Source organism: Zootoca vivipara, chromosome 12 (genome assembly GCF_963506605.1).
Source record: "Zootoca vivipara chromosome 12, rZooViv1.1, whole genome shotgun sequence".
Lineage (NCBI taxonomy): Eukaryota > Metazoa > Chordata > Lepidosauria > Squamata > Lacertidae > Zootoca > Zootoca vivipara.
Window position 1 is genome coordinate 58,377,109 of NC_083287.1, and position 136,672 is coordinate 58,513,780.

Sequence of the window (136,672 nt, forward strand, 5' to 3'; positions counted from 1 at the left end):
GGCAACTCCACATCTTTAAAAAATATGCTCAGTAACAACAGTTTATAAAGTTCAACTCACACAGTCTTTTGCTTCTCTTTCACTCCAAACAAGCCAGGACATCGCGTCTGGGAAGGTACGAAGTATGAAGAAAAATAAATAAAAAAACTCAATTCCCTTATCGCTCCGTCCCCATCAATCCTTCTTCCAGATGATATACAGCCTTTGACTCCTCTCCCTCAGCAGCATAAATTTCTCAGCAGTAAACAGCGCTTCTTCCCCTCCTTCTGAAGTATGTCCATAATTTTAAGCCTAATTATCTTCTTTAACCATGGAAATCCCCGCCATGCAGATTAGCGTCCGGGAGTCCTGGCCCTCGTAAGTGCTTTTCAGCCCAAGCTCCCCCCACTCCATAAACAGTCGGAGTGGGTCTGGGGGCATCGCGGGCCAGCGGCCCCTCTCCGTAACCCCCGGAGAGGGTAGGGGGTTGCCATTTACTCCCCTAGCAACCGCCAAATTCCTTACGAAGGTCAGAGGGATGGAAAACAGGTCCGCCATTCCTGCCGGCGGAAACCGGAACCCTCGAATGTTCCACGGCTTCCAATTGGCTGCAGGAGCTTCCGGAACGTTTGGTTTCCGAACGTTTTGGAAGTCGAACAGGGTACGACTGGTACGACTGTATTTAGCATTAATTATGGAAGTGTGTACTTCATTCTAAACAAACAAAGCTTCTTGATGTATATTTGCTCTAGGAGTCTTAGTTTGGTTAGAATCAAGTATACAATTGCAGCATTAATGCTAAATACTTCTGGTCACCGAGCCTCCATAGCTGCTAGAAGGCTGTGAAATATTATGTCCCGGGCTTTTTAGACTCATCCAAAAATTTGAAACCCAAGGGGTGCATTGGTTGCCAGATGTGAAAAATATGAGCATTATTTTCAGCTCTTCTACCCCACTCTTAAAAACACCTTGCAACCATAAAAACCAAGGTGGATCCTCGTCACAAGCAAGGCTGACCTGCCCCTGTAGTAAAAGGCCATTTGCCAGACCTGGTACCAGCCACTTATTAATACTGAGGAATAGAATCTTGATGATTTCTGCAGCTGCTCGGCAGCAAGAGCCTCTGCAGCAGAAGGCAAGTCCCTGCTTTGTTACGACGTTCTCTCTTGTATCCCTTGCAGTGGGGCAGAGGATCACCACGGCTACGTCTGGGACCGGCACTACGGGATCTGCTTGGCCAAGCTGCAGCACAGCGACGTGGTCAACTCGGTGGCCTTCAGCCCCGTGGAACAGGAACTCTTGCTAACGGCCAGCGATGATGGGGCCATCAAAGTGTGGCGCTCCCCCCGCACCGTGAGGCTCCTTCAGGCCGAGAAGCCGCAGCGGCAGCCGCAGAAGTTCCCCTTCTCTTGGGCCATGAACCGGAGGAGGTGAACCGAACTGTCGTGGCCCTGCGACCTGCAAGGTGTCTGCTTGCTGCGGCCAGGCTCCCTCATGGAAAACCCTGCCGTAGACAGACAGCCGGGCCCAGTGGCCATGGGTGAGACCAGAAGGGAGTTCTTGAGTTTTGGGGGTGGGGTTTGCTGGCTAAGAGTGGAAACACAATCCGCTTCCTTTTAAGAGGCTTCACTGCATAGGAAAATGCAGTGGCATAGCATGGAGGGGGGCCACAGGGGCAGTTGCCTTGGGCACAAAATGGTTAGGGGTGCAGATATTGACACCCGGGGCTGCCTCAGCACAGCTGTGTGCTTCTGCCACTGGGGTCCATTCAAAATGGCTTCTTCATGAGATCCAGGAAGTGACCTCTCCAGACACCGGAACGACTCTTCTTTTCTTATCTCTGTGGCTGCGATCTCCTGGGTGATGCAGGCGCCATTAGGCAGTTGAATGCACATGCATACTGTACTCCATTTGTTTCCCTCCCACCAACCCACCACCCTCCGCACAGTCCCGGGCACTGGCAACCCACGCTATGGCACTGCTTCTCAGTTAAGGCAACTGGCAGAGCCCTGGGGAAAGCACAAGAGGGCGCAGTATTAACATGTCGCACCAGAAGCCTCCAAGCCCCTCTTCTCTCCCACCACCCACCCACTGATCTCCTTCTGTTTCCATGGGCAGAAACAGAAGTGTTTCCGCAGGGCTCCTGTTCTACAGCCGATCATGAAATAGGGCCCTGGCCAAGCCCCTCCCGCTCATCTCTAGGTAGATTGAAAAACACACTTAACTTATTATTTTCCCTGAGCACCAGGTTTGTGTTTTAGCCAGAAATCAGTCTGTGGGGAAGCCTCGCACTCCAGAGGGTCCAGGGCGATCGGGGTCTCTGGCTCTGCCCAGTAAGCCAGTCGGAAACATGCCTTTGGCTGTTGCTGGGCTGAGCCGCCACCCGCTCCTCTTTCCCTCCTGGTTGCAGAGTTTTTGCAACCAGGGTGGCGCTCACCCTGGTTGCAGCTGCTCTTTGCTTTTGTCCAGAGCACTCCCCAACACCCACTTTGCTTTTACATGCAGGCCAAGAGGAGAAAGAGAGTTGCTGAGTGGGGGGTGGGGGTGGGGGTGGCAAGCACAGTGCCAAATGGAGAGGGAATTTGAGGGTTAGCTTTTCCTTTTCCATAGCTGCCAAGTCCCTGCTTGCTGGTCGGATGTACCTCTAGGTGCCCCATCTGGCTTCCTTGCACCACTTGAAAGCTTGCATGGAAGCAAAGCAGCCTCTGCCCAGACCTCCCTCCTGGGTGGACCTTTGGGGCACTTCCCTGCTTCCTGCAGCATCCATGGAAACGTGGGGCTTCTGTTTCCAAAGCTGTAGCAAGACAGGGCAGCTGAGCCATTAAGAAAGATCAGTGGAGCCATTTAAAACTAGATTTTAGAAGCCTGGGAGCTTGGAGGGCAGGGGATGGTGGGTCAGGGCAGGGAAAGGAGCTATAAAGGAAAAATAGAAATAAAGGCTGGTTGGTTGGTTCTCGTAAGTCCCCCTGAAGAACAGGGCGGGAGAGAGACTGGCAGATACTGGTCCAATACTATATTAATTGCAGAGTTTGGCTCTCCTTTTAAGAATGTGGGAAAGACTTTTCCATTACATTGCTAGAGGATGCACTTTGGAAAACCCACACGAAAGTTTTGCATGGATCAAATAATTGGAAATCTGGCATTATTACAAGTAATGGCCAAGACTGTTCCCACTGGATACTTGGATCCAGGTTTTCTTTCCCTAGAGAAAGAGGTGGTGGAACTTGCTGAGCACCCACACGAAGTTGTTGAGCCCCAGACGCCATGTTGCCCGCCAGCACACGGCCCCAAGAGCTGCCAGAATGCACCAAGGAGGTGCTGGAACTCGGTTCCGTTGAGTTCCAGCTGAAGAAAAAGCCCTGCTTAGAACCATAGAATTGTTGAGTTGGAAGGAGCCCCAAGGCTCAGCTGATCCAACCTCCTACAATGCAGGAATTCTATGAAGAGTATTTAATGTGGGGTGGATATGAAATATGAAAGAAGAATCTCAGACAACAACAAAAGCACCATTCAGTTTTTTAAAAGAACAGTTTAAGCAGTTCCGACAAATGAAAGCATCGGCCCTCTCTCTGCTTTGCAGCTAGTTCTGCGGCCGGGAGGTGTAAATTGGCTGCATGTGCAGAGATCATAGAATTGTAAAGGGATCAAAAGGGACCATCTAGTCCAACCCCCTGCTCAGCAGGTGCCAGGCAAGCGGGAGGGAGAGGTAGTTGCAGATGGCAACTCTCTCCTGCTCTCTCCTGCTGACCTTGCCACAAACAGCAGTCTCTTGCTTCCCGGAACCCAATGGGCTCTGAACAGATGCAATTTTGGCTTTAGATGTGATCTTTGAAACACAACCCCCTGTGTCAGTTGCGGGCCTAATGTAGAAATAAATACCTAGCAGTAAGAGCTGATCAACCAGGGGATGGAGAGTGGCGGACTCTCCTTCCTTCCTTGGAGGTTGGGTGGCTGCCTGTCGTAGATGCTTGGATTGAGAGTCCTGCATTGTAGGGGGCTGGAGCAAAGGATCCTCAGGGTTTCTTCCGACTCGACAAATTCAATGATTCTTTCCAAAAAAAGGGTGTGTGTTCAGTTTTAAGTGTTCAGGGAGAGAGTGAATTTCGAGCAGCGAGTACGAGAGGCTGGCATTTTAAATATTTTGAGTGCGACTAAATACAACCTATTAACACTTAAGAATACAAAAAAAAACCCCAACCCACATCTTTTTTGAGCAAGTTCTGCTTGTCTTGGTGGTAGTCCTTATGTGTGAATAAAAGAAGGAAATGGCGAAGTGGAAGTCTGAGATTCCAGCTTTCTGAGAATGCAGCCGCATGTCAGAACCGAGGGCGATTGCAGCAGTTTTTGCATCCTGAAGTTTAAAGTTGTGGGGTGACTTTCTCAGAGGGTTTGTGCTGTGAACCAGATTATATTGTTGACATGGCTTGTTTTCATATTCTGGGAACACTTCTCAGGTTTATGTCGTCCCTCTCCTTAAACAATGATCAAGTAGCCACAAAAGTCTTTACATTGGGAAACATTCCATTATCTGGAACGCACCAGAGGTTTTTATTCATTTGTTTAGGAGCACATGCTGAGGTATAAACAATTTGCAAACTGGACTTCATCCAAATGCTCCATCTCTTCGTCCAGACTCTAGAACCAAAACCAGAACCAGTTTCAATCCATGTGCAAACACTGAAGGTTTACGGCATCATTCTGTCCTTTGGTGCTAAGGTTGCAGTCCTTGATGGAGTCGCCTTGGAGTAACCATCACGAAACTTAGTGGAACTTACTTCTGAGTAGGCAAGGATAGCATCGCCCTGTTAAAAATAACAACAAAAATGGGGTTTAAAGAAAAATTGCACTCTGCTTGCACTGTGGGTCTTGAAACTTTGATGAAATTGGGACCAGTTTCGTGGCAGGCAACCCATGTCCCTCTGTACCAAACTTTTGTGTGCTGGAGGCCCTCAGCTCTGCCTCCCATGAGATGCCCTGTCTCCCCCCAAAGTCCAGCAATCGCTGGTGCTTATGTCCACATAAATCACGGTCTCACAGAATTGTAGAGTTAGAAGGGACCACGGGGGTCATCTAGTCCAACCCCCTGCAATGCAGGAACCCTTGGCCCAAAGTGGGCCTCAAACCCACAACCCTGAGATTAAGAGTCTCATGCTCTGTCAACTGAACTACATTCCCTGACTGGGAATTGAACCTGGGCCACGACAGTGAGAGCACTGAATCCTAACCACTAGGCCACCTGCTTGCGGGGGAAGTAGATACTTTCACATAATCAATCCCCTCACCTCCATCTCCCTCCAGGCTGGAAGGGGGCAGGGGCTGAGATGATTTACAGCCACGAGTCAAGCGGGAATCGAGGCTCCCTTCCTGAATTTGTGCTCGCTATCCAGTCTCAGGAGATCTGGGACAGGCCTGGGTTGCAGCTGCTGCGCTGGATTGCGTTTTGCTCCCTGTTTTGCAGAGCTAACGGCCACCATTGGGCTTCCTGCTCCATGTCTAGGGGCTGTCTCTGGTCCTGCATTTTGGCCAGGGAGGACACCCCTCCCCAGAGAGGCTTTTGGAACTGCAGTCTGCCAGGGAAGGTCCTGAAGGAGCCCAAAGACATGGAGAAGCCAAGCAGCAGGAAGATTACAGCAAATTAACCCAAATTTGACCGGAATGAGAGTGGCCAGTCCCTCACCCCTTTTTTTTAATGCCCCCTGACATCCCCCACTTTATCTTCTGCTTCAAAGAGCCAGACCGGGCAAAGGGGGGAGGGTTTCACTTTCTCACACAAATAACACATGCTGTACCTTTCCTTCCTTCCCCATCTAGGCAACCATTCCCCAGCTGCTGCCCAGCCCAGAGCCAGCTTCCTCAGAGCAAAAGTGCAAAGGAGGTTGAGCCAGGAAAATGCCAGCAAGTCAGGGCTCAGTTGCCCCGTGGCCAGGCTAAGCTTGGCCTGAAAGCCACCTCCCTTTAGAAGCAGAGTGGGGTCTCGAGGCATCAAGCCAGAGCCAGCGCAACTCCTTTCTCAGGGCAATGAGACTGATGGGTTAGGGACTGCTCTGCTGCAACTGTCCACATGTTGCTAGCCCCCACCCTGGTTTCCTAACCCCCCTGAAATGCCAGGGGTAGGAAGCCTGGCTCTTTTGGTGCTGACCTTTAATTTAAGTGTTGGTGCTGACGTTTAAAGCCCTAAACGGCCTCAGTCCAGAATACCTGAAGGAGCATCTCCACCCCCATCGTTCTGCCCGGACACTGAGGTCCAGCACCAAGGGCCTTCTGGCAGTTCCCTCATTGCGAGAAGCCAGGTTGCAAGGAACCAGGCAGAGGGCCTTCTCGGTGGTGGCGCCCGCCCTGTGGAACACGCATCAGATGTCAAAGAGAAAAACAGCTACCAGATTTTTAGAAGACATCTGAAGGCAGCCCTGTTTAGGGAGGCTTTTAATATTTAATAGATTATTTCATTTCATTTTTCTGTTGGAAGCCGCCCAGAGTGGCTGGGGAAACCCAGCGAGATGGGCGGGGTATGAATAATAAATTATTATTATTATTATTATTATTATTATTATTATTATTATTATTATTATTTTCACACACACACCCCTTTCCAATGATTCAGCCCCTGGTGACTCCTTGCCCCAGAGCATGCACAGAGAAACACCCACATTGGCTGATCCCGGAATGTCCTGCTTGTCCTCAATAGGACATCCCTATTTTCATCGGAGAAATGTTGGAGGGGATGGGATAGAAACACTTCTTCTGAATTGGAGCAAATGGCAGAAAATCCCATTCAGCTGTAAACCTACCGGTTTTGGGGGAGGGGGGAGCAAGGCAAACAGAGGTGTGGATAAGTCCCACATCTTACATAAAACATTGGTAACCTCCAATATATGAACCTATGCATCATATTATGGTGAGCCTACTTCTCCCCTCCCCATTTTTTATCCTCACAACCACCCTGTGAAGTAGGCTTTGCTGGGAGAGAGAGGGAGAGATTCTTAAGGGAGAGCCATGGGGTTTGAACTGGGGTATCCCTAGTCTTAGCCTGAGACTCTAATGCCACACATGGGGACTTCATTACTGTATGTATGGGTTGGTTGTGGGTGCTTTTTAAAGAAGATTAACTGAACACATCAGAGATTCCAGAGCACCAAGAATAAAAAGCTCTATGTTACATCAAGAAAAAAAAGCACACCAATTAAGTGTTACTTATCCCAAATTCCTTGGGAGACTTGTGGAAGAGACAAAAGTAGATTTTCTCTTTTTTTCATGTATTTCAAGAAAATCCCACCAAATGGAGACAAAAGCGATTGCCTTTGTTTTGACTTTCAAAAAATGAGTGAACCACTGGGATTTTCATGTAATGCGATGGTTCATATCTTATCCACCATAATGAGGTGTTAATTTCAGACAATGTTTTCCATCTTTGGGCAATCGACAGACGTGCAGCAATAAGAGAGTAATTCAACAAATCTTTCCATTTTGCATTTTATTATTAATAGTAATAATAATAATACCAACTTGGGGGAGGGATCTTTTGGGATCTTATTTATTTCACCCAAAACCCTCTGTCAAAACTGCTGCACCACTATGCAGTTCCACCCAAGGTGGTGGTAGGTGCCTTTGACGCCACGATTCCTCCAGCCACCCAGAGATGCACTCGAGGACATTACTGTGTTTGTGTTGAAGGTACTGTACTTGATTATCTCTGTCCCAGAGATTCTGTCCCAGGGGCTTTAACATTCTGGGCACGCTCTGAACACAGTCCAAGGAAGCAGATTCCCCCCCAGCATATCCTTTCGCTCAATATCCTCTTCATGCTCAGGGTTTATCCACACATCCTCTGGCCCCTCTGCTTTCCCTTGGGGGAAACTGCTCTTTAGAGCTCTGTCAGAGCAAACAGCAATCTGGGTTTTCTACAGAGTGATGTTTCCTCCGATCTAGAGCTAAAGAATGGGTTTCCCCTGGGAAAGGAGGGGGGCAAGGGGGAAACTGCTTGGGCCCATGCTTTCTCGGCATGGGACAAGTGTGGAGAAGCCCTCATGGAGTTGGAAGGGACCCCCAAGGGTCATCTAGTCCAACCCCTGCGATGCAGGAATCTCAACTAAAGCATCCAGGTCAGATGGCCACCGGACCTCAGCTTGGAGAGCTCCAAGGACGGAGAGTCCACCACCTTCCACCACTTTGACTGCCTTGACACCTTGGGCTATTCATCAATGCATATAATAGCATAACTTTCCTGCTACATCAGGAAAGGATGGCATGCAGTGGAGGAAGGCGGCACAAGGGGGATCTCCCACCCAAAGATGGGTCCCATCTAAAACTCTCCTTGAACCAGCTCCTCACTGGGCTCGCTCTCAAACCCGTCTCCGTAAACTGCGATGACCCGAACAGCGGCCGCCTTCTTCAGAGAACATTTGGGGAGCCAACAGCTCTCAACTTTCTCTCCTGTTCTCTGCTCTTCCCATTTGCCGTCTGCCCTTCTCCTGAGCTGCACCTTGTACTCCTTTATCACAATGCCGTCTGCAACGAAGCTGGGGCTGCCCCACGTGACCTGGAGTTGGCTGCTGAAGCAGGAACCTCTAGGCCTCAGGGCTGGTTTCCCTGGGGGGCTTGAACGGCAGGTGGTGTCCACCACCCCACTCACATCACTGAAAGGACTGAGGCCTGTTTTGGTCTCCACAGCATATCTAAATTCATATTTTGTTTCTGGCTCCAGTCCTGTGACCCAGAACTTTGCCTGGCTGCCTTTGACGTGTGCAAACACCCATTTTTCCTCCCCCAGAACCCTGTGCTGGACATAATATCCCGATATCGCCCCTTTCTCAGACTCTGCTGGCTTGAATGTCAGCTGGAACCGGTCCCAGGAGACAGCATCTGCCAGCGGGGGGAGAGGTTTAGACAGAAGGTCTAATTTGGTTCCTTCCAGAGACCCACTTTGGTATCGGATGATCACGGCACCCGGATCACTCTCATCAGCCTGTGAGGTCACCACAAACCGACCCTCTCCAGGCTGAGAAAACAGAGAGTATCCTGAAAAGACCATGGCCGCCTTCTGGACTCTCTTGAGTAGGCCTTTGTCCTCAAACCACGGAGCAAAGCTCTTGTCTCCTGCAGAAGTCTCTGGCTTGGGTTCGCATACTTGATCCAAGGCTGCGTTTAACTTCTCCAAGTAGGGCTCTTTCGCTTGCAATGAGGTGAACGTAAATGCAACGACGATGTCAATTTTGGGATCGAGGACCCTCTTCACCACCTCATCCTGGGAAGATACCTTCCCCTTTGACAACTCCAGGAAGAAGTTGACGTAATAGATCTCTCGGAACTTCAGATCCAGGAATTTGTGGAGCCACCGGCTTCTGAATGTCGACTGCTGGTGCTTCCTCAGGGTGTCCCCCAAGGCACCTTCTTGCACTGCTCCGGCACGAATCGCAGGCAACAGCCCTGCCACCTGCTTCTGGAAAGCCCGCCTGCACTGCCGGCACAGATCTTGGAACTTCAGGGTTTTATTCTGGATTTCTGGGAAGGCGGTGGCAGTGGGCTCCTCCAGGAGGTCGTTGCACCTCCTGTCGACTTCCCCCAGCTGCTCCAGTGCTTCCTCGACGTCCGAGATCAGCTTAGAACTGACTTGACGCACGAGCCTTGCAGCCTTGGACTCCAGCCTGTTCAGTGGGTACAGCCAGACTTTCACAGGCACGGCCTTCTCCCCTTGGTCACCCAGCAGTTTAGGGAGGCTGGAATATACTTTCAAGGCTTCCTCGTAGCTGGTTGGGTTGCTTTCTAGCGCAATGTCCCCATGGAAGGTGCAGCTGAATTTCTTAGCCGCAGCCTTTTCCTCGCCTTCCAGCTCGGCCTCTTCCTTTCCTTGGCAAACCAGAGGAACTTTGGCCACCATCACATGGAGTTTGGCTCGAATATCTCGGACACTCTCGGAGGAAGAAGATATTTGGTCAAACACAAAGAAGGCGTGGGCTCCATACAGGATGCCAACGACCACATGGGTGCCCGGCCCTTTGCTGAAGACCTCTGGGTAAGTGATATGTTGCGGCCCAATCTGGCGCATGGTCAGCTGCTCAAAATGTGTGGTGGCCGAGTACTGGAGGGTCACGCGGGCCTGGCATGTGGACTTCCGGGCATCCAAGAGGAATTTGGCTGATCCGTCCACCTTGACCAGCCCCGCCAAGAAACTGGCCTTCAGCGATTCTGAGACATCCAGCGCATGGGTTTTGTGGGAGGTTGTGTCAGATTCAATGACTTGCGTTGCAGTGTTGGGTTGTGGCCGCGCATCAATGTTTTCCTTCAGTGCCCCGGGATCCCACAAAGTGATGCCTGCAATTAAACAGAGACGCAGCGAAAAGTCAGTGCAATGGCATGTGAAATTGCATGCGAGATATTGGACGCTCCGTTATGCCCAACCCCTTCGCCAATATGTATGCAGACAGTTCTATTGCGGTTCCAAAAGAACATGACAATCCACATCCTCTTAGGTTTGCCTAAAGGTAAAGGGACCCCTGACCATTAGGTCCAGTCGTGACCGACTCTGGGGTTGCGCGCTCATCTCGCATTATTGGCCGAGTGAGCCGGCGTACAGATTCCAGGTCATGTGGCCAGCATGACAAAGCCGCTTCTGGCGAACCAGAGCAGCACATGGAAACGCCGTTTACCTTCCCACCGGAGCGGTACCTATTTATCTACTTGCACTTTGACATGCTTTCGAACTGCTAGGTTGGCAGGAGCTGGGACCGAGCAACGGGAGCTCACCCCGTCACAGGGATTCGAACCGCCGACCTTCTGATCAGCAAGCCCTAGGCTCAGTGGTTTAACTCACAGCGCCACCTGGGTCCCGGGAGGCAATAAAGTCTTATGCAACATAAGAACATCAGAAGAGCATCTTCTGGATCAGGCCAAAGGGGGCCTGTCTGGTCCAGGACCCTGTCCTCACAGTGGCTGACCAGGTGTTAGATTTGGTTACATGCTACTATGACTGATGGCAAGTGAAGTCCAATGGAGAGTGAGGACACTGTGATGCAAACGAGCGTAAGAGTCTTGCTGGATCTAGTCCAGGATGCTGTTCTCGCAGGAACCAGAAGCCTTGCTGCCTCCATCTGTGATAACCATCATGGCTAATAGCCACCGAGAGCCCTTTTGGTGCCCAGCTGCCGTCAAGCCCAGCCAGCACACAGCTGTATGATGCTGTGGGGAGTTACAGGCAGGTGAAAGGGCAGAAAGCAAAATCAGGGAATGCCCCTCTGGTCTCTTCCCTGCCTTCCTGCACTGGAGGCTAAAAAGCAGAGGCTTCTGTTGAGGAGGAGGAAGAAAACTTTAGAGGAAGTGAAGAACAGGTTTGTGTCAGCTTGCATTTCTTGATACAGAAAGCATTGATCTGATGTGTAGAGATCTTTCCTATTCTACTTAATTCAAGAGGGTTCTGGGAGCTTCTCTGTGTGAAAGAAACAAGCAGAAGGTTCATGATGTTTGGGTTACATCTTCAGAGAAGCTGAGTGCAGCTGCCTTAAAGTGGTTCTATTATCTCTTTCTGTCAAGGTCATGCTGACTATAATAATAAGGCCAGGAAGAGCCTGAGTTTCACACTTTATATTTCTATTTTTCTTCTAGTGTGGTGTTCTGTATATAGTACGCTTAGTGTTAAGTTTTTGTAAGTTACTGTAAGTTTAAGTGAACTCTGCTGCAACTGGATTTCTGATGGACAGGGCCAATCCTGAACATATTGGATTTGTGACCATTTTGCTCCTTTGCCTTCAGTAGCAATGAAGCTCCGCTGGACACTGGAGTTCTGCTCTGGATCAATAAGAGTAGAATTCCATGACAGTTTGGGCGCCTTCCAAAAAGTGGCATCATCACAACACCGCAAACTGGTTGGTGGCCAAATAAAATCCCAAGACTCTCCAGGCCTTCTTTGAGGGTTTAAGAGGAAAGGGGGGGTGCCACCCCCACCACTACCCAGCCCCCATAATGGCTCATGGTGGTTTTCCAGAAAATCTCCTCCTCTCTGGGCACCAGGAGAGGCAGAGGGATCGTCCATTTACCTGGGATGAGGTTGTCCCTTCGGCAGTCATAGAGCATCCCCAGCTGGAAGGGTCGGCCAAGAGCTGCCATCTCCATCACCTCCTCTGCTGCAGCCATTGCTTCACCTGGATTGCTGCCTGGGCCCAGGGTTGCTTTTCTCCAAGAGGTGGGACAGGAGAAGAACGTCAGGAGGTGAAAGTTCTAAAGAAGCACAAGAGGAAAAGGTGGAGAAACAGAGTCCTCCTGGGAAGACTACCTGGCCATTCCTCTGACTCTTTCCTTCCTTTACGTTGACCAAAAGTGGTTTAGTATTCTCCAGCTTCCAAGATTCACCTGGCTTTGCCCTGGATAGATCTGTGCTTTGCGCTGCAGAGTAGCTAAAAGCCTAGCATGCTCCCTCTTCCATGTGACAGCCCTTGAGATATTTGAAGATGGCTGTCACGCCTCCTATCAGTCTCCTCTTTTCTCCATTGTGCCTCAGTCCAAAAAGAAACAAGAGTTTGTCACTTTGCATTTCTTGATGCCGAAAGTATTGATCTGATGTGTAGAGATTTTTCCTATTCGACTTAATTCAAGAGGGTTCTGGAAGCTTCTCTGTGTGAAAGAAGCAGAAGGTTCATGATGTTTAGGTTATATCTTCAGAGAAGCTGAGTACAGCTGCCTTAAAGTGGTTCTATTATCTCTTTCTGTCAAGGTCATGCTGAGTATAATAATAAGGTCGGAAGGAGCCTGGGTTTCACTTTCTCTTTCTATCTCTTTTCCTTCTACAGTGGTACCTATACTTACGAATAACTCTGCTTTCGGATGTTTCTACATTCGCCATCTACATTCGTCCGCCATCTTGGATGCGGTTTAGATAGGATTTTTTCTACTTACAAATTTTTAGATAGGGTTGCTTCAACTTACGTATTTTTTCTCCCAATGCATTCCAATGGGATTTGACTTACAATTTTTTTCGACTTACGAATGTGCGTTCGGAACGCATTAAATTCGTAAGTAGAGGTATCACTGTATTGTGGTATTCTGTACATAGTATGCTTAGCATTAAAGTTTTAGTCTTATAAGTTATTGTAAGTTTTAAGTTAAGTCTGCTGCAACTGGATTTCTGATGGACAGTGTCAATCCTGAATGTATTGGATTTGTGACCATTCTGCTCATTTGTCTTCAGTAGCAATAAAGCTCTGCTGGATGAAGTATTCATTGCCTCTGGTCTATTTTTTGGGAATCCTGCAACGTGTTTAAATTTTTACTCTGCTAAGTATACATTGGAGTTCTGATCTGGATCAATATTGAGTAGAATTCCATGACAGAGTTCTGGGCAAGCGCCTGGAATCTCACACCGCTCAGAGATTGGGGTGGCATGCAAAACTATTTTCCTCTTTGAATCGCCCTTTATTCATTCATAAGGACTGCGGTCTTACTGAGGGTCGCATGCAGAGGGTCCCAGATTCAATGCACGCCATCGCTGGGTGGGGCTGCAATCCCAGGAAGCTTCTGCCAGGCCGCCCTGCACTCTGCTGAGCTCGATGGAGCAACTCAGTGCAGAGCAGGTTCCTGTGTGTGGGAATGGGTGGTCTCTTCTGGATGGGGGTGGCAGTGGGGGTCGCACTTCCTCTTAAGAAGCAGGTCCTCCCCGATGGACCCAGCACTGCCGATGGAGTCTGAGGGGGCACCTATAACCTCCAGAGGGCCTTTTTTATCAGCTTGCACTGCTTTGCCAACTGCACCCTTCCTGGAAGAGAGAGAGAGATCTGGCCCCCGCAGGCAGACATGCTGGCCAGATTAGACCAGCAAAGTGAGCTCTGCCTTTGGAAATGGTCTAGAATGCAGCAGAACACCCCATGTTGTTATCAGAGTCATTTTGCTAGCGGAGTTTCCAAACTGGTCGACATTAAAAGCCAGACAAGGAAACAGGTCATATAAAAGCAATCTCCCGTAATGAAAACATTCCTTGCTGCCTGCAGGTGTGTGTTGGGGGGGGGGGATTAAGCATCCTAAACTGGGATTGCCCAAAGGAACGGAAAACCTCACAGTCATCGGTGACTGTCTTGAGTTGTACCCTCCAACATTTCTCCGGTGAAAATAGGGATGCCCTAAGGAAAAGCGGGACCTTCCAGGTCAAATCAGTAACTGGGATGGCTTCTGAAAATCCGGGACTGTCCCTGGGAAAGAGGGACACTGGGAGGGTCTGCTGCCTTACTGTGTATGTCAGCTGTCACCACACTGGAGTGTGCGACACTGTGTGACTGACTGAGAGGTGCTGTGAGAGCCAGCTTCAAATATCTGAAGGGCCGCCTGTCACATGGGAAATGGAGCAGGATTGTTTTCTGCTGCTCCAGAGGGTAGGACTTGAACCCCTGGATCCAAACTTCGAAAAAAGAGAGATTCCGACTAAACGTTGGGAGTAACTTTCTGACGGTAAGAGTGTAACTCGGATGTGGCAGACTCTCCTCCCTTGGAGGTTTGTAAGCAGAGGTTGTGTGGCTGGCCACCGGTTGGGGATTCTTGAGCTGCGATTCTTGCATTGCAGGGGGTTGGACTAGATGGCCCTTGGGGGTCCCTTCCCTCTCTACCATTCTGTGTGCGTCCCAAGCTGTAGAGGAGTTCACGAGAGATCGAGGAAACTCGACCCGTCACCCTCCCATTGTCCCTCTCCCAAATAAAGGCCCTGCCCCAAAGCCAGGGGTCTGGAGGATCAGCCACATCCCTGCAGTGCCCGCAGCTGGGCCCCCAGGACTCCTTCAAGACCCTTCCCCACAAGGGGAGTTTTAGTTAGGGATCAGGCATTGTCAAGAAATGTGGGGTCCAAGGTGGGCTTCCTTAGGGGCAGTCAGTCCCTCCCCCCTCCAAGGAACCCACACCCGCATGTGTGTTTGGATTCCACCTTTCCTGGCAGGAGCTTAAGGTGCCCTGCATGGTCCCACCCTCCATATTATCCTCACAAGACCCCTGTGAGGTAGGCTAGTCTGAAAGTTGGCCCCAGGGTATTCCTCCCCCAAAAAAGCTGGAATTTGGTGGAATTTAGTTCCTGTTCCTCTCCGGGGGGGGGGGGCAATTGCCATTATAAGAAAACAAAGGAGAGCTTTGTGGTGAGTTCTGGCACCTCTAGAAAAATAGCCCTGGTTGGCCCCAAGATCACCCAGGGATCTTCATGGCCAAGTGGCTCTCTTTGAACCCTGGTTCAAAGACCAGGGTCCTATCCCTATTCCCTCCCAGGTCCTATTCCAACATGCTAACCACTTGGCCACACTGTTTCCTCCATGGACCCGGCCAGCCACACACACAGGATCCCTGGCTAGCTTTAAGGACCCAAGTGGGGTCACTGGTCGAGAGAAGATGTGGTCAGCCCCACCACTTGAAGGATCCTGTCTCTGTTTATTCCTGCATTGCAGGGGGTTGGACTAGATGCCCCTTGATGCCCCCTTCCAGCTCTACCATTCTATGCTTCTATGTCATCAGAGGCAAGAGCTGAAACAGACCCTGCAAAGACAGGGCAGTGAATGGGGCACCCCAGCTGGACGTGCGGATTCTCAACGTAACCCAGCCCTGGAGAGGAGCCCTGTAAATAAATAACCTCGTAAATAAATGTTGTGTTCATGGCGGTGTCAGAAAAACTGGGGAAACACCTCTGTGGATTGGACCAAAAGTCAATCTAGTTCCAACATTTCTTTCTGCCAGTGACCAGCCAAAAGGACTTCATATATTTCCAATAGAAACCCTTGGGACCAAACATGCTATAAAAACAGCTCAGTGGGGATGAGAAGCTGCCTGTAATCAAAGAGTTCAGGAAAAAACACAAACCAGATGCATCTAGGAGACCCGCCAAGGGGACACGAAGCCAAGAGCCCTCCCTGCTCCTGTTGCTTCTCCCCAGCATCAAGAGGTAGACTTCCTCTGGAACTGGAGGTTCCAATGATCCTAGATCCATACAGGTCTGCTCTAGAGTAGGTGTGGGTCAAGGACTCCCTCCTTCCCTCTCTGAATTGCCCCCCCGTCTCCATCCTTGAATGCTATTCCCCACAGATGCTTACCTGGGCATCCCAGACCTGGGCCTTGCCTTCTGCATCCAGGATCCAAAACAAAATATATACACCCCACAGCTAGCACTGGATGAGGTGGCAGGGCACAGGAGGAGCCTGAAACCACAAATTTAATCCGTTGTCAGGAAGTGGGCTATGGCAGTCTCCTCCAGCTGCCCTCCCTCCCCTGCCCCGATGTTGCAGCCACAGAAAGTGCAAGTTTGACCCTTGAGATATGTTGAGACTGTGTGTGTTCCACCCTGATAAGGCCTGTGGCTCAGCCTCGCTAGCCCTGCCTGGGAGGTGGCGCAGCTTCAGTGTCTCCTTGGCCTTCTGACGCACGGCAAGGCAGGTCCTCTGAAGGCCCTCCACGAATCTGCCTAATTCTATTCCTGCCTCCTGCGGCAGGGAGTTCCAGGGTTTAACTATGCACTGTGTGAAGGTTTTTTTCTTTTCTCTGCCCTTTTCAGCTTCCAAAGAGACACATACACATACCAGACATGGGTTTTCCCAACATCCAAATTAACCCACCTCGTGACAATATTGCATTTATCCATTGGGTGCACATGGGAATTTTTTCAGTGGGTCTCCCATCCAGTGACTGGCCAGGGGATCAGGGTGAGGGGGTCACCATTCACCCCACAGGCAAAAGAAACCGAGGTTGGCAGATGCCACCAACCAGGAGCTGCAAACTCCGTTTCCTTTGCCTGTGCAACCTGAAATCAAAGCTGTTACTGGCAGATAAGAGATCTTCCTTTCACTGACCAGCTTCAGTTCAAGAGAAAAGAGGACTTTCCCTCTGATCAGGCATCTGGGCAACTCCATTCCTTGGCCGGAGTGCCCCACGGGGATTGCAGGACCAACAATGGAATTAACTTGCAATAAAGGAGATTCCAACTAAACATTGGGGGGAACTTTCTGGCAGCAAGAGCTGTTCCACACTGGAAAGTCCTTGCCCGGAGATCTTTAAAAAGAGGCTAGATGACCACCCACCAGCGATTCTTGAACCGGGATCCCTGCATTGCATGGGGTTGGGCTAGATGTCCCTTGGGTGCCCCTTCCAACTCCACAATTCAGTTTCTAAATTTTAGAGCCCCTAGAGGGCCCCTGCATCGAGACCCTCTTGCCCACCCCCGCAGGGTCCAAACAGAGGCGACTTCCCAAGCAGTCACATTCAGCCACTTCTGATTTAGTCATCGTTGGTTTATTTGCTTTCAGCTATCTCAAAAACTGTACCAGGGAAAGGGGGGAGTTTTTGCTACCTTTTCTGTCACTCTACTGCTTGTCCTTCAACCACCACTTTAATCTTCTGATGTGCACACAAACAAACATTTCTTTGAAGCGCCTCAAGCCTAAAACATTAACGAATTTGATCATGCCGCCTTTGCTGGCATCTCCTATCATTGAAAACTAACCTGGACTTCAAACGAGCCCGTAACTTTATCGTCCCGATTCACACACACCCTCCTGTTACCCCTGCCCCCGATGAAACCACCAACCAAAGCAAAAGCCTCCCTACCCCACCCTCCGCGTCCCCCACGGGGTAAGTGCATCGCTGCTCCCGAACTCTCCGAGAGTTTGGGAACCAACCAAGCTGCAACCGCACCTGTTTGCTACAGCGAGGAAGACGTTAGCAGGCAGCTGTGAGTCCGCTGGGGCAAGGCCTGCAGTTATAGCTTTGTCCTGAAGACGGGGCCCACAGCCAACATTTGCAGGCCCACAAAAGAGGAAAGTTTCCTCTGCTCCGTTCGTCTGCGCCCATCTGCCCGTCTCTGGGCACCAACCCCCGCAAGATCTCTGGGCCAGGAGGTCTTCCGGCTGCCTGCTTGACCGATAAATTAAAACAGCCCCTTCTCTCTCTCCTCCCGGGTCCCACTAAGGGTCTGTGAAGCCTGCCTCCTGTTTGAATTTCGCCAGGGTCTCCCGGGGCGAGCAGGAGAGCAGCAGGGGGTGGACTTGCAGGAAGGGGTTCAGGTTCCCCCCGTCGTCTCTGTAGCACGGCAGCAGCCGGCTCTCGGCATGCGCCGCCTGGTGTGCCTTGAGCTCCTTGCGCTGCCCGAAGACGGCGCCACACTCGGTGCAGGGGTAGACGCGCTCGACCGTGTGGGTGAGGTGGTGCGTCCTCAGGTTCCCCTTGTACTTGAAGCTCTTGCCGCACTCCAGGCAGGTGAAGGGCCTCTCGCCGGTGTGGATGCGCCGGTGCTTCATGAGGGTGGTCTTGAGGTTGAAGGTCTTGCCGCACTCGCCGCAGACAAAGGGCCGCTCGCCCGTGTGGATGCGCTGGTGGGTGATGAGGGTGCTCTTGCGGTTGAAGCTCTTGCCGCAGGCCGTGCACTCGAAGGGCTTCTCACCGGTGTGGATGCGCTGGTGCTTGATCAGCTCCCCGTTGTGGCTGAAGCACTTGCCGCACTCGGCGCAGGCAAAGGGCCGCTCGCCCGTGTGGATGCGCTGGTGGCGGGTCAGGTCCCCGTTGCGGCTGAAGCTCTTGCCGCACTCGGCGCAGCCGAAGGGGCGCTCCCCCACGTGGATCTTCTGGTGGAGGATGAAGGTCTTCTTGGCGCAGAAGCCCTTCCCGCACTCGCCGCAGACGAAGGGCCGCTCGCCGCGGTGGATCTTCTGGTGCGTGACAAAGTTGGCCTTGCGGTTGAAGGCCTTGCCGCAGTCGGCGCACGAGTAGGGCTTCTCGCCCGTGTGGATGCGCTGGTGCAGCACGAAGGTCTGCTTGGAGCAGAAGCTCTTGCCGCACACAGTGCACTCGAAGGGCTTCTCGCCCGTGTGGATGCGCAAGTGACGCATCAGGTCCCCCTTCTGGCTGAAGCTCTTCCCGCACTCGGAGCACGGGAAGGGCTTCTCCCCCGTGTGCACCCGCAGGTGCGTCACCAGGTTGCCCCGGTGCTGGAACCGCTTGCCGCACATGCTGCAGGCAAAGGGGCGGTCGCAGGCCGCGTGGCTCTTGGGGCGCCGCGCTCCCTCGGGGGTGCCGGCAGGGTCCGGCGGGGTCCGAGGACGGGGCTTCTCCTGAGGGCTGCCGGAGCCTCCGGGGACAGGCGGTTTCTTCTGCTCCGGGCCAGCCTGCTTTGCCCACTGGCTGCCACTACCCTTGCCGCTGCGGACGCTCTGGGAGGCGGCTGCGGCTGCTTCCGCTCTCCTCCGACTCGGCTGGATGTCGTCATCTGGTGGTGAGGAAGGGAAATGCATCAGAAGACAAGAGCTTTAAAACGAAATGAAATTTATTACGGTCCCAGACCAGCTTCACATGCCGTACTAAGCGAACATTAAAACACAATAGAATTAAGTTTGAATTAACAATCGAATATAACAATAAACAATACGAATATGACAGTCATTAGAAATGTGGTTTAGGTCTTAAGTCTCTAAAATATTATCTAGAGTTTGCATCTGAGGCCTTAAGTGTTTGAAATAGCACAGCTTGTTCCCTGAGTTTTATGGCAGCTGCGCAAAATTTGGCCCCCCCGTAGCGTGATTTCTGGATCCTTATCCTCTATCAGGGATTTTAAGCTATAAAATGTTTAAAAGTACTTTCCCAAAAAAACCAGTCCTTTCTGTTGGGGGATAATTCAGACTGAAATTCCCAGGGGTCAAAAAAGGTTATTTATGTATGCCACTACTGCAACCTGTGTTTTGTTAGCCCAAAAATGGAAAACAAGCAAGGTCCCTACCTAAGAAGAATGGCAACTTAAGAATATGCGCAGCCTGCACATTTAACATATAGAATAAGATAACAAGAAGAACATACGTTTAGAGAAGATTATAAAACGTTTATTGAATATAAGGGGGGGGGGAATTGTGTACGCTTGAAAACATTGGCGGCATTAAGATCAATTCAACAGTGTAAATAAGTTTTGATGGATGCAATAATGGAATACTGAATGGTTTAGTTTTTGTAAAATATGCAGGGATTTTAGATATGTAAAATGAACCATGGAAAGAGAAGAAGGGAACTCGTTCATATTTTAAGGATGTTTAACTGAGTATTTTAAATTATAAAACAGAAAATTTAATAAAAATTATATATAAAAAGAAGAAGACAAGAGCCGGGCATTTGGCAGGAACCAGAATGCTTCAGGGGAAGCAGCACAGCTAAGTCTGTGACACAGAGTGGTATAGTTGGAAGGTACCCTGAGGATCATCTAGTCCAACCCCCTGCAAAGCAGGAATTTTTCTGCCCAACATGGGGCTCAGACCCACGAACCTGAGATTAAGAGCCTCATGCTCTACCGACAGTTATCCAGGTGTTTTATGGCTTTAAAAAAAGGCATGTGTTTAATGCAAGGTGCATCATGGGAAATTCCAGCCTTGCAGAGGGCTGGACTGCATGACCCTTGGGGTCCCTTTCAACTCCACAATTCTTTGATTCTGTGAAATGGCTCTCCAACAGAACTTCGAGGTGCAGCCATTGGGTCTGCATGTCTGTTTGTGAGGTAGTATCAGTGAGCCTCTGAGCATGCGCAGATGGTGCGTTTGGGAGTATGGCAAGGGAGGCGGCTAAAGCAGCTAAGCTGAGGTTCGGAAAAGAGCAGGCAAAATGATCGAGGGGGTGGAGAGACCCCCGGGTGAGGAAACGCCTGCAATATTGGGGAGTTTTTCGTTTAGGGGGAAAGCAAGTGAGAGGCAACATGATAGAAGCTTATACAACTATTTTCTGGCCTGCAGAAAAGTGGCTGGAGGAAAGTTTTCCCTCCCTCTCTCATAGCACTAGAATTTGTGGAAATGGCAATGAATGTCGGGAGATTTGGGAACAGGGAAAAGAAAGTCCTTTGTCTTGCAGCAGATTGTTAAACTGTGGAACTCGCTCCCACTGGATTATTATTTGTTAAATGTGTATACCGCCCTACTCTTGCAGGTCTCAGGACAATTACAAGGTAAAATCACGATATAAAAACACAAGACGCATAATAAAAACAATAACAGGGAGGACCTAATAGACACCTCTCCCCACTGGACACTCCTGCAATTCTCCTTCAGCCAAGATGGGAGAGTCGCAGAACTCACCCGTGAGAAGGGTGCCATGGGAAGCTCCTGTTCCCATCTCTCCCGGGGGGCATCCAAAGTCTTCCTCCTCCTCCTCTTCCTCCTCCGGCTCCATCTTCACAATTACGTCAGGCCGGATGTCGGCTGTATGGAGAGGGGGGGGGATTTGTCAGGGATTTCTCAGCTGCCATTCCTGCATTGCAGGAGGTTGGACTAGATGACCCTCAGGGTCCCCTTCCAACTCTCCAACCCTTTGGTTCTGTGAGGCAAGGGGCTGCAGCATCTGGGAGCCCCTTTGCTTGGACAGAAGCACCCCCAAATCAGCCGGCCTGCGAGGCTTGGCCATGCGCCTTGAGAGCCTTCCCCATGGCCACAAACAGGCTGTGGGGCAGAGGCTGTTATAGCCCAGGAGCCCCCCACCTCCCCCCACGGATGCCTCGCCCCTCACGCCAAAAGCAGCACAGGCTTCCTGGACTCACAAGAGTCCGTGTCCTCGCCCGATTCCCCGCCGCTGTAGTCCCAAGGGTCTTCTGCATACGAGTCGTCCTCTGGCTCCATCTTAATGACCACCTCTGGCTTGACCCCTGAAAGAGGAGAGAAAATTCAGGAGCCTCATTTACTGCTCTGGCCGGGTGTCCTCTGGGGGGGGGGGGGGCAGACCTCTGCCTCTGACACACCCTTCTGAAGAAGGGGGGGTTGCCCCCCGAAAGATGCCTGCTAATCCATATGCAGAAGGGAATCAGGTGTGGAGTGGCATCTCCCCATTTCATAAAACTTATACACCTCTTAAGACTAAGAGAAGAGTTTGCTGGTTGAGGCCAATGGCCCACCTAGTCCAGGATCCAACCAGATGCCCCACAGGGAAACCCTCTAGCAGGATTCACACACAAAACCAACCACCTGCCTTTCCTGGAAACTGAGGGCAGAGCATAGCCATCGATAGCCCACTCCTCCTCCGTTAACTGTAAAAAAAGACCCTCCAAAAAAGATAGAGTAGAAACATTACTGAGAAGAAGAATTACCAGCAATTAAAAACTTTCAAAAAGTTTAAGCAGCAGACTCATAACAGGTTAAAACTCAGAGCGGCTTTCTAAACATCTGCTTCTCTAAAGAAGAATGCTTTCAGCAGGTGCCAAGAAGAGACGGGTGAAAATGCCCGCCTGGTGACACTAGTGTAGAGGTGCCACCAAACAAAAAGGGCGAGTTGGTAACGAATGTGGAACGGGCATTACGTGACATGAGAAAGCGTTCTCCCCAGGAAAGGCACGTGGGGCCGTTTTTGCTTCCTGGCTTTTAGCAAATCCAGGGAAACGAATTTCCACAAAGCAGGTTACAGCAATTTAAAAACACCGTTTTAAAGATCAGTTTGAAGCCCGTGCTGTTGCTGCTTTTGGCATCCGTCCGTCTCGAGAAAACGGGGGGCCCAAAGATGCCCACCCCTACATGTGCTCAACGCCTCGAGGTGGACCTGACAGTCCAGGAAAGAGGGCAGAGTGAATTTTAACCTATTTTTTAGCGTTTTAACTTTTTGGTACATCTCAGACTATTATTGCATTTTGATATTCTTCTTGTATCTATCTGCAAACCGCTTAGAGGCTTCTTGTTTTACAACCAAGCAGTGTGCGGATTTTAAGAAATAAAGCAGGATTACGAAAGAAACCTACCAGTCGTGCACCTGACCCCCAGCCAGCGCTGGCACTGCCCAATTCATGCCCGCAAGACCATGTGGTGCCCGGGGCCTCCTGCCAGCCAAAGCCTTCCTTGAGGAGCACAGGGGGCCAGCGGGCACTGGGGGCCACACCATAGCCGACTCTAGGGGCCCCCTCATCTTGCGCAGGGTGTCCTGGGGGACTGCGCTGTGCACCTTCCACCTGCTCCCCAGGGAGGAACACCGGCCCCTCTCACCTGCCGGGGAGTCAGGAGGCGGCTCCCTCTCGGCTCCCTCCGGATCCTGGGGGCGCCCGATGCACACCTCCTCCTCTGGCTCCACCTTAACCACCACTTTGCATCCTGAGGGAGCAGCCCAGCCGGCAGCTGCAAGGAGGAAGAAGAATATATTGTGAATATTAATTTATTTGTGCAGCCGAAGCCGTTAACAAGAAACCCCACAAGATACATAGAATCATAGAATCATAGAATCATAGAATCATAGAATCATAGAGTTGGAAGAGACCACAAGGGCCATCCAGTCCAACCCCCTGCCAAGCAGGAAACACCATCAAAGCATTCCTGACAGATGGCTGTCAAGCCTCTGCTTAAAGACCTCCAAAGAAGGAGACTCCACCACACTCCTTGGCAGCAAATTCCACTGCCGAACAGCTCTTACTGTCAGGAAGTTCTTCCTAATGTTTAGGTGGAATTTTCTTTCTTGTAGTTTGAATCCGTTGCTCCGTGTCCGCTTCTCTGGAGCAGCAGAAAACAACCTTTCTCCCTCCTTTATATGACATCCTTTTATATATTTGAACATGGTTATCATATCACCCCTTAACCTTCTCTTCTCCAGGCTAAACATACCCAGCTCCCTAAGCCGTTCCTCATAAGGCATCGTTTCCAGGCCTTTGACCATTTTGGTTGCCCTCTTCTGGACACGTTCCAGCTTATCAGTATCCTTCTTGAACTGTGGTGCCCAGAACTGGACACAATACTCCAGGTGAGGTCTGACCAGAGCAGAATACAGTGGCACTATTACTTCCCTTGATCTAGATGCTATACTCCTATTGATGCAGCCCAGAATTGCATTGGCTTTTTTAGCTGCTGCATCACACTGCTGACTCATGTCAAGTTTGTGGTCAACCAAAACTCCTAGATCCTTTTCACATGTACTGCTCTCAAGCCAGGTGTCTCCCATCCTGTATTTGTGCCTTTCATTTTTTTTGCCCAAGTGTAGTACTTTACATTTCTCCTTGTTAAAATTCATCTTGTTTGCTTTGGCCCAGTTGTCTAATCTGTTAAGGTCATTCTGAAGTGTGATCCTGTCCTCTGGGGTGTTAGCCACCCCTCCCTATTTGGTGTCATCTGCAAACTTGCTCAGGATGCCCTCAAGCCCATCATCCAAGTCATTGATAAAGATGTTGAACAAGACTGGGCCCAAGACAGAACCCTGTGGCACCCCACTAGTCACTACTCTCCAGGATGAGGAGGAGCCATTGATGAGCACCCTTTGGGTTCGGTCAGTAAGCCAGCTACAAATCCACTGCATGGTAGCATTGTCTAGCCCACATTTTACCAGCTTCTTTACAAGAATATCATGGGGCACCTTGTCAAAGGCCTTGCTGAAATCAAGATAGGCTACATCCACAGCGTTCCCTTCATCTACCAGGCTTGTAATTCTGTCAAAAAATGAGATCAGATTAGTCTGACATGACTTATTTTTCAGGAACCCATGCTGACTTTTAGTGATCACAGAGTTTCTTTCTAGGTGCTCACAGACCGTTTGCTTAATGATCTGCTCTAGAATCTTTCCTGGTATTGATGTCAGGCTGACTGGGCGATACACAAGCCCAGGCACCCCCAAACTCGGCCCTTCAGATGTTTTGGGACTACAACTCCCATCATCCCTAGCTAACAGGGCAAGTGGTCAGGGATGATGGGAATTGTAGTCCCAAAACATCTGGAGGGCCAAGTTTGCCTAGGCCTGCACAAGACAAAATAAAATGCATTGCACGGTTAAAAATGTTATTGAAACCAGGCCTTCCGTTGGGTGGGAGTTGGCTCGCCGGAAGAATTTAACTTATTGTTAAGTTGCCGTTCTAAAGCCAAAACAACCCCCACCTTTTCAGAGATGTGAGGGGCCCTCTCCCCTAATCAACAGTTAATTATTTCCCTCTCCAACATTTGCCTTTTGCTGCTGTCAGCCTCCTCTGGAGTAAGCATATGGGAGCCAGCTCTGTGCCACCCCCACCCCACCCTCTATGAGCTGTATTGTGTTAGAAGCTTTATTGTCAGTTAATTCTTGTTTCACATGTATCCATGTACTGAAGGACCGGGGGCTGCTTAGCCTGGAAAAGAGGAGAGTGAAAGGAGATGTGTTGCTATCTTCAAGTACTGTATCTCAAGGGCTGTCACATGGAAGTTTGTTTTCTCCTGTTCTGGAGGGTAGGACTCGAACCCGTGGCTTCAAGTGACAAGACAGGAGATTCCGACGAAACATCAGGAAGAACTTTCTGACAGTTAAGAGATGTTCAACAGTGGAACGCTCTCCCTTGGGAAGTGGTGAACTCTCCTTCCTTGGAGGTTTTTCAAGAGAGTTTGGGTGGTCAATGCTTTAGCCAAGATTCCTACATTGCAAGGGGCTGGACTAGAGGACCCTTGGAGTCCCTTCTATGATTCCAAGCCTATATTTATTTATTTATATTCCACAATTTATTCTGTGTTGGCCAAATGGCTGGGGGGTGGGTTCTGTTTTTTCTTTTTTGCTCATTTTTGGATTTGCCAAAACGTTCCGCATTTTGCCTCCTTGCATTTCCAATGCTCTGCATTTGGAGGTTGTGATTGTTTGCCGTAAGCCGCCTTGGGCACAGCTCAGGTTGAAAAAGCAACCTGCAAGTCAATCAAATAATCCTGGATCCCCCTAGGAGGGTACCAACATCCAGCTAAACAAATCAGACCAAACAGGGAGCGTGTTTAGGCTCCATTCTGCATCGCTGCCACTGGCACGCTGGGCTCCTGCGACTCACAGGGGCTCAGGAGGGAAGACTTCCCATTACTTACCTGGGCTGGGGGGCTCCAGATTCTCGCCTTCCATCTCCTCTCCTCCCCTCTTGGTCTGCTCCAACTTCTAATGGGGGCTTTGCATCAACGCCACCTGCCCAGGAGGAAGGGGGGGATTTGATTTGATTTATTATATTTCTATGCTTGCATGTCATTCCAATAAACCCCAAATTCCAAACAATTAATAACAACAACATGATAGAACATTTCATTTAAATCGACCATAAAACAATGGCCTAAAGACTCAGGTCATAATTTTTTGATGGGGCTTCTGGGGAGAAGTTAAGGGGAAAAGATATGAAGTTTACTGCTTTCTATACACTTAGAGAAAATTGGCATTTAACACCAAATAAACTAGCCGAGATGTAGAAAATGCTGGAAATGTAAGCAGATAGAGGGGCAATTCTTCCATATGTGAGGGACGTGTAAAAAAGCGAAAGGCTTTTGGGAAATGATATTTCTATGTTTGCTAGACAGGCACATGATGGGAGCTGAAGCTCGCAGAGTTTTCCTGTGCGTTTGCTAGAGAAAACTGCCAGAAATACGAAGGACGTTGCACGTCTGAGTTCCAATGCTCAGAGACAATTTTAAGCTAGACTAAAGTATTTGTAACTGAATTACCATTTTAAGCCTGCCAGAACAAAGCTTCTGTATCTGGTTCTGTATTCCGAGTGAGTAAATCAGTATTAGAAACTCAGATATATAAGCTACCAGGGTAGGTACCAAATGGCTCCTGAAACCAAGGATGCAGTTATCAAAACGGAATGTCTGGTTACTATTTTGGGGCCAGGCGGCTCTGAAGTCTTATTTTTCAAATGATGGACCGACTGTGATTGATTCTCAGTTAAATATCTGGCTAGTTCAGAGGACAACCTTGAGTGGGGTTAAGAGCTCAGAGAACTTCAAGAAGGGACAGTCCACATCTATTTTCGCCTATTCCTGCCTCCTTTTCTTAAGGGTGGCTCCTCCTGCTCAGAAGAAGCATTTTGGTTTCAGAATTCCATTCCGATTCTACAGATAAAATATATGGGATAGAATTCTACAGGATGGGGTATTCATGTGTGAAAACAGTCCCAATCCAAGGGTCCCCAGATGGTGGAGACGGCAGACCCAATCCTAGTGCCCAGGCGTCTGGCTACTTTCGAACACTGGAGCAAATAGTTACAGGTAGGTAGCCGTGTTGGTCTGAGTCGAAACAAAATAAAAAAATTCCTTCAGTAGCACCTTAAAGACCAACTAAGTTTTTATTTTGGTATGAGCTTTCGTGTGCATGCACACTTCATCAGAAATGTTATTTTTACCTTTTGTTTGTGCGATTATTGTTTCAAGGGGGAGAAAAAGGGGAGATGCCAGAAGAACCCAGTCTGCCTTAAAGCACCCTGGATTCCTTAAACGAAAAAGGGGAGATGCCAGAAGAACCCAGTCTGCCTTAAAGCACCCTGGATTCCTTAAACGAAAAGGCTAAAACTAACCTATCTAAGCTTCCCTTTTTAAGCCGCGCAGGGCTGCACTGCTGAACTCACAAATGTGAGGAAGGAAGGATAATATCCAACAAATTTATCCTCTCTTATGGGACGCGGGTGGCGCTGTGGGTTAAACCACTGAGCCTAGGGCTTGCTGATCAGAAGGTCGGCAGTTCGAATCCACGCAACGGGGTGAGCTCCCATTGCTCGGTCCCAGCTCCTGCCAACCTAGCAGTTCAAAAGCACACCAGTGCAAGTAGATAAATAGGTACTGCTCCAAGCAGGAAGGTAAACGGTGTTTCCGTGTGCTGCTCTGGTTCGCCAGAAGCAGCTTTGTCATGCTGGCCACATGACCTGGAAGCTGTCTGCAGACAAACGCCAGCTCCCTCGGCCAATAACGCGAGATGAGCGCTGCAACCCCAGAGTCAGTCACGACTGGACCTAATGGTCAGGGGTCCCTTTACCTTTATATCCTCTCTTAGCACCCCTATCCACATCCCTCCATAGAGAACCTCGGGGGTCTCTTCCAACCATACAATTCTGTGATTCCACAGTGTCCAAGACTCACCGAAGGGGAAGGGGAGGCATGGAACTCGCAGCCTCAAAGAGCCAACTTGCCTTGCGCACGGCGTCAACGCACCACTAAACCCCACACGACGTGGGGTTGCCCGCCCAGCACTCTCTGGGCCATATCACTGGGGCCCTGTTGCCCCCATCACCATGTTGCCTGCTGTGGCTTCACTGAACATGTGCAGAGCTTCATCCCTGCGATGAGAAGAAACAGAAGCAGGATGAGTAGGGAAGGAATCGTACATCAGGCCTGCTACTGCCTGCAATTTGTGGAAACAAACTTATTTATTTGTTTGATTTGTCCACTTCATCAGAAGATCTGAGGGCAGTTCATGTCATAAAAATACAAAATATAAACATTGGACTAGGTGAGCCTTGGGCCCCTCCCAACTCCCCAAAAGTACATAATAAAAACAAGAACGTATTTTGAAAGCCCTTTTCTTTAAAACCGTGCCTGCACTGCTCACAGCTCACAGGATAAACTCAATCCCTGCGTTCTTTTGCGCATACAACTATATCCTCTGTTGAAATTGAAAAGGGGAGCCCAGGCCTCAGGTCTGAGGGCATCTGGAGGTACATACAGGTAGGCCTAAGTTTGGCCAGCCACATTATAAGGAAGAGGAGAATCGGAGAATTAGAGAAAAGTAGCTTTTGTTGTTGTTGTTGTTGTAACTGCTTCATTTTTGAAAGGATTGCAATCCTTTGTGCAAAGTTTTCAAATCACAAGACAAGCATCTGCTGGATCAGGTCCAGTGAGCCCAGCATCCTGTTCTCTCAGTAGCTGCTGGCAAGATGCCCAAATGGGAAACCTGTAACCAGGATCCGAGCCCAAGAGCATCTTTTAAAGCCATCCCTGACTCCTCCATGGCAGTCCTTCCAAGCCACAACTGAGCACCATCTCCTCACAAGATCTCTCTCGCTCCACCTCCACCTTCCTTTATTCCCTGCCTCAAGGCAGCCTCCGCACTTTCGAGAACAGTCTGGCCCTCGCCTCCCTTTCCCAACCCGCCTGCTCTTATGCTCTTACGAGCAGGGAAACCGAGGCAGGGACCCTTTGCCCGAGACGCTGCAGGCCTCTGACCTCCCAAGGGAGCATGCTGCCGCCCCACAACAAACGGGGGAACTCTGGAGAGGTGTGGGGTGCCCAGGAGTGTCCTTGCAAGCGGCCCGACCTCAGCAAACTTCAGCTGTGGGGAGGCAGTTGTCAATAGCAGTTGCTGGAAAAACACAGGCGGGGAGAGTGGCATTTGTGCTTGGAGCGCTGCTTGCAGGTTCCTCATGGGGCATCTGGTTGGGTGCTGTGAGAACAGGAGGCTGGGCTATATCAGTCCCCCTTTGGCCTGATCCAGCTTCAAGGCTCTCCATATGCAAGTTCTACTGTGGTGGCAGAACCTCCAGGCCCAGGGACAGTCTACCTCTGAATTACCAGCAAACGGGGGACAATTGGAAAATACCCTTGTGCTTGGGACCTGTTTCTGCTGGCTGCCCCCTGGCATTTTGACCTCCCTCCTCCGTTTCGGGCATGTCTATTTAGGTCCATCCCTTTCCATTTCCGCAAATTTAATTCCCCACCCGAGCAAGGCTGGGGCCTTGGCAATCTCACCCTCCAAGTCCCCACACATAAAAAGGTAAAGGTAAAGGACCCCTGGGCGGTTAAGTCCAGTCGAAGGCGAGCTGGGCGGAGGCTTCCCAGGAGTGCGCGAGTGGCAGCACTCTGCACATGCCCAGCAGCCCTCTCGTCCTCAGGGCTGCTGCCCAGTCACCTTAACTGTGCTGCACGTGGGCAGGCAATCTGGTCCTCGGAACCGGGGCCGAGCTGGGTCACACCAGGAGGTTCCGGGGCTCGGAGCCGGCGCCTCCCGCGGTCCTCCTCCTGGGGCGGGCAAGGCGGGCATCGCCCAACGGGGCGGGCAAGGTGGAGGCAGAAGAGGCTGCAGGCTGGGAAGGGGGGCAATCCCTAGGGCGCCCCTCTTGCAGAGCAGGGCAGCAGGGCCTCCCCCTCGAAGGGCAGCCGCGCTCCTTCGCCCCCTTGGCCCGGGGAGGGAGGGGGGCGCGGCTTGGATGCCCCCCCCCCGCGGTGGTGTGGAGTTTTCGCAAGGGGCTTTTATTGCAAAAGGGGGGGAGAAGCATCGCTGGTGGCGGGGGGGGCGCTTACCTGGCCTGCAGAGGGGAAGGCGGGGGGCCTCCCCCGCAAGGGTGGCGGGGGGGGGCAGCCCGGCCCGCAAGAGGAGGAAGGGGAGCAGCTGGTGCCTGTGCCCCCTCCGTGCCCGGCCGGCTGGTCCCCCTCGGGCTCTGCCTGCCTTTGTTGTGGGCGGGGGGGAAGACTACAACTCCCATCAGCCTCCGCGCCGGCGACGTCGGGGGGGAGGGGTCTGGAGGGGACGGGGGGAGCGGCGAGAGCGAGGGCAGGAACGCCCAACTCTCCCCGCCCCCGATTTCCTGGGGGCGGAATATGGGAGCCCCCCCCCCCCCGGGTGGAATGGGGAGGGGTGATGGATGATCTCTGGGTGCTTTGCCGCCGGGAGGGGCCCCTTTTGGACGGAGGCGACTTGGCCCCTTGGAGTCCCTGCCCTGGAAGAGGAAACTTCTGCTGGGCCAAAATGCAGATTATTCACAGCAGCCAGTTTGTTTCGGGGTCCCAATTCAAGGTGCCCAAATTAGCCTTTGAAACCTCCAGCAGTTTAGGCCCCACATCCCTGAAAAGCACCTCCTTCCCTATAGACTCCAGTCCCCTGGGGGCTGAGAAGGGGCCCGACTTATGCACAAACCTAACTCTCTAGCTAGATGATCATGGATCTCTTCCCCCCCCCAAAAAAAATCAAAAATGCCAATACTGTACCCATAATGCCCATTACACAAAACCTATGGCGCAACCCCAGTTTGGAATGACAGTTCTGGTCGCCTCACTCCCAAAGGGATACCGCAGAGTTGCAAAGGTTTCGAAAAGGGCAATCGAAAACATCAGCGGCTCCTTGCAGGGTTACAGGTAGGTAGCCGTGTTGGTCTGAGTCGAAGCAAAATAAAAAAATTCCTTCAGTAGCACCTTAAAGACCAACTAAGTTTATATTTTGGTATGAGCTTTCGTGTGCATGCACACTTTATGATACACTCGTATCCGTGCGAGCTCCTAGTGTATCTGAAGAAGTGTGCATGCACACGAAAGCTCATACCAAAATATAAACTTAGTTGGTCTTTAAGGTGCTACTGAAGGAATTTTTTCCTTGCAGGGTGAAAGCATTTTCAGTTTTGCGTTGCAGCATAGAAGAAAAAAACACTGTGCGGTCTACTCATATGAAAAGCGGTGCAGGCTCCTTTCAGCATTTGGGGAGGTCAGGCGACGATGCTGCCCTATAGATTTAATCCATTTTCCTTGGGTTAGAAAGCATCTCAGAATGTTTGGGTGGGGGTGGGCTTACCTTTCAAGACATGGGTGGGGGGCTTTGAAAATAACAACAAAACAGCAACCCCCCACTTCTTCAGGCAGTAGCTGAGCTGCTCTCAATAGCATTCTCTCCTCGTCTGTCTCTATATGGGCCAGGGCAGGGGGACAGGTGTTCCAACACACCTGGGTATTTGATGGGAGGGGCAGGGTCTGTTCCAGGGGTCACCCTCCAAATGTGGCCGGACTACAACCCCTGGACACGGATGGTGCTGCCGGGACGGAAGTCCAAGAACAGGTTCTCTGGCTGCCACCAGCCTGTGCTCCATTGATCTCCTGGAAGAGCTGCAATTCTCTCAACAGCCCTCTTCAAATATCTGAAGCCATAGGAGCCACGTCCTAGGGGCCAGGCCCCAATAAAATATTCCAGTTTGCACCCTCGTCTGAAGGGCTGTCGCACGGAAGATGGAGCAAGCCTGCTTTCTGCTGCTCCAGACACCAGGACCCTGAACCAATGGATTAAAATCACAAGAAACGAGATTCTGACTAAACAGCAAGAAGATCCTTCCATCGGAAAATGGTAGACTCTCCTCCACTGGAGATTCTTAGACAGAGGTTGGATGGCTACCTGTCAGAGATGCTTTGCTTGAGAGCCCTGCATTACAGGGGGGTTGGACTAGATGACCCTGGGTGTCCCTTCCAACTCTTCCCTTTGGCACTTTGCTCCTAAGGGATCACAAAATGCACAAAACAGTACGCGTTTCCTACAAGACACAAATAACCTTTGATTCCCGATTAGGCTAAAGCTATCCAATGAATATTAGAAGCACTGGGCAAGGCAGTGGTGGGTTCTTTTATTGCAGTTTTCCCTGTGATATCACGTTTTCCCCAAGGGAGCAAAAAGGCACAAAGAGGCCCCTTGGGAGCTGTGCAATAACCCTCCACAGCTGCCCAGAACACACTCACTGGAAGGGTGAAGTTGCAATCCTTGGGGTGCATAAACCCCGGAGGTGTTTGGTGGGCACAAGGCTCCCTGCATCTCTGGATCCCACCTTCCCCCTGCCAGGCCCTACCCAGCCCACCAAGGGCCTCAGGTTAACATGCAAGGTGGTGCGATGTTGTGCTTAAGAGTGTCGGACTGGGACCTGGGAGAGAGCAGGGTTCAAATCCCGCTCCCCTTGGCCATGGAGCTCACTGGGTGTGACCTTGGAAGCCAGTCACTGCCTCCTCCCAGCTCCCATCCTAAGCCACTTCACAGGGGAAGAAGCCTGAGCTTGGAAAGAAGGTGAGAGGCAAAGACAACAAACAACAAACCAGTCAAGGTGTGTTATTGAAAAACAGGTTTATGACAAGTCCGAGATAATGGAGAGAGAGCGCAAAGGGGTTCCCTGAGTCTGGCTTGCTCCACCTACAGGCAGAACGGGAGCATTACGCCTCGCCCTCCTCCTTGACCCCGTCCTCCTCCTTCGGCTGCCCGCTGTGGGCGCTCTGGTGCTGGAGGAGCTTCTCCTGGGAGCGGAAGCAGCGGCCGCAGTGCAGGCAGGAGAGAGGCCCGGCCCGGCGGTGCATCTTGCTGTGAGCCACAAGGGCGACGTTTGTAGGGAAAGCGCGGCCGCACTCAGAGCAGGCAAAGGGCAGGTCCCCAGTGTGCAGCCGCTGGTGGGCCAGGAGATTCCCGTGGCGGCTGAAGATCTTCCCGCAGTCTGGGCAGGGGTGGCCCCGCTCCTGGGCATGCGTCTGCTGGTGCAGCCGCAGGCTCTCCTTCCAGCTGAAGGTCTCTGGGCACAAGGCGCAGGCGAAGGGGCGGGGCTCCTCCCGGTGCGCCGCCTGGTGCCGTGCGAGCTCCGCCTCCCCGCTGACGGCCTCCCCGCACTCGGGGCAGTCACGGCCCACCCTTCCGGCATGCTCCACCGCCTCGTGGGCCAGCAGGTGGGCCTTGCGCCGGAAGGCCTCACCGCAAGCGCCGCAAGGGTAGAGGTCCTTGGCCGCGTGGCTGGCCCGGTGGCGCAAGAGGTCCCCCTTGAGGCAGAAGCGGAGGCCACAGGGGCCGCACGCAAGCTGAGCCTTCGCCCGGTGCTTCTTGTGGGTCAGGAGGTTGAGGCGGTAGAGGAAGAGCTTCCCGCAGGAAGGGCAGACGAAGGGGCCTCTCTGCTCCTCGTGGGTGGCCTGGTGGTCCGCCAGGGAGCCCCCGTCCTCAAAGCTCCTCCCGCACTCGCCACAGATGAGCAGCTCGGGCTCCTGCAGCGCGCCCATCTCCAGAGGCCCCTCTTGGACAAGGCTCCGTATGTCCGTCAGCTCCACCTGGCACCACCTGGGGCACAGCTCTTGGAGGGCAAGGAACCGGGGTCCCGAGAGGGACCAGGGAGGGGAGGCAGGCAGGCTCTCCTTCTTCCTCGGCTCCTCTTTCATCGCCAACTCCGGCCAGCGCATGGTCGGCTCTCCTGCGGGAAGAAGGAGAAGGTGCAAAATCCAAGTCTGGGAATGGAGTCAAATACACAAAGCCTGCATAAGATAAGGAGAACTTGCTGGATCAGGCCACCGCATACCCTCCAAGTGTCCCGGTTTTCCAGGGGCAGTCCCAGAATTACAAAAGCTGTCCCAGATTCTTATTTGATCGCAGAATGTCCCGTTTTTCCTTTTTCCACCTCCTCTAAAAATGGAGTGTGTAGGTGCAAAAACAGAGTTCTGTTTATACTGATAATAAAATCCCTGCACCCCATGAAGGGTGAAGTTGGCATAAGAAACCCTCCCTACGATTTTGAAGGCAAAGGTCACCAATATACTTTAAATTCCTTCATTGCGTTGCTGCCGCAGCCAGAGATTTCTGAGGACGCAGGGAGTGTTTATTCAAACAGAACTCCTCTTTTTACTCAGAAGTAATCCCAGTGTTTTTAATGGAGCTGACTCCCAGGTAATGGGGTCAAGACTGGGCATCCTTACACAGCAATCTGGAGCTTTTTTTTTTTTTTACTCAAAAATTGTGCCACTGAGTTCAGTAAGATTTACTCTCTGGTATATTCCTGATTATTCCCAGTGTTTCAATAATTTTGAAACCTCTAAAGGCCTGAATCTGGCCCTCTGGGTTGAATCTGAATCTGGCCCTCTGGGTTGGAGCTCTGTCTCAGGGAATTCTTCAGCTGAGATTCCTTCTTTGCAGGGGGGTTGGCCAAGAGTACCATTCTAGGATTCTGTACTCACCAGAACTGGCCCTCCCCATGGCATCTGTGTCCCCTTGCGCAGGGCGACCCACAACGCAGGGCTCTTCCCCTCGCTCAATCTGGCACAGAAGCTTCGGTCCGAGAGGAACATCTGTGTGCATACAGACAGCAAAGAAAGAAAGGCAAGTCGGCCTTTGTTACCAGCAGGAGAACGGACAAAAGGAGACCCTGCCTTTCAGAGGGGTGCAGGAGCTGCTGGCGTGGGCAGGCCTGGGTCTTTCAAATTTCAGTGACACCCGGTGTGAGGCCAAAATCCAGAGCCCCCTGCCTCTTGCCTTCCATTCTGCTGCACTCACTACATCGTAGCTGTGATGCCCCAGGGGGACAGAACCAGCCGCCCTGCGCTCCATTCGCCTCTGAGGCAGGGCAGGTTTTCCACCTTAAGTGCGTGCCACAGATGGAGCGTCTCCACCTCCATCATTCTGCCCAGACACTGAGGTCCAGCACCGAGGGCCTTATGGCGGTTCCCTCGTTGCGAGAAGCCAAGTTGCAGGGAACTAGGCAGAGGGCCTTCTCGGTGGTGGCGCCTGCCCTGGGGAACGCCCTCCCAACAGATGTCAAAGAGGAAAACAACTACCAGACTTTTAGAAGACATCTGAAGGCAGCCCTGTTCAGGGAGGCTTTTAATGTTTAATAGATTATTGTGTTTTATTCTTCTGTTGGAAGCCGCCCAGAGTGGCTGGGGAGACCCGGCCAGATGGGCAGGGTATAAATAATAAATTATTATTATTATTATTATTATTATTATTATTATTATTATAAAGACCACCTTTGTCAGCCTGGGGCTGCCCAGGCACTGTGGGCGACAACTCCCAGTAGCCCCAGCCAGGAAGACCTGTGCAGAAGAGCCCTCTTTGGGACTGGCAGTGAAATTCTCTCCTGGGCATCCTTTCCCTGCACAGACAGTATCCAGAAAGCTGCACACCTGTGCACACTCCGGTTCCTCCTTAAATATACAGTCGTACTTTGGATCCTGAACACCTTGCGACTCAAACGTTTTGGCTCCTGAACGCCGCAAACCCAGAAGTAAGTGTTCTGATTTGCAAACGCTCTTCGGAACACGAACATCCGACGGAGTTTCCTGCAGCCAATCGGAAGCTGCGCCTTGGTTTCTCAACGTTTTCAGAAGTCGAATGAACTTCCGGAACAGATTCCATTCGAATTCCAAGGTACCACTTTACATCTGTTTTAACCTTCAGGCCACAAAACCTCTTGCGGGAATCCCAGTTCAAATACCTATAAGGCTGCTGACTTATCTCACTCTTTTCAGATGTTATTTCCTTCAACGCCCAACTCCTCCGAAGTAAGCCACTGCTCTTCCCATTTTGCAGATGGGCAAGTGAGGCTGAGGGCTTTGCACTCTGCCCAGTAAGGGACTTCCTCCCATGTTCCTTGTTTGTAAGGCAGCCAGTGTGGAGTAGTGGTTAGAGCGTCAGACTAGGGCCCTGGAGAGAGAGACCAGGGGTCAAATCCTCACTCAGCCATGAAGCTCAATGGCTGTGACCTTGGATCAGTGACTCCCTCTCAACCTGACTCACCTCACATTGGAGCACATTTATACAAAATATAGCAAGGTTAAAAATAAATATATATGTATTTGGATAATAATATCTACCGGTATATATTAGATTAAACTCTATGGAATTGTAACTGTGAATCTTATAGTGATGTAGTATGCCTGTCTCTTTTTTATGTTCTCATGTTTATTTTTCTTCTATGTTGTTTGAGCGTTGTTAAAAATAACAATAAAATGTATGTAATTAGCAAATAAAAACAGAGTATGGCCCCTTTGTTGTTGTTTTTTTAAGCCATGTCCAGCACCTGGAGCTCCTTGAAGAAAAAGTTGGGGTATAAATGCCATCCAGTCCAACCCCCTGCCAAGCAGGAAACACCATCAAAGCATTCCTGACAGATGGCTGTCAAGCCTCCGCTTAAAGACCTCCAAAGAAGGAGACTCCACCACACTCCTTGGCAGAAAATTCCACTGCCGAACAGCTCTTACTGTCAGGAAATTCTTCCTAATGTTTAGGTGGAATCTTCTTTCTTGTAGTTTGAATCCATTGCTCCATGTCCGCTTCTCTGGAGCAGCAAACAACCTTTCTCCCTCCTCTATATGACATCCTTTCATATATTTGAACATGGCTATCATATCACCCCTTAACCTTCTCTTCTCCAGGCTAAACATACCCAGTTCCCTAAGCCGTTCCTCATAAGGCATTGTATCCAGGCCTTTGACCATTTGGGTTGCCCTCATCTGGACACGTTCCAGCTTGTGGTCTACCAGGACTCCTAGATCCTTTTCACATGTACTGCTCTCAAGCCAGGTGTCCCCCATTCTGTATTTGTGCCTTTCATTTTTTCAATGGCCACCTATCAGGCAGGCTGCAGCACTGGGTCTTCTACACCAATGGGGCTGGCCTTGATGATGTTTTGAGGGACCTCCATTCCTCTGAGCATTTACAATTTTCCATGTCTGCATTCACATCCCATGGTCCATCCACAGTCCACACACACACACACACACACACACACACACACACACACCACAGTTAAGCAGCTGTGGCTGGCTCCAACTTCAGCCAGGGAGAGCTTCATGGCCTGGTGGGGATTCGAACCCTAATCTCCCAGGTCCTTGTCCGACACTCTAACCATTGCTCCACCCTGGCTTCCAAGAGCTCCTGCTATGGGGCAGCTTTATAAATTTAGGTAAACAAGTACAGTCGTACCTTGGATCCCAAACGCCTTGTAACTTGAACATTTTGGCTCCCGAACATCGCAAACCCAGAAGTGAGTGTTCCGGTTTGCAAACGTTTTTTGGAACTCAAATGTCTGACGTGGCTTCCAATGGGCTGCAGGAGCTTCCTGAAGCCAATCAGAAGCAGCACTTTGGTTTCCAAATGTTTTGGAAGTCAAACGGACTTCTGGAACGGATTCCATTCGGCTTCCAAGGTACGACTGTATGGGGAAAGCAAAATGTCACTTAGAGAAGCATCTGAAATAATTTCCTCGAGGTGTGAATGTGTTTTATGCTCAATGTTTTAATGGGTTGTAAAACCGCTTTGAGGTTGTTTTGCTTTCAAATATAAAGCGGTATAGAAATTAAATTAATAAAAATAATAATAATAGATTTCATTTGGGGTGGGGAAAGGCACCTAGACATTCCAACTGCAGGCAAGGTGCCATTTGGTGACCAGCTGATACAGTGGTACCTCGACTTACGAACGACTCGACTTACGAATGAAAGCCGCGGGTGATTTTTAGATGCAGTTTCCTCGACTTACGAATTTTTCTGAATATTTCCCCCCCCCAATGCATTCCTATGGGGATAGCCGCTTTCTTCGACTTACGAATTTTCCGACCTACGGATGTGCACTCGGAACGGATTAAATTTGTAAGTCGAGGTACCACTGTATATCTGAGTTTCTAATGCTGGCTGTGGGGTCCTGAAGATGCTTTGCCCCAAGATGCTCACCCAGTGAAGTCACCAGCTCAAAGTTGTCCTCCATGACATCATAGTAGAGGTCCCTCTGCCAGTCCGTCACCAGTGCCCACTCCTCTGGGGAGAAATGGACGGCCACGTCCTCAAAGGTCACTGGAACCTGAGAGAGAGAAAGACAAAGGGGACCTTACTCCTTAGAGAACTCTCTCCCCATCGCATGACACGTGGGGGGTTCACAGACCCCCCTGGAACTCACAGGGCCAGGGGCTGTGGAACCTCTTGACACAACCCCCCTGTAGATCATAGAACTGTACAGTTGGAAGGGCCCCTGAGGGTCATCCAGCCCAACCCCCTGCAAAGCAGGCATCTCAACAAGCATGCCTGAGGGATGGCCATCCAACCTCTGCATAAAAGCCTCCAAGTCCGCCACCTCCAAGGGAGTCCATTCTGGTCTGACCTTCAAAAAGTCCTTCCTAAGGTTTAGTCAGAATCTCCTCCCTTGTAACGGGATTCTGTCGGTTCGGGTCCTGATTTCTGGACGCTGCCTTGTTTTCAATGCTGGGCTTCGTTAACATGAGCTGTTAACATGAGCGGCCAAGGATGAATGAAACCGTGCTCCTGAGCATGTGCAGAGCGGCCTTCCCCCATAGATAAGGAGCCAGAGCTCAGACAGACAGGCCTAAGATTCAGTAACTCTCTCGCTAGAGAAATCCATCTATGGGGGGGGGGCTTACCTGGGCACTCCCCAAAATTTTATTTCATTTGACACGCCAACCCCAGGTCGCCCGCTTTCCACCGGAGGAGACGCCGGAGCGGAAGGGCAGTGGCGTGGCAGGGGTGGGGGTGGGGGCCCACCTGAATCAAGGCCCCCGAGCCCCGCTGCAGAGGAGGGGGTTCCCCTTCCCTTCCCCCACGGGTGCCCCCTCGGCTCCCGCATCCCGGACATAGCTGCCAAGTTTTCCCTTTTCTCGCGAGGAAGCCTATTCAGCATAAGGGAATTTCCCTTTTAAAAAGGGAGAACTTGGCAGCTATGATCCCGGAGCGCGCCTGGACGCCGCGCGCAGCCTCCCGGGGCTCGGAGGCTCCCCAAGAGCAGCAGCAGCAGCAGCAGCAGGGCGGGCGGCTGGCGCTGCAACGCCTCCCGGGCCGGGCGCCAGGCTGGCGGGGGCCGGGCGCGACTCCTGGATGCCAGGGCTGCTGCCGCGCGGCAAGGCTGTCGGTACCTGGCGCCCCGGCGCCTGCGCCGCCATCCCCGGCCAGGCTGGGCGGCCGCAGCCGCGTAGCCTCCGCTTCCGCCGGTCGGAGTGCAAAGGGCGCTCGGGGAGGAGGCGGTGCAACTAAGCCAGAGCCCCCTTTGCATCCCGCCCCGTCGAGCGGAGACTCCAAGCCTCCAAGCCTCTTCTTGCGCGCCCTCCCGATCCTTACCTGCCGCGCTGCAGTGCTGGGAGAGGCGGCTACGGAACGGCGCCCTCCTTTCCCGTCCCCGCCGTCGAGGCTCCCGGCCGGGGCGCACGGCGGGCTGGAATGCTGCCGGAGCTAAGCCGCGCCGAGCCTCTCCGCCTCCAGAACAAAGCCCGGGGGAGGGAGGGAGGGCGCGGGACCCCCGACAGACCCATGTGGGGCCAGGGAGGCGGGGGCTTCCAATTAGGCAAATCCGTCGAGAGGGCTGGCCGCGGGGATCAGAGGCCGTGATGATGCGTCTCAAGACAGCTACCTTTTTTATTTTATTTTTTAAAAATCACACTTTTCAGGTTTATACATTTCCTTAATTTTACAGTCATTTTGACATTTCCAAACTTGACTTCCTTCCCCCTTTCTGCGGTTCCTTAAAGTTATGATATATAAAATAACTTTAAGGAACCGCAGAAAGAGGGGGGGGAGTCAAGTTTGGAAATGTTAGTAAAATTAAGGAAATGTATATACAGTATTATATATAATAACTTTAAGGGACCGCAGAAAGAGGGGGGAAGGAAGTTTTGAATGTTTGAAGGAAATGTGTAAGTTAAGGAAAAATTAAGAAAACATATCTTTCTCTCTCCTGCATATCCAAATTCATTTAATTTGCTCACTTGTTTATCTACTTTAAATATAACTGCAGGTCATTACAATAATCCTGCTAATGTTTTTATCTGTTTGTAATTTATCTGTAAATATTCAATAAACCATTTCCATTCTTTTTTAAAAAGTTCATCCCGATTTCTTATTCTGCCAGTAAGTTTTGCCATTTCTGCATATTCCTTATGTTTTTGGTATCCATTTCTTCCTTTGCTGGGACTTCTGCTTCTTTCCATTTTGGGATGAGTAACATTCTTGCTTCTGTAGGAGCATACAGTACATAAAATAAATTTCTATACGATTTAGGTAGTTCTGACCCTTTAATTCCCAAAAGAATACAGCTTCATTCGATAAATAAGGAATAATAGAATTTATAGACGGAATAATTGGAAGAACGCTTTTTTTTAAAAAAAAATCTTTATTCTTTTTTTGGCCTTTTCTTTCAACGTTTTCTTTTCTTTTCTTTTTCTTTTTTTTCTCTCTTCGATTTTTTATGTGGTCTCGAGGGGCCACAGGCTCTTATGTTCTGAGTGAAACCTTCAGTGGCAGAGGCAATCTATCTCGACTCCTATTGTATTATTGAGTTTCTATAACGCCCTTCATCCGAGGATTACAGTGCAGTTTACAAAATGAAAACCCAAAAATACATATCAAAACAAAACAAAACAAAACAATACCTCCCCCAGTGTAAAATACTGTATTTTTCCGTGTATAAGACTAGGTTATTTCCCCTTAAAAAATAATGTCAAAAATTAGGGGGTGTCTTATACATGGATATGTCTCTCCCCCCCCCATTTTCTTAAATCTGAGTCCCCAAAAATAGGGGGCATCTTATACATGGAGGCATCTTATAGATGGGAAAATACAGTAGATTGTTTAATTAGCTGAAAGCCTCAATTGCCTTGAAATGATATACAATGAGTTGGAAAAAAATGTTTAAACTAACTTTTGTTTAAAAAAACAACCAGAGGCTTTTCTATTAGGAATTGTAGGTGCTGAAATTCCAAGGGAGCAGAAAAGACTTTATATATACGCAACAAAAGCCACACGGATGCTACTAGCCCAGAGATGGAAAGAAGCCAAGGTCCCCACCAGAGAAGAATGGCAAATTAAACTGCTGGACTTTGCCAAAATGGCAAAACTGACCAGAAGGCCCAGGAACTGAGAAGACCAAAATTTTAACAAAGAATTGGAAAAATTTATAATTTATCTTGGAGCCCACTGTAAGCAGATGGAAACATGAGCAGGATTGCAATAACACTTGCAATGCAGCAAATACTAGAGAGAAAACATGGACTACTGAATAACATGCAGTTGAAAAGCCTGACCATAAGGATCCATAGAGGGGAAGGTAGGAAGTCCTGAGATTCGGAGGAATCTTTAAATATGGATGTGTATGGCTGTATTGTTATTTTATACTTGTATAACCAAATTAAAAATATTTCCAAAAAATAACAAACAAACAAAAATAGCTGAAGGCCTGGGAGAAGAGGAATGTTTTCATACAACACCTAAGATATCACAGAATCATAGACTTGTACAGTGAGAAGAGACCCCGAGAATCATCTAGTCCAGCCCGGAGCAATGCAGGGACATGTAGCTGTCGGGGATCGAACAGCTACCTTTTTTATTTTATTTTTTAAAAATCACACTTTTCAGGTTTATACATTTCCTTAATTTTACAGTCATTTTGACATTTCCAAACTTGACTTCCTTCCCCCTTTCTGCGGTTCCTTAAAGTTATGATATATAAAATAACTTTAAGGAACCGCAGAAAGAGGGGGGGGATCCAGTTTGGAAATGTTAGTAAAATTAAGGAAATGTATATATTATATATAATAACTTTAAGGGACCGCAGAAAGAGGGGGGAAGGAAGTTTTGAATGTTTGAAGGAAATGTGTAAGTTAAGGAATAATAGACGGAATAATTGGAAGAACGCTTTTTTTTAAAAAAAAATCTTTATTCTTTTTTTTGGCCTTTTCTTTCAACGTTTTTTTTTCTTTTCTTTTTCTTTTTTTTCTCTTCGATTTTTTATGTAACTTTTTTTCTTGATTGTGTGTATGTCTGTGAATTGTGTAATGCTTGTATTTATGCTTTTTAAAATAATAAAGATCAATATTTTAAAAAAAGAATACAGCTCCATTAGTCCGAAATTTCGGATCCCCCGAACCTGATGCCAAAGTTTAGTGGCCGTTTGTGCTGCGAACTCCATGTTTCCTGCTGTTCCCTAAACTGAGCAGTTGAAACAGCAAATGGGGTCGCAGGTAAATGCCAAAATAATCCACCGATTTAATCCAAACTGGTGCCAGTCTTGTGCTGTCAACCCCCCATTTTGTGCCTTCCCCCAAACTGAGTAATCGACACTCAGAACCGGGTGACAAGTAAATGGCCCCAAACCCAGCCTCGTCCCATTGACTCCGAACCGGTGCCAAATTGGTGTGCTTCTGAATACCTATTTGGTGGAGACTGCAGGCAGAGTTGCCAAGGGCTCGGGTTCTGTTTGAATGTTTCCCATAATAGGATCTGTGGTCGGCCCCTGTGAGAACAGGATGCTGGACTCGAGGGGCCACAGGGTCTTCTTAAGTTATGAGTGAAACCTTCAGTGGCAGAGGCAGTCTATCTCGACTCCTATTGTATTATTGAGTTTCTATAACGCCCTTCATCCAAGGATCACAGTGCAGTTTACAAAATGAAAACCCAAAAATACGTATCATGGTAACAAACAAAACAATACCTCCCCCAGTGTAAAATACCGTATTTTTCCGTGTATAAGACTAGGTTTTTCCCCTTAAAAAATAGGGTTTTTCCCCTTAAAAAAAAGACTAGGTTTTTTCCCTTAAAAATAATGTCAAAAATTAGGGGGTGTCTTATACATGGATATATCTCTTCTCTCCCCCCCCCATTTTCTTAAATCTGAGTCCCCAAAAATAGGGGGCATCTTATACATGGAGGCATCTTATAGATGGGAAAATACAGTAGATTGTTTAATTAGCTGAAGGCCTCAATTGCCTTGAAATGATATACAATGAGTTGGGGGAAAAAATGTTTAAACTAACTTTTGTTTTAAAAAAACAACCAGAGGCTTTTCTATTAGGAATTGTAGGTGCTGAAATTCCAAGGGAGCAGAAAAGACTTTATCTATACGCAACGAAAGCCACTCGGATGCTACTAGCCCAGAGATGGAAAGAAGCCAAGGTCCCCACCAGAGAAGAATGGCAAATTAAACTGCTGGACTTTGCCAAAATGGCAAAACTGACCAGAAGGCTCAGGAACTGAGAAGACCAAAACTTTAACAAAGAATTAGAAAAATTTATAATTTATCTTGGAGCCCACTGTAAGCAGATGAAAACATGAGCAGGATTGCAATAACACTTGTAATGCAGCAAATACTAGAGAGAAAACATGGACTACTGAATAATATGCAGCTGAAAAGGCTGACCATAAGGATCCATAGAGGGGAAGGTAGGAAGTCCTGAGATTCGGAGGAATCTTTAAATATGGATGTGTATGGCTGTATTGTTATTTTATACTTGTATAACCAAATTAAAAATATTTCCAAAAAATAAATAAAAGTTTTGTTTTGCGTAACAAACAAAAAATAGCTGAAGGCCTGGGAGAAGAGGAATGTTTTCATACAACACCTAAGATATCACAGAACCATAGACTTGTACAGTGGGAAGGGACGCTGAGGATCATCTAGTCCAGCCCCCAGCAATGCAGGGACATGTAGCTGTCGGGGATCGAACCCACAGAAAAGGCCCCTTCTTGTGTTTCCACCCTCCTGACTTCCCCTGGAGGCGGCACATGAAGAAGGGCTGGGTTCTTAGGGGTATTTGGCCACTATGAGAACAGGATGCTGGAAGAGGTGGGCGGGATCTCGCAGCCAGGCTCTTCAGTGAAGAAGTGGTCCTATCCTGACAAGAACTGCTACTCACTCGGAGAGCTGGCTTCCCTAGGAGTCTCTGGAGGGTTCATGGGGGCTTCGCACTCTGATACACCACAACAGGATACGCAACCAGAACCATCCATGTATTTTGCAATATATTTTAATGTTGCAATAAAGACATTAGCACTCAATAATAGCTGAGGGGAAAGAACCACAGGTAGACAGGTAGGTTGGTAGAGAGGATACACATAGATAGAGAAAAGTTATACACTGGGCAGAGCAGTTTCCAAACCTTGAGAAAAGGAGCAAGTAACTCTTTCTTCCTCGGGGATACAATCCTGGCATCCGCTCAGAATGTACTCTGAATAATCATAGAATCATAGAATCGTAGAGTTGGAAGAGACCACAAGGGCCATCCAGTCCAACCCCCTGCCAAGCAGGAAACACCATCAAAGCATTCTTGACATATGCCTGTCAAGCCTCTGCTTAAAGACCTCCAAAGAAGGAGACTCCACCACACTCCTTGGTAGCAAATTCCACTGCCGAACAGCTCTTACTGTCAGGAAGTTCTTCCTAATGTTTAGGTGGAATCTTCTTTCTTGTAGTTTGAATCCATTGCTCCATGTCCGCTTCTCTGGAGCAGCAGAAAACAACCTTTCACCCTCCTCTATATGACATCCCTTCATATATTTGAACATGGCTATCATATCACCCCTTATCAAAGGAGGACAGCAGCAAGGGAATCCTTAACTTAAGCTTCTCACAGAGGGAAGCCTGAAACTTCTGGCTTTTCTGGCAGATGTCCTGGGAGTGCTCAGCAGATACCAGAAACAGCTTCAACGGGGGCACCACCACCATCTTGGACATGCCAAGGAGAACAGTCGCGGTCAGGAGCACCACAAATTTGCAACTTGGAGGTTCCTGAAGGACATGAATTGCTTGCCAACTTCTTTTAAGAGCCCATCATTGAGGGCTACCTCAGCAGTGTTGCCATACTGCTCTTTACCCTCTTTCCAGAGGTGATGGATACGGAGAAGGTATTCAATACCATGAACCCACGACTTGCACCTCCAAGACCTGAGTATGTAGTCTGAAGAAAGACTGGACACCGGTTGTGTACTCTATAGTTCTGAGAGAAAAGTCAACTTCTTTGCTAGGTTGCCACAGGACAAGGGCACTGTTGCAATGCTCACCCACAGAGTCATTAAAGTCTTTTCATGGGCCACGAGATAGCAGGCCCTCTGCCTGAAGCCCTTTCCACACTCCACACACTGAAATGGTTTCTCTGATATGGGATGGATAACAAATGGAAGAAAGGGCAACTCACGAAGAAGGAAGAATATAGTGCAGGAGCCAACGGTTGCAGGGAGAAGGTCAGGCAGGCCAAATCTCAAAATGAGCTCAGGCTTAGAAGAGAGGTTAAAACTGATCTTAAAGGGTTTCTTCGGCTATCTTTGAAGCACGAGGAAGAACAAGCAAGTAGCAGGTCCTCTTCATGGAGAAGACGCATAAATGCTATTAAGTGATAGAAGACAGAACAGCCACTCTGCCTCTGTCTTCACCCAAAACGAATAATAGTATCATAGAGTTGGAAGAGACCACAAGGGCCATCCAGTCCAACCCCCTGCCAAGCAAGAAACACCATCAAAGCATTCTTGACATATGTCTGTCAAGCCTCTGCTTAAAGACCTCCAAAGAAGGAGACTCCACCACACTTCTTGGCAGAAAATTCCACTGTCAAACAGCTCTTACTGTCAGGAAGTTCTTCCTAATGTTTAGGTGGAATCTTCTTTCTTGTAGTTTGAATCTTGTACAGGTAGTTTGAAGCGATGCCCAGCCTGGTGATAACAGAATAAACGATGTATGGAGGGAACTGCAGCCCAGGATAGGAAAAGAGGTGGTAGAGGAACATCTAGCTACTTTAAATAAATTCAAATCTCCAGGGCCTGATGAGCTGCACCAATGGGAACTAAAGGAACTTGCTTATGTAATCTCAGACAGGATGTCTATAATCTTTGAGAATTCCTGGAGAACAAATGAGGTCCCTTCAAGCTACAGAAGGGCAAATATTGTCCTCATCTACAAAAGGGTGTGGGGAGAAGACCCAGGTAACTACTGTCTGGTCAGCTTGGCATGGATACCAGGAAAGGTTCTAGAACAGATAATTACATGGTTGGCTTGTGAGGAATTAACAAGAATGCTGCGATTATTAAGACACAGCATTGAGCTTCTCAAAAACTAGTCATGCTAAATTAATCTTGTCTTTTTCCTGATACAGTTCCAAGAAAGAGCCGTTGGAAAGTAGAACAGACAACCGTGGAAAGTAGGGGACTCTCCATCACTGGAGGTTTTTCAGGAGACGTTGGGTGTCTTTCTGTCATGGAATGTTTTAGTGGAGATTCCTGCATTGCAGGAGGTGGAACTAGATGACCATTGTGGTGACTTCCAACTTTACCATTCTCCGATTCTGTAATTTTGGCCGGTGAGTTCTTTGATGGGACGCGAGATGGGCGCTCTCACTGAAGCTCTTTCCACATTCAGAGCAAACATAGAGTTTTGTCCCCGTATGAATTCTTTGATGCAAAGTGAGGTGGGCGCTCTGACTGAAGCTCTTTCCACACTCTAAGCACTGATAGGGTTTCTCCCCTGTATGAGTTTTTTGATGGGCTGTGAGACTTTGCTTCTGGGTGAAGCTCTTTCCACATTCCAAGCACCGATACGGCTTCTTCCGTGCATGAATTTTTTGATGGGAAGTGAGGCTTTCTTTCCAACCAAAGCTCTTTCCACATTCCACGCACTGATAGGGCTTCTTTCCGCTGTGAGTTATCTGATGGGAAGTGAGATGGGCGCTCTGACTGAAGCTCTTTCCACATTCTGAGCACTGATAGGGTTTCATCCCACTGTGAGTTCTACGATGGGAAATGAGATGGGTACTCTGAGCGAAGCTCTTTCCGCATTCCAAGCACTGATAGGGTTTCTCCCCCGTATGAATTCTTTGATGGGAAGTCAGGCTATCTTTCCGACTAAAGCTCTTTCCACATTCCAAGCACGGATACGGTTTTGCTCCTGTGTGAACTCTTTGATGTGAAGTGAGACTATCCCTCCGAGTGAAGCTCTTTCCGCATTCCAAGCACTGATAGGGTTTCTCCCCTGTATGAATTCTTTGATGTGAAGTGAGACTCTCCTTCCGTTTGAAGCTCATTCCACATTCCAAGCACAAATATAGTTTCTCCCCTATATGAATCCTTCGATGGGCTGTGAGATTGGCTCTGTGGCTGAAGCTCTTTCCACATTCCAAGCACTTATATGGCTTCTCCCCTGTATGGATTCTTTGATGGGAAGTGAGAATTTCCTTCCGACTGAGGATCTTTCCACATTCCAGGCACTGATAAGGTTTCTTCCCAGTGATATTTCCTTGATCGGAAGTGGCATGGGAGCTCTGACTGCAGTTCTCTCCACACTCTGAATTTTTGTATGACTTCTCCACTGTGTGGATGATGTCGTGGTCTCCCTCGTTCTTAATTTCCAAATCGTCACCACCTGCAACAAAAAGAGAAATGGATTAGAGCCTTGGGAAGAAATGGAGCCCAAATAATTGAACAATTCTTATGAACGCTTGTGATCTGAAGTCAGTTAGCAGTTTACAACATAAAAAGAAATTTACAATCTTAGATTTTAAAATTGGGAGTGCATTCATACAGCTGGAACGGAGATTCTTGGCTGCCAGTGCAAATTTGGCTACCTAGTGTGTAATATACAGTCATACCTTGGACCCCAAATGCCTTGGTTCTCAGACGTTTTGGCCCCCAAACGCCGGAAACCTGGAAGTGAGTGTTCCGGTTTGCAAATGTTCTTTGGAACCTGAACGTCCGCAGGGGCTTGCGCAGCTTCCAATTGGCTGCAGGAGCTTCCTGCAGCCAATCTGAAGCGGCGCTTTGGTTTCTAAGCATTTTGGAAGTCAAACAGACTTCCGGAACGGATTCCATTCGACTTCCAAGGTACAACTGTATAGATGGTATCTGCTAGTTCGACTTCTGTTTTTTTGTTTTTTTTTTGCTTCTGTCTATTTTTGGTTGACTAAGGAGATTACTGAAAATGGGCAGAAGCAAAAAAAAATCCCAAAAAATAGAAGTAACTGCACATTCCCTAACAACTCTGAAACCTATCTTTTAAAAGGTGAGGGCAGTTCAGACCAGCCTGTTCCTGGTTTTAAAAGGCACAGCTGGAGGAAGTATATTTGCAGACAATTCATTCAAGGTGAGCTGTGGGAGCATCAGAATCACAGGTGCTTCGGTAGGACTGCTGAGCTCCATCAAAATACTAGAGGTTTTTCATATAGAGATACATATTGCATTTCAAAACAGGTATCATGCTAGAACAGGGAGCCTTACCGAGAGAGTCCATTCTCCCACGATTCTCTCCCATGACTTCCTTATGCAGAGCTCTCTGGTCAGGATCCAGCAACACCCCCTCCTCGTCTATGAAACAAACAGCTACGTCTTCAAAGCACACAGGACCCTAAAATAAAAAGGGAAAGGTCCCCTTCTTAGACAACATACAGATTATCTACTACACATTGCTGTTTTCTACCTGTCATTGGCGTGTTGTTTTAAGAAGATTGGTTTGCTGCACATTTTAAGTATGGATGCTTATTTTAATGCCTTAATGGAATTCCTTTACAGTGGTACCTTGGTACTCAAATGGCTTGGCTCCCGAACAAATAGGCTCCCAAACATGGCAAGCCACTTTTCAAACATATTTCAGAAGCTGAACGTCTGACGCAGATTCCGCTTAGAGTGCAAGAAGCTCCTGCAGCCAATCGGAAGCCGCACCACAATTTTCAAACAGTTTCGGGAGTCGAACAGACTTCCGGAACAGATTAAGTTCAAGAACCAAGGTACTACTGTATTTTATATTGTACTGATAGGGTTGCTTAAGTGAATCCTGGCCACTGATTTGTACAGTTTGTGAACTGCTTAAGAGTTTATTTTAGCATTCAACAACCAGTATAGAAATACAACTGGAACTAGTGATAAATAATACTACGTAGCAACATTCAGAAGCTTAGTTACAGTGAGGGAGCTGTTCATTGTTCTCAGCGCATAAACCTTGACCGGCATGTTCAGGGCAGTGTTGACATAAGCCAAGGGGAAGAGAGAGATTTGTTTGGGCCCAGAGCCACCCCTGCTCCCCCCCCCCACCTCGGCTTCCTTCCCCGCAAGGCTCCTTCCACCTGCCTGATCTGGTTCCACAGCCACTTCTTCCCCTTCGCCACCATGGAAAGACAGAGGAGGAGCTTTTGCCAGCAACGTTCTGTCCCCTGCAAGAGAAAAAGGTAAGTCGGAAGCCATGAGTGTGTGTTTTTCTGAGAAGTAAAGCAGTGAATCTCCAACTCCAAAAAGCCTTATCTACTGAGTGCATGTTGACATTTGTATTTTAGCTACGTAAAAATACACCTTGGCCCCAGGTGTCCTCCCCCAAAAGATGGAAAGAACCCACAAATCAGTTTCTAAATCCACAGAATGCAACCAAACAGAAAAAAACTCATTCCTTCTTACCTGGTGGCCTCTCTCTGGTGTCCAAGGGAGTCTTCTCTGCTTCAGGGGAATCAGGGCCCATTTCTGCAAAGATAATCTTTCCCTGAAAGAGCAACAAGGATTCAAAACTGAGAATGGGGAGAAAGATTAGACAAGGAATGGCCGATGATAGAGATATCCGGTATCGTTCCTTGGATGCTTTCCAAAAACTGATGGTCCAAGGAGGGAATTTGGGGATACTCTCCCTCATGTTCTCAGCCCCTTGGGAGCATCCAGAGGAAAGTCTCTCTCACCTGCTTCTCCGCCTGCTTCCTCTCCATTCCCTGTCGCAGGAGGAAACCTTCAGCGAGAGCCACTGCCTGGGAACTGGTCTCCGCTCCACATTCCCTCACCCAGCTCTCCATCTCCGGTGGAAGGACAGCCAGGAACTGCTCCAAGATCACCAGGTCCAGCATCTCAGCTTTCGTGTGCCTTTCTGGCTTCAGCCACTGATGGCAAAGGTGGTGGAGTCGGCTGCAAACCTCTGAGGGTCCTTCGGCCTCCTGGTAGCAGAACTGCCTGAACTTTTGTCTCTGCGCATCTGAGCTGAAGGTGTCCTCCTCAACCAGGATCTTCTGCACTGAGCTTTCCCAGAATCCCCCACTGCTGCCAGTTTCGATGGCATGGCCTCTTCCTGCTTCAGGGCCAGCTGAGTCTTGCTCATCCATCTGGGCTCTCAGGAAGCCTCCAAGAAATCAGAAGGAATCCTTTTTTTCTTCTGCCAAAGTTCTGTCTGTCCTAATGAGAGGTGCTACCAAATTCTACAAAGCAAATACTTTGTTCTGTTATAATATTCATAAACGGTCAAGAGAAGAAAAAGGTTCCCTGAGCAAGCGTGGATTAGTCTTGCTAGGAACCAGGGCTGGACAGCCCAGACTCTGAGCTTTCTTTAAGAAATAAGCAATAAGAAAGAAAAATGAATCTTCTAACCCTCCTAAAAGGAAAGTTACTATGCAAAAGGTGCAGGCAACTGAAGGAATTTCTGTGAGATGAATCCGACTGGTTGCTCCTCCATTTCAGTGTTTCCCGTCAACAAATGAAGTCAGAGATGTGATTGACAAGTGAGTCATTTGTACTGAGTGTAATGTGGACACTAGGCTAGAGTGGAGGTTTCTAATCCTGGGGACGTCTGGGGTTGCTCTCCCTCTCACCCCCACTTCAGTGGACATTTTCTAGCCCTTGAAATCTGCAACACTCTATAAAGTGAAGTGCTTTTTGTTTATTATTCTGAGGGCCAAATATTTATCTGGCCAACCCCCTGAGGGCCAAGTGGGTGAGGCCAAAGGGCATGTGGGTGGGGCCAAAGGACAGTGCTCAAAAGCAAGTAGGAGTTACCTGCTTTCTGGGATTGCAAGTGGTTCTGAACTGGTTTTAAGATTGGGTTTTAATGCTGTGGTCTGCTTTGGGAAATTAGAGTGGCCCTGCTCTATCCTGTTTACCCTTTTTCCTATGATCCTTTTTTAAATAAAACCCAATGAAAAATTATTCCAAAAAGAAAGAATCACAGACACACCCCCAGGGCCCATCTGCTATGTATCTGCAAAAGGACCACCCCACTTTTAGAGAGCCAAAGCTTCCTCCAAAAATCATGGGGACTGCAGTTTGTGAAGGATGCTGAGAGCTGCTAGAAGACTCCCCCCTAGAGTGGTTTAACAACCTGTCACTTTTGGAGAGAACTCTGGGAATGGCAGCTGGTGGGAGAGGGTCTCCCAGTAACTCTCAGCAATGGGGGGGAGGCTGCCTCTTTCACCCCCATCCCAAGTTAGCTTCCTTCCCAGCAGGGCCTCCCCTGCCTTCAATTCCCTGGATGGTGAGACCTGCAGGGTTTCTCAGCAGGTTCAGTCTCAGAAAATCCTCTGGACGCCTGGGAGGCTGCATGTCTGAACGGGCGCACGTGGGTCAGCCAGGAGTCTAGATTATGCCCCTGTCTGGTGAATGGGGGGGGGAGCTTTCCTTCTAACTGAAGGACAAGGGAGGGTTCATCCAGAGGAACTCAGCATCTGAACAGAAGACAAGTCCTGCAGGATCAGGCCACAGGGGTCCCCTATTGAGTCCCCCCTCCTATTCCCACAGGGGCAGAGTAGGGCCTCAAGTGGGAAGCCACAAGCAGGATCTGAGCCCAACAGCAACTCCTCCCCTGCCTGTGTTTTTCCAGCAACTGGGATTCAGAAGCGTGGCAGCCTCAGAACATGGCCCTCCTGGCTAGGAGCCCCATCGCCCTCTCCTCCTCCAGGCATTAGCCTCCAACTAGAAGCCATCTAGTTTGGTGGCCACCCCTGCCTCCGGCGGGAGGGAGTTCCGTAGGTTTAACTCTGCACCGCACGAACAAGCTTTTTCTTTTCTCTGCCCTCCGTCTTCCAACAGTCAATCTTTCCGTATTGCATAGGTCAGGTTTTCTTTTTTATTATTATTTTCTGCATATATTTCATGTCCAGCTACAACCCGTTAATAATACCTGTACTGTACCTTTTTCCACCCCCCTGAACGGGGTTGATTTGCATTATTTGCATGCCACTTTCCCCGTGACCCACAGACCCCTCCCCAAAAAGGCAAGGAAGAGCAGATATTATGCAGACCTTCTGCAAACTCCTCCTGGCTTTGCAGAGAGGGAGGGGGAGGGACGTCTTCTCCCTGACTTGGGGGTCCTCCCCCCCCACACACCCATGCACACAACACCCCTGCAGCCCTGGGACCCCCTTCTCCCCAATGCACCCAAAGGGGAGAGAGAGAGGACGCTCACCAGGTCCCTGGAGGCGCCCAGAAGCAGCAGCGCTTGCAGAGAGCGCCAGGTCCAAGCCACCACCACCCCGGGCAGAAAGAGACTGGGAGGGAGGAAGGGGCTTTTGCTCTGCAAGACCTCCCCTCGCCCTCATTTCCTGTCCTCTCTAGGAATCCAGCTCAGCTCCTTTTAACCCTTGGCAAGCCAGTGCACCAAGCTTATCCCTCTCTGCGCCAGAGGAGGAGCCGCGCGAGGCTTCTTTTATTAACCCTCCAAATTGGGACCCCCTGATTCCCCTCCAAAGCTGTGCCAAAGTTGTTGTGCGGTCGTTTTGCAGCGAAACACCCGTGTTTTGCACCGCTGTCCCCAACTAAGTGATGCTCCGAGGGTCGTAGGTATCACCCCGAATCCCAACGCGTCGCTGCCCGGTTCGGTCCAAACCAGGGCCAATAAGTTTGGCAATGGTGCTTTATAGGAAGCACATCAAGGGATAAGAAATACATCATCGAGCTGCGTTTGCAAGTCAATGCCAAGGTTTTGCTAGCGTTCTGCAATCCTTTTGTACCGAAACCCCCCACGTTTCGTCACACCCCCAAAAGTGGGTCACTATTTGGGGGGGGGCTTCTGAGCTGTTTCCACCCCACCCCCACCCCCAATGGCCAGAAACAGGAGGAGCAGCTTGCTGTGAAAAAGGCTCTGCAAGGAGCAGGAAACCACATCCTAGAATTGAAAGGGAATCCCCTAGTCCTGCCCCCCCCACCACCACCAGAAAGGAATCTCAGCTAAAACATCCCTGGCAGATGCCCACCCAGACTCCACTTAGATTAGAAACAGCCTCCGCCCCTCCTCCCTCCTCGGATGTCCCTGTGGTTGTTTGCGTGTGACACGGGACCCCGTTTTTGTCCGCTAGCAGAGCCTGCTTAGGTTTGGCCCTCCCTTCCAGGGCCACGATTTGGAGGCTCTGCACACACATCCCACCAGTGTCTGGAAGGATTAATTCCTCCTCGAGGAGTGGATGCAACGAGCAGGGGTCTGGATCCTTTCCATCCTGAGAATCTAATGCTCACCCCCTCCAAGGTCAGACAAGCAGCTGAAACATCCAGGGGCAGGAAAGATTTGCACCCCTCCCTTCACCCCAAATAAATGGCTCCACATGCACACACAAGTTCCCAGACTTCTGGATGCCCCTCCAGCCCCTTCCCCAAATGCCCTCTGCTTGCAGTGTCCCGTGTCCTGGATTCTGATCCTGGCCTGTTGGTGTAATTTGAGGGGGGGAATGGGTCAAATTGCACTTAAGTGCTCAGTCCATGTTGTGAGTGGCCCATCCCCCATGCCTGGATTTTGTTGGGGGGGGGGGTGAAACACCCAGCTGCACTGCCTGGTTTAGAAACAGTTCAAGGCTAAATGCCTGGAGCATGACTCACGCACCCGCCCTTTTTGTGCGCTTGTGTGCAGAGGAGGGTACAAGGCAGTGGACATAGGGACATTGCGCTCTCCAAGATGCTGATTCCTACTTTCTTGAGACACTTTAGCCTTGTAATGCGTAGCTTTTCAAAAGAAAGAGGGGTTTTTTTTAGCTCATGGCAGTGTGTGAACAAGTACTTAAAAGGTAAAGGGACCCTGACCATTAGGTCCAGTCGTGACCGACTCTAGGGTTGCAGCGCTCATCTCACATTATTGGCCGAGGGAGCCGGCAATGTGGCCAGCATGACTAAGGAAACACCATTTACCTTCTTCCCACCGGAGCGGTACCTGTCGCAGGGATTCGAACCACCGACCTTCTGATCAGCAAGCCCTAGGCTCTGTGGTTTAACCCACAGCGCCACCTGCGTCCCCCAAACAAGTACTTACACATTTGTAATATTCTTAGGTGGCCAAGCTTGCAGGACCATGTTTAGGGAAGTTTTTAATCTGTGATATTTGATGTATTTTAATGTTTGTTGGAAGCTGCCCAGAGTGGCAGGGGAAGCCCAGACAGATGGGCAGACAGGGTAAAAATAACACATTCAGATTTCTGTTGTAGACCGCCTTTTCTGTGATGTAGGTCTGATGTATCTGGGGGGGGTGGTCTTGGATTCCAGGGCAGGCAATTTAAAATGTCTATACAGTGGTACCTCTACTTACGAATTTAATGCGTTCCGATAAGTAGAGTTATTCGTAAGTAGAGGTACCACTGTATAAAGGCTTCACTACTGTGAATATAAAAAGGGACACGAGTGGCACTGTGGGTTAAACCACCGAGCCTAGGGCTTGCCGATCAGAAGGTTGGCGGTTCAAATCCCTGCGATGGGGTGAGCTCCCGTTGCTTGGTCCCAGCTCCTGCCAACCTAGCAGTTCGAAAGCACGTCAAAGTGCAAGTAGATAAATAGGAACCGCTACAGCGGGAAGGTGAACGGCGTTTCCGTGTGCTGCTCTGGTTTGCCAGAAGCGGCTTTGTCATGCTGGCCACATGACCTGGAAGCTGTACACTGGCTCCCTCAGCCAATAACATGAGATGAGCGCCACAACCCCAGAGTCAGTCATGACTGGACCTAATGGTCAGGGGTCCCTTTACCTTGAATATATGGAAGTGAGAGCTGGACCATAAAGAAGGCTGATCGCCAAAGAATTGATGCCTTTGAATTATGGTGCTGGAGGAGACTCTTGAGAGTCCCATGGACTGCAAGAAGATCAAACCTATCCATTCTGAAGGAAATCAGCCCTGAGTGCTCACTGGAAGGACAGATCCTGAAGCTGAGGCTCCAATACTTTGGCCACCTCATGAGAAGAGAAGAATCTTTGGAAAAGACCTTGATGTTGGGAAAGATTGAGGGCACAAGGAGAAGGGAACAACAGAGGACGAGATGGTTGGACAGTGTTCTCGAAGCTACGAACATGAGTTTGACCAAACTGCGGGAGGCAGTGGAAGACAGGAGTGCCTGGCGTGCTCTGGTCCATGGGGTCACGAAGAGTCGGACACAACTAAACGACTAAACAACAACAAAAAATATAAGGGCTTGCATGCATGGCTCAGGGTCATCCTCCTCTCTCCTGCGTGTGGGGGAGCACCCTGTTGCAACAGTTAATAAAGATCAGGCTTACTACCAGTAGCTGCTTTGCTTCTCAGTATTCTCTGGTTGGCCTCTGTTATTTTCTCCTACCGTTAGAGAACCTACAAAAGGACTCTATATGGGCTCTTGGGTACCCCATAAGGGGAAAGGAGCACTTTTTTTTTTTACTTATATCAGGTGTGATACGATTTCTGTGAGCAGATGCTTAATTCCAGGTTTCCAGGTTAGAAGGTGGGTGTCCTAGTCCAGGAGCACATGGACCGTGCCAGATGTCTTTGGGGCAAGGCCCCATCTTTACTTGAACTTCTGAAATACTTTATTTTGACTTCATGTGGTTGTTTTGAGGAATGTCGTCTATTCTGGTCTTGCTTTCGGATGTGACCGTGGACACTGCAAAAAAGTTACACTTGCAACTGTTCACTTTGCAGCAGAAACCATCATTTCTTTTTATTCATTTAGTTTAAAGATGGTGGGATTACAGGTCATATTAAGGCGGGGGGGGGGAACCTGGGAGGTAAGGGAAGAGTGTCTCTGCTCAGCTACGAAGCTCAGTGGGTGACCTTGGGACAGTCAGTCATTGTGGGTGGATCCCAAACACAGGAAAGGAACACTATAAAGCAGGCATGTCCAACAGGTAGATCGTGATCTACCGGTAGATCACTGGACGTCTGTGGTAGATCACCAGTAGATCAGTGGCTCCCCCCAAAGAAGCTAAAAATCCTTGGCTCCCCTTAAAAAAGCTCAACATATTTGCCCTGCACACCTAAAATGACCTGAACCACGAAAACCACAGTTTTCCTTCCTAAAAAAAGAGCTCAACGTCGCTTTCCTCTTCCCTAAAGAAGTTCAATAACTTCTACGTGAACCCCCCCAAAACAGGGCTTTCCTTCCGAGAAAAAGCTCAACAATTTTGACCTGAACCCCCCCCCAAAGGGGGTAGATCACTGCCAATTTTTAACTCTGTGAGTAGATCGCAGTCTCTTGGAAGTTGGCCACCCCTGCTATAAAGAAAGAAAATAAAATAAAAAACTTGCTATGGGAAATGTAAACCATTCCTGCTCTCTGGCGCCATCTGGTGTTGCATGTTTAAAATGCACCCAATTCGTTGCTTCTTTACTAAAGTAGCTGAGAACTGTCTCTCAACCCAAACTACCTCAAAGAATTGTTTGTTACACAGATGTATCATAAAATATACCACGGTGGTTTACAGCAATATAATCCCAAACAATAACATAATAAAAAGTTTAAAATAAGCTAAAAACAAAAATAAATTAAAAAAAACCCAGCATCGATAGCCCCTTGTGAGGGGTGTACTCTTAATTATCTGTACAGGCACAGTGGAATAGAATTTTTTTCCGCAAGCATTAAAAGGTTGGCACAGCAATCACCCACTGAATCTCTAGTGGCAGGACTTTCCACAGGACACAGAAGACTAAAGTCAAGGCTTGAAATTAACATTGGTAAAAGGATACTTTAAAAATTCATTTCCAGACTGCCTGTCCCTGATTTTGAATTGGGGGGGGGGGGCAAGAACAGACTCATGGAAATCCCTCTCTCAATATCAAAGGAATCTGGGACACAGCCAGGATATTCAAGGCTAGGGTATTCAGCTCTGGCTCTCCGCTGGGAGAAGCTTGCCTGCCCATTCTTCACAGCAACTCCCTTCCTTCTGCCCCAGTATTAGGGCAATGTCACAGTCACCTTTCCAGCTCAAAGGAGCCCACGTAACTCAACGTCCGTCGTCCTTCCCCCCTCACAGAATATCCCCACCTTAAAACCACAATTTAATAAAACATTAAGTATGAAATACTAAAAAATAGCACCTAAACTGGGGCAGAAAATGCCTGGGGGATTAAAACAGATGTCAACGGATAGCAGAAATCAGAGCGGATTGTGTGGGATAATGCTGCTTCACAACCACCACCCCTCTCACACCCCAGCCTCCAACTGCCTCTGCTGAAGAGGCCAGAAACCATATTGGCGCAGTCCTGGAAGATCTGCTCTCTGCCTTGCAGGCCTTTCCCACCTGGCCTGGACTGACTCCAGCCACAAAAGCTGAGGCTGCGGAACAAACTCTTGGGTTTGGGAGTTTTTGAGGGGGGTTCTTGCTGTTGATTTTGTGTATCTTTATTTTAGATCTTGTATAATTATTTTTTTATGACTACTTTTGTTATAGTTACAGGTAGGTAGCCGTGTTGGTCTGAGTCGCTTTAAAACTCTCGGACGATCACCTCTCACCCCCAGCATTCCAAATTCATTCTCCCCATCTCCCTACCTAACATTACCTTAAATCTACTATTATACTGTACTTGCCATTATTATATTAATTACATGTGTATACAACTTTAAATACAAACACCGTAACATCACAGGCAAACTGTAAGCAAATGCACACACATGCACACTTTCAGAGGGGCTCATTAGAGAGGCAGTGCGGTTTAGTGGTTAGGGTGTCAAGACTACGACCTGGGAGAAGTGGGTTCAAATCCCCACTTGGCAATGAAGCTCGCTGGGCGACCTTGGGGGCCAGTCACTGCTTCACAGCCTAACCTACTTCACAAGGTTATTGTCAGGATTAAAGGAGCTTGGGGGAGAACTGTGTAACACCACCTTGAGCTCCCTGGAGGAAAAGGTGGCATATAAATGCAGTCAATGAATTTCAATGAGGACTAATGTCAGGTTTTGCACTGTCATTCAGAATCTTGGTTCAATCTAAGCCATCTTCCATGGGTCAGACATGTGCAGATGAGAACTAGAGTTGGCTGAAGCAAATAAACTGTTCTTGCTGTTGCTCCCAACCACCTTTGAGTACAATGAACACAAAACTCTTTCTTCCTCGTGGATACAATTATTTGCTCCTTGCATCCTCTCGGAATGTACTTTGAATAATCAAAGGAGGACAGCAGCAAGGGAATCCTCGACTTACCCTTCTCACAGAGGGAAGCCTGAAACTCCTGGCCTTTCTGGAAGATGTCCTGTGTGTGTTCAGCAGAAACCAAGAAGAGCTCGATCTGGCACCACCACCATCCTGGACATGCCAAGGAAGACGGTTGCAGCCAGGAGCTCCACGAATTTGCTAGTTGGAGACTCTTGGAAGTACGTGAATTGTTTGTCAGCTTCTCCAAGGAAGAGCTCAGCATTGATGGCTCACTCACCAGCATTGCCAAATTGCTCTTGACGCTCTTGTATATAAGCTGGCAAAATGTGGGATTTGTAGCTGGTTGATTGACCGAACCCAAAGAGTGCCCACTAACGGTTCCTCGTCATCCTGGAAAAAAGGAATAACTGGGGTGCTATAGGGTTCTGTCCTGCACCTGTTTTTGTTCAACATCTTTATAAATGACTTGGACAAAGGAATTGAGAGGATGCTCGTTAAATTTACAAAGGACACCAAACCGGGGGTGCAGTGGGGTAGCTAATGCTGAAGAAGAGAGAATCAGGATTCAAGATGACCTTAACAGGTTGGGAAACTGGGCCAAAACTAACAAAACAAAGTTTCAATAAGGTCAAATATAAGGTTCTACACTTAGGCTGCACAAATATAAAATGGGTGACACCTGGATGGCTAATATTACATGTGAAAGGATCTAGTGATTCATAGAAGACCACAAGCTTAACATAAGTCCACAGTGTGATGCAGCAGTAAAAAAAAACAACCTCATGCTATTCTAGGCTGTTACCAACAAAAGTCTAGTGTCCCAATCGAGGGAAGTCGCAGTACCACTCTATTCTGGTTTTGTCAGACTACGCCTAGAGTCCTGTGTCCAGTTCTGGAAGCCACAATTTAAGAATACGTCAAGCTGAAATGTGTGCAGAGGAGGGTGACCAAGGTGATAACAGCTCTGGAAACCAAGCTTTATGAGGAACGGTTGAAGGAGCTGGGGACGTTAAGCCTGGAAAAGAGGAAACTGGGATGAGCTTTGGTAGACATCTTCAGGTATCTAAAGTACTGTCTCTTGGAAGACGAACCAAGCTTGATTTCTCCAGCTCTGGAGGGTAGGATCCATATCGGTGGATTCAAGTTACAAGAAAGGACATTGACACATAAATAAGAACTTTCTGATCGTAAGAGCTGTTCAACATTGGAATGGACTCTCTCAGAAGATGGTGGGCTCTCCTTCCTTGGGGGTTTTAAGCAGACCTGCAATGGATAGAATCATAGAATCATAGAGTTGGAAGAGACCACAAGGGCCATCCAGTCCAACCCCCGGATGCTTTAGTTGAGTTTTCTTTATTGCAGAGGGTTTTTTAATCTTTGCTGGAAGCTGCCCAGAGTGGCTAAGGAGACCCAGCCGGATGGGCAGGGTACAAATAATAAATTATTATTATTATTATTATTATTATTATTATTATTATTATTAGGCTGCATGACACCCAAGGTCCCTTTCAATTCTACAATAATATGATTCCATGATTCTCTCTGTTGTGCGTTCTTTGATGGGCTGTGAGATGGGACCTCTGACTAAAGCTCTTTCCACATTCCATGCACTGATATGGTTTTTCCCCTGTATGAATTCTTTGATGGGAAGTGAGACTTTCTTTCCGACCGAAGCTCTTTCCACATTGCAAGCACTGAAAAGGTTTTTCTCCGCTGTGAATTCTTTCATGTGAAGTTAGATGAGAGTTCCGGCTGAAGCTTTTTCCACATTGCAAACATTTAAATGGTTCCTCCCCTCTGTGAAATCTTTCATGCGAAGTGAGACTTTCCTTCCGACTGAAGCTCTTTCCACATTCCAAGCACTGATAGGGTGTCTCCCCTGTATGAATTCTTTGATGGGCTGTCAGATGGGTTCTCTGATTAAAGCTCTTTCCACATGCTAAGCACTGATAAGGTTTGTCCCCTGTATGAATTCTTTGATGGGAAGTAAGATTGGCCTTCTTGCTGAAGCTCTTTCCACATACCAGACACTGATAAGGTTTCTCCCCTGTATGAATTCTTTGATGGGAAGTGAGACTTTCCTTCCAAGTAAATCTCTTTCCACATTCCAAACACTGATACCGTTTATCACCACAGTGAATACTTTGATGTTGAACAAAGTAAGTGCTTGTACCAAAGCTCTTTCCACATTCCAAGCACTGATAGGGTTTTTCCCCTGTATGAATTCTTTGATGGAAATTAAAACTTTCCTTCTGGGTGAAGCCCTTTCCACATTCCAAGCACTGATAGGGTTTCTCACCTGTATGAATTCTTTGATGGACTGTAAGATTGGCCTTCTTACAGAAGCTCTTTCCACATTCCAAACACTGATATGGATTCTCCCCTGTATGAATTCTTTGATGTGATGTGAGACTTTCCTTCCAGGTGAAGCTCTTTCCACATTCCAAACACTGATATGGTTCCTCACCGCTGTGAATTCTTTGATGGATAGTGAGATGAGAGTTCCGAATAAAGCTTTTGCCACATTCCAGGCATTGATATGGTTTCTCCCCACGGTGAATACTCTGATGTCGACGGAAATTTGTGCTTGTATGAAAGCTCTTCCCACATTCAAGGCATTGATATGGATTCTCCCCAGTATGAGTTCTTTGATGGGAAGTGAGACTGAACTTCTGAATGTAGCTCTTTCCACATTCCAAGCACTTATATGGCTTCTCCCCAGTATGAATTCTTTGATGGGTTGTAAGACTTAACTTCTGAGCGAAGCTCTTTCCACATTCTGTGCATTGATATGGTTTCTCCCCACTGTGGGTTCTTTGATGGGCTGTGAGATGGTAGTTCCGACTGAAGCTCCTTCCACATTTCAAGCACTGATAAGGTTTCTCTCCAGTGTGCGTTCTTTGATGGGCTGTGAGGTGGGCCCTTTTACCGAAGCTCTTTCCACATTCCAGACATGGATAGAGTTTCTTCTCAATGGGATTTCTTTGATGAGAAGTATGGGAGCTGTAACTGAAGATTTCTTCACACTCCAAATAGTTATATGGTTTATCCACCATGTGTATTTTGTCATATTCTCCCTGGTTCTCAACTTCCCATTTATCGTCACCTGCAAGAACAAAGAAAAACGGATTAGAACCTCATGATGAAATGGAGCCCTAGATTACAGAAATCTGAGATTTGAAAAGCCTAGATCTTCTCCTAGATGGATTTGGTTTTGTCCATTCATGAAACCTGCTACATCTCCACTGTCAGTCTTCTCTTTGTTTATTTTTTCTGTCGTTTTTGGTTAACCAAACAAGTAAAACCTGACTTCCCTCACTACTCTGAATCTTACATTTTAAAAGGCCAGGTTAGTTCAGACCAGTCTGATCATTGCTTTAAAAGACATAAATGGAAGAAGACTATACACAGGCAAACAGCTGATAGCCCTCCGTTCCAGGTGAGCTGTGGGGCTATCAGAATCCCAGATGCTGTAGGTGGAGTTGTTGAGCTTGGAGGTTTCTCACATGTAGATACGTATTGAATTTCAAATCAGAGATCATGATCCAACACAGAGCCTTACTTAGAGAGGCCAAGATCCCACAATTCTCTTCCATGACTTCCTTATGCAGAGCTCGCTGGTCAGGATCCAGCAACGCCCACTCCTCATCTGTGAAACGAACAGCTACATCTTCAAAGCAAACTGAACCCTACAAGAAAAAGGAAAACATCACCTTCTTAAACAGCATAAACATCATCTACTACACATTGCTCTGTTGTTTTCTGCCTGCTAATTGCTGCATGGCCTTAATGGGATTGGTTTGCTGCATATTTTAAGCATGGATGCTTATTTTAACATCTTAATGGAGTTCTTTTACAGGGTATTTGAATGAAATGTGTTAATGTTGTTGTAAATGGGACCTCCACATTGTGTTATTCAAATCAAGTATTCTCTCCCTGTGCACGTTTGGGGGTGGGGATGAGGAGACTCTCCTGATGCCCCAAAGTCAAGGGGTGCATAGGGGCACAGGGGAGGAAATCTCTGATGTGCAACTAAGGGAGATGGTTAGGTGAATCCTGGCCACTGTTTTTTCCATGTTGTCAACTGCTCAGAAGCCTATTTTAGCATTCAACAATAAATATAGAAATAAAACTGTAACTAGTAATAAATTATACTGCTGACATTCAGACAGCTAATTAAGGTGAGGTGGCTGTTCATTATTCCCAGCACATAAACCATCTGGAATGGCATTCTAAGCCTTTGTTAAGGGCAGAAGCCAAGAGGAGGAGAGAGATTCATTCAGGCCCAGAGACAATCTGGCTGCCCTGTCTCTCATCCTCCTTCCCCCCAATGCTCCTTCTCCCCACCTCATCTGGTTCCACAGCCGCTACTTCTCCTCCACCAGCAAGAAAAGATGGATGAGGCCGTCTTGCCAGAATCACTCCGCCATCTGTGAGACAGAAAGGTGAATGAGAAGTCAGGAGCGCATGCTTCTGTCAGAGGTGAAGCTATGCATGTCGAACTAGAGATGGGCCACACCCATAATTATGAAGTGCTTTGAAAAGCTGGTACGAAATTATGTCATTGCCTGCCTACCAGAGGGATTGGACACATTCCAATTTGCCTACAAAACGAAAAGATCAACAGAGGATGCCGTGGCGATTGCCCTCCAAGCTGTTCTTGCACATTTGGAGCAGCGGGGGAGCTACGCCAGACTGCTTTTTGTAGATTTCAGCTCGGCATTCAATACCATTCTACCGCGACGTCTGATAACTATCACTCTGTGGGTGGATACTGGACTTTCTCTCAGATCGCTCCCAGAGGGTCCGGTTGGGCCCTTATATGTCAAACATGCTTAGGACTAACACAGGAACACCACAAGGATGCGTGCTTAGTCCGCTCCTTTATACTCTTTATACATAGGGTTGTCAAATTTGTCAAATTTGCAGATGACACAACCGTGATCGGGCTCATCTATGATAAGGAGGGTGAAACTGAGTATAGAGATGAGGTGGAGCGGCTGACAGAGTGGTGCAGAGTCAACAACTTGCTCATAAACACAAAGAAAACTAAGGAGCTTGTGGTGGACTTTAGGAGACAGAAGAACGAGGTCCAGCCACTCTTGATTGACGGAATTTGTGTGGAGAGGGTAACAACGTTTAGATTTCTAGGCATTGAGTTACAGGAGGATCTGTCCTGGAGTGTTAATACAAGGGGGCTTGTGAAGAAGGCGCAGCAGAGACTGTATTTTTTGAGAATTTTAAGGAAAAACCATCTTCCACAAAAGCTGCTGCTTGCCTTCTATCACTGTGCCATACAGAGCGTGCTCACGTACGGTTTATGTGTGTGGTACGGAAGCTGTACTTCCCAGGACAGAGCAGGGCTGTGTAGAATTATTAAAACAGCAGAGAGCATTATTGGCTGCTCACTCACCACCTTAGAACAAATTTACACCACCAGGTGCCATAGAAAAGCACTAGATATATCAAGAGATCCAACGCACCCTGGCCACCATTTCTTTCAGCTCCTGCCATCGGGACGGAGATATAGAACAATGCAGACAAGAACGAGCCGTCTCAGGAACAGTTTCTTCTCTAGAGCAATTTTGGCCTTAAATGGAAAGCCCGGACTTTGAAGTCATCTTATTTTACTTGTTATTTTGTAGTATAATTACTGTTTTTAATTAGCTTTTTGTAATTTTGGATTATGCGGAATGCTTTATCTGAGTGGATGTAGCAACCGAGTAATTTCGTTGTTCCCGCAAGGGGACAATGACAATAAAGATATCTTATCTTATATCTTATCTTATCTTAAAAAGCCTCACGTACCGAGGGCATTTGGACATTGGTAACCATTTCATATTTTAGTTATGTGAAAATTGAGGTTCCCTGCTTTGGGCTCTTGGATCCCACCAATGACCATCAGCTAATAATGCGGCAGACTCGCCCCACTAACTGCCCCCCATTAAATATAGCGGACCCACCACTTGGCAGTAAAATTACATGAATTTCTGCAGTTTACCACAGGCCATCTTGTGGGGATCCTATACGAGGGGAAACTTAGTGATTTAGAGTATTAGGAAAGAGCTGAAGAAAAAAAAGAGGTTTGTGAAACAATTTTTGGGTCAGGAGATGTGTCCTTTCAAATAAAAGTTATTGCTTAAACTAAATATAAAGATGTCACTGTAGTATATGACTGCTTTTCTTAAACTTCAGTTGCTAAAAGCTCACTTCTTGCACTTCAGTTGGAAGTTCAGGTTTCTGCCATAGGAGGTAAAAGAATTAACTCGGTTTCTGTCCATTTACTTAGTTATGACCAGGGTTACAATTAAATGCTTTTAATACAGCACACCTTCCTTCTCAGCCTAATGCTTTGGTTCCTGAGCGAGGAGCATTTTTTGTCTGCCCTCCTCTCTCTTAGCCATCCCACCCCTAAGGGATTTCCCACAGACCCAGGGGATCCCCTCAGCCCTTGTTATTTGTTTAGAGGTCCCCTTTTCCTAGCAGATCTCTCCCCTCCTGACTGGAAGGAGGAGACCCTGGTTTAGTCCTTCTTCCCACAGCTTCTCCCTCTCCTGCCTCCTCAGACTCAGCCCTCCAGATTAAATCCTGCCTCCATACTCTCCCCTGACCCTCCACTGGGTCGTCTTCCTATCTAAGCTGCTGCGAGGCTCCTTCTCCTCAGATCAGAGCCTCTCTGAATAATAATAATTACTATTATTATAAAATAATAAAATCCCCACCTCCCCTCTCAGATCAGACCCTGTCGAACTCTCTCCCTCAGAAAGGGCTCCTTGGATTTTCCCTCCAAAAGGGCTGGGAGCCAATCAGAGGGGGGGAGAGGCTCCCCTTCTGGCGGAACCTCGGAGGCGCTGCACCACCCCTCCCCCCCTCTGCTCCCCTGTCCCTCACAGGCCATCAAGTGTGTTCTCCAAAAAGATTAAAAGGACTCACAGATTCGTTTCAAAACCCAAAGGGCTAAGTACAAAAGAAACTCCTTCCTCCTTACCCTGTGGCCTCTCTCTGGTGTCCATTGCAGGTCTCTCTGCCTCAGAGGAATCGGGGCCCATTTCTGCAAATGGATCCTTTCCCTGAAAGAACAACCAAGAGTCCAAAAAGAGAATAGGGAGCAGGATTAGAAAAAGGGTAAAGGTAAAGGGAGCCCTGACCATTAGGTCCAGTCGTGACCGACTCTGGGGTTGCGGCGCTCATCTCTCTCTACTGGCCAAGGGAGCCGGCGTATAGCTTCCAGGTCATGTGGCCAGCATGACAAAGCCGCTTCTAGCAAACCACAGCAGCACACGGAATAATAATAATAATAATTTATTATTATTATTATTATTATTATTATTATTATTATTATTATTATTATTTATACCCCGCCCATCTGGCTGGGTTTCCCCAGCCACTCTGGGCAGCTTCCAACCGAATATTAAAAACAGTACAGCATCAAACATTAAAAACTTCCCTAAACAGGGCCACCTTCAGCTGTCTTCTGAAAGTAGAATAGTTACTTATTGCCTTGACATCTGATGGGAGGGCGTTCCACAGGGCGGGTGCCACTACCGAGAAGGCCCTCTGTCTGGTTCCCTGTAACCTCACCTCTCGGTGCTGGATCTCAGTGTCCGAACTGAACGGTGGGGGTGGAGACGCTCCTTCAAGTATACAGACCAAGGCCGTTTAGGGCTTTAAAGGTCAGTACCAACACTTTGAATTGTGCTCAGAAACGTACTGGGAGCCAGTGTAGATCTCTCAGGACCGGTGTTATATGGTCCCGACGGCCACTCCCAGTCACTAGTCTAGCTGCCGCATTCTGGATTAATTGCAGTTTCCGGGTCACCTTCAAAGGTAGCCCCACATAGAGCACATTGCAGTAGTCCAAGAGGGAGATAACCAGAACATACACCACTCTGGCGAGACAGTCTGCAGGCAGGTAGGGTCTCAGCCTGCGTACCAGATGGAGCTGGTAGACAGCCCCCCTGGACATAGAATTAACCTGTGCCTCCATGGACAGCTGTGAGTCCAAAATGACTCCTAGGCTGCACACCTGGTCCTTCAGGGGCACAGTTACCCCATTCAAGACCAGGGAGCCCCTCACACCTGCCCACCCCGTCCCCCCCAAACAGTACTTCTGTCTTGTCGGGATTCAACCTCAATCCATTAGCCGCCATCCATCCTCCAACTGCCTCCAAGCACTCACACAGGACCTTCACCGCCTTCACTGGTTCTGATTTAAAAGAGAGGTAGAGCTGGGTATCATCAGCATACTGATGGACACCCAGCCCAAACCCCCTGATGATCTCTCCCAGCGGCTGCATATAGATATTAAAAAGCATGGGGGAGAGGACAGAACCCTGAGGCACCCCACAAGTGAGAGCCCAGGGGTCTGAACACTCATCCCCCCCCACCCCCACTCTCTGAACACGGCCCAGGAGGAAGGAGCGGAACCACTGTATGACAGTGCCCCCAGCTCCCAACCCCTCTAGACGGTCCAGAAGGATGTTAAGGTCAATGGTGTCAAAGGCCGCTGAGAGATCCAGCAGAACTAGGAAACAACTCTCACCTTTGTCCCTAGCTTGCCGTTTACCTTCCCACTGGAGCGGTACCTATTTATCTACTTGCACTTTGTTATATACCATATATGCCGGCGTATAAGACGACCCCCTAATTTTCAAGTTAAAATATAGAGTTTGGGATAGCCCTTTTTTGGCAGGGAGGGGAGGGGAGGGGAGGGGAGGCTTTCTTCTCCAGCACTCAAGTCTGCAGCCGGGGAAATGGTGGGTTGGTTGTTGTTTTTTAGTTATTGTCAGGGAGGTTGCTGGCTACCCTCGAGCAACGACACTCCCAACCATCTTGTCCTTAATACTTTTATTGTGAATATTATTTACAGTGCCAGAGCTTCATGAAAACATGTCTACTCAGTATGATCAGATTCTCCCAATGGCGCTTTTCGGCTCCTCCCCAGCAGAGTAGTTTGGGGACCCCAAATCTCCACCCCATGTGTTTGCAAGCCGCTGATCGCCTCAGTTCCAGGGTGAATTTGAAAGGGCGCCCCTCTGCTGTTTCCCCACTGGAACTCTCTGCTGGCCCCTCCCTCCTTGCTGGTATCACAGGCTGCAGGTAGTGCTCTTGGAGGCTGCCTGAGCCCTGGCCCCCTCCTCTCACTTCCTCCTTCCTGTCTCCTGCCCCTCCACTGCCGTCAGAGCCGTTCGAATAACTGGATTTGATGAGGGGTGGCTGTTCCCTGTAAGCCCACCCCCTTACAGTTATTGAGAGGGGGAAAGAAGCCATAGAGAGGAGAGTGAGAGCGAGAGCCGGAGAGATCCCTTCGCTATGTGCTGACAAAGAGAAAAGAGGCGGCAGCTTGACACCAATGAAATACAGTGGTACCTCGGTTTATGAACACAGCTGGTTCCGGAAGTCTGTTCATAAACTGAAGCGTCCATAAACTGAAGCGAACTTTCCTATTGAAAGTAATGGAAAGTGAATTAATCTGTTCCAGATGGGTCCGCGGCGTTCGTAAACCGAAAATTCATAAACCGAGGTGTTCGTAAACCGAGGTTCCACTGTACACAAAACTGTATCTCTGCACTGATCCGGGTCGCGAAGCCATGAGGGAGCCGTTCGCCCCGGCGGGGAGCAGCCCTCTCCCGAGTGTGCTTCTTTGCATTCATACAGTCGCTGCATATGGCGAGGATGCGGCCGCAGCCGTTTTTGAGCTCTCCCCACCGTATGCAGCGACCGCAGATTCTTGTACCCGGAGTATAAGACAGCCCCCCAACTTTTGAAAATATTTTCCTGGGTTCAAAAGCCATCTTATGCGCCTGAATATACGGTACTTGCTCTTTGACGTGTTTTCGAACTGCTAGGTTGGCAGGAGCTGGCACAGCCCATCGTGGGGATTCGAACCGCCAACCTTCTGATCAGCAAGCTCTAGGCTCAGTGGTTTAACTGTGCCACCCGTGTGGCAGAGACAAAAAATGACGCATCTCCCATATCATTCAGAGCCCCTGGAGAGTATCCAGAGAAAAGTCTCTCTCACCTGCTGCTCTGCCTGCTTCCTCTCCTCTGCCTGACTCAGGAGGAATCCTTCGGCCAGGGCCACCGCCTGGGAACTGGTCTCCACTCCACACTCCCTCATCCAGCTCTCCATCTCGGGTGGAAGGACAGCCAGGAACTACTCCAAGACCACCAGGTCCAGGGTCTGGGCTTTTGTGTGCCTTTCTGACTTCAGCCACCGACAGTCAAGGTGGTGGAGTCGGCTGCAAACTTCTCAGGGTCCTTTGGCCTCCTGGTAGCAGAACTGCCAGAACGCTGGCTCTGCAAATCCTACAAAGCAAATACACTGTCAGGAGGGGGAAATGTTCTCTGAGCAAGCGTGGATGCGTCCTGCTAGGAACCAAGCCTGGACTCCACCACATCAGATCCTGAGATTTCTTCAACACAAAAAGGAAGAAAAGACTCCAGCCGTCTTAAAATGTGAGTTTCCTAACCCTGGAGCTCTCCACGGTTGCTCCCTCCCCCACTTCAGGGCCCATTTCTTTCCTATTTTGACTCATTTTCTAGCACTTGGAACCTGCAAAGTTCTCACTTTGGGGGCGTCCCTTTTTCTTTCTCCTTATCCAACCCACCCCATGAGGGCCAAGTAGGTGAGGCCAAAGGACAGTGCTAGAAAGCAAGTAAAGAAGAGTTCTCCTTTCTGTGCTCGTAAGTTGTTTTAAACTCTTTTTAGTATTGTGCTTTAACGTGGTTGTCTGCCCAGGGTACTTGGGGTAAACAGCAGGTTAATAATAATACTAATAATAATGATAATGTTGCATAGCTTAACCCACACGCAGCCCTATATGCTTGGGGGGGGGGATATTCCTGGATCCAAAATGGTCACTGAGTGCCCCTTTCCAGCTCTGGCTAGTTTGCAAGCCACTGTCTCCTTGGAGCAGAGATGACATGGCCAAGGTAATTCCTGCTGTGGATCAGATAGGATCATCGCAATGCCCTCTAAGTGGAACTGCTCTTGAAGACTATTCAAAATCTGGTCCAAATTGCAGAAGCTGGATTGTTGGCTGAGTTCCCTTTCTTTATGAAGGGCATTTCTTTCCCACTTTCTTCTCCAAGGAGTATCCATGGGTCTCCCCCTCCTCATTGAATCCCTCTCATTACAACCCCTGAGAACACATCTAATTCCTGTTTTAAAACAGCTGCATTGGTGGTCCATTCATTTCCAGGTCCAATTCAAAGTGCTTGCAGGAGGACTTCACTTAGGCCCCCAAATATGTGAAGAACCACCTTCTTTCCTACAGACCCTCTTGGCTGTGAAATTTGGCAGAGGGGGGCCCTCTTGGTAGCTTCACCCCCTTCAGAGTTTTGGGTGGGGGTGGCCCAAGAGAGGGCATCCTGGGGGCAGATCCCCCCTTGGGGAATTCCCTCCCTATAGAGGCACCGTCCCCTCTTTCCCAAGGCCTCTTGGGGAAAAACACAACGGAGACGTGCGTTTTCAGGACCCAGCCTATTCCTGTGATTGTTATTTGTTTTGACTTTTAAAAATATTTTTGAATGGTTGTAAGCTGCACTGGCTACTAAGTGGAACAGTGGTAACAATAGTAATAATAATAATAACAATAACAAACAACATCAGTAGTAATGATGCCTCCAGCGTGGAAAAAAAGATAAAGCCTACTAGATAAAAGTCATAGAAATGCAGCAGCAGTACGAAGAATAGGCAAAACAACATCCAGTACAAAGCATAAAGCTTCAAGCATGTGGGAAAATAGCCTCAAGTTACGTGGGGAGGCTGAAGAAACAGGCATGAAGCTTGTTGGAATTTGCAGAGTTTTGAGAAGTTGGCTCAATCTGGTTGATCTAAATTTAAATTGAAACATAAATCATTACCTTTGCTTTGAACCTCCCTCCCACGTTCATCAATAGACTAACACTTTATCATAGATTTGTAGAGTTGGGAGGGACCCTGAGGGTCATCCAGTCCAACCCCCTGCAATGCAGGAACCTCAACAAAAGCATCCATGACAGATGGCCATGCAACCTCTGCTTAGAAACCTCCAAGAAGGAGAGTCCACCACCTCCCAAGGGAGACAAGTCCACTGACAAACAGCCCTTTCCACCAGAAGATTATTCCTGGTGTTTAGTTTGGAATCTCTTTTAGCTTGAAGCCATTCATTCGGGTCCTGCCCTCTGGAGCAGAAAACAAGCTTGCTCCATCTTCCATGTGACAGCCCTTCAGATATTTGACAATGTCTACCATATCTCCTCTTTCTATTGTTTCTTTGATAACATAAGAAGAAAAATGACTATTACTCACATTTAACCTAAGCACAAACCCAAGGGCTCTTGACTAGGTGTTTGGCTGTTGTTGACTGTTATCTGTTAACTCTGTTTCCCCTTTGTTTCTGTTTAAACCAATTCACGAACCTACAGCTCATACACTGACCACTAATAATGTTGCAGATATCCCTGCAAATCTATTGTGCTATTTTTGTGATATACAAATGACATGAGAAGACTTGGCCTATTTATTTGCCACCTTTATTCCTTCTACAAATATTGTTTTTAAAACTCAATTAAAAGTTCTTCCAAAAAGAAAAGAAAAAGGCTACACACACACAAACACACCCTCATCTGCACTGCATCTGCAAAGCAGGATCAGACCACTTTGAAGAGTCCTGGCTTCCTCCAAAGAATCCCAGGAACTGTAGTTTGTTAAGGGTGCTGAGAGTTGCTAGGAGCCACCCCCTCGGAGTGAGGTGTCTGGACACCTGAGAGGTTGCATGTCTGAACAGGCACACATGTGTCATCCAAGAGTCTGGATAACACTCTTGTCTGATGAAGGGGTTGGGGGAGCAGCAGCTTTCTTTCAAACTGAAGAGCAACGGAGATTTCGCTTTCATCTGGAGGAACATCAGAACAGAAGATGAGACTTGCAGGATCAAGCCAAGGGGGCTCCAGTGAGTCCCCCCCCCATCTGTTCTCACAGTGGCCTCTTCTGGGAAGCCCACCAGACGGATCCGAGCCCAAGAGCATCTCTCTCCCTGCCTGTGGCTTTTCTAGCAACTGGGATTCAGAAGCATCGCTGCCTCCCCCTGTGGAGGGCAGAGCAGAGATATCCTGGCTCGGAGCCTCCCATCGCCATCGCCATCGCCATCCATGCATTCCTTAGTCATTTTCTGCATTTTCAGGTTGTGTTTATTGTTTGGGTATATTTTACATCTGAATGTTTCCGTCTGGCTGCAACCTCTATTAACAAACGTGACTGATTTATAAATCCGAAACGGGTTTACTTGCATGCACGTTTTGCTCTCCCCAAAGCGTCGAGACGCGCATCGATACAAAGGAGGAAGATAGTGGCAGACCTCCTGCGAACTCACCCCCCTCCCGAGAGGAAGGGGGAGAAGGCCCCTCTGCTCCCAAACTTGGGGGTCTCCCCAGCATGCATGAGCCGAACAGTCCTCCCTGCACCCCACCCTCCCCCGCAGCCCTGGGACTCCCCTTCGCCCAATGCACCCCGAGGGGGAAGAGACAGGAGACTCACCAGATCTCAGAAGAGGCGCCCCCCCCACCGCTTGCAGGAAGTGACTTGCGAGGGAGGGACCTGGCCCCACCCCCACCTTTCTTTCCTGCCCACTCTAGGAATCCAGCTCGGTTCCTTTTAACCCGTGCAAAGCCGAGGGCACAAAGACACTCTCCCCCGCCCCCGCGTTTTCTCCCCCTTCGGACAGAGGAGAGGTCCCGGAGGAGCCCCGGGCAGGGCACACACCCAGAAAGGTTTTGTTTTTATTTCTTGGCTGGTTCTGAGCTATTCCTTCCCTTGGCCAGAAGAGCAAATGCAGAAACCTCAACTAAAGCATCCCTGGAAGACGGACATCCAACCATAGCTGCCAAGTTATCCCTTTTTTAAAAGGGATTTTCCCTTATGCTGAATAGGCTTCCTCGCGAGAAAAGGGGAAACTTGGCAGCTATGCATCCAACCGAAGCTTAAAAACCTCCAATGAAAGAGAGCCCTTTGGAAGGGGCCGGGTAGAAAGGCCTTTAATGTTGTTATAGATCCGCTAGGATGTTGATTATGGGGATATGGAAAAAACAAAGTGGGGAGCTGTGCCAAGCAGCAATACCACCCTGGCTGAGCTATGGCTATCGAGAGAACAATAGCAGGCCATTCACAATACAAGAGAACTCCTTCCCTCTTGCCTTCAGGTGGGGACAAAGACCAGGGATTTGGAAGGCTGCCTGGGTAGCTGCTCTGGGAGAGGGCGGGGGAAGGGAAGTTTCTGGGAAGGAGGAGGAGGAGGAGGAGGAGGAGGAGGAGGGAGAGCTGAGATCCGTCTTGCAGAGGGAGGCTGGCGTCTCTGGAACTGACAATTCCATAAGATCTGGACCCCCCCCCCAATGCAGACTGGAGGCGTAAATAGGTGAATAAACCATATTTCTTAAAGCATGGCAGTCTCCGCCTTGTCTTCCATTCTCCAAAGGGACACAGACCCTGCGTATGTGCCTGGGACCCCGTGGGCTCTTGCCACCACACGGCAGAAAGAGGGGTAGGGACTCTGCTTTTGTAACAACATAATAATTCAGGAATCCAGAAAGCTCTGGCAAGGAGGCAACGGCAGCCAGGGGGTTGTTGGGGGGCTTCATCCCCACCCCAAGTCCTGCCAGGCAGTCCCTGGTGTGGATGCCCCTCTCGTGGAGGGGGGGGCTCCTCAGCCGATCCTCCCCATGCAAGGCAAGAGGCCCCCTCAGTTCTCCACAAAGTGTGTGCCTCTGAGCACACACAGAGAACACCGGCCAGCCAGGGGCCTCCTTTTTCTTCTCCTCCTCCTTCTGCCCCATCCAGGCAGGCAGAGCAACAGAAAGACACACACCTGCCCCATCCAGGAAGAAGGCCAAAGGATGTGCCCTTTGGCACTGGTGCCACTTTGCATGTAAGAATGGACAGAGCGGTGGCGCTTCAAGGCATTCCTGGCAAAGGGACGGGAAGCAAATGAGCAAAACCCCAGGAGAAGAGATAAAACTTTTTATTAAAGAATATATTGGTTACAAATCAAGCTGCAGGCGGAGAGGCAGCATCTATCACCCCCCCCCCCTGGAAAACAGGGGCTTTGGGAAGAAGTTCTAACAAGTAATAGCAAGAAGTGGCAAAGGACCAGGCGGGGAAGCCCTTTCCAGGGAAGGCATGAATGGCTCTGGAATCCTGCTCACCAGGACAAGGTACTCCCACCCAGCCAAGCAAGGGGGCAAGAGGCAGGCACCGGCTCCTTCTGCCCCACGGCTCAGGCGGCGTTCTGCTCCTTGGCCGGCTCCTCATATGGAGGGGGCACTTCAGGGTCCTCAAGCCGGCTGTAGTTCTCACAGCGACCCTGGAAGGTGGGAGAAAGGGCAATTTGAGGGAAAGACGGACACTGAGTGTTTTCATCTCTAAACTAACTCAAGTTGCTGTTTCGCTGCTTCCCAGCAGCTCTGCTAAACAAGTTGAAAGCGTTTACCAAGGTGCCTTCGCACAAGTATCTAACAGGAAGGCACGCTTGGCAAATCCACACCGTGATCAACTCCTGCCCGGAAACCAATGTCCCCACTGTGGAAGGACGTGTGGATCCAGAATTGGCCTCCACAGTCATTTACGGACTCATTGTTAAAACCGTGTTTATGGAAGACAATCTTACTCGGCTACAAGTAATCGCCAAAGAAGAAGAAGAAGAAGAAGAGGAAGAATATGCGCAGAGAAAGAGTGATGAGTGGTGACCTTTTAAGACCCTGGTCAGCTGTAGGTCAACCATGGCAGAAGGGCCAGGCCACAGGTAGCCATGCACTGGCCACATCCCGGCCAGCTCCTGCAGTTCCTGATACCCCAAAGCTACCCAGAAGCTGCAGCTTCGTGGAGGGCAGGGAGCGCCCCCACCTGCCCCCAGCCAGGCACAGGTTTTGAGAGGCTTAAATAATTTGAGGGACAGGGCTGAGTTGCACCCCCTTGCAATGCAGGGATCACAGCTAGAGGATCCCTGGCAGGGGGCCCCCCACCCTCTGCTTAAAGGCCTCCCAGGAAGGAGAGTCCTCCACCGCTTCTACTTTGGACCTCTCCCCACAATCAAGCACCAAGAGTGTCACGGATCAGGTCCTGCCTGTTTGAGGGACTCCTCTCCCCCACCCACCCACACACTCCCCCCCCCCAGTGAAAGTACCAGGAAGGAGCAACAGAGCCGGCGGAGGCCGTTGCCCAGGCAGAAGACAGCGATCAGCAGAGCCCCGATGCAAAGGATGAACAGCAGGATCCTGAGTCCAGCGGCAATTTTCTGGATGGGTGTGGGGAGGCAGAGAGACGGGCACATTCAGGTCAGAGTGAGGATGAAGCCTGGCAATATTCCCCCCTCCCCACAACAGCAACTGCTCCCTTGGGGTCTGGTGGGGTGACCCCCCCCCCCAGGGAGCAGCTCAAGACATACAGGAAGCCCCCACCCATTGCATGGATTGCAACCAAGGTCTGGAAACAGGAGATTCATCATCCCAGAAATCCAGTAGATTCTCCCCTCCTCATTTCAGTGTCCATGCTACTCACGGCTACCCACCGTCCTGGATTGGATGTGCATTTTTATCCCAACTCCTTTTCTTCTCCCCCTCCCCATTCAGTCCCCACAACAGGCCTGCGAGGAAGGGAGGAGAGGCAGAGGGAAGACAGCGACTGGCCCAAGGGCACGGCAATGAGAGCTTTGTGGCCGAGTGGGAGGACTTGAACCCTGCTCTCTCGCAGGCCCCAGTGCGGCACTCTGACCACTAGGCCACACCACGAGCCAGACAACTCAGTCTACCCCTCACCACGAGCCAGACAACTCACCCAGAGATCCGTTATCATCTCCTCACACCGCTGGATCCTGTCATTGTCCTCAGGGATGGGGGTGATTACCCCCCCGAACTGGTAATAGTTGTCCCTGTACTGGGTGTTCCTGCACAAATCCGTAAAGTAGTAGGGAGCGTAGTTGAGGTTGGGCAAGTCTGCCTCACCGACTGCCAAGGCCACAGAGCAGGCGACAACGCTGGCCAGGTGGGAAAAGGTGGCCAGGTGGACCTGGGAAGGGAAAGCGAGGCCCAGCCGTGAGGAAGGGGGAAGCAGCCCCAGAGCCCCCTCCCCTGCCTGCAATGAAAGAGCACCCCCCCTCACTTACCCAGTGGCCACCGCGTCTATCGCCCACGATGGAAAGAACACCGGCCATGAAGAGCTGGGGAGAAACACCAAGATGAGGAGTCCACAGAAACTACACTTATTGTCACTGGGCGTGTGGCTTAAATAGATTTCATATACGTGTACAGTTTTAATTCTATCAGTGTTTGATTGTTTCCTAGTGATTGCTTTTTCTCTATTTTTAGCCGTTCTTATTTTTAACTGTGCCACCTTGAGTCCCGCTAGCTGGGGATATAAATCAATAATAATAATAATAATAATAATAATAATAATAATAATAATAATGGTGATATCTCTGGGATTCTGGGATTCCTCCCCCTTGCCCGAACCATCTTCTCTGCCGATCTGCTTCCTGCCCTTTCGTGCCAATGAGGAACTGGGAAGAATCAGGGATCCCCTCCTCTCCTGCCCACCTTCCCCAGCGACCGCCATTTGGAGGCCTTGAGGTTGCTCTCCATCCAACGCCAGGTGTGCTCCTTTGCCTGCAATGGCTCCGCATCCCAGAGTGACAATGGCCGCAAACACAACACCTGGCCTCTCACCTGAGCAGGGGGGGAAGTGGGGTGGACCTGCTGCCTGGGCTGCTCAGGTGAAGGCAGCCAAAACCTCCAAGTGGGTGGATTTCCCCAATGAGGAAAGGCAGCAGCATTGGGGGCTTTTAAGTTTAGAGAAAAGGCGAGTTTGAAGCCACGTGGTAGACGTTTATGAACGTTTATGATGCTGTAGAGGAAGGGGACAGAGAAAAGGGCATGTCCCACTCTCGTGGCACTAGAACTCCTGGCCCTCCAAGGAAGCTTGGAAGATTCAGGACAGATCAAAGAAAATCCTTCAGGCAGAGCAGAGTTCAGCGATGGAACTCCTTGCCACCAGAGGCAGTGACGGCCGCCAACTGGGATGGCCATAAAAGAGGACTGGCCTTCAGAACAGTGGAGTCAGAGCAGACCCATTTCAGCTCATAGTCATCCATAGTCCTCTCCTCCTCAATGGATGTGTCCAATCTCCATTGAAAGCCGTCCAAGATGGGGCCCATCGCTGCCTCCTGAGGAAGTGAGTTCCATAGTTTAACTTCACGTGCTGCGTGGAGAAGGATTTCCATCAATCTGTCCTGAATCTTCCGACATTCAGCCTCCATGGGTGTCCACTTCTCGCATTAGGAGGGAGAAAAACCTCCTCTGTTCCCTTTCTCCAGGCTGTGCATCATTTCACAAAGTCCCGCCTCTCCCACGCCTTTTCTCTAGGCAGGTTCTTCTGACGTCCTTAGGGCCAACGGATGCCTCCAATGGGACCCCCACCCCACACCTCCTCTCAGCCCCACAGCACTCACCACGCCCCCCGACCAGAAAGGGGCTCCATTCCAGATTGGTATGAATATCCAATCGCCAGTCCTTTGTCCAAGGCTCAGGACACACCCGATGCCAATGGTGACCAGTCCGAGCAGGATCTGTGTCCCCTGCAAAGCAAGAGACCAGACTAACTGACGAATGAGAGACTGGGGGCAGCACATGCTCCGCCCCCACAAGTCATTCCCCTCAGAGCAACTCAAGCCCCACACAGAGCTGCCAGGCCAGGAGGGGCTGTCTCTGAGCATGCACAGAGTTCCATGCAGCCACCACTCAGGCATCTCCAGCAGTGTGCATGCACTCCCACCAGCTCTGAAAATGCTCCCCAAGCCCCAGAGCTGCCTCCCTTCTGGGCTCAGAGCAGCAACTTCCCACAACAGAGGGATTTTGCCGATCTCCACTTGGAGACTTCCCACCTGCACTTCAGGCTCAGCTGCCCCCTTCCTGCATCCCCTTTGGTTTGGACTCAGTCTGACCCTTATGTCCCCCCCCAGGGTTTTTGTCTACGGACAACTTAAAATGAGGCTGCATCTGTAACTTTTAAATCTTAAATTTTAATATTATATTTTAGACTGTATTTTAATTTAACTGTTTTTTCTGTTAAGTTTTGTTGTGATTTTAGTGTTGTTAGCTGCCCTGAGCCTGGTTTTTGACTGGGGAGGGAGGGGTATAAAATTTTATTATTATTATTATCATCATCATCATCATCACCACTACAGGGGGTGGACTAGATGGCCCTTGAGTGACCCTTCTGACTCTGCAACTCTCTTTCCTCACAGCCTGGGGCCCCTCCCCTCCTGCCCCCCACCCACCCCACAGCTGGCCCTTACCCCCAGCACTCTCTGCTCCGCATTGCACCCAGCCCTTGTCAGGGGGACAGAGGGGCCTTGGGGGTCCTTGGGGCCAGGCTTGGGGGTCTGCCTCCAGGCTGCCAGGGCCTTGAGGAGGGAGCCGAGGGAGGACTCCTGGGTGATGTTGACGTGGATCACCGTCTTCTCTGCGCCCTCCGCCCCGGACACATTCACGGTGCTGCTGCTGCTGGCCATGACGCCTCCTCGGGACCCACAAGATGCACCTGGAAGGGGGAGAAGAGAGACAATGGGGGGGTCAGGGAGGAGAAGAGGGCAGGGTCTGCCTGGAGGCAGCCTGAAAGAGGAGAGAGGGGGGCCTTTCTCCCTCTCTCCTAACACTGGGACTCACTGGGGACATCCCAGGAAGCCAAATGTGGGAAGATTCAGGACGAATCCAATAGAGTCCTTCTGTGCAGTAATACGGTGGAACTCCCCGCCACAGGAGGCAGGGATGGCCACCAAGGACTGCTTTGAAAGAGGATTGGGCAAATTCATGAAGGAGGAGGGAATAAGTAGTTGGGGGGGGGGGCAATAAGCAAGGAGAATTTTACAACACAAAGATGATGGCGGCAAGGGGCCGCGTTGAACCAGAAAAGTGAAGACAAATCAGCTCCTGCAGGTGCGGCGATTTCTGCACTGCAAGGGGCTGGACTAGATGTCCCTTGGGATCCCTTCAAGCTCCACGCTTCTCTATTGCACAGAGCACTGTCGGGTCAGCCTGCTCCGTGGAGGATTCGTGGAGACAGGCCACGGGGCTGTTGTGCATTGAGTCAAAGGATTTTATTACTATTGTCTGTATTTGCATTAGGGTAAAGTACAGTAACTGCCTTTTGGTTCCAGAAGGTACAGCTACTATTGGTTCATTTAAGCTGCTGTATTTGGATCCTCTGTCTTATTGGTTCCCTCCAAAAGGCAGCACTGTGATGGCCTGATATTCTTCCCTCCAAAATACCGTATATCCCTTTCTAGCTAGTCCCCCGTCCCTATAAATGTAGCTTTCCTCTCCTCATAGCTCAGTCTTGTTTGCTTTAATAAAGAAGTGTTACTAGAGAACTGTCTCCAGCATATTATGTCAAGAGAGCTGAAATCACGAACCCCACGTCACAACAGGGGCCATGCAGGCTTTGGGTGCTGGGTGGCCTCATTCTGGGGGTGCGAAGGAAGCGGCGCTCAGCTTAAAATGTTGGGGGGCAGACCCATGGGCGATTATGCTGGAGGGCAGGCTTTATGTTAGGGGGTGCAGAACCTCAGTTAGCTAAGTACAGTATTAGAGCTAGAATAAAGAGCTGGTTGTTTTGAGAGCTGTGTCTTCATCCTTCTTACCCACTATTTTACATTTTTATTGATTTATTTGATTGGGGGGACACAACCATGAGCAGACCCCTCCCTCCCGCAGACTGCTCCCCGCCCCGCCTGGGGGGCTTAAGTGGGGGCCGGATGCGAGAGCTCTTCGGCTCCCCGCTTTCGATTCCTCTTCGCTTGCTGGCCCCTGTCCAAAGAGCCCTAGCGGAGGAAGGGCAGAGTCCAGATTCTGGAAAACCCCTTTGAATAAAGGAAGTTTTCACTTCCTTCAGCGAGGTGGTTTCGAAGCCGTCTGCAGCAGCCCCGTAACCCCCCCCCCCGGTCAGGCACAGAGTTAGGGAGATTGGGGGGGGGGGCGCCTTGAAGAGAGATCACAGCCGTTCCACATCGTCACGGGGGGGGGGGATAAGCCGCGCTCTCCAAATAACGGGCGTGAGACCCCTACGCAACTTTTTAAAAAGAAAACTAAATGCCTCCCATATCAAATAACGGGGCCAACTTCCAGCAAAGCGCCCCCCCCGCCGCCCTGTCGAGTCCCCCGCACGCACCTCTTTGCCCGACGGCCTTTCCAGCTGGATGCGCGCAGTCGGGGCTGCTGCTGCTGCTTTCGGGGAGGCAGAGGCGCTGCGCACTGACTGAGCGCAGCAAGGGGAGCGCAGCGCAGCAGCGGGAGGAGAAAACGGACTTTGTCGCCTCCCCGGAAGCGCGCAAGGTTGCGCAACGGAGGAATTTCTGGAGCGAAGCCCGGCGTTGCTCCGGGAAAGCACTGCCTGCCTCGTCCAAGAAAACTAGGGAAGAGACCTGGAGGAGGCAGAAGGGGCCCGACCAGATGCCTCTTATGGGAAAACCCTGAGCAAGATCCGAGCTCTCCACCTGCGCTTCCCAGCACCTGGGATCCAGAAGCATTGCTGCCTCCATGAATTGCAAGAACATATAACAAATATTCCAGCTGAACTATTTAAAATTTTAAAAGATGATGCTGTTAAGGTGCTACACCCAATATGCCAGCAAGTTTGGAAAACTCAGCAATGGCCAGAGGATTGGAGAAGATCAGTCTACATCCCAATTCCAAAGAAGGGCAGTGCCAAAGAATGCTCCAACTACCGCACAATTGCGCTCATTTCACACGCTAGCAAGGTTATGCTTAAAATTCTACAAGGCAGGCTTAGGCAGTATGTGGACCGAGAACTCCCAGAAGTGCAAGCTGGATTTCGAAAGGGCAGAGGAACCAGAGACCAAATAGCAAACATGCGCTGGATTATGGAGAAAGCTAGAGAGTTCCAGAAAAATGTCTACTTCTGCTTCATTGACTATGCAAAAGCCTTTGACTGTGTCGACCACAGCAAACTATGGCGAGTTCTTAAAGAAATGGGAGTGCCTGATCACCTCATCTGTCTCCTGAGAAATCTCTATGTGGGACAAGAAGCTACAGTTAGAACTGGATATGGAACAACTGAGTGGTTCAAAATTGGGAAAGGAGTACGACAAGGTTGTATATTGTCTCCCTGCTTATTTAACTTATATGCAGAATTCATCATGCGAAAGGCTGGACTAGATGAATCCCAAGCCGGAATTAAGATTGCCGGAAGAAATATCAACAACCTCAGATATGCAGATGACACAACCTTGATGGCAGAAAGCGAGGAGGACAGGGGCGTACCCAGCACCCGGCAGGTTAGGGCTCCTGCCCCCCTCTAGAAGCAATAAAATAAAAATAAACACCCGACACGGCAGCTTGCCGACCAGCTCCCTGAAAAGCAGCTCCTGCCCCTCCCTCCCCGCCTGACTGTCGGGCAAGGCAGCGGCTCGAAAAGCTGCTGTTCTCCCTTCGGCTCCTTCCCTATCTCGCAGCCCCAGCGGGGCTCCTTCCCTCCCAGCAAAGTGGCTTCCCCTCCCCCTCCCCACCCGGCAAGGCAGCGGCTGGAGTTGTGAGCAGCAGCCTCAGCAAAGCTGTTCCTCTCCCTCCCTGACTCGCTGTCAAACTGAAGGAGGTTTTCCTGCAAGCTCTTCCTTCCTTCTTCAACCCTCCTTTTTAGTTCACATTGGTCTTGCAAATTGTGAAAATTATTACTGTATGATAAATGGCCTCAAAAGTTTTGCTTTTTAAAATATCTTTTTTGCAGCAGCTCCTCCTGTGCCCAGCCCATTGCTGTTCATTTGAGCTCAACAGCCACATAAAGAAGGAGCTGTGAGCTCAAATCCAATTCACACCCCAAGTAGATTTGCCTGGGGGCAGGGATTTAATTTGCATCTTGCAAATCCCTGACATTCTTTTGTTTCAAAGGAAGTGTTGTGACGTGGGGTTTGTGATTTCAGCTCTCTTGACATAACATGCTGGAGACAGTTCTCTAGTAACAGCTCTTTATTAAAGTGAACAAGACTGAAGACTGAGGAGAGGAAAGCTACATTTATAGGGACAGGGGACTAGCTAGGAAGGGATACATTTTGGAGGGAACAATATCAAGCAATCACAGTGCTGCCTTTTGGAGGAAACCAATAAGACAGAGGATCCAAATACAGCAGCTTAAATGAACCAATAGTAGCTGTACCCTCTGGAACCAAAAGGCAGTTACTTTATCCTAATGCAAATACAGACAATAATAATACAGATATAAAATCCTTTGACTCAATACACAACACCCCTCCCCCCCTAGTGAGCACAGCAGACGTAATCCCTCAGGTACTGTGGGGTCCTACAACTTCTACCTGATCTCCTGACAACAGGTGTTGCAGGTTCTGGATTGGGTGTTACCTGTGGTGGAGGGGCTGCTATAGGGGTTTCGTCAGGAACAGATGGAGTCCCAGACATCTCAGGGTCCCCGACCTGTACCTCGTCATCCTGAGGACTAGCAGACCCTGGTTCATTTGCTGAAGCCCCTGGTGACTGCACCTCTGGGCCATCTTCACTCTGGTCTCGCAGCTGTGCGTCATTAGCCAGGGATGAATTATCTGACTCCTCCCTGCTGAGCGCCCGGCGCCTCAGCTGATCTATATGTCTCTTCCAAACTTGCCCATTTTCCAAGGTCACATAATAGGACACAGGTCCACTAGCCCGGGTGATCACACCGGCCACCCACCGCGGACCTCGTGAATAGTTCCTCACCCAGACCAGATCTTCAGGGGCGAGATACCTTGTTGTGTCAGTCTCAGCCTGGGGGGTTGCTCTTGAATTACGGTTTGGCATTTTATCTGGGTGGACATAATCCAGCACCGTTACCAGTCTTCTACCTAAGAGCAGCTCGGCTGGCGACTTGCCCGTCGCAGTACACGGCGTCGCATGCTGCAAAAATAACATTCGCGCAATGCGAGCCGACCAGTTACCCTCCATTAAGCGCGCAATGGATTCTTTGGCTGTTCTTACCATGCGCTCAGCCTGCCCATTGGAGGATGGGTGAAAGGGCGCGGATGTGACCCCTCTTATAAAGTTATCAGCCAAGAATGCCCTGAATTCTTGGGATACAAAAGCTGCCCCATTATCTGATACAATGGTCTCAGGTAACCCGTGGGTAGCAAACAGCTGCCTCAACACCTTGATTACGGCAGCTGATGCCATGCTAGGGACCATCGCCACTTCTAACCATTTGGAATATGCATCAACGATAACCAAAAAAACCTTCCCTTGGAATGGCCCAGCAAAATCTATGTGCAGCCGGCTCCAGGGAGTCCTGGACTGCTCCCACCAGTGGACTGGTGCTCTGGCCACTTCTGGCCGCACCTCTTGGCATGCCTTGCATGTTCGTACCCATTGTTCTATGTTCTGGTCCATTCCAGGCCACCACACATAACATCGGGCTAGCGACTTCATCCTGACCATTCCCGGGTGTCCCATGTGAAGCGTCTCAAGAACCCTGTTTCTCAGTGGTGCTGGGATGATCACCCTATCTCCCCATAGGAGACAACCCTTATGCATGGACAATTCGTGCTGCCTTGTCGCATAAGGCCTGAATTTTTCTTCATGCGGACCACCTGGCCACCCCCTCCCCACCCAAGTGAGCACACGGGAGAGAACAGCATCTTTCCTAGTTTTCTCAGCTATATCCGTAGCTGTTACAGGAGCCCCCGGAAGTGTTTCTAGCATCATAATGTGCTCCGCCGGAGCAGGATCCTCATTGCTCCCGCCAGGAAGGGGCAATCGACTCAGCGCATCAGCATGGCACAACTGTTTCCCCGGCACATGGGTCAAGGTGTACTGGAACCCATTCAGGAATATTGACCAACGCAACATTCTGGGGGAGAGAATTTGTGGCGTTTGTTTGTTTGGGTTGAACAACCCTAACAGTGGTTTGTGGTCCGTTTCAATGGAGAAATGGCGACCGTACAAATAATCATAGAACCTTTTGATTCCGGACACAATAGCCAGTGCCTCTTTATCAATTTGAGCATAGTTGCGCTCTGTGGGCGACAACGTACGGGAATAGAAAGAGATGGGCTTTTCCGACCCATCCGGTTCCCTATGACTCAGCACAGCCCCCAGACCGTATTGAGAGGCATCACATGCCAGGACCAGCGGCTTTGACTCATCATAATGAGCAAGGACGCTCCTGCTACTCAGCATTCCTCGCAAGGAGTCAAAAGCCTTCTGCTGCTCCCGCCCCCATCGCCACACATTCTTTTTCTGCAATAGTCTATGTAATGGTTCAGCTACCGAAGCTTTCTGGGGTAAGAACGAATGATAAAAGTTAATAAGTCCCAGGAATGACTGCAACTCCGTCTTGTTCTGTGGTCGTGGTGCCTCGATGATGGCCTTAATCTTAGCATCTGTGGGGTGGATGCCTGATGCATCAATTTTAAACCCCAAGAAATCCACAGTTGGCACCCCAAAACTGCATTTTTCTTTTTTCAGTTGCAACCCCACCTCCTTGAACTTGAGCAACACTGCACGGACACGCGCAACCAGTTCCTGTGGGTCTTTTCCAGCAATCAAAACGTCATCAAAAAATGGCAAGACCCCCGGCAGACCTCTTAACAGGCGTTCCATGAGCCCTTGAAAAATCCCTGGGGCCACACAAACTCCGAACTGTAATCTGTTAACTCTGAACGCCCCTTTATGTGTGACAATAGTCTGTGCTTCCGCTGATTGTGGGGTTACTGGCAGCTGTTGGTAAGCTTGTGCCAGGTCAATTTTGGCGAACACCTTGCCCCCAGCCAGTTTAGCCAACAGATGTGATACAACTGGAATGGGGTATGAGTTTCCCCTGAGTGCCTTATTGATAGTACATTTGTAATCTGCACATATCCTGACTTCCCCATTTGCTTTAAGGGGCGTGACGATTGGAGTCTCCCACTTAGCAGAGTCCACGGGTGAGAGAACTCCCTGCTTGACCAATTTATCCAGCTCTGCCTCGATCTTGGGTTGCAGTGCAAATGGCACTCGCCTTGGTTTGAGTCGGATTGGGGCCACACCGGGGTCCAACTCGAAGTCAACTGGGGGCCCTTTATAACAACCCAGTTTTCCATTAAAGAGACCAGCAAATTCCTTGCATAATGCCTCGCTCATCTCAGGGCAGGTTTGGATTGAATTAAGCCCTGAGATACTCAGTCCCAGGGCGGGGAACCAGTCAGTGCCCAGGAGACTGGGGCGACTGCCCTTCGCAATCACCAGTTTGAGTACAGCCTGTTTGTCCCGGAACTGTACTCTCACGGCACACATTCCCATAACATGGATGCGGCCTGCTGAGTACGACTGCAAGGTTGCCGGGAAGGGCTCCAGAGGGGGCAACTTACTCCTGGGGAAGAATGTCTTCGCGGTCTGGTCCGACATGATGGTGAATGCAGATCCGGAGTCCACCTCCATGTCGCACTGCTGACCCTCAATCTTCACCTTGACGTGTGCCTTGCCTTGCGCTGGAAACTGCACGGCCCTCCCGTTGATCTCCGTTACGTAGTGGCAGTCCTTTAGAAAACGAGTTGCTGTGGGCGGTCTGCGATGCTCCAGTCTAGGTGCTCCTGTTGCTCCCGACGCCGCCGATCTACAGACCCTGGCGATGTGACCCGTCTTTCCACACGTCCGGCACATAGCATCCCTGAAACGACAACTCTTCCGCTCATGGTTTCCGCCACAACCTGGGCAACTGCCTCGGCGATCTTTGTGCACTGTGCAGGCCTGACGCACCAACTCGACCCCACGGACTGGGCTCTGGCTCGGAGTAGCCTCTAGCTCGTCCATGGCATGCGCAACTTCTATCTGTGGCTTAGTGGCCTTGCGACTGGCATCAAGCTCCTCTCTTTCATAATTCTCCGTGGCGGTGGCCTCCTTCAAGGCTGAAGCAAGGGTAACCTCTTCTTTAGCCACGATGCGTCTTCTGGCTTTCTTGCTGCTCAGACCACCAATAAACCGATCCAGGAGAGTCTCTTCCAGATTTTGGAAGCCGCAGTGCTGAGCGAGCTTCCGGAGTTCAGCCAGAAATGTGGATACAGACTCCCCAGCATGCTGCTGCCTCTTATGGAACTCCATCCGCCGGGCCATCTTGGTCTCAGTAGGCGCCAAGTGGCTTGTTAGGCAGGCAAGAATATCTTTGAGAGATGTCTCACTCAGCTTCGCTGGAGCAAGTAATGCCTTGGCCAGCTTGAAGGTCTCGGGCCCACAGTAGCTCAGGAATGTGGCCCTTCTTTTGCTGGCATCGGTGATCCCTTGAGCCACTGCAAAGAACTCGAAGCGTTCGACGTAGTCTTCCCATGTGTGGGGCTCTGATGGCTGGAAGGGCTCCAATACCCTTGGACTCTCCATTGTCCTAGCGGGCAGGGTCGTCTTCTCAGCTGGCCAGTGAGTCTTGTTCTAAGCTGCAATCCGGACTCTGAGGCAGGGCTGTGTTTAACCGCTCCTCAGCATTCCGGATCCCACCTTCGTCGCCAGTTGTTGTGACGTGGGGTTTGTGATTTCAGCTCTCTTGACATAACATGCTAGACCTTCTCTAGTAACAGCTCTTTATTAAAGTGAACAAGACTGAAGACTGAGGAGAGGAAAGCTACATTTATAGGGACAGGGGACTAGCTAGGAAGGGATACATTTTGGAGGGAACAATATCAAGCAATCACAGTGCTGCCTTTTGGAGGAAACCAATAAGACAGAGGATCCAAATACAGCAGCTTAAATGAACCAATAGTAGCTGTACCCTCTGGAACCAAAAGGCAGTTACTTTATCCTAATGCAAATACAGACAATAATAATACAGATATAAAATCCTTTGACTCAATACACAACAGGAAGAACCTGTGTATTTCAGTTCTTCACCTCAAAGAAATGCAAGCCCCTCTCTTGAGCTGGTTTAGGTATCCAAAGCTTGCCAAATTATAGCAAACTGTTATTGTCCTTTCTTAAGTGCTCCTCTGGTTCCTGGTTTATGCTTTCTGGGCTGTAGCTCAGTATAGATCAACTGCCTTGCATTGCCCTAGGACGGTTCAGTTGCAGGCATGTCCAGGTAGAGTCAGAAACTCCGGAAAGCTGCTGCCAGTCAGTGTAGACAATACTAAACAAGATTGACCAATTGACTTAGTATAAAGCAACTATAAACAAGCAGCTAAGCAGTTTACATTAAATAATAGGATGAATGGTTGACTCAGTGGATCATGTACCTGTGAGTACCATATTTACAGTTTATCAGGTAGTAATTGACAGCATGTACACGGAACAAAACTGAAAGGCTATGTTGCTGAAGGTTGGGTCTATGAGAGCATACTTATTGCTATGGCAGCAAAGCACATTATTGGTGGGGCGGGGGAGTGACCAATATGATCCAGGGGTTGGAGCAATTCCCCTATGAGGAAATGTTACAAAACCTGGGGCATTATAACTTTTAGAAAAAAGGCAAGTAATTGGGGGTGGGAATGAGAGATTTTTATCCTTCTCATAATACTAGAACCAGGGAATATCCAATTAAGTGGATGTGAAATTCAATCTATTTCAGCATTTTAACTTTTTGTACGTTTTAAAGGGGGGGAATCAAGTTTTGTAAGAACAGAAGGCACCTCACCTATCAAGTCTTTGCTGGAGAGAAAATATGTCTGAAGATCTGCATATGACCTTCTCCACCTGCCCCCCCTTTCTTATTTATCTTCTTCCCAGGAGGGGTGAGGGGTTAAAATTAGGAGCTGGGTTTGATTTGATCACTGGCAGTTTATTAATCTTTAAATCCTACCTAAGATAAAATGAATCAGCCCTATAGATAGGTATAGATAGATCCCCAGCCAAGCTCTCCTGGGCAGCCCCATTGCCACTGCAGAGCACTCCTTCAGCTCACCAGGTCTCACCTGGTGAATGGGGCTTGGGCTAGAGGGTGGTTTGGCAGGGCACATACCAAACTTTCTGTGGGACGGCCGCCCCTGGAGCCCTTTCCAGTGACTGCCACAGAGAAGCCTGTTTGTATATTTCTTGGAGTATTTTAATCATAGGATCACAGAACTAGATGGTTGGAAGGGACCCCCGAGGGTCCTCTAGACCAACCCCCTCCAGTGCAGGAATCACAGCACAAGCATCTCCCCCCAAACAAGTTTGCTCTATCTTTCCTGTGAACAGCCCTTCAGATACAACAGAATCATTCACATAGTTGGAAGGGAACCACCAGGATCATCTAGTCCAACCCCCTGCAATGCAGGAATATTTTGCCCAACATGGGGCTTGAAACCACAACATTAAGAGTCTCATGCTTTACTGACTGAGGTTTGTTTATGTTTCCTGTTTTATTTTCCCAAGCAGAGATAATGTGTAAGCGTGGTGTCAGCTCCCTAAAAAAAGGTCAGTTTCACCTGGGCTCCGTAGCCCCGCCCACATTCCCACTTTGTGGCCCCTCCCCTCCCGTGTCTTGGCCCCGCCCCTGAATGACCATGGCTTGCCCCCCCCTAGTTTTGATCCTGGGTACGCCCCTGGAGGAGGAATTAAAGAACCTTTTAAAGAGGGTGAAAGAGGAGAGCGCAAAATATGGTCTGAAGCTCAACATCAAAAAAACCAAGATCATGGCCACTGGTCCCATCACCTCCTGGCAAATAGAAGGGGAAGAAATGGAGGCAGTGAGAGATTTCACCTTCTTGGGCTCCTTGATCACTGCAGATGGTGACAGCAGTCACGAAATTAAAAGACGCCTGCTTCTTGGGAGAAAAGCAATGACAAACCAAGACAGCATCTTAAAAAGCAGAGACATCACCTTGCCGACAAAGGTCCGTATAGTTAAAGCTATGGTTTTCCCAGTAGTGATGTATGGAAGTGAGAGCTGGACCATAAAGAAGGCTGATCGCCGAAGAATTGATGCTTTTGAATTATGGTGCTGGAGGAGACTCTTGAGAGTCCCATGGACTGCAAGAAGATCAAACCTCTCCATTCTGAAGGAAATCAGCCCTGAGTGCTCCCTGGAAGGACAGATCGTGAAGCTGAGGCTCCAATACTTTGGCCACCTCATGAGAAGAGAAGAATCCTTGGAAAAGACCCTGATGTTGGGAAAGATTGAGGGCACTAGGAGAAGGGGACGTCAGAAGACAAGATGGTTGGACAGTGTTCTCGAAGCTACGAACATGAGTTTGACCAAACTGCGGGAGCCAGTGCAAGACAGGAGTGCCTGGCGTGCTATGGTCCATGGGGTCACGAAGAGTCGGACACGACTAAATGACTAAACAACAACAATAACAAATAACAATATTCTGGAGACCCCGAGCCATAAGGTGGTTAGATTGGCCTCAACTAGGGCCAGGACCTTTTCAGTATTGGCCCCGACATGGTGGAAAGCTCTCTCACAGGAGACCAGGCGGGCCCTGCGGGATTTGACATCTTTCCGCAGGGCCTGCAAGACGGAGCTGTTCCGCATGGCCTTTGGGTTCTGATTTGGGCCATTTTAAAATGAGGCTGCATTTTAAAACAATTTAAAAACCATTTTTAAATCTAAATCGTATTCTAATCTGCATTTTAATTAACTGTTTTTTTCTTTTACGTTTTATTGCAACTTTGTTGATGTCAGCCGCCCTGAGGCCGGTTCTTACTGGGGAGGGCGGGGTATAAATAAATTATTATTATTATTATTATTATTATTATTATTATTATTATTATTATTACTTGCTGGATCAGGTGCAGAAGAGCCCTTGGCTCATGTTCTGAATGGCTCCTAGATAGGGTTGCCAGACTCAATAGAGGACAGGACTTCTGTGCCTTTAATTGCCCTGCTCTCTTTTGAGTCTGGAAACCTTAAAGAGAAACCAGCAAACCCTTTGCTTGGAAATCAAACAAAGGGTCTGCTGGTTTCTCTTGAAGGTTTCCAGACTCAAGAGGGAGCAGGGCAATTAAAGGCACAGAAGTCCTGTCCTCAATTATTGAGTCTGTCAACCCTACTGCTAGAGCTTGGCATCATGTTCTCACGGTGGCCAGCCAGATGCCTATATGGGAAAACAGGATCCAAGCAACCAAACAACTCCCTCCGGTGCTTTCCAGCAGTTGCCATTCAGAAATGTTATAAAAACATTAGGGGGCAGGCACATAAGTACAGGGGGCTCATTTCCAAAAACCACTAGAACCATGCAAAACACAAACATGCTAAAGTTTACCCACCCACCCCCGCTTCTCCCCCCCTATTTTATTTATTTGCATTTCAAATGCAATTCAAAACTGTAACTTCTTCTATTACTTTAAACAATACAAACATTATTGGACTTCCCTTCCTCTCCTTCTATGGCTCGTTTTATAATCTACTCCCTCCCACATCTTAGTTTTCCAATCCTTTCTCTTTTACTCTTTTTATCTCTTGTTCTTACTTACACTACTGAAGTTACTAGCTGTGATGGCCTGGGACTCTGGCTCGGACTCGGAGCCGGAGGAATCGCATCCTGTACCGGACCCTCTGCCTGGGACATCGGCTGAACCAAGTTTGGGGCCTGATCCTGAGGAGCCTCAGTCTGCTCAGCCTCCCCTGCAACAAGCATCAGCTGAGCCGAGTCTGGGGCCTGAGCCTGCCTTGGTTCCAGACGCAGGAGATTTCTCGTTGCCATCAGCTGGGTCATCACCAGCAGCTGGCCCACTGCCGGCTGGGGCTGAGGTGGCTCCTGGGTCCAGTAACCCACTGGCGTCTCCTGAGTTGCAGAGACTCAGGGCTGATAGAAGAAGAGACCTGAGTACTTGCAGGAGGAGTGCTCGCCTCCAGGCAAGGCGAGGAAGTGAGTCACCAGGGGCATACTGTAGCTGTCATGTTTTCCCTTTTCTGGCGAGGAAGCCTATTCAGCATAAGGGAATTTCCCTTTAAAAAAGGGAGAACTTGGCAGCTATGGCCGAGGGAATCGGGGCCGTCCGTTACCCCATTCTAGATAAAAGGTGGCCAAACCCTGCCCCAGGTTGCAGGAGCAACATTGTTAGTCCCTAGACCCTGCTAGTGTTCCTGCCTTCGACCTGCCTTAGCTTTCCTGCCCGCACTTCTGACCTGCCAGTGTTCCTGACCTACGTACCGTACCTGTTCCTGACCTCACCTGACGCCCTGCCCTGCTCCCAGCTTTGGCTACTTTGGACTGTCTCGACCCTGAACCTTCGAACCACAGACTGGACTTTGACTATGCCTCTTGGGTAACACTAGGGACCAGCACACTAGCATCCTGCTAAGTTAATTGTCATTATATATATATATATATATATATATATATATATATATATATATAATCCTGCCCTCCTTAAACCTTTCTTTCATCTTGATTTCTTATTCTACTGGTCATTCCTGTGAATTCTGCATATTCCAACATCTTAAGGTGCTGCTCCTCCAAGAGATCGGAAGGAACCCCTTGGTCTTCTGCCAAGTTCTGTCTGTCCTTATTAGAGTTGCTGGCAAATCCTACAAAAGGAAATACCATATTTTTCCATGTATAAAACTAGGTTCACCCCCCCAAAAAAAAATAATGTCAAAAATTAGGGGGCATCTTTTACACAGATACATCTTCCCTCCATTTTCTTAAATCTGAGTCTCCCAAAATAGGGGGCATCTTATACATGGGGACATCTTATCAACGAAAAAATACGAAACACGGTACTTTGTTCTAATACTGTATAGAGTCTTGCTAGGAACCAGGGCTGGACTGCACCACAGCACTTACCCTGGCTTTCTTTAACAACAACAAAAGGAAGAATGAGAAGTAAGACTCTAATCCTCCGAAAAGAAAACTTACAATGCAGGCAGCCGAAGGGTTTTCTGTGAGATGAAAGAGCTAGTTCCTCCTGCCTTTCTGTGTTTCCAGTCAATAAATGAAGTCAGAACTGTGATTGACCCAGTGCAATTTGTCCACCAGGCTAGAGGGTGGGTGTGCTAAATTGTGGTCCTCAAGAGCTGCTCTCCTTCCCATTCCCACTTCAGTGCCCATTTCTTTCCTGCTTCTGTCTCGTTTTCTAGCACTTAGAATCTCCAAAGTTCCAACCCTGACAGACTACTGGGGTGGGGTCCCCCCTTTTTTGTTCTGTCGAAAGAAAAGTCTCCAGAAACACCTCACCCCACCCCACCCCCCACATCAGGATCAGACTCCATCTGGTTGATCTAAAGCAGGGGTAGGCAACCTAAGGCCCATGGGCCGGATGCGGCCCAATCACCTTCTCAATCCGGCCCACGGACAGTCCGAGAGTCAGAGTGTTTTTACATGAGTAGAATGTGTCCTTTTATTTAAAATGCATCTCTGGGTTATTTGTGGGGTATAGGAATTTGTTCATTTCCCCCCCAAAAATATAGTCCGGCCCACCACATGTTCTGAGGGACGGTGGGCTGGCCCATGGCTGAAAAAGGTTGCTGACCCCTGATCTAAAGTAAAATCTAAACACCACCCTCATCAACACTTTATAGTATTTCATTGACAACATAAGAGGAAAAGTGACTTTTCCCCAATGTTGACAGTTACCTGTTAACTCTGCTCTATCCTGTTTTCCCTTTTTCTCCTTTTGCTTACACCCAATTCATGAACCAAGAACTCAGACACTGACCACTAAAAATGAACCATATGTTGAAGGGATTATTGCAAACTTATTGTGCTATTCTTGCACAGATGACAAGAGAAGACTTGGTCTGTTTTTTGTATCCTTTATTACTCCTATAATACTTGTTTATAAAACCCACTAAAAAGCCATTCCAAGAAGAAAGGAGAAAGACAAGACAGATACCCAGGCCCTGTCTGCACTGTATCTACAAAGCACGATCATCCTACTTTAGAGTCCTGGCTTCCTCCACAGAATTCTGGGAACCGTAGAGCCTGATGAATGAGCGGGTGAGCTTCTAACACTGAAGGACAATTCGCTTGCATCTGGAGGGACTCAGCATCAGAACAGTTGCCCTGCGGAATCACGCCAAAGGAGTCCCCACTGTGCTCCTTGCTCACCCCCCATGCATGATCTGAACAAGCCCCCCCCCCAATGCATCCTCTCTGGGACTCCCCTTCTCCCCGTTGCACCCCTAAGGGGGGAGAGAGAAGAGACTCGCCGGATCCCAGGAGGCGCGCGCCACCTAGGCAGCGCTTGGCTTGCAGATAGAGACAAAAGCCAAGGAATTTTGCTATGGAGAACCTGTCTCTCCCCCGCCTTCATTTCCTCTCCCCTCCTTTCTAGGAACCCAGCGCGGCTCCTTTTAACCCTTGCAAAGCCGAGACACCAAGCTCCCCCCTGTCGCCCTCTCTGCACTTTCTCTCTTGAAAGCAGGAGTCCAGGAGGAGCCCCGTGCATTGCGCACACCCAGAGAGCCTTCATTTGGGGGGGCTATCTTGGCCGGGAGCATTTCCCCTGCGCTTCTTTTTTCTGGCCAAGGCAGGGAGCTTCTCAGATCCCAGACCAGAGGGCCCCCCAAGAAAACCCCTGGTTGTGCGCAATGCAGGAGGCTCCTCCTGGGCTAAGCGACAACAACGCAGGTAGGGAGGGGTGACCTCGGCTTTGCAAGGGTTACAAGGCACTGATCTACATTCCTAGAGAGGACAGGCAATACAGGAGGGGCAGGTCCTCCAGAGCAACAGCCCCTCCCCCTCTTCCCCGCTTCCTGCAAAGGGAGGCTGGTGGTTTTTGTCTGTGCGGAGCAAGCGCTGCCTCCGTGGCGCATTCTGGGATCTGGTGAGTCTGGGGGAGAAGGGGGGGTCCCGGGACTGCAGGGTGGGCGTGCTTGGGGGGGGGGCTGCTCAGCTAATGTATGTGGGGACCCCCCCCCCAAGTCTGGGAGTAGAGGGTCCTGCCCTACCCCTCTCTGAAAAGGCAGGGAGGGGACGTGTTTGCAGCAGGAAGCCTGGCACTCTAGTCTTCCTTAGGATCCCAAGGCTGCTGCTTGCTACTTTTTTTTGGGGGGGGGTCTCTGGGTCAGGGGAAAGAGCATGCAGAGAAGACTGATCAGGATCAGCCACAGGGACGAGCAGAGGCATGAAATATACGCAAAAGACAAAAGGAAAACCTGAGCTGTGCAACCCCATCAATAAGGATTGCGGAGAGGTGGAGGGCCGCCTGTGCCCGAGCTATAATTCCCAGATTTCCCTGGCAGGAAGCACAAATTCTTAGAACCCTTTTTTTCGGGGGGAGGGGAATGGTCACTTAGCAACGCTCAGCATCCTTAACTGGGAGACCCTCTCCCACCAGCTCCCTTTGCCTGGGCTATAATTCCCAGAGTTTCCTGGCAAAAAGATTGAATTGCTCAGACACTCCTAAGGGGGGGGGGGTAGTATCTCCTAGGAACTCTCAGCACCCTTTACAAACTACAGTTCCCAGGATTCTGTGGGGTCTCATCCTGCTTTGCAGATGCAGCACAGAGGGGGGCCTGGGAGTGTGTGGTGGTGTTGTTTTGAATAACTTTTTATTGGGTTTTATGAACAGGGATCATAGGAAGAATAAAGGATAAGGAAAAACCAAACACCGAGTCTTCTCTGCGTCACAAAAATAGCGTAATAAATTGGCAGGAGTATCTGCAACACATGGTTCGTTATTATTGGAGTGTCTGAGTTCTCAGTTCATGAATAGGTTTTAAGCTAAAGCAGAAAAGGGGGAAACAGGACAGAGCAGAGTTAACAGATAACATTGAGCATCTTCTAGCCAAAGGCCTGGCCAGGAGCCCTTGGGGTTGTGCTTAGGTCAAGTGGGAAAAATAGTCATTTTCCCTCCTATGTTACCAATGAAACAATATCAAGTAATTGGTCTATTGATGAACATGGGTTCAAAGTGATGATAGAAGTTTATGTTTAAATTCAAATTTAGATCAACCAGGTGCAGCCCAATCCTGAAGGGGGGTGGGGGTGTTCCTGGGGTTTTTTTTTCTCTCCTCCTTTTCATGATGCTGTGTTTGTAGCTTAGTGATACCAAAACCTGGAAGGGGGTCATGGCGGTAGAAAAGGAGGCAGTTCTTCAAATTCTTGGGGACCTAAGTGAACCCCTGGTATGAGCACCTCGATTTGGGCCCCAAAATGAACGGAACACCAAAAACAGGAATGAAATGTGTTTTCAAGGGTTGCTGAGGCGATTCAATGAGGAGGGGCAGATCCGTAGAGGCCACCTTGAGCTCTCTGGAGGAAAAAAAGATGGGGGGGGAATGACGTTAATAAAGAGAGGGAACCTGGCCGATAAAGTGGTTGCTCCATTTTGGACCAGCTTGTGAGTTGTTGTAGCAGAAGCCACCACTAGCCACCGATTAATAACATGGTAGACTCACCCCGCTAGCTGCCCCCCATTAAATATAGCGGACCCACCGCTTGGCAAGCCAGTGACATGGATTTCTGCAGTTTACCACAGGCTGCCTTGTGAGGATATCGTGTGAGGGAAAATTTTAGTGATTTAGAGTATTAGGAAAGAGCTGAACAAAAAGAAGAGGTTTGTGAAACAATTTTTGGGTCAGGAGATGTGTCCTTTCAAATAAAAGTTATGACATAAGCTAAATATAAAGATGTCACTGTAGTATATGCACAGCTTTTCTTAAACCTCAGTTGCTAAAAATGAGTTTTTACACTTCAGTTAGATGTTCAGGTTTCTACCATAGGAGGTAAAAGGATTAACTCGGTTTCTGTCCATTTATTTAGTTATGACTAGGGTTACAATTAAATACTTTTAATACAGCACACCTTCCTTCTCAGCCTAATGTTTTGGTTCCTGAGCGAGGGGCATTTTTCATCCATCTTCCTCTTTCTTAGCCATCCCACCCCTAAGGGATTTCCCACAGACCCAGGGGGTCCCCTCAGCCCTTGTTATTTGTTTAGGGGTCCCCTTTTCCTAGCAGATCTCTCCCCTCCTGACTGGAAGGAGGAGACCCTGGTTTAGTCCTTCTTCCCACAGCTTCTCCCTCTCCTGCCTCCTCAGACTCAGCCCTCCAGATTAAATCCTGCCTCCATATTCTCCCCAGACCCTCCACTGGGTCGTCTTCCTATCTAAGCTGCTGCGAGGCTCCTTCTTCTGGCTAGAGAGATTCTCCTCTCAGATCAGAGCCAGTAGTAGTAGTAGTAGTAGAGTAGTAATATCCCCACCTCCCCTCTCAGATCAGGCCCTGTTCAACTCTCTCCCTCAGAAAGGGCTCCTTCGATTTTCCCTCCAAAAGGGCTGGGAGCCAATCAGGGCCTTGCGATGCCCCATGTGACCCCAAGTGGGGAGCCCCATGGCCCCGCCCCCTCAGCCCCCAAGGGACGGGGGCTGGCAAAGGATCTGGAGCTGGAAATGGGCCGTGTGGGATGCTGGAGAACACCCACTATGTTTTATTATTATTAATATTGTTAATATTGATTACCTGTGCTTGGCCCTAAGTTCCCAGGATGGTATACACCAGGCATAGGCAAACTCTCTCCCCCCCTGCAATAATTTTTATTAATTTTTCCAAATATCTTAAACACAATACAGCTTAACAATATTATTCTCCTTTAAATCTATAATCCAAATTAACTTCCCTCCACCCCTCTTCTACAACTCCCATCATTCCTGGCCACTGGTCCTGTTAGCTAGGGATGATGGGAATTATAGGCCAAAACACCTGGAGGGCCGCGTTTGCCTATGCCTGGTATACATAATATTAAGCGCGGTTTCAAACCACTTGCAATCACAGAAAGAAGATTACTCCTAATTAACTTGTTTTTAAGTGGTGTCCTTTGACCCCGCCCACTTGGCCCTCAGGAAAACAACAACAATTTTATTATTTATACCCTGCCCATTTGGGGGTAGCCCACCTCATTAGCATGTCTTTAGAGTGTTGCAGATTCCAAGTGCTAGAAAACGAGACAGAAGCAGGAAAGAAATTGCCCCCAAAGTGGGGGTGGGAGGGAGAGCAACTTTTGGGGATCCCAGGGTTAGGACCCCCACTCTAGCTTAGTGTCCTTTTTATACTCCGTAGTCGATCGATTCATATGTCAATCACACTTCTGACTTGGCTCTTTGACTGAAAATGCAGAAAGGCAGGAACAACCAGGCTGCTTCATCTCACAGAAATCCCTTTAGTTGCCTGCATATTTTGCACGGTCTTTTTCTTTCCAGGAGGGCTGGAGGATTAGTTAGTTAGTTAGTTAGTTTTTCAGATTTAAATTTTTTACAAACAATTAGCAGACAACCAACATAAAAAGATAATTCCGAAGGATCTCCTGAATTTCCCCCCTCTCCTTTGTCCTTTGTGGATCCTTATATTAACCTTTTCCTCCTGCATATTGTCTATTAATCCAAATATTTTAAATCTCTATTATACCCGAAATTCAACATTAAACCAGAAGTGTTATTCCAATCCTACTAATAATTTTAGTTGTTTACAATGGTTTTTAATGTAAATTATACATTTCCCCTATTCCTTATTAAAATTTTGGTCTTCCTGGTTTCTGATTCTTCCGGTCATCTTTGCTAATTAGGCATAGTCCATAACTTAATCCTCCATTCTTCTCTGGTATGAAGAAGATGACTCTTGTCTTCTTTCCATCTCTGGGCTTATAACATCTGAGCAGAAGTGGTCAGAATAGTCTTTTCTGATCTGTTGGAATTTCAGCACCTAGAATTCCTAAAAGAAAAGCTTCGAGTTTTCTAGAAAAGTTTATTTTAAACATCTCCCAGAATTCTTTTACTACCTTAAATGTGCCTTCTTTTTCCTTACATTTCCAGTATGTATTTGACCTTGTTTTGTACATTTTAGCTAGTTTAAAGGTAAAGGGACCCCTGACCATTAGGTCCAGTTGTGACCGACTCTGGGGTTGTGGCGCTCATCTCGTGTTATTGGCCGAGGGAGCCGGTGTACAGCTTCCAGGTCAGCGCACGGAAACACCATTTACCTTCCCGCTGTAGCGGTACCTATTTATCTACTTGCACTTTGACATGCTTTCGAACTGCTAAGTTGGCAGGAGCTGGGACCGAGCAATGGGAGCTCACCCTGTTGCAGGGATTCGAACCGCCGACCTTCTGATCGGCAAGCCCTAGGCTCTGTGGTTTAACCCACAGCACCACCTGCGTCCCCCTTTTAGCTAGTTTACTAGGAGTTAAATACCAAAGATACACCATTTTAATAAAAATTTCTTTCAATATATAACATGCTTCAAATCCCAGCTCCATAGCTTCTCCCATGCTGTAAGTTGTATATTATATCCAAAGCCTAGTGTATTATAACTGATTTAACCTGCTCATCTTTCATATGCTATTCTAATATTAATATTTTAATATTAATTTATACATTTTTGAAAGCAATTTAGTCTTCTTTTCTAACAGCTCTTTTTCAAATTTAGAGGTTTTATTAAGAAAAATTTTCTTTTTATCCATCCTAAATATATCTTTTAGCTCATGGTATTGTAACCGATCAGTTAATTATTCTCTTATACTCTTAAATCGTAGTTGATGTTCTATTTCCATTAACAGTTCTTTGTAAGTTGCCCAGGCATTTCTCATATTGAATTTTTTTCAAAGATATCGCTCCCTGTGGGGAATGCCACCATGGTGTTTTTTGTTCTAATAGATTTTTATATTTTTCCTATACTTCCTAAACCAATTTTCTTACTACATGATTTAGGAAAGCTGTATATACTTTAACCTTCGTGTACCACAAAAATGCATGCCAACCGTATCTATTGTCATGACCCTCGAGATCTAAAATGCCAGAGTTTGTAAAATAATATCCATTCCCTTAGCCAGCATAAACAGGATGCTTCATAATATAATCTTAAATCTGGCAGGGAGAATCCGCCTCTATCTTTAGAATCTATCAAAGTGGGGCTAGAGGATTACTTCTCCTTCCTTCCTTCCTTCCTTCCTTCTTTCTTTTGTTAAAGAAAGCTCAGACTCTGGGCTGTGGTGGAATCCAGCCTTTGTTTCTAGTCAGACTCATCCACACTTGCTCAGGGAACCTTTTTCTTCTCCTGACCGTGTATTAGTCTTATAACAAAACAATGTATTTTCTTTGTAGGATTTGCTAGCACCTCTCATTAGGACAAGCAGAACTGGGCAGAAGACCAAAAGGTTCCTTCTGATCTCTTGGAGGCTTCCTGAGAGCCCAGATGGATGAGCTAGACTCAGCTGGCCCTGAAGCAGGAAGAGGCCATGCCATCAAAACTGAGAGCAGTGGGGGATTATGGGAAATCTCCATTCAAAAGATCCTGAGTGAGAAGGACACCCTCCACTCAGATGTGCAGAGCCCGCGGTTCAGGCAATTCTGCTACCAGGAGGCCGAAGGACCCCGAGAGGTTTGCAGCCGACTCTACCGCCTTTTCCGTCAGTGGCTGAAGCCAGAAAGGCACACGAAAGCTCAGATGCTGGACCTGGTGATCCTGGAGCAGTTCCTGGCTGTCCTTCCACCGGAGATGGAGAACTGGGTGAGGGAATGTGGAGCAGAGACCAGTTCCCAGGCAGTGGCCCTGGCCGAAGGATTCCTCCTGAGTCAGGCAGAGGAGAGAAGCCAGTCAAAGCAGCAGGTGAGACTTTTCTCAGGATACCCTCAAGGGGGTCTGAATGATTTGGGAGTTCCATAATTCTTTTTGTCTCTGCCACTCCTTTTCTAATCTTCCCCCTCAATCTCTGTTTTGAATCCTTGTTGCTATATCAGGGAATGGTGATCTTTGCAGAAATGGGTCCTGATTCCTCTGAGGCAGAGAGGACTGCATTGGGCACCAGAGAGACACCCCTAGGTAAGATGGAGCTTTTTCTCCATTTGTTCACATTCTTTACAATCTGTGGGTTCTTTTCATGTTTTTGAGGATACCTGGTGTCAAGAGCCTAAAGGAGGGGATACGTATTTTTGCACATCTGAAATACGAAATGGGTACCAACATCAAAATGCACTCCACTGGTGACACTTTTTCGAAGGCCCGTCTGTACCGGTAGTTAGAGATGCACTGCTTCACCTCTGGGAGCACACACACTCATGGCTTCCTACTTACCTTTATCTCTCGCAGGTGACAGAAGGATGCTGGCAAGACCTGGTTATCCATCTTTTCTTGGTGGCGGAGGAGTAGCAGCAGCTGTGGAACCAGATCAGGTAGGAAGAAGGAGCATTGTGGGGAAAGGGGCTCAGGGGCAAGGCAGCCAGGGTGCCTCTGGGCCAGGATGAGCCTCTCCTCTCTTGGCTTCTGTCAAACCTGCCGTTAACAAAGGCTGAACATGCCATTCAAGGAGGTTTATGTGCTGAGAATAATAAACAGCTGCCTCACCTTAATTAGCCTTCTGAGTGCTTGTAGTATCATTTACCACTGGTTGCAATTTTATTTATATATTGATCGTTGAATGTGAAAATAGTAGTTAAACCATACAAAACAGTTGCCAGGAGTCACCTCCCCCCCCTCTCCTCCTGCTCTCTGTGCCCCCATGTGCCCCTTGAAGGTTTAGTGTGTTTGGAGGGTTCCCACTACAGAACTGCACATGGGGAGAGTAGAGAGGGAAATGCTTGCACAGACAAAATGTTTTGTAGAACACAGTGTGGCATTCCATCCATTTAAAGAAAGATTAATAGCCATCATTAAAATACAAAGTAATAGAATTACATTAATTAAGACATTTAAAAAGCATCCATAAATACAACGTGCAGCAAAAAAATAATAATCCGTCAAAACAACACAGCAATGAATAGGCAGAAAATAAGAAAGAAATGTGTAGTGGATAGTTGTTATGCTGTCTTAGAAGAGAAACTTCATTTTTCTCTTAGGGTCCAATGTGCTTTGAAGATGTAGCCATTCATTTCACAGATGAGGAATGGGCATTGCTGCAACCTGACCAGAGAGCTCTGCATAAGGAAGTCATGGAGGAGAATCGTGGCATCATGGACTCGCTTGGTAAGGCTCCTTGTTGGATCACAATATCTGTTTTGAAAATCAATACATATCTCTGTGTGATGAACCTCCTATATTTTGATGGGGTTCAATAGTGCAACCTACAGCATCTGGGATTCTGACACCTCTACAGCTCACCTTGAATTTACAGCTCTCTACTGTTTAGTCTGCAAATCTTATTTCCCCAGTTATGCCTTTTTAAACCACAATCAGGTTGGTCTTAAATGCCTGGCCCTTTTTTTAGGCTTCAGAATTGTTAGGGAAGTTGAAGTAGCTCCCTGGCAGTTTTTTTCATTTCTGCTTGTGTCGGCTTTTGGTTGATCAAAGATTCCATGATGTGGACAAACAAAATCCATCCTAGAAAAGAGCCATGCTTTTTGAATCTCAGGTTCCCATAAATATCCCTGTTGGTGCCAGTTAACTAAGGCAGTGAACCGTGTAGTAAGACCTCACCCTAACTCCCTTCAGTACTTCATCTATCACATGTGTTTATGAGCATTCTTCAATCATTGGGGCTCCATTTCTTCTTGAGGCTCTAATCCATTTCTCTCTTTGTTACAGGTAATGATGATTTGGAAATTAAGAACAAGGGAGACCAAGACATCATCCACACAGTGGAAAAGCCGTATCAATACTCAGAGTGTGGAGAGAGCTACAGTCAGAGTTCCCATTCCACTTCCCATCAAATAAATCCCATTTGGAAGAAGCTCTATCAGTGTTTGGAATGTGGAAAGAACTTCACTTGGAAGAAAAGTCTCATGTCTCATCAAAGAATTCATACAGGGGAGAAATTATATTATTGCTTGGAATGTGGAAAGACCTTCAGCGAGAGGGGCAAGCTCATGGCCCATCAAAGAATTCATACAGCAGAGAAGCCCTATCAGTGTTTGGAATGTGGAAAAAGCTTCAGTGAGAAAGCCAATCTCATTTCCCATCAAAGAATCCATACAGGGGAGAGACCATATCAGTGTTTGGAATGTGGAAAGAGCTTCAGTCAGAGCACTCATCTCACTTGCCATCAAAGAATCCACACTGGGGAGAAGCCCTATCAGTGCTTGGAATGTGGAAAAAGCTTCACCTGGAAGAAAAGTCTCACTTCCCATCAAAGTATTCATACAGGGGAAAAGCCGTATCTGTGCTTGGAATGTGGAAAAAGCTTCAGTGAGATGGGCAAGCTCACGGCCCATCGAAGAATTCACAACGGGGAAAAAGCATATCAGTGCTTGGAATGTGGAAAGAGCTTCAATAAAAGCGCCAATCTCACATCCCATCAAAGAATTCATACAGGGGAGAAACCATATCAGTGCTTGGACTGCGGAAAGAGGTTCAGTCAGAGCGCCAATCTCACAACCCATGAAAGAATTCATACAGGGGAGAAACCCTACCAGTGCTTGGAATGTGGAAAAAACTTCAGAGAGAGGGGCAATCTCACGTCCCATCAAAGAATTCACAGTGGAGAAAAACCCTATCAGTGCGTGGAGTGTGGAAAGAGTTTCAGTAAGAGTGCCTATCTCACATCCCATCAAAGAATTCATACAGGGGAGAAACCCTACCAGTGCCTGGAATGTGGAAAGTGCTTCACCTGGAAAGAAAGTCTCACTTCCCATGAAATGATCCATACAGGGGAGAAACCCTATCAGTGTTTGGAATGTGGAAAGAGCTTCAATAAGAGCACCTATCTCACTTCCCATCAAGTAATTCATACGGGGGAGAAGCCATATCAGTGCTTGGAATGTGGAAAGACCTTCAGTCGGAGCACCAATCTCACGGCACATCAAAGAATTCATACAGGGGAGAAACCATATCACTGCATGGAATGTGGAAAGAGCTTTACCTGGAAAGAAAGTCTCATTTCCCATCAAATAATTCATAAAGGTGAGAAACCATATCAGTGTTTGGAATGTGGAAAGAGTTTCAGTGAGAGTGCCCATCTCACCGCCCATCAAATAACTCATACAAGGGAGAAACCCTATCAGTGCATGGAATGTGGAAAGAGCTTCTGTAAGAGGGCCAATCTTACTTCCCATCAGAGAATCCACACTGGGGAGAAACCCTATCAGTGCTTGGAATGTGGAAAGAGGTTTAATACAAGCACAAACTTCCGCCGACATCAAAGTATTCACCGTGGGGAGAAACCTTATCAATGCTTGGAATGTGGGAAGAGCTTCAGCCAGAGCAGCCATCTCACTTCCCATCACAGAACTCACAGAAGAGAGGAACAATATCATTTCTCGTAATGTGGAAAGTGCTTCAGTCAGAACATCAATCTCATGACCCATAAAACAATTCATACAGGGGAGAAACCATATCAATGCTTCTAATATGCTAAGAGCTTCAATCAGAGAATCCATCTCACTTCCCACATTTCCCATGAAAGATCTTCCAGAGGAGAGAATCATAAAATTGTAGCAATGAATCGACCCTGAGGTTCATTTACCCCAATCCCCTCAAGGTTGGAATCTCAGCTGAAGTATCTCAGACAGATGGCCACCCAATCCATTGGTGGGAATTCCCTTCCAGTGTTGAATAGCTATTATGGTATTGTCTAATTTCTTGTCTGATGCTTACTTGGAATCTCCTTTATTGTTACTTTAATCCATGGCTTCAAGTCCTGCTCCCGGAGCAAGAGAAAACAAGTTTTCTCCATCTTCCATGTCTCAGCCCTTTTGATCTTAGAAGACGGCTATCGTATCTCTCTCGGGCTCCAATTGCATGTAAAGTTGTATGCACCTGTATCAAAGTAATTCATAATGATAAGTATAGTAAATAGTAGATTTAAGGTACTGTTAGCTAGGGAGGTGGGGCAGGGTGAGTTTGGAATGCTGGGGTAAGAGGTGATTGGCTGAGCTTCAAATGAGGTTTCAATAAATACAGTGTCCGAAAAGGAGTCATAAACAATGAATGAAACATTAAAAATATACAATCAAGCCGAACAATTTCCACAAGAATTGCAACAAGATCTAAAATAAAGATACAAAAATAAATGTAACAGCAACAGCCTCGCCACCCCGAAATCCCTAAGCCCCAGAGCCTATTCAGCAGGCTCAGCCTTTGCAGCTGGAGTCAGTCCATCAGTCTGGGCCCTCCCAGGCCAGGTGGGAAAAGGCCTGCAAGACTGAGAGCAGGTCTTCTGGAGATGGCCAAGATGGTCTCTGGACTCTTCAGTACCGGAAGAGACGGTTCGAGGGTGGAGTGGAGTGTGAGAGTGTGGAGTGTGAGAGGGGTTGTTGTGAATCAGCCTTAGTTAAATTAGGAATAGATGGACAGCATTATAATACCTGTTGTTACAGTTGTAATAAAGTGACAAAAATGGAAATGGGGACATTTGAAAGCATTTGTTTATGTACACAAATTTTCATTGAAACCTTTGTTTATTTTTTAAAAAGTCAGTTGCATTCCACCACACACCTCCTTCACTACATTAGGACTGAAGTGTTCAGGTAAGAGTGGCAAAGGAGAAAACGCAGGTGTTTGGTGAAAGACTCAGCTCACAGCTGTGCACCTTTTACCAGTGTTGATTTCAAGCCTTTATTTTAGCGTTTCTTGTCATGGCCCCAGTCCTGTGGAACATCCTGCCACTAGAGATTCAGTAGTTTCCTGCTGTGCCAACTTTTAGCTGCCTGATATTTTTGTTTCTATTCCATTAAGAGTACACCCCCAAGGGTCTATTCTTGCTTGTTTTTAAATTTTATTTTTGCTGTTAACTTGTTTTAATTAACTTGCTTTTAATTCTAATTTTTATGATATTAATTGGTTTTATGTTCTTATATTGCTCTAAACTGCTGTGGTATATTTTTATGATACAGCTGTCTATAAATACTTAAATGAACAATCCTGTAAGGTAGTTTAGGCTGAGAGACAGTGACTGGCTGGCCCTGAGCTTCGTAGCTGAGAAATGCTCTCTTACTTCCCAATCCTCTTAATATGACCTGTAATCCCATCATTTTTAAAATAAATGAATAAATAGAAATGATGGCTTTTGCTGCAAAGTGGACAGTTGGCTGCAAAGTGGACAGTTGGCTGCAAGGGTAACTTTTTGCAATGTCCATAGTCACATATGAAAACCAGACGAGAATACAGTCCTCAAAACAATGAAATGGAAATAAAATATTTCAGAAGTTCGTGAAAAGATGGAGCTTGGCCCCAAAGACAGTGTCCATGGTGTTGGGTTCTGCAACTTCCAAAGAGGAATCTGACACAGTCCATGTGCTCCTGGACTAGGGCACCCACCTTCTAACCTGGAATTAAACAACTGGTCACAGAAATCATATGACACCCTTTAACCTGCTTAGCTATTGGCTGTCCTGTTCCTTAGGTTGAAAAATCTGAAGCTGGCGGACCTCAAGCGCCACTGAGACTTTGTACACACCTTTCATTTAAAGCACATTTCCCCCGGCACACACAACCCACACCTGAATTTATTTTAAATTGTTGGGTGGTGGTTGTTTTTTAAAAAAAATTCATTTGGTGCATTGTGACTTTTGGGGGTTTTTATATAGATGGCTAGACTAGAGATACTTCGGTGTCAAAGCAGAGTATCTTAAGATTTAATGTTACAATAGAAATGTTCCATTTCATGTATGGTAAAGTATCATAAAATTTGTTTGCCTAGTGAATTCATGGGAGGGGGAATCATTTGTACTATTCTATTAATCTGCTTGCACGGGTTTAATGTTGTTTGGAGACAATAACTCTCGGTAATTTCATATTATCTGTGTGTTTGTGTGTGTTCAGTACACATAATTGCAGATGAGACTAAATAAAATGCTTCCTAGAAAAATCCCTTGGACTGCTGCTGTAGTGTTTCAAATGTGGCTTCACTTACAGATAATAATATATCATATTTTTGCAGAAAAATTACACCATAGTTGGCTCATTAATCTGAATCCTGACGAACCCTGCTTTCTCCCAATTTCTTAGGTAGAAATAACTGATAATGAAAATGAAGGAAAAAGGCACACCCTTTCCCCCAAACATTTAGAATCTAGTGAGCATCATGGAGAATTTCAGCACTTAGTCATGCTTCTGCAAGCTCAGCCGTCTATAAAAGTGCAAAGTGTAAGTAGATGAGTTAAAAATTAATCCTTTTAAATATAAAAGGTATGTATTACAGTGCTAAAGTGGCTCCTGCCAGCTGCCTTACAGCTAACTAACCTGGAAAGCTGTTGTGTTATCTCTAGGGATCCCTGAGGTTGAACATTCTGCCTGCCAAGCAGATGCTCTACTACTGAGCTATGGTGATTCCCCATATTTGGTGCTGCCACCTGTTTAAAGAAATCCTGGGCAAGGCATCATTTGTCTCTTTAATGATGTGTTCTATGTTGCAAACTGCCCTTTGGTCTTTTGATGAATGGTGGTATCTCAAGGGCATAAGCCTGGGCAGTGTGTATGAATGTCCTAGGCTGCCCAGATGACAAGACCCCCCCCTCTTGGCCTCGCTGATGTGGTCCAAAAGAATGCAGAGCAATATGTTTGGCACCTGCTTGGCTGCTGGAAGGAGACATACAAGACACCGTAGGGAATCCACGCCAGATTTGTACAGGGTTTACTCCTTAGCCTTTTCTTCTCCCAAAGGTATCCCACAAGGCTACAGATTGTTCCCCAGGATTTACTTGGCAAGCCTTTCTCACCAATGAGTACAGCTGCAAGGCAGCAGAGGTTTAGGATCAGAGTTTTCCTTCTAGATGGACTACTTTCCCAGGTTGAAAAGCCCCACCTGCTTATTTCCTTGTGCTGCATGTGCAGAAACCACCTTCTTAACTGTTGGACCCGCTGTTGGTCTTGACTGCTCAATCCGGCCGAGCCTGTCTTCACATGCAGAAGATAGGCAAGTCCCTAAGTCACCAAGGGTTTAAGACCCATCAGCTTCCCTCACCTGGTTTAGCAGACCAAAGCCATTACCCAAGATGTGGCTACATTTGCATACCAACAGCTTCTAGGAGCCACAAACGAGAGCCGAGTGCAGGGTGTGGACCTTGGCTCCAGGGGCCAGGAAAGAGCCAGAGAAAAAATGCTTCCAAGAACTCTCTGGTGTTGCTGTCAATCGGGTGCTGTTAGGCCCGAGGAACCATCAACTTCAGCAAAGTTCACCAAACAGCAAAGAAGCCATGGTGGACCAGAGGACAGCCCTGTGGGAGACTTTGTGCAAAGTGCCTGGAACTTTTGTTGAACCACAGTGACCGTCCTAGAGTTGTAGCTCCATCCTAGTACACTTGCTTTGTATACAGAAGGTCCTCCATTCAACCCCCAACATCTCCAGGTAGGGCTAGGAATGTCCCATCTTTGAAACCTTGGAGAACGGCTGCAGTCCGTGGAGACAAATCAGAGCTAGCTGAAGCAAAGGTCTGAGGTGGGATAAAGGAGCCCCCTATGATCCCATGTCCTTGTCTTTATGGAAAAACATGGTAGCATCAGTGCAAGAGATGCTTAAACCAAGAAAGGAATCCCCAGCGGACCATAGGACCTTGGTGAGAAATCTCTGAGAGAAGCAGGAGTCCCACTTACACATTCCCCCAGAGAGAGAAGGGGCTTGCCTGGTGTGGGTCGCCATGCATAAGAGAGCCACTGTGGTGTAATGTGTAGAGCAGCCTTTGTCCACTTTGGGTCCCCAGATGTTGTTGGACTACAAGTCCCATCATCGGGGATGATGGGAGTCCTTCTCCCACACTGCAAACTGGGGAGACTCCAGGCTGAGAAAGGCTGGTGGAGGGTGTTGGATGGACTAGGACCTGGGAGACCGAGGTTTGAATCCCCACTCTGTCACTGTCTCTTAACCTGACCTACTGCCCTGTGTTGAGCTCCTTGGAAGAAAGGAGGGGAATGTCAATATAATTAGCTAATAAATAAAAATAAATAACACATAAGAATCTATTATCATCATTCCAACACAAAGGTGACAGATTTGAACCATTTCATGAACTGCAATCTAGCAGCTTCATGCTGCAATCTCCTTTTGAAATCCTCTTGCAGAACAAAGGGTCCCAGGAGAAAAGGTATCAGGAAAGAGTTGTGTTCTCTTCCACTTTATACTTTAATAGGCTTTGGCTTGTAGATGCCCAAATGATCAAGTTTAAAAAAAACTTCATTGCTCAATTTCTAGGGGCAATAAAATTTTAGAAACTTAAGTTTTCATCTCTGCCCTAGCAGGAATATCTTGAGGAGCCACAGTAAACCAGAATCTTAGAGGATATCCCATTTTTAGAGAGGTGGGTAAAAAAAAGAGAAATACCCATTGATCTACTATGGTTTCATGTGGCACAGACCAAGCTAGCAGAAGAGCCATCTTTGAATCAACAAGGTAGGTGTATCTCAATGCAAGCGTCAGTTTTTTGGTAGGGGAAATGGCATATAAGCCATGGATTAAGCTGTAAGCTTCATTCTTCAGTTTAAAACCAGTTAGAACTAGCACTTCAGGTCCCCCCGCTTCAGATTTCTACAGTGACATACGGCACCTTGAGTTCCTTGGAAGAAAGGTGGGATGTCAATATAATTAGCTAAATAATAAAAACAAATAACACATGGACATAAGAATCTTTTATCCCTATTTCAACCAAAGGTGACAGAATTGAACCATTTTAAGGAACTGCAACACAGGGGTTTCATGCTGAATTCTCCCTCCTTGGAGAACAAAAGGTCCTGGGAGAGAAGGTATCGGGAAAGAGTTATGTTCTCTCCCATTTTATACCTTAAAAGGCTTCGGCTTGTAAATCTTCAGATGATGAATGAAGGGCACAATCATTCTTCCTGCAACCGCAGCTTTACAACAAGCATTTGCAAACGTTCTCAGACCAACCCCTTCTCAATCCCACTGAGAAAGCATCAAGGTAAGGAGTGAGGGAAGTGGCTCTAGTATCCCCATTTGTTTGTTTGCTTGTTTAATGCATCCAAAGAAACTGTAACGAGGGCATATTAAACAAACTGTGAGCTAGGGACAAAATCTTATATATATATATATATATATATATATATATATATTTAAAACCCTCAAGAGCTCAATCCTAGGGGCAACAAGCCTTTAGAAACTTACTTTTTGGCTCTACCCCAGCAGGATCCCAAATTTAGAGGGGAGAGAGAGAGAGAGACCCTTTGATCAATGTGGCACAGACCAAGTTAGCAGGAGAGCCATCTTAGAACCAACAAGGTAGGTGTATCTCAATGCAAGCTGCAGGGTTTTTTTGTAGGGGAAGGAAGATTGGCATATAAACTATGGATTCAGCTGTAAGTTTAATTCCTCAGTTTAAAATCATTTAGAGTTAATTCAGTTTTTCAAAACCAGACTGTAAGTTAATCACCACTTAAGCAAAACCCACATTCCACTCTGCTGTCTTCTCAAAATGTAGGACTTGGAATGTGCTTTCGTCTCCCTGACCCAAATGCCCAGAGTGATCCTGCGTTGGAGAATGAAATCAAGGAAGCATCCAAAAGAGTGAGGGTGGAAGAAAATTTATTGGAATTTTTCAACATACAATAAAAGTCAGACTAGTCTACGTGTCAGGCGGCAGAGGAAACAGCCCCCACAGCAGGTTGCCAGGAACAGACAAGGAAAAGTCCTTACCATCTGCTTTTTATTCAATATTTACAGACAAGAGGGTTAGAACGCAGCCCCTTGGACTAATGGTGATGTCCCGAGTGCTTTCTAAAGACACTGTCTGTCAGCTATTCCTCTCCTGGTGATTCCTCTTCCCCCTCATCTCCCCTTATTTCCCAGCTTTCCCCCTCATCTGCCTCTGAGCTGTGACCTCCCTCAAACCCCTGTTGAAATTCTGAACTGTCTTCTTCTTCTCTGGAAGGGTCAGGCTGGGGAGGCGGTCTCCACCTGTCCCCCTCTGCCCAGTCCCTGACACCATGGAACAGGAACAGAAAACAAGCAAACTGGAATGGGTGCAGAGGAGGGTGACCAAGACGTTCAAGGGTCTGGAAACCAAGCCTTGTGAGGAATGGTCAGCCTGGAAAAGAAGACACTGAGAAGAGATATGATAGCCATCTTCAAATATCTCAAGGGCTGTCTCATGGAAGAGGGGACAAGATGAAGAAAGTCTGTTTTGTGCTGCTCTGGAAGAGTCATGGATGCAAGTTGCAAGAAAAGCGAATCAGGCTAAACATCAGGAAGGAAGAACCTTCTACAGGTAAGAGCTCTTCAAGGGCGGAACAGGCTGCCTCAGAAGGTGGTGGGTTCTCCTTCCGTGGAGGTTTTTAAGAAGAGGTTGCATGCTCATCTGCCATAGTGGAGATTCCTGCATTCCAGGTGGGTGGACTAGACAACACACAGAGTCCTCTCAAATGCTATAACTCTATAATTCAGACACTCTATGATTCTCCTCATTGTGAGTTTCTTGATGGAAAGTGAAATTGGAGCTACGGCAGAAGCTCATTTCACATTACAAGCATTTCTATGGTTTCCAACATATGAATTCTTTGATGGTGAGGCTTTGATCCTGGGTGAAGCCCTTTCTGCATTCCATGCACTGGTATGTTTCTTCCCTGTTTGAATTATTTCATGGGAACTGAGAGTTTCCTTCCAGGTGAAGCACATTCCACACACATATATGGTTTTTGCCCGTGAGTTCTTTGTTGTGAAGTGAGACTTGCCCTCAGATTGAAGTTCCTTCTATATTCCATGCACCTATATGGTTTCTACTCTTCAATGAGAAGTAAGACTATTCTTCCGACTGAGACTCTTTCCCCATTCCATGCACTGAGGTAGTTACTTCCCACTGTGAGTTACTCAATGAGAAGTGAAACTGGTCCTTTGACTACACCTCTTTCCACATTCCATACACTGATATGGTTTCTCCTCATATGAATTCTTCGATGGTACATGAGACCTGCTCTCTGAGTGAAGCTCTTCCCACATTCCAAGCACTGATATGGTTTCTCCCCTGTATGAATCCTTTGATGGGAAGTGAGACTATCCTTCCGATTGAAGCTCTTCCCACATTCCAAGCATGGATAGGGATTCTCCCCTGTGTGAATCATTTGGTGGGAAGTGAGCATATTTTTCCAACTGAACCTCTTTCCACATTCCAAGCACTCGTATGGTTTCTCCCCTGTATGGAATCTTTGATGGGACATGAGACCAGCTCTGTGAGTGAAGCTCTTTCCGCATTCCAAGCACTGATATGGTTTTTCTCCTGTATGAGTTCTTTTATGGTACATGAGACCTGCTCTCTGAGTGAAGCTCTTTCCACATTCCAAGCACTGATACGGTTTTTCCCCTGTATGAGTTCTTTGATGGAGGGTGAGACTATCCTTCCGATTGAAGCTCTTCCCACATTCCAAGCACGGATAGGGATTTTCCCCTGTGTGAATCATTTGGTGGGAAGTGAGCATTGTCTTCCAACTGAACTTCTTTCCACACTCCAAGCACTCATATGGTTTCTCCCCTGTATGGAATCTTTGATGGGAGGTGAGACTGGATTTCTGAGTGAAGCTTTTTCCACATTCCATGCACTGATATGGTTTTTCACCTGTATGAATTCTTTGATGGACAGTGAGCTCACCCTTGTGACGGAAACCCTTTCCACATTCAAAGCACTGATAGGGTTTCTCCCCTGTATGAACTTTTTGATGAGAAGTGAGCATATTCTTCCCATAGAACTCCTTCCCACATTCCAAGCACTTGTATGGTTTCTCCCCTGTATGAATTCTCTGGTGGACTGTGAGACTGGCCCTCTGACTGAAGCTCTTTCCACATTCCAAGCACGTATAGGGTTTCTCCCCTGTATGGCTTCTTTGATGGAAAGTCAGACTATGTTTCCGGCTGAAGCTCTTTCCACATTCCATGCACTGATAGGGTTTCTCCCCTGTATGGCTTCTTTGATGGAAAGTTAAAGCATCCTTCCGTTTGAAGCTCTTCCCACATTCCAAGCACTGATAGGGTTTCTCCCCTGTATGAATTTTTTGATGGGAATTGAAACTTCTCTTCCAACTAAAGCGCTTTCCACATTGTAAACACTGATATGGTTTCTCCCCACTGTGAGTTACTTGATGGTAAGTGAGGCGGGATTTCCGACAGAAGTTCTTTCCACATTCCAAACACTGATAGAGTTTTTTCCCCAAGGGATTTGTTAGACTGGAAGTGGAGTGGGAGCTTTGACTGAATCTCTTTCCAGACCCCGAATATTTAAGCGGCTTCTCCTCTCTGCGCATTCTGTCGGGGTCTTCCTCATTCTTCATTTGCAATTCTTCAGCACCTGCACCAAGGAGAGAAATTAAGTATAGCTTCAGGAACAAATGCAGTTCTTCAATAGCAGAAAAACAGGGATAAAAAAACAGGCTCTTTTCATTGATGGATTATGTTGAGTCGAATATGGAATCTGTGCCGTAGCCAATGGCAGTCATCTCTTTTGTCAACCAAAAACGAATAACCCAACTGAAATTCTTTCAACTTCCCTTACAACCTAAAGCCTACATTTTAAAGGCCCTGGCAGTTCAGTCCAGCCTGATTACTGTTTAAAAAGACATAACTGGAGGAAGAATATTTGCAGGCAAATCTTTTAGAGCTGTGGGTGTGTTAGAATCCCAGCTGCTATAGGTGGCGCTGTTGAGCTCCATCAAAATATTGGAGGTTTTTCACATAGATCAGTGATGGGCAACCTTTTGAGCTTGGTGTGTCAAAATTCGCCAAAAAACCGAGCATAACTCGGGTGGTGTGTCACTTCAAGAAAAACCCCATAATTTTGCGATATTTATAGTTTAAATAACAAAAAATTATAATTGTAATATATAACTATTTAATAAACCAAAAAAACTAATTATTTAACCTAACCAAACAAAAAAACCCTTATTTATCACAAAGTGCCCAGAGTTGTTGAGCTTTTTGGGGGGAGCTGCTGACCAAAGTTTTGGAGGTTTTTTTGGGGGGGTGCAAAAGTTGCTTTGCTTTTTTGTGGAGGATGCCCCAAAGCTGCTGCACTTTTTTAGGGGGAAAGAGAACAGAAATAAATGACGAATAATACCTTCACTGGAACTAACATGTAACACCGACATAGTCTGCCAAAGTGCCAAAAAAACCAGCACAGAACGGGTTAAAAAACGAACGCTGTTACACCCAATCATAGTCTGCCAAAGCACCAGAAAAAAACAGCACAGAAAGGGTTAAAAACCAATCTCTGGCTACCAGCAACAACAACAACAACAACAAGAAAGCATCCAGGTTTTAACAGCGGAGACAAGCTGTAGCGGAGACAAGCTCTAGTGGAGACAAGCTGTAGGAGGAGCTGGAGAACAAATGGGGGGGGGAACAACAATAACAGTGCGAATGGGCCGATGGGGCGTGTGCCAGCAGTGAGGGCTCTGCGTGTCATGTCTGACACGCGTGTCATAGGTCCGCCATCACTGACATAGATATACGTATGGAATTTCAAGAGATATCGTGATCCAACAGGGAGCCTTACTGAGAGAGACCATGATCCTATGATTCTCCTCCATTAGTTCTTTATGCAGAGCTCTCTGGCCAGGATCCAGCAATGCCCACTCCTCATCTGTGAAATGAACAGCTACATCTTCAAAGCACACTGGACCCTAAAATGAAAAAGAAAAGTATCTTCCTCTAAGACAGCATAAAGATTATCTACTACACTAACTGGCCAGTGACATTGTCATCAATACCAGGAAAGGTCCTAGAATAGATCAAACATTTGGTCTGTGAGCACTTAGAGAAGGCAGATTAAAAAAAGAAAGAAACCCGTTGATAGGGTTTCATGTACCGCAGACCATCTATGTTCATCATCTTGAAATTCTGTCAGGCAACCAGCTACAAATCCCCTCATCCAGCCCAACTAACAGAACGAAATATAATTGCTACTCCCTTGCGACTTTTAATTTAATTTAATTAAAAGACACCTGCTTCTTGGGAGAAAAGCAATGACAAACCTAGACAGCATCTTCCAAAGCAGAGACATCACCTTGCCAACAAAGGTCCGTATAGTTAAAGCTATGGTTTTCCCAGTAGCGATGTATGGAAGTGAGAGCTGGACCATAAAGAAGGCTGATTGCCGAAGAATTGATGCTTTTGAATTGTGGTGCTGGAGGAGACTCTTGAGAGTCCCATGGACTGCAAGAAGATCAAACCTATCCATTCTTAAGGAAATCAGCCCTGAGTGCTCCCTGGAAGGACAGATCGTGAAGCTGAGGCTCCAATACTTTGGCCACCTCATGAGAAGAGAAGAATCCTTGGAAAAGACCCTGATGTTGGGAAAGATTGAGGGCACTAGGAGAAGGGGACGACAGAGGACGAGATGGTTGGACAGTGTTCTTGAAGCTACGAAAATAAGTTTGACCAAACTGCGGGAGGCAGTGGAAGACAGGAGTGTCTGGCGTGCTATGGTCCATGGGGGTCACGAAGAGTCGGACACGACTAAACTACTAAACAACAACAACTCCCTTGCGAAACTGTAGACTCTCCTTCGTTGGAGGTTGGACTAGATGACCCTTGCGTCCTTTCCAGCTCTAGGGTTCTATGATTCTATCACCCTGTGGACCATCTAGTCCAACCCCTGGCAATGCAGGAATTTCAGCTAAAGTATTCCTGACAGATGCCCATCCAACCTCTGCTTAAAAACCTCCAAGGAAAGAGACTTCACACCCTCCGGAGTGAGACTCTTCCACTGTTGAACAGCTGGGTCAGAAAGTTTTACGTATGTCTAGTCAGAATCTCCTTTCCTGCAATTTGAAGCCTTTTATTCGAGTCCTACCTTTTAGAGCGTGAGAAAAGAAGCTTGCTCCATCCTCCATGTGACAACCCTTCAGATATTTGAAGATGGCTATCATAGCTCCTCTTTTCCAGGCTAAACATACTCTCTCAACCGTTCCTCATAAGACTTGGCTTCTACAGCCTTGATCATCCTAGTTGCCCTGCAACGTTCCAGCTTGTCAACATCCTTCTTACATTGTGGCTCCCAAAACTGGACACAGTATTTCAGGTGAGGTGTGACCAAGGCAAATTAGAGCAGGGCTATGACTTGCCTTGATCTGTTGACTTCTGTTGATGCAGCCTAGAATAGCATTCGCTTTTTTTGCTGCTGCATCACATTGTTGACTCATGTTAAGCTTGTGGTCCACCAAGACCGCTAGATCCTTTTCAACTGTACTGCTAGTAAGCCAGGTTTTCCCCATCCTATATTTGTGCATCTGGTTCTTCCTGCCTAAGTGCAGAACCTGACATTTGTCCCTACTGAAATTCACATTCTTAGCTTGCACTCAGTTCTCCAATCTGCTACGGTCATTTTGAATTTTGATTTTGTGTTCTGTGGCATTAGCTACCTCTCCCAGTTTGGTGTTGTGAGGGACAGGAGCTATAGACTGCCCCCTCCCATCGTGACCACCAGCTCCTCTCCCAGCACAAGCGGGGGAGATGAGTCTAGCGGGGAAACAGGAAATAGAGGGCAGGGCTCGGACAGGGTCACAGAGCCTCTGCGCCGACCGGGAGAGGAAGGAAGGGAGAGGGAAAGAGGGAGGCAGGAAAACACGGCTAGAAGACCCCTCCCTCCTGTTCCGGAGCTGCGCATGAAGAAAAGGGGGCGGAGATTGGGGATTCCCAGACTACTTTGTTGGAAAAAGACGCAGGAATCCCCATTCCGGGGTACTGCCCCAGACTGAGAACATGTACATTGTACAGCTTCTGCACTGTAAATAGTCTGCACATAATAAAAGCATGAAAAGGCAACGCGTTGGAGTCGTTACTCTAGAGTAGCCGCCAGCGACCCTGTGACAGGTGTCATCTGCAAATTTGATGAATATCTCCTCAGTTCCTTCAGCCAAGTTATTTATAAAGATGTTGAACAGCAACGGGCCCAGGACAGATTCCTGCGGCACCCCACTTGTCATTATTTTCCAGGATGACGAGGAACCATTAAATGAGTCCTCTTTGGGTTCAGTCAATCAACCAGCTACAAATCCACCTAACAGTTACCTCATTCAACCCACATTTCACCAGCTTCCTTGTGAGAATATCATGGGAGACTTTGTCAAAAGCCTTACTGAAATCAAGATACACTACTTCCACAGCATTCCCCTCATCAACCAGGTTTGTAATTCCATCAAAAAAAGAAATTAGAATGGTCTGGCATGAATTATGTTGGAGAAACCCATGCTTACTAATCACAGCATCCTTTTCTAAATGCTCACAGACCAAATGTTGAATTATCTGTTCTGGTACCTTCTCTGGTATCGATGTCAAGCTCACCGGACTGTAGTTAACTTGTTCTTCCTTTCCCCCCTTTTTGAGGCTGGGGACATTTGCCCTCCTCCAGTTTGTAGGGACCTCACCTGTTTTAATGGGAATGTTGTGCTGCACATTTTAAGTCTGGTTGTTTCTTTTAATATCTTGATCTTTTTTTATTGTGTCTTTAAAATTTAAACGATGGGTATTCATCTTTGTATGAATGGGTGGAACTCCACACGGCACGGTGGTCTTCAAATCACTATGTCTGCGAAAGCATTCCTGTTGCCAGAAGGAAGGACCCCCTCCTTATAAACTCTCCCTGTGCGCTGTTCTGGGGTGGAACTCTCCTGATGCGCAAAAGCCAAGTTCAAGGGGCGCATGGGGGAACGGAGAGTAGGAGGAAAGGGGGGAGAAGCCCATTGTGCAACTGAGGAGGCTGATTAGGTGAATCCTGGCAACTTTTTCCTATGGTTTCTTACCTGCTTCCCAACATATACTAGCATTCCACCATCAGTATAGCAAGAAGACAGAGCAGGAAGAGAGAGATTTCCTCAGCCTCAGAGGAACCCTGCCTGCTCCTTTCCCCACAATGCTCCTTCCTTACCGCATCTGGTTCTACAGCCACTGCTTCCTCTCCGCTACCATGAAAAGATGGATGAGGAGGTTTTGCTGGCATCCTTCTGTCATCTGTGAGAAATAAAGGGAAGTGGGAGATCATGAGTACATGCTTTCCTCAGAGGCAAATTAGTGCATCTCTAACCACAGATGGGCCATAGAAATAGTTTCACCTGCTGAGTGCATGTGAGACATTGGTATCCATTTTATATTTTAGTTGTGCAAAAATACACAATTCAGTGTCTTCTCCAAGATGATTAAAAGAACCCGGAGATTAGTTTCAAAATCCACAGAATGTGACCAAACAGAGAAAAACCCCATTCCTCCTTACCCAGTGGCCTCTCTCTGGTGTCCAACGGAGTCCTCTCTGTCTCAAAGGAATCTGGGCCCACTTCTGCAAACGGATCCTTTCCCTGTTGAAGAAGCAACAAAGATTCAAAGCAGAGAATAGTGAGAAGGATTAGAAAAGGAATGTCTGAGGGGGGAAATTTGGTGGTATCTGATATCATTCCTTGGATGCTCTCCAAAAAAAGGATGGGCCATTAGGAGGGAATTTGGGTATACTCTCCCTCCTGTTCAGAGTCCCTTAGGAGGATCCAGAGGGAAGTCTCTCTCACCTGCTGCTCTGCCTCCTTCCTCTCCTCTGCCTGACTCAGGAGGAAACCTTCAGCCAGGGCCACCGCCTGGGAACTGGTCTCCGCTCCACATTCCCTCACCCAGATCTCCATCTCCGGTGGAAGGACAGCCAGGAACTGCTCCAATATCACCAGGTCCAGCATCTCAGCTTTTGTGTGCCTTTCTGGCTTCAGCCACTGATGGCAAAGGTGGTGGAGTTGGCTGCAAACCTCACGGGGTCCTTTGGCCTCCTGGTAGCAGAACTGCCTGAACAGCTGGCTCTGCACATCTGAATGGAGAGTGTCCTCCTCACCCAGGATCTTCTGCATGGAGCTTTCCCAGAATCCTTCACTGCTCTCAGTTTCGATGGCATGGCCTCTTCCTGCTTCAGGGCCAGCTGAGTCTTGTTCATCCATCTGGGCTCTCAGGAAGCCTCCAAGAGATTGGAAGGAACCCTTGGTCTTCTGCCAAGTTCCGTCTGTCCTTATGAGAACTGCTAGCAAATCCTACAAACCAAATACATTGTTTTAAAATTCATACACTGTCAGGAGAGAAAAATGTCGCCTGAGCAAGCATGGTTGAGTCTTGCTAGGAACAAGGCCTGTACCACTTACAGCTCAGGTTCTTAGCTTTCTTCAAGAAACAAGCAGGCAAGAAGAAGGAAGCCTCTAGCCCTCCTAGAAGGAAAGTTACCATGCAAAATGTGCAGGCAACTGAAGGGATTTCTGTGCTATGAATGAGCCTGGTTGCTCCTGCCTTTCAGTATTTTCAGTATGTGAATCCAGTCAGAGCTGTAACTGACAAGTGAGTCATTTGTACAGAGTGTAATTTGGACACTAGGCTAGAAAGGGGGTCCCATCCCTGGGTTCCTCAAGAGCTGCTCTCCCTCCCGCCACCCTTGGAATCTCCAACATTCACAAGATTTCATTTCCCAGAATGTGGAAGAAGCAACAAGGGGATCGTCTATCTTGGATCTGGTCCTCACCAGCAGGTAAGTACTGGGAAACTTGGGAGGACCTGCCTAGATCAAGGGAAGTAACCGTATCACTCTCTTCTGCCTTGGTCAGACCACACCTGGAGTCCTGTGTCCAGTTCTGGGAGCCACCATTTAAGAAGGATGTGGACAAGCTGGAAGGTGTTCAGAGGAGGGTGACCAAGAGGATCAAGGGTCTGGAAACCAAGCCTTATGAGGAAGGGTTGAGGCAGCTGCGTATGTTTAGCCTGGAAAAGAGGAGATTGAGAGGAGATATTTAAACACAAATCATTATCTTCACTTTGAACGCTCCTCCCATGTTCATGGATAGACCAACACTTTATACTGTTTTATTGTTAACATCAGGGGGAAATTATCTTCCTCATTCAACAAGGGCTCCTGACTAGGAATTTGGCTAAGTGTTGAAGACTGTTAACTCTGCTCTCTCCCAGACTGGAGGAGGGCAAATGTTGTCCCTATTTTCAAAAAGGGGAAAAGAGAGGACCCAAACAATTACCGCCCAGTCAGCCTGACATCAATACCAGGAAAGATTCTAGAGCAGATCATTAAGCAAACAGTCTGTGAGCACCTAGAAAGAAACTCTGTGATCACTAAAAGTCAGCATGGGTTCCTGAAAAATAAGTCATGTCAGACTAATCTGATCTCATTTTTTGACAGAATTACAAGCCTGGTAGATGAAGGGAACGCTGTGGATGTAGCCTATCTTGATTTCAGCAAGGCCTTTGACAAGGTGCCCCATGATATTCTTGTAAAGAAGCTGGTAAAATGTGGGTTAGACAATGCTACCATTCAGTGGATTTGTAACTGGCTTACTGACCGAACCCAAAGGGTGCTCATCAATGGCTCCTCCTCATCCTGGAGAGTAGTGACTAGTGGGGTGCCACAGGGTTCTGTCTTGGGCCCAGTCTTGTTCAACATCTTTATCAATGACTTGGATGATGGGCTTGAGGGCATCCTGAGCAAGTTTGCAGATGACACCAAATTGGGAGGGGTGGCTAACACCCCAGAGGACAGGATCACACTTCAGAATGACCTTAACAGATTAGACAACTGGGCCAAAGCAAACAAGATGAATTTTAACAAGGAGAAATGTAAAGTACTACACTTGGGCAAAAAAAATGAAAGGCACAAATACAGGATGGGAGACACCTGGCTTGAGAGCAGTACATGTGAAAAGGATTTAGGAGTCTTGGTAGACCACAAACTTGACATGAGTCAGCAGTGTGATGCAGCAGCTAAAAAAGCCAATGCAATTCTGGGCTGCATCAATAGGAGTATAGCATCTAGATCAAGGGAAGTAATAGTACCACTGTATTCTGCTCTGGTCAGACCTCACCTGGAGTACTGTGTCCAGTTCTGGGCACCACAGTTCAAGAAGGATACTGATAAGCTGGAACGTGTCCAGAAGAGGGCAACCAAAATGGTCAAAGGCCTGGAAACGATGCCTTATGAGGAACGGCTTAGGGAGCTGGGTATGTTTAGCCTGGAGAAGAGAAGGTTAAGGGGTGATATGATAACCATGTTCAAATATATAAAAGGATGTCATATAGAGGAGGGAGAAAGGTTGTTTTCTGCTGCTCCAGAGAAGCGGACACGGAGCAATGGATTCAAACTACAAGAAAGAAAATTCCACCTAAACATTAGGAAGAACTTCCTGACAGTAAGAGCTGTTCAGCAGTGGAATTTGCTGCCAAGGAGTGTGGTGGAGTCTCCTTCTTTGGAGGTCTTTAAGCAGAGGCTTGACAGCCATCTGTCAGGAATGCTTTGATGGTGTTTCCTGCTTGGCAGGGGGTTGGACTGGATGGCCCTTGTGGTCTCTTCCAACTCTATGATTCTATGATTCTCCCGTTTCCCACTTTGTTTAAACCCATTCATGAACCAGAAACTCATGCACTGATCACCAATAATTCAGCATATGTTGTGGATTTGCCTCCAAATTTATTATAGTATTTTTGTGATCTACAAATGAAGCGAAAAGACTCCGTCTATTTATTTGTATCATTTATTAGTCCTGTGACCCTTGCTTACAAAACTCAATAGTTATTCCATAAGAAAAGGGAAAAGACAACACACAGAGACCCCGCCCCATCTGCACTGTGTTTGCAAAGCAGGATCAGAGCATTTCAAAGAGCCCTGGCTTCCTCCATAGAATCGTGGGAACCATGAATCGGCCTCATTGCCTTTTTAAAACCATCTACGTGCATGGTTTTGTATGCTTTGTGATATCTGCATTGAGACTTTCCTTTATTTTTTATAGATTATGGATTAGTAATTCTTTATTGTAACTGATAAGTGTAAATTGTTTAACTATTATTTGTTGATGTTTAATTTTACTGTTTACTATTAGATTATAATGCATTATTGAATATTGTTTCATCTGATAGAAGTTATTTATTTTAATCTTATTGTTTTGGATTGCTATTATTTCTTTTTTTGTTGTATTTTTATACGTGTACGAAGCCGACCAGAGTGGCTGGGGCAAACTAGCCAGATGGGCAGGGTATAAATATAATAATTAATAATAATATAGTTATTTAGCTTGGTGGGCATCCCTGCCTCCTGCAGGAGGGAGTTCGCATGAAGACGCACTTTCTTTTTTCTGCCCTCCATCTTCCAACATTCCTTATTTATTTACTGCATAGGTCAAGTTGTGTTTCTCGTTTGGGTGGATTTTATGTCTGAATGTTTCTGCCTGGCTGCAACCTCTTCTAACAAAGGAGGCTGATTCCTAAATCTGAAAGGGGGGGTCTGTTAGCAGGCCATTGTTTCCTCGCATCTCTACGAAGAGCACCGTTCCACAGCTCCTGCAATCTCTCCCCTTCCCTGGCTTTGCGGAGAAGGAAGGTGCCGGATCCTCTGACTGGGGGGTCCCCCTCCCCATGCATTATACGCACAGGACCCCCTCGAATGCATCCTCCCCGGCAGTCCTGGGACCCCCTTCTCCCCACTGCACCCAAAGGGGGAAGAGGGAGGAGACTCACCGAGGCAGCCCTTGCGCAGGAGACATGCAAAACATGCAGGAAGTGACGCAGGGGAGGGAGCTTTGCTCTGGAGGATCTGGCCCCACCCCCTCCGAGATCCCCTTCCCCCTCTAGGTTTTTTTTTATGTAAAAAGAGCAGAGGGCGGTGGGGAGGAGTTGCGTGACCGCCCCCTCCCCTCCGGGGGGCGTGGACGTTGACCACGCCTCCTGGGTGGATCCCGGTCACGTCATAGCATGCCAACCAATCGGGTGGCTGCGGTGGGGGCGTGGCCGGCATGCCCGCCCCGCCCCCCCAGTTTTGATCCTGGGTACGCCCATGGAAGGAAAGCGCTTTCTGCAATTATTTTAGTGCTATGGCAGGCTCCAAGGCAGCCACTGGGTGTTATGCCACTCTTCCTCCGTCGTTTTGTAGCTGACACCCCCAACAGCACTCTCCCAAAACTGAAAACATATTTTTGCTTTTTTTCATTTATTTCATAAAACCTATCCCAAAGCTTGATTATAAAAACAAGAAGAACCTCAAAGTGATTTACAGAAAGATTAAACAATAAAATTAAGAAAAAAATCTACAACTGTACTTTAGAACATGCAAAAATCTAATAGTGTGAAAGAGGTAAATTCACACCAACTTTCTAAGCACCTGGAAATGTTTTCACTGGCCCCAAAGGTTGGCAGTGCCTGCGTAAGGATTTCTCATTGTGCAGCAACCGAACGCTCTCCCCCTCTCCTCTCCCTCCCCCCAAATCTGCTCTGGGAGTTCCCCAACCCTTGAGAGCAGATGTGGGGGAGACACCAGGCACAGTGGGAGGAAGGAGAGTGAGGCAGGGACGCCTCCTTGGACTAGTGCAAATCTTTTTGCTGACACACTAATTTAGTCAAATTACCACCCACTAGCTGTATTTGAGAAGTCATGTCTCCATTTCTGCAGATAACTTATTGGTTTTAATGCACAGCAAGAAACACAACAGCCGAGGCCCTCTGGAACGCAGGGAAAGCAGGAAAGCGCCACTATCAGCACAATCCCAGTGAGGGTTGACCCACTGGGCCAGCAAGATGAGGTCAACATTTCCCATCAAAGAAGAGCTGGAAATGCTTTCCCCGTCCTGCCCTCTCTGCCCTCCATCCAAATGCCTCTGGGGTTCATGGCTGGGCGCTCTTCTGTCCTGAAGTGCCCCTGGAGTTTGATCTGCCCCGCGGTCTGCGCAGGACTTGGCTGGGGTGGAAAGAGCTTCCCCTCTCCCTTTCCAGCAAATGACTATTTCTAAACTTCCCACAGTTTCCCCATGAGCATCACAGGAAGTGCCTTCAGCCATCCCAACTGTGTCCAGTTCTGGGCACCACAGTTCAAGAAGGATACTGACAAGCTGGAACGTGTCCAGAAGAGGGCAACCAAAATGGTCAAAGGCCTGGAAACAATGCCTTATGAGGAACGGCTTAGGGAGCTGGGTATGTTTAGCCTAGAGAAGAGAAGGTTAAGGGGTGATATGATAGCCATGTTCAAATATATGAAAGGATGTCATATGGAGGAAGGAGAAGGATTGTTTTCTGCTGCTCCAGAGAAGCGGACACGGAGCAATGGATTCAAACTACAAGAAAGAAGATTCCACCTAAACATTAGGAAGAACTTCCTGACAGTAAGAGCTGTTCGGCAGTGGAATTTGCTACCAAGGAGTGTGGTGGAGTCTCCTTCTTTGGAGGTCTTTAAGCAGAGGCTTGACAGCCATATGCCAAGAATGCTTTGATGGTGTTTCCGGCTTGGCAGGGGGTGGACTGGATGGCCCTTGTGGTCTCTTCCAACTCTATGATTCTATGATCCCCACCAGGGTGGCAGTTTGAACATTTATTTTGCCACCACATTAATTTTTATGTGGTGGACATGGTACTAGAGTGGGTAGGGAATACCATATTAAGAATAGTAAGCTTTACTCATAATTGTTTTCTGCCTATAGCCTTCCTCTTTAGCTATTTCACATGTTAATCGCTTTATACATGTCCCTCTTCTCTTTAATTCTCTCATATCACACAAACATTAATTTTTATGCTCTGCTTTCCCCATTCCCACATGTTTTTTCCCTGAGTTTATAAACTGTCACCATTTGTATAATAATAACTTATAACAATAATTTATTATTTATAGCCCGCCCATCTGGCTGGGTTTCTCCAGCCACTCTGGGCGGCTTCCAACTGAATATTAAATACAGTATGCTGTGATTTCAACACACATCTAAAATCCGCTTTGTTTGTGATCTTGATTCTCCTGCTTATTTCTGGTTCCACACGCCTTGACTTCCAGGATCAAACCCAAAAGCGGATCTTTAAGAATACAAGGATTGGGAACACCCCCTGCCTGAACTGGTGGAGAGACACTGCCAGTTCATATGCAGCGCAAGGGACCAGGGGCCCAACTTGGTCAAAGGCGTGTTTTTACTTGAATCAACCCTTTGTTCAGGACCAGTAGCACAGGAATATTACTTTGTTTTCAACAAAACGTAAAAACATTGGAGCACCCTTCCTTGGGAGGTGGCGGACTCTCCTTCCTTGGAGGTTTTAAGCAGAAGTTGGATGACCATCTGCCACAGATGCTTCAGCTGAGATTCCTGCATTGCAGGGGGTTGGGCTGGATGACCCTTGGGATCCCTTCCTGAGGAGACTGAGTAGATTTCGCAAGCAGAAGTCAGAGGCTCCTCCAAGGAAGGTATTATCAATACTCACAAGGACATGCATAGGAATAGATGGATGCCCTACAGCAGAGCTTTTATTTACAGGTAGGTAGCCATGTAGCTCTGACGCAGTCAAAACAAAATTTAAAAAATCCTTCCAGTAACACCTTAGAGACTAACTAAGTTTGTCATTGGTATGAGCTTTCGTTTGCATGCACACTTCTTCCAATACCTATGACAAACTTCACTTGGTCTCTAAGGTGTTACTGGAAGGATTTTTTTTAATTTTGTTTTGTTTTATTGTTATTCTAAATTGCAGAGAGGATGATCCCCCTCCTCCTAGAACCATAGAGTTGGAAGATACTGTTGTGTATTGAGTCAAAGGGTTTTATATCTGTATTACTATTGTCTGTATTTGCATTAGGATAAAGTAACTGCCTTTTGGTTCCAGAAGGTACAGCTACTATTGATTCATTTAAGCTGCTGTATTTGGATCCTCTGTCTTCTTGGTTTCCTCCAAAAGGCAGCACTGCGATTGCCTGATATTGTTCCCTCCAAAATCTATCCCTTTCTAGCTAGTTCCCTGTCCCTATAAATGTAGCCTTCCTGCCCTCAGAGTCAGTCTTGTTTGCTTTAATAAAGAAGTGTTAGGAGAGAACTTTCTCCAGCGTGTTATGTCAAGAGAGCTGAAATCACAAACCCCACGTCACAACAGATACCACAAGGGCCATCCAGTCCAACCCCCTGCCGAGCAGGAAACACCATCAAAGCATTCTTGACAGATGCCTCCTCCTCCTCTTCGCCCTCTCCCATTCTAGGGTTCTAGCAAGGGGCTTCCTGCTTCTTCTTGCAAAGCCTTTTCCCTGCCTGCTGCTCTTCCTCCTGTTCCTGGCCAAGGGAGGAAGCAGCTCAGAACCCAACCCGTCCAGGAGGGTCCCCCAAAAGAAAGCCTCTCCTCCGGGGGCGCGCAATGCACGGGGCTCCCTCCCTCCCTCCGCCTTGACTCCAGCAATAGAGGCGGAGCGCCTCTTGCACAGGGAGGCTGCCTGGCTTTCGTCTCTCTCTGCAAGTGCTGCCTTGCATGGTGGCGCCTCTCGCCCGGGATCGGGTGAGTCTGCTCTCCCCCCCCCCGTTTTTGGCTTCAGTGGGGAGAAGGGGGTCAGATCATGCATGGGGGCGGCGACCCCCAAGTCAAGGAGCAGAGCCGGGGAGTTTGCAAGAGGTCTGCAACTCTCTCCTTCCTTTGGATCCAGACGTCGCTTGCCTCTTGGGGGGAGGATGATGTTTCTTTGGGTCAGGAAAAAAGGCGTGCATATAAACGCCATTCACATTTACGCAGAAAAAAGGTCACATTTATGAGCAGCCGGGGTTGTAGCCAGACAAAAACATTTGGACATAAAATATACTTCCAAAATAAAAAGGAAAGCTGGCTTGAGCAAGAAAGAAAGGGAGGAAGAGGGAGGGCAGAGAAAATTAAGTGCTTTTTCACGCGGAGCAGAGTTAAATCTTTGGAACTCCCTCCCTCAGGAGGCAGGGATGTCCACCAAGGGAGATAGTCTGAAAAGAAGGACGAGGGAAATGCTGGGCTGGGAGGGGAGGGGAAAGAGAACAGGAACGTCCATGTCATTCGGGCTGGTAAAACCGTTGAAGCCTAACTGTCAACTTACCTTCAATGTAGCGACCATTTTGTCTGGGTCTCAGAGTCGTTGTTACAGGTAGGTAGATGATCTATACAAGATCTCTACAAGATCTCAAAGTAGCTGTCTTCATAGCTGCCAAGTTTTCCCTTTTCTCGCGAGGAAGCCTATTCAGCATAAGGGAAAATCCCTTTTAAAAAGGGGTAACTTGGCAGCTATGGCTGTCTTGTTACAAAAGAATTTCAGAAATAGACTGGAAAGAGAAGTTGCTGAATTGCAACTCATTACCAAGCTTAAAACCATGGAGAGACCTGGTCTGAATAGAGACATTGGATTCTTATCTCATTATACATGATCAAGCTATTTTTAGCCACCTCACCCCTTGCTTTTTCCTGCAAGACCAAGTGCAGTCATTAACAGTCATACACATATTTACCACACCTGTCAGTCAATCACCCATTCCCACCACCCTTCTGAGTAATACCCCTCCCCACCCTCTCACTATACTTAAGGGTCTGGTGACTTCTGTTTCATACCAAAAGCTCATACCAATGACAAGCTTAGTTGGTGCTACTGGAAGGATTTTTTTAATTTTTTGTTTCTCAGAGCCGTGTTAGTATGGAACAGAGTCTGTACTCAGTGTGTGATCTCTTAAATGTTTTTAGAACTATGTTATGAAGATGTTTATTTTAAACTTAGTAAAGATTTTAATTGCTTCAATGAAGAACTCTGTGTCATTAATTAACGCTGCTTGAAACCCCCTGCTGGAAGTTCCTTGCAGACCCTCTTCCACCCCCCCCCCCAGCTGAGCAATAATTCCCAGAGTTCCCTGCCTCCTAGCAACTCTCAGCATCATTCACAAGCTACAGTTCCCAGTATTTTTTTGGAGGAAGCCAGGACTCTTTATCCTGCTTTGCAAATACAGCACAGGTGGGGCCTAGGGGTTTGTGTGTGTTTGTGGTCTTTTTCTTCTCTTTCTGGAATGCCTTTTTATTGGGTTGTATAAGAAAGGATAATAGGAATAATAATAATAACTGATGCAAATGATTAGACTGAGTCTTCTGTTGTGATCTGCATGCATCACAATAAGCAGAGTAGTAGAACAAGTGTGCAAGAATAAGTGCCACATGCAGGCGTGTGTGTGTGTGTGGAAATTCCTTTCCTTGTGGAATTTTATAAGCAAGGATAATAGCAGTAAAAGAGCCTTAACAGTATTTTAGCCTATGGATCAGTGTTAGAAACTCAGATATATAGTGAGAGACCAATAAATCTTTAATAAAAATATATATATATTAAAAAATGAAAAAAAGAGACTCCCGGGATTTGGTGAGTCTCCTCTCTCTTCCCGCTTTAGGTTCAATGGGGAGAAGGGGGTCCCAGGACTATAGGGGAGGGTGCATTGGGGAGGCTATTCGGATCATGCATGGGGGGGGCAAATCAATGAGACATACCTTTGTAAACCAAGAAATCTTTAATATATATCAAGATATCTAGTGAGAGGGAGAGCAACTCTTGAGGACTACAGAGTTAGGACCCACAATCTCGCCTAGTGTTCAAATACACTCAGTATGAATTATTCACTTGTCAATAACAGTTCAGATTCAAAATAAAAAATAATAAAATTCCTTCCAGTAGCACCTTAGAGACCAACTAAGTTTGTCATTGGTATGAGCTTTTGTGTGCATGCACACTTCTTCAGATACCAATGGCTCATACCAATGACAAACTTAGTTGGTCTCTAAGGTGCTACTGGAAGAAATTTATTTTTTATTTTGTTTCGCCTATGTCAGACCAACACGGCTACCTACGTGTAACTAGTTCTGATTCATTCATTGACTGAAAATACTGAAAGAAAGGAGCAGCTAGGCAGATTCATCTTCAGCTGGGCAGATTCATCATCCTGCCTGGACATTTTGCATGGTAACTTTACTTTTAGGAGGGCTGGAGGCTTACTTCTCCTTCCTTTTGTTTGTTTGCTCCTTTCTTAAAGAAGGCTCAGAGTCTGGCCTGTGATGAATTCCAGCCCTGGTTCTAAACAAGACTCATCCACGCTTGCTCAGGGAACTTTGTTCTTCTTATGGGCATGTATCTGTTTAATAACAAAACAATGTATTTGCTTTGTAGGATTTGCAGACGCCTCTACTTAGGACAGACGGAACTTGGCAGAAGAACAAGGGATTCCTTCTGATATCTTGGAGGCTTCCTGGGGGCCCAAATGGATGAGCAAGACTCAGCTGGCCCAGAAGTAGGAAGAGGCCATGCCATCAACCCTGGGAGCAGTGGGGGATTCTGGGGAAACTCTGTGCATAAGATCCTGGGTGAGGAGGACACCCTTCGCTCAGATGCACAGAGAAAAGTGTTCAGGCAGTTCTGCTACCAGGAGGCTGAAGGACCCAGAGAGATTTGCAGCCATCTCTACCACCTTTGCCATCAGTGGCTGAAGCCAGAAAGGCATACAAAAGCTCAGATGGTGGACCTGGTGATCTTGGAGCAGTTCCTGGCTGTCCTTCCACCGGAGATGGAGAACTGGGTGAGAGAATGTGGAGCGGAGACCAGTTCCCAGGCGGTGGCCCTGGCCGAAGGATTCCTCCTGAGTCAGGCAGAGGAGAGGAAGGAGGCAGAGCAGCAGGTGAGAGAGACTGTCCTCTGGATATTCCCAAGGGGCTCCAAACAGGAGGGAGAGTATCTCCAAAATTCTCTCCTAATGGTCCATCCTTTGGGGGGGGGGAAGCATCCTAGGAATGATATCAGATACCCCTAAATTTTTTCCTCTGTCATTCCTTTTGTAATCCTGCTCCCCTTGTTGTTGTTGTTGTTTAGTCGTTTAGTCGTGTCCGACTCTTCGTGACCCCATGGACCATAGCACGCCAGGCACTCCTGTCTTGCACTGCCTCCCGCAGTTTGGTCAAACTCATGTTCGTAGCTTCGAGAACACTGTCCAACCATCTTGTCCTCTGACGTCCCCTTCTCCTAGTGCCCTCAATCTTTCCCAACATCAGGGTCTTTTCCAAGGATTCTTCTCTTCTCATGAGGTGGCCAAAGTATTGGAGCCTCAGCTTCACGATCTGTCCTTCCAGGGAGCACTCAGGGCTGATTTCCTTAAGAATGGATAGGTTTGATCTTCTAGCAGTCCATGGGACTCTCAAGAGTCTCCTCCAGCACCATAATTCAAAAGCATCAATTCTTCGACGATCAGCCTTCTTTATGGTCCAGCTCTCACTTCCATACATCACTACTGGGAAAACCATAGCTTTAACTATACGGACCTTTGTCGGCAAAGTGATGTCTCTGCTTTTTAAGATGCTGTCTAGGTTTGTCATTGCTTTTCTCCCAAGAAGCAGGCGTCTTTTAATTTCGTGACTGCTGTCACCATCTGCAGTGATCAAGGAGCCCAAGAAAGTAAAATCTCTCACTGCCTCCATTTCTTCCCCTTCTATTTGCCAGGAGGTGATGGGACCAGTGGCCATGATCTTGGTTTTTTTGATGTTGAGCTTCAGACCATATTTTGCGCTCTCCTCTTTCACCCTCATTAAAAGGTTCTTTAATTCCTCCTCGCTTTCTGCCATCAAGGTTGTGTCATCTGCATATCTGAGGTTGTTGATATTTCTTCCGGCAATCTTAATTCCGGCTTGGGATTCATCTAGTCCAGCCTTTCGCATGATGAATTCTGCATATAAGTTAAATAAGCAGGGAGACAATATACAACCTTGTCGTACTCCTTTCCCAATTTTGAACCAATCAGTTGTTCCATATCCAGTTCTAACTGTAGCTTCTTGTCCCACATAGAGATTTCTCAGGAGACAGATGAGGTGATCAGGCACTCCCATTTCTTTAAGAACTTGCCATAGTTTGCTGTGGTCGACACAGTCGAAGGCTTTTGCATAGTCAATGAAGCAGAAGTAGACGTTTTTCTGGAACTCTCTAGCTTTCTCCATAATCCAGCGCATGTTTGCTATTTGGTCTCTGGTTCCTCTGCCCTTTCGAAATCCAGCTTGCACTTCTGGGAGTTCTCGGTCCACATACTGCCTAAGCCTGCCTTGTAGAATTTTAAGCATAACCTTGCTAGCGTGTGAAATGAGCGCAATTGTGCGGTAGTTGGAGCATTCTTTGGCACTGCCCTTCTTTGGAATTGGGATGTAGACTGATCTTCTCCAATCCTCTGGCCATTGCTGAGTTTTCCAAACTTGCTGGCATATTGGGTGTAGCACCTTAACAGCATCATCTTTTAAAATTTTAAATAGTTCAGCTGGAATATCATCACTTCCACTGGCCTTGTTATTAGCAGTGCTTTCTAAGGCCCATTTGACTTCACTCTCCAAGATGTCTGGCTCAAGGTCAGCAACCACACTACCTGGGGTGTACGAGACCTCCATATCTTTCTGGTATAATTCCTCTGTGTATTCCTGCCACCTCTTCTTGATGTCTTCTGCTTCTGTTAGGTCCTTACCACTTTTGTCCTTGATTATGGTAATCTTTGTACGAAATGTTCCTTTCATATCTCCAATTTTCTTGAACAGATCTCTGGTTTTCCCCATTCTATTGTTTTCCTCTATTTCTTTGCATTGCTCATTTAAGAAGACCCTCTTGTCTCTCCTTGCTGTTTTTTGGAAATCTGCATTCAGTTTCCTGTATCTTTCCCTATCTCCCTTGCATTTTGCTTGCCTCCTCTCCTCCGCTATTTGTAAGGCCTCGTTGGATAGCCATTTTGCTTTCTTGCATTTCCTTTTCCTTGGGATGGTTTTCGTTGCTGCCTCCTGTATAATGTTACGAGCCTCCATCCATAGTTCTTCAGGCACTCTGTCCACCAAATCTAAATCCTTAAACCTGTTCCTCACTTCCACTGTGTATTCATAAGGGATTTGATTCAGATTGTATCTTACTGGCCCAGTGCTTTTTCCTACTTTCTTCAGTTTAAGCTGGAATTTTGCTATAAGAAGCTGATGATCTGAGTTACAGTCAGCTCCAGGTCTTGTTTTTGCTGACTGTATAGAGCTTCTCCATCTTTGGCTGCAGAGAATATAATCAATCTGATTTCGATGCTGCCCCTTACTTTGTTTTAAATCTTTGTTCCATCAGGGAAAGGATCTATTTGCAGAAAGGAGCCTGGATTCCCCTGAGGCAGAGAAGACTCTGTTGGTCACCAGAGAGAGGCCACAGGGTAAGGAGGAAGGAGCTTTTTCTCTGTTTGGTCACATTCTGTGGATTTTGAAAATAATTGGTGGGTTCCTTTCCTTTTTGGGGGGGGGTGAGATTTGGGGCCAAGAGCCCAGAAAAGGGGAGATGTATTTTTACGCAACTAAATCATGAATGGGTACAAACCCCGAAATGCATTTTGCAGGGGAGACTTATCCTGAGGCCCATCTTAAGTGAGAGAGGCCCCCTTTCTCCTCTCAGAGAAGGATGCACTCGTGACTTCCCCCACTTACCTTTGTCTCTCGCAGGTGACACAATGACACCGGCAAGACCTCCTCATGGTGGTGAAGGAGAAGCAGTGGCTGTGGAACCAGACCAGGTAGGAAGAAGGAGCATTGTGGGGAAAGAGGGGAAGCCAGGCTGCCTTTGGCCTGAATAAATGTCTCTTCTCCTCCCTTTGGCTTTCGTCAAAGCTGCTCTCAAGAAGGGATGAAACTGCCATTCGGAGAAGAATGCACAGCAGCCTCACCTAACATCACCTTCTGAAAATTGCTAGCATTATTTATCAATCACTGTATTTGATTCCTGTGTTAATTGTTGAATGCTGAAATGGACTTTGAAGCAGTCAAGAAACCATACAAAACCATTGTCCGGATTCACCCAAGCGGCTCCCTCAGTTGCACAGTGGCTTCCCCGCTTCCCCGCTTCCCTCCCCGTGCCCCCAGGCACCCCTTGAAGTTGGCTTTAGGACATCAGGAAAGTCTCTCCTCCGCCCAGAATAGCACATGGGGAGAGTAGAGGCCAACAGGAATCCTTGTGCAGATAGAATGGTTTGAAGACCACCGTGTAGAGTTCCTTCCACCTATTTACACCTAGATTAAGACCCATCGTTAAAAGACAATGAAGAATTCCATTAAGACCTTAAAAGAAGCATCCATAACTCAACTGTGCAGCAAAACAATCCTATTAAAACAACACAATAATTAATAGGCAGGAAACCACAGAGCAATAGGAATGTAGACTTGGAGAGTTGGAAGGGATCCCAAGGGTCTGCAATGCAATGATTTCAACAAAAGCATCCATGACAGATGGCCATCCAAGCTCTGCTTAACAACCTCCAAGGAAGGACAACCCGTCACCTTCTGAGGGAGTTGGTTCCTCATGTTTAGCATGCAGCTTTTCTCTTGTAACTTGGATCCACTGGTTTGGGTCCAACTGTGCAGAGCAGGAGAAAAGAGGCTTTCTGCATCTTGTTCCCTCTTGTTCCTTGATCCATCTTCCACGTGACAGCCCTTTACTTATTTGAAGATGGCTATCATATCTCTTCTCAGTCTCCACTTTCCCCGGTATTGATGTGAAGTTCACTGGTCAGTAGTTACCTGTGTGGAAGATAATCTTTATTGTGTCTAAAAGAATATACTTTTCTTTTTCTTGTAGGGTTCAGTTTGCTTTGAAGATGTAGCTGTTCGTTTCACAGACAATGAGTGGGTGTTGCTGGATCCTGACCAGAGAGCTCTGCATAAGGAAGTCATGGAGGAGAATCGTGGGATCATGAATTCTCTAAGTAAGGCCTCCTGTTGGAACACAATATCTATTTCGAAATTCTTTACATATGTGTACATGATGAACCTCCAATATTTTCTATAGCATCTAGGATTCTAACACCCCCCCAAACTCAGCTTGAATGGCTTGCTATTTACTGTTTCCTACTTTGAATATTCTTCCTCCATTGATGCTTTTTAAACCATGATCAGGCTGGTGTGAACTGGCCAGGCTTTTTAAAATTTTTGTTTTGAGTTGGAGACTTGGAGTAGCTTCTGTCAGGTTATTTTATTTTGCTTGTGTCCAGTTTTGCTTTACTAAAGAGATGAATGACATTGGAGATGGTGAGGATTCCATGATTGTGCTAAGCAAAATCCATTGAAGAATAGAGCCTGGCTTTTCAAATCTCAGCTTCCCATATTTTGAATTTGCAGTTCTTCCTGAAGCTCTAATCAGTTTCTCTCTTTTTTGCAGGTGGTGATGAATTGGAAAATAAGAATAAAGGAGAGCTTAAAAAAATCCACACAAGAGAGAAGTTATTTAAATATCGGGGACATGTGAATTTCAGCCGGAGCTCCCACTCCACTTCCCATGTAAGAAATCTCTTGGGGAAGAAACTCTATCAGTATTCAGAATGTGGAAAGAACGTCTGTTGGAAATCCAACCTCACTGCTCATCAAATATCTCACAGCAGGGAGAAACCATTTCAGTGCCAAGAATGTAGAAAGAGCTTCAGTCAGAAGAACAATCTCACTGCCCATCAAATAATTCATACCGGGGAGAAACGATATCACTGCTTAGAATGTGGAAAGAGTTTCAACTGGAAGAAAAGACTCACTTCCCATCAAAGAATTCACACAGGGGATAAACCATTCCAGTGTTTGGAATGTGGTAAGAGCTTCAGTCGGAAGGATAGTCTCACTTCCCATCAAATAATTCATACTGGGGAGAAACCATATCAATGCTTGGAATGTGGAAAGAGTTTCCGTAGGAGCTTCCATCTCACTTCCCATCAAAGAATTCATACTGGAGAAAAACCATATCAGTGCTTGGAATGTGGAAAGAGCTTCAATCGGAAAGATAGTCTCAATTCCCACCAAAGAATTCATAGTGGGGAGGGACCTTATCAGTGCTTGGAATGTGGAAAGAGCTTCACACGGAAGGGCAGTCTCACTTCTCATCAAACAATTCATACAGGGGAGAAACCATATCAATGCTTGGAATGTGGGAACACCTTCACCCAGAAGTTTAGTCTCATTTCCCACCATCTAAGTCATACAGGGGAGAGACCATATCAGTGCTTGGAATGTGGAAGAAGTTTCACTAAGAGGGGCAATCTCACAGCCCATCAAAGAATTCATACAGGGGAGAAACCGTATCAGTGCTTGGAATGTGGGAACACCTTCACCCAGAAGTTAAGTCTCATTTCCCACCAAAGAATTCATACAGGAGAGAGACCGTATCAGTGCTTGGAATGCGGAAAGAGTTTCAATAAGAGGGGCAATCTCACAACCCATCAAAGAATTCATACAAGGGGGAAACCATAGTAGTGCTTGGAATAGGGCAAGAGCTTCAGGAAGCACCAATCTCACTGCCCACCCAAGAACTCAGTGCAGAGAAACCCTCTATAAATTGCTGTGTATTAATTTAATTTTTGGAGACTTCAATATGTGGATGAGGATTGCAATGGAGAAGACCCTCAGTGCCCAATATTTCTTCAAGGTGCAAGTCGCTGTACGAGGTGTTGAATACCTTTTCCACGTCACACCTGGGGAGACGGTTAAGAGCGATTTGGCAACCCTGACGAGGTAGCCATCAATGCTGATCTCTTCTCTGAAGACGTTGACAAGTAATTCGTGCTTCAAGAGCCTCCAAGTTGCAAATTTGTGCTGCTGCTGACTGTGACTGCCGTCCTTTGCGTGTCCATGGTGGTGTCATCATGATGCTCTTCCTGGTATCTGCTGAGCACACAAAGAAAATAAGGACACAGTCCAGGAGGAAGAAGCAGAACCACTGCATAACAGTTCCTCCAGCTCCCATCCCTCCTAGACGGTCCAGAATGATGCTGTGGCCAACAGTATCAAAAACCGCTGAGAGATCCAGTAGAACCAGGAAACAGCTTTCCCCTCTGTCCGTAGTCTGCCGGAAATCATCGACCTTCGCGACCATGGCTGTTTCAGTCCCATGATGGGGCCTGAAGCCCAATTGGAAAGGGTTCCAAATGGTTTCTCTCGCACCACATGAAAACCCTCTTGAATGAGGAAGGGATAACACACTTGAGGCATGTTAACCACACCTTGAAGCAAAGCTCAGTCCTTGAGAGAAAGTTTAGATCTCTTCTGGAAATGACTAGGTTCGTGTTGAGTGACTATGGCCTTCCCAAATGCATATGGGGAGAAGGGTGTCTCCAAAACAGACTACCAATCCAGGGAGCTACACATATGGCTTTGGAACTTAGACATGGAAGAGCACCTAACATGTCGCACATTCATGTATTTGGTGGTCTTGCCTATGTCTGTGTACCCAAGGAAAGTAGACAAAAGTTAGATTCCAGGGCAGAAGAGACAATGGCGATTGGCTGTGCTTCAGGGAGCAAAAAACACAGGGAAAGGAAGTCACCACGAGGCATGAGGTTCATTTTGATGAACACAGGAAGACTGACGAGAGGAACTCTGATAGACTTTTATGAGGAGTCGGGGGATTAGGGTTAGAAGGATTAGAGGGTTATGGTTGGAAGAGGGTTGATGGGTAGGGGTTGCAGTTAGTGTTACATTAGGGGTTAAAGATGCCATTAGGGTTTGTGGTTAGGGGTTTTTGTTGGGGTTTCGGTTAGAGGGGTTGTGTTCAGGGGTTAGTGATTAAAGTTCAGGGTAGGGTGTAGGGTTAGAGGGTCGTTAGCTTTAGGGTCAGGGGATGATTGTACAGGGTTCAGGGTCAAGTTTAGAATTAGAGCTTGAGGGTTGGGTTATGGTTAGGGGTTAATGTTCAGGCTCTGGCTTATGGTTAGGGATTTAGGGTTAGGTTTGAGTTAGGTTGTTAGGGTGGGTGGGGTTAGGGGAAGCTGGAAGCAAGGCATCGGGCTGGACAGAGAAATGTTTGATTTGTTTGAATACAAGGTGGCGACTATGGGCCAACGCAAGAACTTATTGGGGTGTTGACGCTGTGATTTCCTCCATCGCAGGGTCAGGTTGTAGATATGTGTAAATAAACCATATATTCTAAAAATACCAGTCTCCGCCGTCCCTCATTCCAAGGAAACAAACCCTGGGTTTGTGAAGTGTGGCATATAAAGCTATGGATTCAACCCACAACATCTCCAGGTAGGGCTGGGAATGTCCCATCTTTGAAACCTTGGAGAACGGCTGCAGTCCGTGGAGACAAATGAGAGCTAGCTGAAGCAAAGGTCTGAGGTGGGATAAAGGAGCCCCCTATGATCCCATGTCCTTGTCATTATGGAAAAACATGGTAGCATCAGTGCAAGAGGATGCTAAACCCAACAAAGGAATCCCCAGCGGACCATAGGACCTTGGTGAGAAATCTATGAGAGAAGCAGGAGTCCCACTTACACATTCCCCCAGAGAGAGAAGGGGCTTGTCTGGTGTGGGTCGCCATGCATAAGAGAGCCACTGTGGTGTAATGTGCAGAGCAGTCTTTCTCCACTTTGGGTCCCCAGATGTTGTTGGACTACAAGTCCCATCATCCCTAAGGTGGTCAAGGATGATGGGAGTGGAGAGTGTTGGATGGACTAGGAGACCAAGGTTCAAATCTCTGTCACTGCCTCTTATCCTTACCTGCTTCCCTGTGTTGCTGGGAGAAGACCATGTATGGCGCCCTGAGCTCCTTGGAAGGTGGGGTGTCAATAGAATTAGCTAATAAATAAAAATAAATAATACACGTACATTAATAGCACGAGAATCAATTATCCCCATTCCAGCCAACGGTGACGGAATTCAGGAGCTGCCGTTTCATGCTGTAATCTCCTTTTGAAATTATTCTCTTGGAGAATGAAAAGTCCTGGGAGAAAAGCTTTTGGGAAAGTGTTACTGGTATGTTCTCCCCCACTTTAATAGGCTTTGGCTTGCAGGTGCCCAAATGATCAGCCTTCCTGCAGCTGCAGGTATTCAGCAAGCATCACAAATGTTCTCAGGCCACCGCCTGTCTCAATGCCTGGGACAAAGCATCAGAGGGAAAACTGAGTTAAGCCGCTCTGTAGCTGCAGGGCTAAGTATCCCCATTTGTTTGCTGCATCCACTGAAATTCTAAGAGGGCATAGTGAAAGCAAGGTGTGTTAGGAGCTAAATGCTGTTGTTGTTTTTAAATTAAGTCTCGGAATTCAATCTTAGGGGCAAAATGCCTTTAGAAACAGTTTTCAGCTCTGCCCCAGCAGGAATATCTTGAGGAGCCACAGTAAAATCTTAGACGAGATCCCAATTTTAGAGAGGTGGGTAAAAAAATAAAGAAATACCCATTGATCTATGGTTTCATGTGGCACACAGCAAGCTAAGCAGGAGAGCCATCTTGGAACCAATAAGGTAGGTGTATCTCAATGCAAGCGTCAGTTTTTTGGCAGGGAAGGAAGATTGGCATATAAACTATGGGTTCAGCTGTAAGTTTAATTCCTCAGTTTAAAATCATTTAGAGTTAATTCAGTTTTTCAAAACCAGACTGTAAGTTAATCACCACTTAAGCAAAACCCACATTCCACTCTGCTGTCTTCTCAAAATGTAGGACTTGGAATGTGCTTTCGTCTCTCTGACCCAAATGCCCAGAGTGATCCTGCGTTGGAGAATGAAATCAAGGAAGCATCCAAAAGAGTGAGGGTGGAAGAAAATTTATTGGAATTTTTCAACATACAATAAAATCAGACTAGTCTACATGTCAGGCGGCAGAGGAAACAACCCCCACAGCAGGTTGCCAGGAACAGACAAGGAAAAGTCCTTACCACCTGCTTTTTATTCAATATTTACAGACAAGAGGCTTAGAACGCAGCCCCTTGGACTAATGGCGATGTCCCGAGTGACTCTCCACCCCCTTTTCCTCCCACTTCCTCATTCGTCACCTTCTCTGCTACAGGGCTCCTGAGCCCTTTGCTCTACTACTTTCAAGGCTTGCCAGGTTCTGGAAGAGGGGGGCATCAAATGCTTTCTAAAGACACTGTGTCTGTCAGCTATTCCTCTCCTGGTGATTCCTCTTCCTCCTCATCTCCCCTTATTTCCCAGCTTTCCCCCTCATCTGCCTCTGAGCTGTGACCTCCCTCAAACCCCTGTTGTAATTCTGAACTGTCTTCTTCTTCTCTGGAAGGGTCAGGCTGGGGAGGCGGTCTCCACCTGTCCCCCTCTGCCCAGTCCCTGACACCATGGAACAGGAACAGAAAACAAGCAAACTGGAATGGGTGCAGAGGAGGGTGACCAAGACGTTCAAGGGTCTGGAAACCAAGCCTTGTGAGGAATGGTCAGCCTGGAAAAGAAGACACTGAGAAGAGATATGATAGCCATCTTCAAATATCTCAAGGGCTGTCTCATGGAAGAGGGGACAAGATGAAGAAAGCCTGTTTTGTGCTGCTCTGGAAGAGCAATGGATGCAAGT

At 47.9% G+C, this 136,672-nt stretch overlaps 9 protein-coding genes across 23 annotated transcripts; 3 read left to right on the forward strand and 6 right to left on the reverse strand.

Moving 5' to 3' along the window:
- Positions 1-6,448: 6,448 nt before the first annotated feature.
- LOC118092283 (stonustoxin subunit beta-like) lies at positions 6,449-17,048 on the reverse strand. Of its 3 annotated transcripts, none has more exons than XM_035130187.2 (3): positions 16,017-17,048; positions 12,006-12,186; positions 6,449-10,287 (listed from the first exon to the last, which is right to left on the reverse strand). In XM_035130187.2, the coding sequence occupies exons 2-3, from the start codon at positions 12,100-12,102 to the stop codon at positions 8,279-8,281; spliced, it is 2,106 nt and encodes a 701-aa protein (XP_034986078.1). In that variant the 5' UTR covers positions 12,103-12,186; positions 16,017-17,048; the 3' UTR covers positions 6,449-8,278. The 3 variants fall into 3 exon arrangements, with proteins under 3 accessions (XP_034986078.1, XP_034986077.1, XP_060136476.1); XM_035130186.2 differs by having other exon boundaries at positions 12,006-12,579; XM_060280493.1 differs by having other exon boundaries at positions 12,006-17,048.
- Positions 17,049-17,186: 138 nt separating this feature from the next.
- Positions 17,187-30,053, reverse strand: LOC118092294 (zinc finger protein OZF). 2 transcript variants are annotated; one of them, XM_035130210.2, is made up of 7 exons: positions 29,895-30,053; positions 27,738-27,934; positions 25,707-25,800; positions 22,902-23,030; positions 21,476-21,580; positions 21,018-21,140; positions 17,187-19,177 (listed from the first exon to the last, which is right to left on the reverse strand). In XM_035130210.2, exons 3-7 carry the CDS (start codon positions 25,738-25,740, stop codon positions 17,880-17,882), a joined length of 1,689 nt encoding a protein of 562 aa, XP_034986101.2. In that variant the 5' UTR covers positions 25,741-25,800; positions 27,738-27,934; positions 29,895-30,053; the 3' UTR covers positions 17,187-17,879. The 2 variants fall into 2 exon arrangements, with proteins under 2 accessions (XP_034986101.2, XP_060136491.1); XM_060280508.1 differs by lacking the exon at positions 29,895-30,053 and having other exon boundaries at positions 27,738-29,564.
- A 2,041-nt stretch (positions 30,054-32,094) lies between these two features.
- LOC118092300 (zinc finger protein 2) lies at positions 32,095-39,327 on the reverse strand. 3 transcript variants are annotated; one of them, XM_060280515.1, is made up of 4 exons: positions 39,201-39,327; positions 37,808-37,935; positions 34,317-34,429; positions 32,095-33,559 (listed from the first exon to the last, which is right to left on the reverse strand). In XM_060280515.1, the coding sequence occupies exons 2-4, from the start codon at positions 37,840-37,842 to the stop codon at positions 32,547-32,549; spliced, it is 1,161 nt and encodes a 386-aa protein (XP_060136498.1). In that variant the 5' UTR covers positions 37,843-37,935; positions 39,201-39,327; the 3' UTR covers positions 32,095-32,546. The 3 variants fall into 3 exon arrangements, with proteins under 3 accessions (XP_060136498.1, XP_060136496.1, XP_060136497.1); XM_060280513.1 differs by lacking the exon at positions 39,201-39,327 and adding an exon at positions 38,999-39,067 and having other exon boundaries at positions 34,317-34,427; positions 37,809-37,935; XM_060280514.1 differs by lacking the exon at positions 39,201-39,327 and having other exon boundaries at positions 37,808-38,784.
- Positions 39,328-43,860: 4,533 nt separating this feature from the next.
- Positions 43,861-71,039, reverse strand: LOC118092043 (zinc finger protein with KRAB and SCAN domains 7). Its single transcript, XM_060281077.1, has 11 exons — positions 67,961-71,039; positions 64,928-65,009; positions 62,287-62,369; positions 61,502-61,628; positions 59,457-61,045; positions 58,316-58,329; positions 49,547-49,877; positions 49,275-49,356; positions 48,954-49,036; positions 48,108-48,234; positions 43,861-47,256 (listed from the first exon to the last, which is right to left on the reverse strand). Exons 1-11 carry the CDS (start codon positions 68,069-68,071, stop codon positions 46,139-46,141), a joined length of 3,747 nt encoding a protein of 1,248 aa, XP_060137060.1. The 5' UTR covers positions 68,072-71,039; the 3' UTR covers positions 43,861-46,138.
- Positions 71,040-72,923: 1,884 nt separating this feature from the next.
- Positions 72,924-79,496, reverse strand: LOC118092308 (uncharacterized). The gene is made up of 7 exons (XM_035130235.2): positions 79,139-79,496; positions 77,268-77,512; positions 76,422-76,547; positions 75,081-75,134; positions 74,753-74,983; positions 74,103-74,213; positions 72,924-73,283 (listed from the first exon to the last, which is right to left on the reverse strand). Exons 1-7 carry the CDS (start codon positions 79,494-79,496, stop codon positions 73,197-73,199), a joined length of 1,212 nt encoding a protein of 403 aa, XP_034986126.2. The 3' UTR covers positions 72,924-73,196.
- Positions 79,497-92,431: 12,935 nt separating this feature from the next.
- Positions 92,432-108,125, forward strand: LOC118092270 (zinc finger protein 345-like). 4 transcript variants are annotated; one of them, XR_009558349.1, is made up of 7 exons: positions 92,432-92,619; positions 97,892-98,396; positions 98,528-98,609; positions 98,877-98,959; positions 99,623-99,749; positions 100,308-107,569; positions 108,086-108,125. XR_009558349.1 is itself a non-coding variant. In XM_060280479.1 (6 exons), exons 2-6 carry the CDS (start codon positions 97,983-97,985, stop codon positions 101,981-101,983), a joined length of 2,382 nt encoding a protein of 793 aa, XP_060136462.1. In that variant the 5' UTR covers positions 92,432-92,619; positions 97,892-97,982; the 3' UTR covers positions 101,984-107,669. The 4 variants fall into 4 exon arrangements, 1 of the variants encoding a protein (XP_060136462.1); XR_004693493.2 differs by lacking the exon at positions 108,086-108,125 and having other exon boundaries at positions 100,308-104,804; positions 107,302-107,669; XR_009558350.1 differs by lacking the exon at positions 108,086-108,125 and having other exon boundaries at positions 100,308-104,804; positions 107,439-107,669.
- A 47-nt stretch (positions 108,126-108,172) lies between these two features.
- Positions 108,173-120,195, reverse strand: LOC118092276 (zinc finger protein 260-like). Of its 7 annotated transcripts, none has more exons than XM_060280484.1 (7): positions 120,115-120,195; positions 117,125-117,360; positions 116,142-116,645; positions 115,856-115,937; positions 115,514-115,596; positions 112,142-112,268; positions 108,173-110,938 (listed from the first exon to the last, which is right to left on the reverse strand). In XM_060280484.1, the coding sequence occupies exons 3-7, from the start codon at positions 116,553-116,555 to the stop codon at positions 109,467-109,469; spliced, it is 2,178 nt and encodes a 725-aa protein (XP_060136467.1). In that variant the 5' UTR covers positions 116,556-116,645; positions 117,125-117,360; positions 120,115-120,195; the 3' UTR covers positions 108,173-109,466. The 7 variants fall into 7 exon arrangements, with proteins under 7 accessions (XP_060136467.1, XP_060136471.1, XP_060136470.1 ...); XM_060280488.1 differs by having other exon boundaries at positions 117,214-117,360; positions 120,115-120,189; XM_060280487.1 differs by lacking the exon at positions 120,115-120,195 and adding an exon at positions 118,470-118,617 and having other exon boundaries at positions 117,214-117,360.
- A 6,393-nt stretch (positions 120,196-126,588) lies between these two features.
- On the forward strand, positions 126,589-130,326 carry LOC132592880 (zinc finger and SCAN domain-containing protein 9-like). The gene is made up of 4 exons (XM_060281078.1): positions 126,589-127,040; positions 129,488-129,569; positions 129,853-129,923; positions 130,270-130,326. The coding sequence occupies exons 1-4, from the start codon at positions 126,627-126,629 to the stop codon at positions 130,324-130,326; spliced, it is 624 nt and encodes a 207-aa protein (XP_060137061.1). The 5' UTR covers positions 126,589-126,626.
- A 1,085-nt stretch (positions 130,327-131,411) lies between these two features.
- Positions 131,412-132,691, forward strand: LOC132592881 (zinc finger protein ZFP2-like). Its single transcript, XM_060281079.1, has 2 exons — positions 131,412-131,430; positions 131,888-132,691. The coding sequence occupies exons 1-2, from the start codon at positions 131,412-131,414 to the stop codon at positions 132,631-132,633; spliced, it is 765 nt and encodes a 254-aa protein (XP_060137062.1). The 3' UTR covers positions 132,634-132,691.
- Positions 132,692-136,672: the final 3,981 nt, after the last annotated feature.

What these genes read in the sequence shown, in the direction of transcription:
- LOC118092283 (XM_035130187.2), bottom strand. Translation starts at nt 12,102, where the DNA reads ATGGCTGCAGCAGAGGAGGTGATGGAGATGGCAGCTCTTGGCCGACCC. An exon ending in AAGGGACAACCTCATCCCAG is followed by an intron (nt 10,288 to 12,005) that starts GTAAATGGACGA and finishes GTTTAATTGCAG; the next exon opens with GCATCACTTTGTGGGATCCC.
- LOC118092294 (XM_035130210.2), bottom strand. Translation starts at nt 25,740, where the DNA reads ATGGAAGGCGAGAATCTGGAGCCCCCCAGCCCAG. An exon ending in GCCTCCTGACTCCCCGGCAG is followed by an intron (nt 21,581 to 22,901) that starts GTGAGAGGGGCC and finishes CTCCTCTTTCAG; the next exon opens with GGGTCAAGCCAGAGGTGGTC. An exon ending in GGGCGAGGACACGGACTCTT is followed by an intron (nt 21,141 to 21,475) that starts GTGAGTCCAGGA and finishes CTCTCCATACAG; the next exon opens with CCGACATCCGGCCTGACGTA.
- LOC118092300 (XM_060280513.1), bottom strand. Translation starts at nt 39,025, where the DNA reads ATGGCGGCGCAGGCGCCGGGGCGCCAG. An exon ending in TGAGCTGGTGACTTCACTGG is followed by an intron (nt 34,428 to 37,808) that starts GTGAGCATCTTG and finishes GTATGCACACAG; the next exon opens with ATGTTCCTCTCGGACCGAAG. An exon ending in CATGGGGAGGGCCAGTTCTG is followed by an intron (nt 33,560 to 34,316) that starts GTGAGTACAGAA and finishes TTCTTCCCGCAG; the next exon opens with GAGAGCCGACCATGCGCTGG.
- LOC118092043 (XM_060281077.1), bottom strand. Translation starts at nt 68,071, where the DNA reads ATGGAGAGCTGGATGAGGGAGTGTGGAGTGGAGACCAGTTCCCAGGCG. An exon ending in CACCAGAGAGAGGCCACAGG is followed by an intron (nt 62,370 to 64,927) that starts GTAAGGAGGAAG and finishes TCTGTCTCACAG; the next exon opens with ATGGCGGAGTGATTCTGGCA. An exon ending in TGGGATCTTGGCCTCTCTAA is followed by an intron (nt 61,046 to 61,501) that starts GTAAGGCTCTGT and finishes TTGTTCTTGCAG; the next exon opens with GTGACGATAAATGGGAAGTT.
- LOC118092308 (XM_035130235.2), bottom strand. Translation starts at nt 79,496, where the DNA reads ATGCTTCTGGATCCCAGGTGCTGGGAAGCGCAGGTGGAGAGCTCGGAT. An exon ending in AGATGATAACGGATCTCTGG is followed by an intron (nt 74,214 to 74,752) that starts GTGAGTTGTCTG and finishes ACACCCATCCAG; the next exon opens with AAAATTGCCGCTGGACTCAG. An exon ending in GGCTCTGTTGCTCCTTCCTG is followed by an intron (nt 73,284 to 74,102) that starts GTACTTTCACTG and finishes CCCACCTTCCAG; the next exon opens with GGTCGCTGTGAGAACTACAG.
- LOC118092270 (XM_060280479.1), top strand. Translation starts at nt 97,983, where the DNA reads ATGGATGAGCTAGACTCAGCTGGCCCTGAAGCAGGAAGAGGCCATGCC. An exon ending in GAAGCCAGTCAAAGCAGCAG is followed by an intron (nt 98,397 to 98,527) that starts GTGAGACTTTTC and finishes TTGCTATATCAG; the next exon opens with GGAATGGTGATCTTTGCAGA. An exon ending in CACCAGAGAGACACCCCTAG is followed by an intron (nt 98,610 to 98,876) that starts GTAAGATGGAGC and finishes TATCTCTCGCAG; the next exon opens with GTGACAGAAGGATGCTGGCA.
- LOC118092276 (XM_060280484.1), bottom strand. Translation starts at nt 116,555, where the DNA reads ATGGATGAACAAGACTCAGCTGGCCCTGAAGCAGGAAGAGGCCATGCC. An exon ending in TGGCTGTAGAACCAGATGCG is followed by an intron (nt 112,269 to 115,513) that starts GTAAGGAAGGAG and finishes TTTTCATTTTAG; the next exon opens with GGTCCAGTGTGCTTTGAAGA. An exon ending in TAGGATCATGGTCTCTCTCA is followed by an intron (nt 110,939 to 112,141) that starts GTAAGGCTCCCT and finishes TCCTTGGTGCAG; the next exon opens with GTGCTGAAGAATTGCAAATG.
- LOC132592880 (XM_060281078.1), top strand. Translation starts at nt 126,627, where the DNA reads ATGGATGAGCAAGACTCAGCTGGCCCAGAAGTAGGAAGAGGCCATGCC. An exon ending in CACCAGAGAGAGGCCACAGG is followed by an intron (nt 129,570 to 129,852) that starts GTAAGGAGGAAG and finishes TGTCTCTCGCAG; the next exon opens with GTGACACAATGACACCGGCA. An exon ending in TGGCTGTGGAACCAGACCAG is followed by an intron (nt 129,924 to 130,269) that starts GTAGGAAGAAGG and finishes CCGTGCCCCCAG; the next exon opens with GCACCCCTTGAAGTTGGCTT.